At 37.3% G+C, this 144,179-nt stretch overlaps 3 protein-coding genes and 1 long non-coding RNA gene across 6 annotated transcripts; 2 read left to right on the plus strand and 2 right to left on the minus strand.

The window, feature by feature from the left end:
- Positions 1-5,168: 5,168 nt before the first annotated feature.
- Positions 5,169-90,966, minus strand: nlk2 (nemo-like kinase, type 2). The gene is made up of 11 exons (XM_051861373.1): positions 88,981-90,966; positions 56,773-56,902; positions 56,510-56,565; positions 37,153-37,259; positions 36,570-36,655; positions 32,637-32,846; positions 29,092-29,193; positions 12,717-12,803; positions 10,963-11,161; positions 9,778-9,871; positions 5,169-8,085 (listed from the first exon to the last, which is right to left on the minus strand). Exons 1-11 carry the CDS (start codon positions 89,454-89,456, stop codon positions 8,031-8,033), a joined length of 1,602 nt encoding a protein of 533 aa, XP_051717333.1. The 5' UTR covers positions 89,457-90,966; the 3' UTR covers positions 5,169-8,030.
- Positions 57,367-61,175, plus strand: LOC127495014 (uncharacterized). The gene is made up of 2 exons (XR_007925038.1): positions 57,367-59,147; positions 60,621-61,175. It is a non-coding gene; the product is annotated as an uncharacterized LOC127495014 (long non-coding RNA).
- Positions 90,967-106,109: 15,143 nt separating the features above from the next.
- On the minus strand, positions 106,110-117,425 carry nufip2 (nuclear FMR1 interacting protein 2). Of its 3 annotated transcripts, none has more exons than XM_051862090.1 (4): positions 116,965-117,425; positions 111,836-113,503; positions 109,837-109,869; positions 106,110-109,687 (listed from the first exon to the last, which is right to left on the minus strand). In XM_051862090.1, the coding sequence occupies exons 1-4, from the start codon at positions 117,107-117,109 to the stop codon at positions 109,653-109,655; spliced, it is 1,881 nt and encodes a 626-aa protein (XP_051718050.1). In that variant the 5' UTR covers positions 117,110-117,425; the 3' UTR covers positions 106,110-109,652. The 3 variants fall into 3 exon arrangements, with proteins under 3 accessions (XP_051718050.1, XP_051718049.1, XP_051718051.1); XM_051862089.1 differs by having other exon boundaries at positions 106,110-109,652; positions 116,965-117,422; XM_051862091.1 differs by lacking the exon at positions 116,965-117,425 and adding an exon at positions 114,916-116,694 and having other exon boundaries at positions 106,110-109,652.
- Positions 117,426-127,294: 9,869 nt separating this feature from the next.
- On the plus strand, positions 127,295-132,373 carry LOC127496287 (class A basic helix-loop-helix protein 9). Its single transcript, XM_051864112.1, has one exon. The coding sequence runs from the start codon at positions 131,172-131,174 to the stop codon at positions 131,973-131,975; it is 804 nt and encodes a 267-aa protein (XP_051720072.1). The 5' UTR covers positions 127,295-131,171; the 3' UTR covers positions 131,976-132,373.
- The last annotated feature ends 11,806 nt before the right edge of the window (positions 132,374-144,179 follow it).

A 144,179-nucleotide genomic window follows, 5' to 3' on the forward strand; every position in this document is an offset into this window, starting at 1 on the left:
CTCATTTTATTTTTGTAATTAAAAAAACATTTTTCTTTCTTGTAAGTTTAATGTAGTTATTACTGAGACTTTTTGACAAACCTTATAGTGTATTTGAACTTTGAATGAAATGAAAGGTGCTGAGAACCTGTTGTTCTGTTGTCTGCACATCGAGTCACTACAGCGTCCAGATGGCGGCCCACAATCCCCTCATTTCACCTGGAGATGCCAGTGAAAGCGCTTATTGTTTAAGAAGGAAAAGCCCCAGCAGCATCAAAGTCATTCTTGTGTGTGTATTCCCCATGCATCAGCGATAACATTTTGTGAGCTTTCAAGATATTAAACCAAAAAGTCAACCACATACATCTCATAATAAGACATTATAGTCTATATTCATGACCTTATAACAAAAGACAGACTGTTTTTGTTGTGCTGCGTGGGCTGATAGGTGATAAAATGTTGTTTTGTAGATAAAATATCCAACAAACTTTCAAAAAATGTAATAAACAACAACTGATTAATAGTAGTCATTGTTTATGAATGCACACATCTTTACACTGTGCAACTTTATCTTCTCATATCAGAGCTGTTATTTTTGGCTCGTGGAAGTCAATACACCACTAAAACATTTAATCTTCACTGAGCTGACCTACTTCTATCACAAGCTCCTTGTTAAAGGAATCGGACATTATTGGCATTAACTGATGTGCCCATGACACTCATGTTTCATGATTTCTCTGATTTCTCTTGCATGTTTAAGCAGTGTAGGTTAAAAATAAGATGCATAAATCATAGCTGTGAATGAAAGATCATTTCATACAAACAAAGTTACACTTGAAAGAGGTGTAAACCCCATTAATGAGCTGAACTTTCTGGAACGTTCCCCCTCTGTTGGCAGGATTTGCCATATTTCCTAATCTGTTTGAACTTTTCCATTGGTCACATTTAGACGTCTTGATTAGATCTCAGTGATCATGTTTATTTGCAGCAATGAGGAACACTTTCTCGTATTAACACCTCACCGAAACCTGGCTATATTACAAGAATGTTTTATGAACTTTACAAACATTCATAGTTGCTTTTGTTTTGTTTGTGTGAATGTAATAAAGTACTTCCTACAATTCAGTGCATTTTTATTTTCTCTTCACTGTACATGTTAAAGAAATCATATTGGCTATAGTTTTCTTTATTACAATTCTTTCTTTATTACAATTAAGTGAACATAAGTTTGAGTTTTAAATATTTCCACTTTGGTTTGAGCACATGGGGAATTTTTAAAGAAGTATTTCAAGTGTTTTCTTTTAATCTAATCAAACAAAACATGTTTTAAACAATGTTTTAATTTTATGTTTTTTTGACCCCCCAGTTTACTGGATAAGGATCTCACAAACACTCACAATTTATACCTCATTTATACCTCATAACATATTTTTAAAGCTTGGCATGACAAGAAAAATGTATATTCGTAAAATTGCAAAAGGTTTTATTATTTACATGACTCACACATGAGTCATTTTTTTTTTTCCTTTTTTTTGAAAAAGGGAACCCTGGTTCTTCAAAGAAAAAGAAAAAAATAAAGTTGTTGAAGGGTTGAATTAAAATAAGAAATATCTTGATTTGTATCTGTTTATTCCTTGCTTAGTCTTATTTTTTTTTTTAAATAAATAAATAAATAAATAAAGTGAAAGTGATGTGTAGCCAAGTATGGTTGGAATATGTTCTCTGGTTTTACTGGTACTCATTTTTGTACAGCAGATTTTCCCCCGTGCGCTCAATTTCATGGTTCATGGTTCATCCAAGTGCGTAATGACATCATCCTTTAGGAAGTGACATCATTTTGGTGTGAAAGCAGCACAAACATAAGTGTTAGTTTGTTTGTTTTACTCTAAAACACTCCATTCTGTTTATCAACATTTCAAAATATGGTTAATATCAAAATTAACCCTCATCTAACACCCAGTTTTTTTTTCCCCATCCTGTTGGGAAATCCTCTGTTAATTGCCATTGTGTATATGAGCATATAATCATAGTTTATAAAAGTTAGTAAACAATAAAGTGCCTGAGTTTGACCCTAGCACCTTTCTGAAGAGAAAACCCTAATATAAGCAAATTCATTTTTTAAAGGGATAGGAATCCAAAAATGAAAATTATCCCATGATTTACTCACAGTGAGACAATTGGAGATATATTTAAAAATATCCTTAGTCCTCCAAGGTTTATAATGGTTGTGAATGCTTCATGTTTTGAAGCCAAAAATATTGCATCCATCCATATAAAAGTAATCCATACGACTCCAGGGGGTTAATAAAGGCATTATAACCATTATAAACCTTGGAGGACTAAGGATATTTTTAAATATATCTCCGATTGTGTTCATCTGAAAGAAGATAATCATATACACCTAGGATGGCTTGAGTGTGAGTAAATCATGGGGTAATTTTCATTTTTGGGTGAACTGTCCCTTTAACAACGACAGAGACACAAACTAAACACCTTTCCAAATACTGGCTGTGCCCGAAATCACATACTCTCTTGAGTGGGTACTTATTTTGAATGTGTGTAGTATGAATGTAATCTGGACATACTACATTCGCCATGTTGTCCTTATCACAGTTACGTCAGAGATTGTTTAGAGGTGAGATGAGAGGGTCTGTATCTCTTACCATAGAGGGTGTGCACGTGACGTCACCGTCGACTGTTATGACTGCGGTTACGCCCACTGAGTGGCAAAAGACTGAGTGGCAGCATTGGTTTTCAGCGTGAATGCCGCGAAAAACACACAAAACACATCCAAAACGGGAAAGAGCTTTGCGACTGACTGTACAAATAGCTTTGACACAAAATATATTTTTACAGACTGCTGAAAGCTACAGAAAAAAGAAGTAAATAGGTCGCTGCAATTCACAGAAACAGCTGGACTCCAGGCAAAGAAGTTATCATTTTGGGGTAAAATCATACCCTATATATTGTATTGTTGTGTTGACAACTCATCAATTAAATATTTACCATCTTATATTCTGCATAATTGGGTGTTTTTAAATAAACACCGACAAAAACTATACAAGTTTTAGGACTGAATGATTATATATATATATATATATATATATATAAAACATTGCTATAAGTGATCACTCCGATTTAGACCTACCTATGTTGTAGTTATATAAGTGTTCACAGGCTGATTTTCTTTATGTATTTCTCCGGCGTCGAAATCAGGCACATAAAAATGTCAGGAAACACGATTCCTGGCTGCATGTCAATATCCATGGATTAGGTTTCTTTGACATGTTATAAGGAACACTTTCGAGCCCAACCTTCAGTGTAATCGTTTGTTTTACTCGTGTTTTCGCAGTTTCCCCTATTAAATCCAGTCATACAGCAGGTTATTTTGCCACTCAGTCCAGTAGAGGGAGCGCGTTCCGGCGGGAAAGTGAGGTCTATGCATACCCTCTATTGGAGAAAGCGTAACGGCTAACTTAATCACGTGTGGCACCTCTCAGCCTATCGTGTAACGGCAGTGACGTTAGTGCCCGCCATTCAAAGCTCTTTCCCTTTAGCATTAGCCGTTATGCTTTTTTTTTGGTTAAAGGTCGCAGCTTGCCTTCCAGTGGCTTTGGTTACGTCCAAGCGGCAACCTCACCCAGTTTCTCGTGAAGCCAATACGGAAGTGACTTAAACTGCAATTCATCGACTGGCCACTAGGGACAGGCTCCAAAAGAGAGCAGAATCTAATTGAGTCCCATGTTAAAACGGCCAAATTTACAGCAGAAATAAAACATGTTTACAGCTTTGTACAAATTGTGGTTTTGGTCTATACTGCTAATTTTGCCCTTCATGACAACTCTGAGGGGGGTGAATTTTGTTTATAACTCATCCGTTTAAATTATATTAAGCCTTAAAGTTCTGCATAATTAAGGGCGTGGTCACTTGAGTGACAGGTAGATTGCCGCTGCTGTCTGTGAGCCGTCACTTTACTTCAGCTAATTCCAGCCGCTGAATTTGGCATCTCAGCCGTATTTGTGCTTTTTTATGGCTTGCTGCGTTAATGGTCGAGACTCGAGAGAGATGTGTGTCTGTGTAGATGTACACGCATGCGGAAGATAAATAGAACACATGTCGTTGGATCGTCTTGGCATTGGCTAAAAGTTTTGTTTGTGAGATTTACTACAATGACAAAGGCGGGAGGGTATAAAACTCCGACAGCACTGCTTGGATATTATAACTAAACCTGCTGCATTTTGAAAAATTATACTTTGGACGCGGGCTCATTTGTTTGTGAGATATATACGATCATATACAGTTTTACAGCATAAACGCTACATCATTTCTTGAAGAACAGATGATGGAGAGCAGATCATTCAGAAGAAATGTGATGCAATCAATGGATTATATATCAATATTTCATGGATTTAACGCTTTTGTGGACAAAAAGTAGGCCTACTTTTTTTTGTTTTGCAATGGACACTCATGGACATTTTACCCAATTAAGTGCCACGGATTGGATTCATCTCGCGATCGCTATTTCATTATAAAGGTATGTAGTTTGGGGTTATAAAACGGGTATATAAAGTCCCGATTTCGCGTGTTGTAATTTGCACACCCGACTCAAATTAATTACTGGTGTTGGAGCATATCTTAAAGACACCGATTGACAATGCACCTTTAGAACTTTCTAATAAACTTGTTATCTTTATTATCTAAGATAGATAGATAGCTCCTTCTGCTAACATGATCACGGCGTGGTTCCTTGGTTCCAACCACGTCCCGACTCTTCGCCCATTTTCAGTTATCCGGGAGTGACGCGCGGTGACGCGCAGCTAAGATGGCGGCGGCCTCATTTTCGCTTCAAAAATGCTCTTCAGAAATCTACGGGTGACGTCACGGACACTACGTCCATATCTATCTATGGTTACGTCTCTTCTCTGCCATTCACAAATCTTCTCCCGTGGCCTCATGGGATAGTAAAGTGTCCATCGTATGTACACTTGAGAATCTCGCTGGAAGAAGTAGGTCATCCAGATACTCTTTTATGAATACTGTGAATTGCTTTTGTCACATACTGTTTTTGGCCTGTATGCGATTTCAGATGCAGCCACTGGCATTTGAAGTTAGCAATTTGGTGCTCAATTTAACTTGGTCATTTTTTTTGTTCGTGATTGGTAAGTAAAATAAGGACAGAAACAGCTGGCTTTTTTTTAAATGTCAACATTTAATGAGCTTCACCACTGTACTTCAAATCTACACTCTGAAAAGAGACCGGTGATTTTTCAAAACACAGAACACATCCACAGAGTCATTCCGGTCCCTCAGAATCACCTCCTCCGCTTTCAGGGCATCGAATGCAAATTTTATATTATAGTCATATATGTCGTAAAATGTATTCAAATACCATTAACTCTGAGTATAAACTTCAAACTTCCTTATAAAACTTGCAGTGCTGTACCTTCCCCATTTGGCCCGATCGAGCTTGTGTGTTTAGGCTCTGTTTGAATCCGCACGTTATCTCAGGTACGCCTGCTTCTTGTACGTTCTAACATTGCCACATATTTTGTACGTTTATCTCATCTGACGTCTCTCGGTGAAGGATGTCATGTTAATTATCGTAGGTTGTCTCGCAGGACAAGTATGCTGTGTGATCTAACAGTCAGAGAACACTGGGGTGAGAACATGGTACTTTGTACAAGGATATGATGATGGGAACCACCTCCAACCAATCTCAAATTTAATGACTTTGATTTCTTTATACAGGGTTTGATAGGAATATAAAAGTCGGAAGGGACATTCAAGTTTTAAATCTCCACATAAAAATAAAAGCGTGGAGGTAAACAACCAAGTCATTGAGCTCGAGAGGTAGAGACCAACAATGTGAATCCATTATATACATATACACAAACAGTTCAGTGTTTCTTTAAAGGAAATTAATAATAATAATAATAATAATATTAATAATAATAATTAAAAAAGGGCTCTACTTCAATACTCATATCCACAGCTCTGCAGCACACAAGACACAATTAACATAATTGGTTATGTGTTTTTTGTTTGTTTTTGTACTTATACTGTTTTGGATTATTTCTTTGTCTACACTTTCTAGTGCAGGGGAAAATAAAAAGAAGAAAAGAGAGAGAGAGAGAGAGAAAAAAAATATGTACAATTATATGCAAGTCTCAAAAATAAAATCAAATTTCACAGCCCTAAAAAATGTGCAGGCTAATTCAACTTCTATACAGCAGTATTACATTTTTTTTGGCGTTTTTTTTTTTTTTTTTTTTATCGTCGTTTTTTTTGTTGTAGATTTTGCGTTTCTATTTAAATCTACCTGCTACTCACTTATTTACATACCATACTCAGTGGATCATGGGAAAGCATGCCATAGCACATTGAGGAAGAAATAAAAATAATTATCTAAAAATATATTAAATATTTTCCATTTGTTTTCTTTTAGTCTGAGAGAGTGCAGAAAGCATTATGGGAAATTTAAGCATGGTACAGTGAGTGAAAACTACTTCCAGTTGCTTTCTAGACCCACAACATATGCCATTCCCAGGCACCCTTTTCAGATCCACAAGTCCTTCAACACAGAAAAAAGGCTTTTGAAGGGGGGGTCAAAGAAGACGACACCGAGCTGACGTACACAGGATCACTAGCGTGATGCCACAGTCGGGTATAAACATGCACGGGTCCATACATGCACTCACAATGGTGTTCGTCACTTGTCTTCAGGGACAAGGTTTGGTAATATACCATTGCAGTTATGGAATGGTTTGGTTGACCAACAGCTCAACCTATTATTTATCTAATTTCTTTGCTTTTTTTTTTGTTTTTAGGCTTTTAATTTGGTTTGCATGCTATTCTAGATACTCCATCAGGGATAGCATTGAAGGTCACCTCCCTATATTATGTCGCTACATGCTAGTTGGGTTTTCAGTCTCGGTAGGAGACGAGCACCTGCAAGATTTCAGGACACGCACATAAAGTCTCCTTTGCTTCAAATAAACCCTTTAGATACGAGCGTTTCGTTTCGAGCCAATCTCGCATGCTTTGGATCCTCAACCGCTGTGCCATTCAGTCACCCACCCACCAGAAGTACTAAATACTGACACAACACATCCACATTGAGGAGTACTAAGAGAAGCCTATGAATCAGTATCTCTGCCGAGTGCTGCGCTACAGAATACTGATTTATTTCTTATTATTTATGAGACGGAAAGTGAGATACGAACAAAGATAGATCTATAGAGAAAGGAAGAGCGCAGATGACAGCAAAAACGGAAGAAAGTCATAAAAATCACACCGCCGTTGAAGGAAATAAACGCAATGAGCAGCTCACTCTAGCCGAACGAGTGGTCACAGTTCTAACGAGGGCCGTCGCTAAAATTGACAAGGCCCGGGACAAATTTATATGGGTTGGCCTAATGTAAAGGCTACTACAGAGGACCTTTGAGGGCTGAGACAGCAGTTTTCCACCCTAGACGATGGCCCTGGTTCTTAGTAAGGTGCTAGCGTGAGCAAAAAAAAAAAAATCTGATTTGGAGAAACTTGCCTTCTTTCCATACTACATGAAGCACTGCACTTCCTGTTTCCATGAATAAATAAAGCATGATTACTCGCACACATAGTCGTGAAGAGTTTTCCTTCAGGGATACTGCGCAGATTCTGCTGCCCTGCTGTTCAAAATACATTCAAGTCCACAGGGGTCGACTTCATCTGCCGAAAGTACATGTTCATGAGCGCGAACCTTCAGTATACTACTACAGAGCAGTGGGTATGTATGAACGGACCCCCCGTGACCACGCCCACCCTTCCCGTGTCCCGCTTCAACTCATCAGCAGTGGTTGCTTCTATAAAACTCCCATTTAGTAAGTATTACAGTACACACACACACACACATCAGCGACATGGCTAGTCCTAGACTCCAGTGAAATGCTACGCAGGTTTGGGGAAGCCTGGGGGTCAGTAGTCCGTGGGGGGCGAGGGGTGGACGCGGGACGGGCCGCGGGAGGGACGTCCTCCGCCACCGTTATCAACGCCATCTTCTCCGCCATCCTCAGCTACTCCCAAACTAGAGGAGATGGAGGCATCTCAGAGGGCTGAGCTACTGTCGAGCTGTGGACAGAAAGAGAGAAAGAGAGAGAAAGGGGATTGTTATGTCTTGCTTTAAGGATGAGGGGATGTCTCCATCTAGTGTTGAGACACTGGGAAATGAGCTGCAAGATAAGCACTAGATTTGTCAGGACACCAAAATATGCAGGAGTTTTTACTAATAATAGTTAGAAAAGACATTAAACACTTTTTGCCTAAATATAAAATAATGCAGCCCAAAGCAAAAGCATGGCTCTAAAAAATTACATTCACGCTTACTGGCTTTGATAAATCTGTTAACCCTGAGGTCAGGAACAGACATGAAGGTGAATCTCATAAAATTTAAGTAGAAAATATGTTTATTATAAAAATAATATCTTGCATAAAGTAAATTAAGCTTATTTTCAGGTCCTTTTTTTTTTTTTTTTTTTTGCACTGATATATTATTTTCATAAAAATGGATCGCATTTTCAAAAATACTGAACACAGCCACAGTTATCAGCAGCTCTTGTCATGTGACAAATCTCATTCTCACTTCTGAAATGTAAAATAATGTTAATTATATGAATAAATAAAAAATATAAACTATTTAAATACAAATTAAATAATTATATATAATTTAAATAATAATGTACACTACCGGTCAAAAGTTTGGAAACGTTACTATTTTTAATGTTTTTGAATTAAGTCTCTTATGCTCATTAAGGCTGCATTTATTTCATAATAAATACAGAAAAAACAATAATATTGTGAAATATTATTACAATATAAAAATTATGGTTTTCTATTTTAATATACTTTAAAATATAATTTATTTCTGTGATGCAAAGCTGAATTTACTCCAGTCTTCAGTGTCACATGATCCTTCAGAAATCATTCTAATATGATGATTTATTATCAATGTTGGAAACAGTTGTGCTGCTTAATATTATTTTATAACCTGTGATACTTTTTCAGGATTCTTTGATGAATAAAAAGTTAAAAAATATCAGCATTTATTTAAAATAGAAATCTTTTGTAACAATATACACTACCGTTCAAAAGTTTGGGGTCAGTCGTTTTTTTTCTTTTTTTTTCTTGAAAGAAATTAATACTTTTATTCAGTACGGATGTGTTCAATTGATAAAAAGTGATAGTAAAGATTTATATTGTTAGAAAAGATTTATATTTTGAATAAATGCTGTTCTTTTTAATGCTGTTATTTTTAAATGCTGTTCAATGAATCCTGAAAAAAGTATCACAGGTTCCCAAAAAAATATTAAGCAGCACAACTGTTTCCAACATTGATAATAACTGAGTATCAAATCATCATATTACAATGATTTCTGAAGGATCACGTGACACTGAAGACTGGAGTAATGATGCTGAAAATTCAGCTTTGATCACAGAAATAAATTATATTAAAGCATATTAAAATAGAAAAAGAGACTATTCAAAAACATTAAAAATAGTAATGTTTCCAAACTTTTGACTGGTAGTGTATATATATATATATATATATATATATTATATATATATATATATATATATATATATACACACACACACACACACACACACAGAACTTTTTAAAGGATTTTTGTGATGAAAAAAATGTCACAGCAAAAAAATGTATGGACCTAAACACAGGCCTCATTTTCTTAATGCGATTTTTTGAAATGTGACCTGGAGATTTGATCATGAGTTTCACCCATGAAATCAAAAGTGTGGACTCACCTGATAAAGCTTTTGAAGGCAGCTGATTGGGGGTTGATACAGAGCGGTACCCGATTCCCCTTCTGCTGCTCCAGGATGAACTGATGAATGATCTCTATGTGGGGGAAAAGAGTTTCAGTTATTACAAACTGTTATAAATAAAATAGTTTACAGTTATAAATAACAACAGATTAAACATTTCATGCAATCGTGGTTAAAAGAATAATTCACAAAAACTGTAAAGATTTCTCCTGTGCTCATGTTGAAGGAAATATGGTTTTGGAATAACATGAGGGTGAGTAAATGAAGAGAGAATGTACATTTTCAGGTTAATCTCATTAAGTATACAGCAAGCCTGTTTAATCTATTAGACATAGTTCACACAAAAATGACAATTTTGCCATCATTTCTTGTAACAAAAAAGGTGGAGCGATGTGATTGGCTTAGATGACACACTCCGTCCAGACTAGAACTCATTTTTTAAATTATGAATGAAGCAATGAATGAACTGAAGATCTATTCTAGCAGTAACCTTGCAGGTCAAAGAGTTGATTCTGAAGGAATATTCTGTAATATCTTCTAAAACTCTGTACTCTTTAATTTAGAAGACGAGCTGTTAAACTTAAAACTAGCTCAGGCAACGTGGAAACTCCTCATGTGTCGATCCAAAAGGGGTTCCCCTCGCATTCCAAACACGGCTGCCTACCCTAAGGCGCTTTAAGTCTCTAGGCGGTCGGCTCCATCCGCACCGATTAATCCTCCAGTGGAAACACGTTGCACACAGGATGGAGGAAGAGGAGGGAGGGTGAAGGGCAGAGTTATTTTGAGCCGACAGCACAGTAAGCCTGCTTTTAGCGACAGACTCTCACTAATACCCGCTGACAGTGGAAGGCAAGCACAGATCCAGGGGCCCCGAATGAAGGGTGAAAACAAGGGACAAAAACAACAGGAGCAGCAGGGGATCTGGAGCAGGAGACGCCCAGCAAGACTTCTGACTAACACGCAGTGGCATGATGGGCACATGCTCTCAAATAGGTTCAATTCAATTAAGACCTTTAGCTCTTATACACGTCGTTTACAAACCAAAAGTCGGATCAGGACAAAAGGTTAAATTAATAGAGCAACAATGTTTGGCTCGTGTGTTGTACAGTGTGCACCGCGTGGACCGAATGAATCATCATCAGCAGGTGAGAGTGCCGCACTAACCTTTGACCTGCCGAACTGAAGTCAGGTTCTTTTCAAAGCCGTCGTCAAACTTGGGGTTGGTGACAGGCTCAAAGTCACTGGTGTAGACGCGGCCAGAGGATGTGGTGTAGCAGCATTTGCACATGCAGGTGTGGTACCGCAGACGCCCCTCGTCCAGATACGGGTGCGCCAGGGCGTCCTTCGCAGAGATCCGCTTCGACTGAATTATTAATAAAATAAAAGTTTTATTTATTTACACACACACGTATATATTATACAGTGCTCAGCGTAAATGAGTACACCCCACAACAAAAACTACTACATCTAGTACTTTGTATGGCCTCCATGATTTTTAATGACAGCACCAAGTCTTCTAGGCATGGAATGAACAAGTTGGCGACATTTTGCAACATCTATCTTTTTCCATTCTTCAAGAATGAGCTCTTTTAGAGGCTGGATGCTGGATGGAGAGTGATGCTCGACTCGTCTCTTCAGAATTCCCCATCGGTGTTCGATTGGGTTCAGATCAGGAGCCACTGAATCACTTTCACCCTGTTCTTCTTCAGAAATGTGTTTAGGATCATTGTCATGTTGGAAAAGTGCATGACGACCAAGGGCACGGAGTGATGCTAGCATCTTCTCTTTCAGTACAGAGCAGTACATCTGTGAATTCATGATGCCATCAATGAAACACAGCTTCCGACACCAGCAGCACTCATGCAGCCCCACATGAGGACACTGACACCACCATGTGTCACTGTAGGCACCATGCATTTTTCTTTGCGACGCCATACAGTTTTGCAGCCATCAGTTCCAAAAACATTTATCTTGGTCTCATCACTCCAGAGTATAGAGTCCCAGTAGTCTTCATCTTTGTCAGCATGGGCCCTGGCAAACTCTAGGTGGGCTTTTTTGTGTCTGGGCTTTAGGAGAGGTTTCTTTCGTGGACGGCACCCATGCATGCCGTTCCTCTGCAGTGTACACCGTATTGTGTCACGGGAAATAGTCACCCCAGTTTGGCTTTCTACTTCTTTTTAGATAACTGCAGTGAACTTGCATGCCGATTTTCTTCGACCCTTCTCATCAGAAGACGCTCCTGTCGAGGTGTTAACTTCCGTGGACGACCTGGACGTCTCTGTGAGATGGTTGCAGCTCCATCTTTTTTAAATTTTTGTACCACTTTTGCTAAAGTATTCTGACTGATAAGTAAAGCTTTGCTGATCTTCTTGTAGCCTTCACCTTTCTGGTGTAAAGAAATGATTTTCTTTCTCAGGTCTTGTGACATTTCTCTTCCATGTGGTGCCATTGCTGACAGCGTGAAATGGGAAGGGGTTTTAACACCCTTTTACAGTCAGCTGTCTGCTGGACACCTGTGTAATGAAGAATTAGACTCACCTGTGCTTGAATTCTTGTTAAATTAGACATTTGTAGTCTAAAATTTAGCTTCGCTCCAGAGACTTTCAGTGGAGTGTACTCATTTTTGCATCACCCTAATTTGAGTAAAACTGAACATTTTGTTCTCTAAGTTATATTATTAACCTTACTTTCATGTTATAAGTTAAACAGATGTTATATAAAACTTACTCTTGTCAACATTTTGGAAATTGTATTTGTGTTCATTGAGATATTGTTTACTTTTCAAAGGGGGTGTACTCATTTACGCTGAGCACTGTATCTATATAAATGTTTCTTATTTTGTCTGTTTGATAAATTTTAGTATGTACTTTAGTTTGTAATGTTCCAGTTTATGAGAACAGAGTATCAAGAACACTTACTGGGTCAAAGACCAACATCCTGCAGAGAAGGTGAACGGCCTCATGGGTTGCTTGACTGGACAGAGTGTACAGGACAGGAAGTGAAGGCTGTAGAAACAGGAAATTATATGGTCAGTTGACCTTATACATACTCAGATATAGGCAGAAACAAACTACTGCAGTATGTAATCAATGATTCAACATTTGGAGGGACCAAAGCAAAATGTTGAAAAAAAAAAGGAAAGAAAAAACATGAAAATGCATGAACGTGGTCAAACAAATGTGAAAATGTTGTGTAAAGTGTGAGAATGAACATGATTCAGAAACAAGCTCTTAACATTAACATCTTGTTCTGAGAAGCACTCAAAACACACAAACAGCTTCCTCTAAGCATGTCAATCCCTGTCATGTGAGCCTCAGCTGCACGTAACAGTCTCAAGCATTCAAAACATTCCTCCCAGCAGCACATGATCCTTGCGCCAATAGCCGCATACTTATCTGAGGATGTGGGACAGCAGAGACAATGAGCTGGGATATTTTTAACCGCGTCTAATTATCTCCTCCGCCCACCTTCCCCCCATCCCAAGCCCCCCAGCCGACTCGCCAAAGAGTTGATTGAAAAAGCCCACCGGTAATTGCTTGTTTTCCCTGGTTAGGTTCTTTGAGCCGAGAACAGATGTGAACTATGGCTGGTGATTCACCCTTTAAAAAGGGATGACGTATTGTCAGGGCTGACTGTATAGCTGATGGAGGTGAAGGTGTTAGACGAGAGATGGAGGAAGTGGATGGGAAAGGAATGAATGCTTTCAGCCACAACTAGAGCCAAGCGGAAACGAGGCGTGCTATTACTTTAAGTGATCAGACCTTCATTGAAGGAAGAATCTGAGTCATATATAGGGACCAGAATACCATGAAGACTTGAAGGTGGGCAACATCTCAGATCATCCCAACAACTGCCGCCCAAAACACGCTGAAGTGATATACTGTGTTCATGTCATTGATACTGAAAAAATATACCAAAAAAATAATAAAATACTACTGACAAAACTAATTGTTTCCATCCCTAACTACATATTGTCACACGAATACTCAGTCAGTAACTGATTTAAAAGTTTCACAGTTAATTTGTATAATACCGTTCAAAAGTTTGTGATCAAAAGTTGTCTTTTACGCTCAACAGACTGCATTTCTTTGACAAAAAAAAAAATACAATAAAAACAGTAACATTGTGAAATTTACTTGTGTCCTCCTCGTGTATATGCAAGGGCTAAAATAAAGCAATATCATTTGAATTAATATCGATACTGGAGTAAAAAAAATCTATTTTAAAATCGTAAACAAACAGTCAATTTTTTTGTCCCAGCCCTATTACATAATTGCTATCTGGACATCTAATACTGATTTAATAACATTACAGACTGATCTGAATGCAGCTTTGGTGTGTAAGACAGCAGGCTAACCGGGTAACTGTATTTTATGCGAACGATATAAATCATAATGTGATTTTGTAGAAATTGTAATCAGATGCTAAAAAAAAGAGTACTCATTAAAATGTCTTTACATAAAGGACACGATCATGGAACAATGCACAGTACAAGCGCAGCGTTGAGCTTCTTGAGTCTGTTCAGTAAGGAGTGTTTTGATTGGTGGATTAAAAGATTGGTGGCTAAACAGAACATCCTCCAAAAAAAGATATTTATAAATCTTAACCTGCCAGGAAGGTCTCAAAAATACTGCACACAAATTCAAAGCAGTCCACGCACCTGTAGGGCTGGGCGATATGGCAAAAAAATAAAATCTCGAGTTTTTCAGAATGATTGACCAATTCATGATTTCGATTTCAATTTGTTTTTTTTTACTGTTTAACTAGTCAACTTAAAAACTTAACTACAATATGATTTAAGTAACATTCTCTTTATTAACAATCTGGTTAAAAATAGTTCCATTCCAAGTGCAGCACACATGAAGTGTAAATGTAAAACAATTTGTTAAATATCTTTGCAGAAAATATGAAGGCTGAAATATGAAGGCAAATGTTATCTTAAACACATCCTATATACTCAGAAATAAGAAAATGCTAAATATTTCTTAGCCAAAAAGTAATAGCAATAAATAACACCAGTAATAGGCTGTTATTAACAGCAAATGCTTTGTGAAAACAGAAAACAACAGCAGCTTTCAGCCTGTCACCATCATCAAACATGAAATATCAAACAGGTTTACAGGTTTATTTGTCCAATTGTTTTTATGTTTGGCGGACATGTTTAGGTGTTGCACTCGTGTCTCGTGTCTGCCTGCGTCTCATTTCTATAACACATTTCTGAATGAACAGCCGCTTAAGAATAGTGATGTTCTACGTTCATAGAGCGTCACATGAGAGCGGTTAATCAGGCGCGCCGGCGCCATCATGAGGTCGAAGATCATTTTCTTCTCCTAATACGGTTTTCATTGCTGTATTGTCAACATGTCTAATTGTAACGCTTGCCTACATTTTTATTCAAAATCGCAATTTCTCGATTTAAAAAAACATTAAATTCGAATTAATCGGAAAAATCGGAAAAATCGCCGAGCCCTACGCACCTGTGACGATTTGCAAATGCAGATTAAACAATCCATAAATACATGTAACATCATTCATAAATGTGATGGAAATTAATTTAAAAACTTGATATATACATATTTGTATAAACATTTTAAATTTATTTAGGTAAGATGCATTTATGTGAGCATTTAGGGAAATATTTATTCTTATACTTGTGTATTTATGAATTGTGTTTTGAATTTACGAATCGGATTTTGCAAATGTGAACTGTGCTGTGCATTTATGAATTTTGTTTTGTAAATGTATTATTTTTGAGGCTGATCTGGCTCCATATTTAATGCTGTGTTGGCAAAGCTGAATTTTCAGCATCATTACTTCAGTCTTTAGTGTCACATGATCCTTCAGAAATCATTGTAATATGCTGATTTTGCTCAAGAAACATCATTATCAATGTTGTGCTGCTAAATATTTCAAAATGTAATATTCAAAAAAAGAAAAAAAAAGAAAAAATCGTACTGACCCCAAACTTCAGAACAGTAGTGTTTTATTCACTCAAAATAACTCGAGTAATTTATTTGGGTACAGATTTGATTCACTAAAAAGAAATGTCTTATAAGAGCCATTCATTTGGGAATGCTGTATGTTTTTGATACACTAAAAGAAGCTGCTCCCTATTTGTGTCGGAGCATGTGTGCCAACCGCTAGGCTCCTCTGACAAATCTCAAAGATTATCAAATGATGGGCGTTTGAACCCAGTGGGTCAGGTTCTGTGTGGGCCGAGCCGAAACTATGCCTGCGCGATTATGAGTCAAGAAGCATGCAGGGTGTAGTGATGTACCAACGTGGTGAGGCTGCGTGAGCGTATGTGAATAAGGAACCATAGTGGGCAGGTTTTTGGCGAGTAGTTGGCAGTAGCGCACTGTGTGTGAGCTCTTTATCTGATGGTATGATCGTGCCCTCTGGGGTGGTGTGATCGTGTGCTGGAGAATTAGGCAGTATTAGTTAAGGATTACAGTGGAATGTGGAATCAGACAGTTAAGGGAGGGAAAGGGCCTCTCCCTGTCCCATGATTCAAAGCTCAATTAGATAAACGATGAGTCAGGAGGGTTGACACATGACATCATCAGCCCAGGCTTTCAGTCATCCCAAGCATGCAGGCAGCTCCTGTTCTGCCCTCACATTTCTGACAGCAGGAGCAATGGACTGAGCAAATTTGCAACTTTAAATCCTTGACAAGCTTGTGGAGTCACTTTTAGACCTTACACAAAGAACTTGACTGAACTTAAGCCAGTATCAGAGACGACATGTGAGTTTTACTTGTGTGGTGTTTTAGTGTCCGTACCAGGTGCGACCCAACAAGTTTCAGGTCGTCTGTTCACACCGAAAGCGGAAACGGTGCATGATGAAACATAATTAGAGCCAATCAATACATTTTGTTTAATATACAGTTAAAGTAAAGGATTCAGGAACAATGAGATTTTACTGTGGAGGGGTTAATCGGCGCTACATCAGAGAGACCAAGGAAAAGTCCTGTCACTTGTCTCAGTTGGTGTTTAGAGCAAGAGGATTTAATCAAAAAGGTTTACATGGAAGAGGTTTTATCACTCATTACCATAATGTAAGAGACTAGTGGTCAACAAATATAGGTTTTTCCAATGGCTGGTACTGTTATGATATCTGAAGAGCAAGGTGACCAATGTTTGACATAATACAAATATATACTCCTTAATAATGTGCTGATCCCCCTTTTGCTGCCAAAACAGCCCTGACCCGAGGGACTAGAGGGATGGACTCCTCTAGACCCCTGAAGGTGTGCTGTGGTATCTGCACCAAGATGTTAGCAGCAGATCCTTTAAGTCCTGTAAGTTGCGAGGTGGAGCCTCCATGGATCGGACTTGTTTGTTCGGCACATCCCACAGATGCTCGATTGGATTGAGATCTGGGGAATTTGGAGGCCAAATCAACACCTCAAACTCGTTGTTGTGCTCCTCAAACCATTCCTGAACCATTTCTGCTTTGTGGCAGGAGCATTATCATGCTGAAAGAGGCCACGGCCACCAGGGAATACCGTTTCCATGAATGCTTAGGTAGGTGGTACGTGTCAAAGTAACATCCACATGGATGGCAGGACCCAAGGTTTCCCAGCAGAACATTGCCCAAAGCATCACACTGCCTCCACCGGCTCGCCTTCTTCCCATAGTGCATCCTGGTGTCATGTGTTCCCCAGGTAAGAGACGCACACGCACCCGGCCATCCACGTGATGTGAAAGAAAACATGATTCATCAGACCAGGCCACCTTCTTCCATTGCTCTGTGGTCCAGTTCTGATGCTCACGTGTCCACTGTTGGCTCTTTCGGCGGTGGACAGGGGTCAGCATGGTCACCCTGACTGGTCTGTGTCTGTGCAGCTCCATACGCAACAAACTGATGCACTGTGTATTCTGACACCTTTCTATCAGAACCAGCATTAACTTCTGGAGCAATCTGAGCTACAGTAGCTCGTCTGTTGGATCGGACCACACGGGCCAGCCTTCAGTGAGCCTCGGCCGTCCATGACCCTGTCGCCGGTTCACCACTGTTCCTTCCTTGGAGCACTTTTGATAGATACTGACCACTGCAGACCGGGAACACCCCACAAGAGCTGCAGTTTTGGAGATGCTCTGACCTAGTCGTCTAGCCATCACAATTTGGTCCTCGTCAAACTCGCTCAAATCCTTACGCTTGTCCATTTTTCCTGCTTCTAACTTTGAGGACAAAATGTTCACTTGCTGCCTAATATATCCACCCGCTAACAGGTGCTGTGATGAAGAGATGATCAGTGTTATTCTCTTCACCTGTCACTGCTCATAATGTTATGCCTGATCTGTGTACATAATAAATTGTATTATGTATAAATTGTAATGACAACAAATGAAACATACACAAAGCTGCTCTAATGAAATGAACCCTGATATTACACAATATTTACTGAACCTTTGGAAAATGTTTATTAAATGAAAAACTTGTTTTACAGAATATTTAATAAAAATTCACAAAAAAGTATAAATAATGTTATTTATTAATGAAATAATGAAAATGTAGTTTATTAAACAAAACACTGAAATTTAAAACAAACTGAAATTTGAAATTATTTCTTTATTAAAAGAAAATACTAGTTACAATACATATTTACAATATTTTAAAATGGAAAAAAGAACTTCACATTACCGTTCAAAAGATAGGGGTCAGTAAGATTTTTAAAGTCTCTTATGCTCACCGAAGCATTTAGTTGTCAAAAATTTTGTGAAATATTATTATCATTTAAAATAACTGTTTTAATGTATTTTAAAATGTAATTTATTCCTGTGATGCAAAGCTGAGTTTTCTGCATCATTACTATCATCAATGTAAAAGGCTTTTGTGCTGCTTAATATTTTTGTGAAAATCATGTTACTTTTTTCAAGATTATTTGATGAATAGAAAGAATTTTTTAAATATGAAAAATGTTGTAACATTATAAATGTCTTTACTGTCACTTTTTATCAATTTAAGGCAATCTTGCTGAATAAAAGTTGTACATTCCTTGCAAAACAGCTTAGTTTATCCTCTTCCTGGCTGGTGACAAGCCCAGGCCGAAGCTATGGGTGGAAGGAGGAGGAGGTGCGTGTCATGAGAAGGTTGAGAAACGAGCTCCAGCTTCCTGTGAAGCAGTGCCCACGTGACGTCCGACCGACCCTCTGGCCCAGCAAAACCCCCAGCAACACTCAGCAACAGGTGCAGGCCACAGCGTTCCCCAACCGGCTCTGCGTTCCTCCATAATCTCCCCCCGCTCGTTGCGGCTGTGTGGTCCGGGCCATCTCTCCCCAGTATCACAAACAAGCCATTGATCATCCTGGCAGCAAAACAACACAAAGCCCTTCAGGCCCACAAGCGCAGAGAGAGCAGACCCTGCCGCACCTGGGAGAGGGCCAAGCGAGGACAGACAGGTGGATAGGACTTGTCTGTTTGTTTATTTTTGCATTTAACATGCTAAAAAAAGCAGGGCATGCTTCCTAAGGGCACGAGAGGAGGAGGGGGAGCTGATATAGAAGCAGGCCATTAAACGAGCGAACGCTGACAGAGACAACAGTGATTCCAGAGAACGCTGAGCAGTGGAGCAGTTAACAGACTGCCTTCTGTATACTTCCACAGGCAGAATCTGAGCAGGGTGTGTGTGTGTGTAATAGATATTGGGTCTCATTCACTAATGCCAAGCGCACACCACAAGACTGAAGCTTGTCACCCTGAACACATTTAATACTCAGTTTCTTACTTTTGCCATGTCTTTGTTGTGCACTTTAATCACAGACATCAAATGCAACATAATTCTCCTCCCCAGAATCACTCTCACACAAAGTTACATAAACACATGAAACCGCAAGAGGAGATTTTATTCCTGATAATGTCAACAAACAACATGGTGGTTTGATTTGCATGCAACTTTAACCACATGTATGCAAAATGTGTTAAGGTTCTGTACATATTTGTAATATATTGGGGCTGTCATAATTAACAAGTTAATTTAGCTTTCAATTTATTTCAATTTAAAGTGTTATATATTTAATGAAATTAACACAGAATGTGTTTTTCCGTCATCCTTTGGCTAGCGTTGCATTATATGATCACGCTCTTATTCATGCAAATGCTTTTAAACCATTTAAGAGTGAGACGACACAAAAGAGAAGTCATTTCTGTACTGGTGCGCTGTCTGTGACACACACACACGACTCATGCGCACAGAAAGCCGCTTCAGTACTGAGATGAGTTCTCTTTCATGCTTGAACAGACAAAAACACACAAAATTATGCCAAAATGCTACTTGAAAGCACAGTTTTAAATGAGTTAAATAAAGTCTTAAATGAACGTAATGAGTTGTGAGAAAATGAGATGCATGTCAGATCCACATCACGTGCAGCAGGTCTTAAAGTGACAGCAGCCTAATAAACCTGCTGCTGTATATCATTAAAGGGTTAGTTCACCTAAAAATGAAAATAATGTCATTAATTACTCGCCCTCATGTCGTTCCACACCCGTAAGACCTTCGTTCATCTTCAGAACACAAATTAAGATATTTCTGATGAAATCCGATGGCTCAGTGAGGCCTGCATAGCCAGCAATGACATTTCCTCTCTCAAGATCCATTAATGTACTAAAAACATATTTAAATCAGTTCATGTGAGTACAGTGGTTCAATATTAATATTATAAAGCCACGAGAATACTTTTTGAGTGCCAAAAAACCAAAATAACGACTTTTCAACAATACAGTGATGGGTGATTTCAAAACACTGCTTCGGAGCTTTACGAATCGAATCAGTGACTCACTATATTGTTGAAAAGTTGTTATTTAGTTTTTTTCGGCGCACAAAAAAATATTCTCATCACTTTATAATATTAAGGTAGAACTACTGTACTCACATGAACTGATTTAAATATGTTTTTAGTACATTAATGGATCTTGAGAGAGGAAATGTCATTGCTGGCTATGGAGGCCTCACTGAGCCATCGGATTTCATCAAAAATATCTTAATTTGTGTTCTGAAGATGAATGAAGGTCTTACGGGTGTGGAACGACATGAGGGAGAGTAATTAATGACATTATTTTCATTTTTGGGTGAACTAACCCTTTAATGTTAATGAAAGAACAAAAGAAAAAGAGAAAATCACTCACTGTTCTTGACTGAATAACTTCTGTAACTTTAATAAAATCAATTTGTATTTTATTTATATTTTATGCAGTGAAGACTGTGAAGTGTTTGATAACTTTTCTGTATATTTCCTACCTGTTAGACCTACCTGAAAATCTTAAAGCACTTTTTTACAATGTTACATGGGTCAAAAACAATGAAACAATGTGCATTTTGGCATCAGGGTATGTAAAAATCTGAACCGGCCAATAGAAGAAATCTGATATATTAAAGGGCACAGGTAAATGTGACATTTATTATAATGGGTATATGTGAAGATTGTTTTAAGCTAACTTAAATTAATTTTTTTAATATATTTTTAAAATGTAATTAATGTTAAAATCGATAGCTTTCAATTATACTGTAATGTTAAATGGCTATAATTAATGGCTAAAATTGAGAAAAAAATAAATTTCATAGAGACATCTGTAGCAGCGAGACTTTCATTCATAAAAAGATGCCATTATGCAAATATTAAAAATATACTATCTTTATGTTGTTTCTACAGTAATTTGAAGAGTAAATGTGAAATTACTACAATAAGGTTCATTTGTTATTGTTTAATCGACTGACAACACTTATATGTATACCATACAATTTTGTGTGAGAAACTATTCTGTGCACATAAGTGAAAACACTTGTATTAAATGTTAGTGAATGAAACATAAAAAACAGGAAAAAAAACAGGAAGCAAAAAAAAAAAAAAAAAGAGGAGAGAGGGGTAAAAAATGCAGAGAAGTGGCGTTTTTTAAAGCAGAGTGGCGCTCTGAGATAGAATAACATTCATGCAGGGCAGGGGTGTAACTCCTCCACCTCTTAAAACACACACTCAGGCTGTGTGAAAGCATATTTGTTTCCGGTTTCAGTTTGAATGGTAGCACTTAGCGCTGGTTTGCGATGGGGAATGGAGACACCGTTGAACACTGCATCTCTCAGATGCACTCAGATGCCCAAACTAATCTGGCTAAGTGTTAGAGCCGATATGGTGAGGATGAAGATCGCTAAAGCCCCTGAAGGATCTCATTTCAAAACAGCCCAAATCAGATCTTCTCTATTTATAGCTCAGGAACGGGACAAGTGTCTGAGGCCTCCCACATTGACGAGAACATCAAGATGAACACATTAATGACTGGTCTTTTAAAATGTAAATTGGGAGCTGTGAAAGTGTCACCACGTTGTCAAAACAATGTCTGTATCTTCAGCAAGAGAGCTGAGCTTCAGATGCTTCGACAGAAGAGGAACATTACAGCCGAAGCGACTCTCTAATGAGGTTGAGGCCATGCCATGGTTTTCCTTCCAGTTATTAGTGCAACATTAAATTAACAATATTATTATGTAATATACGGCTGAGTGCCGTAGGTAATCACAGCCATGCTGATATAGAGCCATATTGCACGGCTACGAGTGTGATATTGCATTTATACCACAGTTCGACGGCACGGGTGTGTAAATAAACAAGAAACAACAACAGACTGTCTTTAAAAACCCTCTTTTGTGAGGAACTACTTCCTTCCGCCACGGATTCAAATCTCAAGTTGACAGTTTAACAGTTGAACACAAGCCTTCGTTACTAATTCTAAAAATCTATTAGCTCTGGAACAATAATAGACTAATAAGACCAAAGACTGCCCGTTTGATATACACAAAATAAATTATACCTCATGTTTAAACACTATCTACATAAGAGCCAGCGGCAAATTCCTGAAGGACTGTCCGAGATCAAGCTGTTCTCTGCGGGTACATGAGCTCTGAACGCTCGCTGACGGCCTGGAGCTCACATCTACGAAAATGTCTTTCGAAACAAATTTTCAAATAGGCACTATGTGTATATATATATATACAGGTGCATCTCAATAAATTAGAATGTCGTGGAAAAGTTAATTTATTTCAGTAATTCAACTCAAATTGTGGAACTCGTGTATTAAATAAATTCAATGCACACAGACTGAAGTACTTTAAGTCTTTGGTTCTTTTAATTGTGATGATTTTGGCTCACATTTAACAAAAACCCACCAATTCACGATCTCAATAAATTAGAATACTTCATAAGATCAATAAAAAAAGGATATTTTAAACAGAAATGTCAGGCTTCTGAAAAGTATGTTCATTTCTATGCACTCAATACTTAGTTGGGTCTCCTTTTGCATGAATTACTGCATCAATGCGGCGTGGCATGGAGGCGATCAGCCTGTGGCACTGCTCAGGTGTAATGAAGCCCAGGTTGCTTTGATAGCGGCCTTCAGCTCATCTGCATTGTTGGGTCTGGTGTCTCTCATCTTCCTCTTGACTATAGATTCTCTATGGGGTTCAGGTCTGGTGAGTTTGCTGGCCAGTCAAGCACAGTAACACCATGGTCATTGAACTAGCTTTTGGTACCTTTGGCAGTGTGGACAGGTGCCAAATCCTGCTGGAAAATGAAATCTGCATCTCCATAAAGCTTGTCAGCAGAAGGAAGCATGAAGTGCTCTAAAATGTCCTGGTAGATGGCTGCGTTGACTGTGGACTTCAGAAAACACAGTGGACCAACACCAGCAGATGACATGGCAGCCCAAATCATCACTGACTGTGGAAACTTCACACTGGACTTCAAGCAACATGGTTTCTGTGCCTCTCCACTCTTCCTCCAGACTCTGGGACCTTGATTTCCAAATGAAATGCAGAATTTACTTTCATCTGAAAAGAGGACTTTGGACCACTGAGCAACAGTCCAGTTCTTCTTCTCCTTAGCCCAGGTAAGACGCTTCTGACGTAGTCTTTGGTTCAGAAGTGGCTTGTTGTGACAGTTGTAGCTCATTTCCTGAAGACGTCTGTGTGTGGTGGCTCTTGATGCACTGACTCCAGCTTCAGTCCACTCCTTTTGAAGCTCTCCTAACTGACAATCTTCTCAAGCCTGCGGTCATTCCTTTCACTTATACACCTTTTCCTACCACACTTTTTCCTTCCGGTCATCTTTCCATGAATATAGTTTGGCACAGCACTCTGTGAACAGCCAGCTCTTTCAACAGTGACCCTCTGTGGCTTACCCTCATTGTAGAGGGTCTTGATGATCATCTTCTGGACAACTTCCCCATGACTGCTGTTGGGATTACTGACCTAAACCCAGTATTTATACCCTGAGAACGGTCATTTAATAGAACTTGAAATTAAATATTCTAATAATTTGAGATACTGATTTTTGATTTTGATGAGCAGCAAGCTGTAATCATCAACATGAAAACAAAAAAGTCTGGAAATATTTTACTTTATGTCTAATAAATCTAGAATATATTTAAGTTTTACTTGTTGAATTAAATTACAGAAAAAAAAGAAAAAAACTTTTTCATGATATTCTAATCGGGGCATTATTATTATTTTTTTTTGTTGTGTACTTTTCATCCCAGTTGTATTTATTTGTTGCACAGGAAACAGCCAATGATTCATCAGTTGAATAGCATGAATTTGCTAAAACCTCTGTGCCTGCCTCAATAACCGAACACCGGTTATTACATAGTGCTGTCGCAAGAAGAGGGGAAAATAAAGCGTTCGCCATCTGTTAGCAGGTGCCATGGAGTTCAGTTCGGGGCAGACATCAGGCTACACAGCCCCTGGTGAGGTGGGAGGGGCATGCAAGACCCCCTAAAGCCATTAAACAACACCCCCTCTGCTCATTCTCCCTGCTTTTTTAAAAGCCATTACTGTAAGCCCACCCAGCACTGGGGTCATCACTTTCTGACCTGAGTGTGTGTGCGTGTCCTGTGAGAGAAAGCATGTAGGCGGAAATCTGATCTGATCATGTTGCCTCTCTGCTAAGGCGGAAAAATCAGCATGGATCCGAGCATACATCTGTTTCCAAGAGCTCCCTGCCGGCTTTTGCATACACAGCACACAGGTGGTGACTTACAACTGCAAAGCAGAGGAAAGTTTTAATGGGCAGAGGTGGCACTTGCATAATCAAGTGCAAGTATCAATTTTTTTCCAAGATGTTTCTTTTACCCAGTTTTGCAGTCCGAACTGACAACATGTTTCTATTGTGTTGTCTTCGCTCGAATGCACACAAAACAAACTTACAGCACGACCTCTGCAGTTTGATTCACAACACAAGCAAATGACTCTTGAGCATGAATCAGTCAAAAAGATTCACAAGTCATCAGTTTGAATCAGTCACATTTAAATCTGTCACAGCATTTACCGAATTAACATTTGACACACTTACTGACAGGATGTTTATGACAAAATAGTTTAGGATAGACATTCACAAAAGGGTTTTCATGTTAAAAAAACAAAAAAAAACAATGTTATACAGTATGGGCTATTTATATATTATGGAGGAGGAGAAAGAAGGAAGAGGAAGAAAGAAGGAGGAGGAAGAAGAAGAAGAAGGAAAAAGAAGAAGATGAAGAAGTATTATTGTTGCCAAGGAGGAACAAATGACATTAAAGAAATCGGTAACACTTTACAATAAGATTCATCAGTTAACATTAGTTAACTACATTAGTTAACATGAACTAATAATAGTTAAGAAGCCTAGTAAGGACACAAACACACTAGAATCCAAAATGGCAATTTTTTTCAACAGGGCTGATACACAACAACCTCTAACATGGTTTCCTCTCTGTCTTTTAATGGCAGCTAAGGTACACTCTCTATATTCTCCCACTCCAGCGGAGGCTAAAAGCTTCCTCTCTTTCTAGTGATGGTAAGAGCCTTGCAAAATTAATAGAAGTAATGAGGTCCCCTGCGGAGGCAGCCAAGTTGATCTTAAGAGTCAGACCTCTTTTTAGATCCCTCAAGTCCTGCTTTCTCTAGGACACATCTCGACTCTTTCTTCCTCCACCTATCCACTCAGCCAAATCCTGAGCGACTGTCTCTATCTTGAGAACGGGCATTAAATCATACCGCATCTCCCAACACTGATGTTGAGAACTGCCTCTTGAAATCCCTCTGCCAGACTCTCTGGAGACCCGCTCCTCTCGCTGCCATCTTTTTCACTCAAAAGCCTTCTTGATAAGCTATTCACCTTCACAAAAGTGGAGTGTGGAGGTCTGGTGTGCCATGTTCACCAGTCATTAAGACTCCAGCACTGACTCTGATTGTAAAGCCACCTCGCTCATCTAAACGCACTTCACTGCCTTGACTTCTCTAACCTTCACACATTAAATGGTGACTAAAAGCACAGTTATCTATATATGAGAGAGAGAGAGAGAGAGAGAGAGAGAGAGAGAGAGGGGTACTGAGTGAATGCATCCACATTATAGCACTATTAATATGTGTATATATAAATATATATGAGTTTATAACTGAACTTTCACCTTTCAGCACTCAACACCTGAATTTTGAGAGAGTTTGGTAATAGAAAATGTATTAAGAGTTTGCAGTTTGAAGTTACATGTTTTTCTATTCAAACATAAAAAGTATGAGTTCATAAACAAATGACTTACAAGCAGTTTCTTTATAATGACTTAGCAAAAATTATTCACACGTCACTGTTTTCAATCAGCCTAAGGGTCCGTTCACACAAAACGCATTTTTCCATTCCAATGCACTACTTTTCCATTGTTTTTCTATGTAAACGTGCATAAAACCGTTGCATTTGCGTCTTTTGCATTATATGGCGTTCTAAAAATGCGGCGCTCAAATTAAAATCAGTTCCAACTTTTAAAAAACGCGTCTCGATGCCTTTGTTTTTTCTCCATTCCACTGCACGCTTCTCGCGATTTTCAAAGCAAAAACACGTTCTGTGTGAACAAATTAGTCGCTGAAACTGTAATAGCAGTTAATATTTGACTCACTTACTGACAAAACGTTTACTTGACATTATTAAAGTTGTTTATGTTCAAATAAAAAAAAGAAAAGAAAATGTAATTAAAAAAAGTATGTTACATAACGGCTGGCGGCTGACCAAGAAGCCTCTTTCTTTCCTTCTTTCTTATAATAATAACATTTATAATAATAATAATAAAAACAGTAGTACAATTAATTGATATAATAGATATTGATATAATATTTTATTATAACAATAACAATAATAATTCTTCTCATTACTATTATTGTTATTATTATCATTATTATTAATGTTATGTGCCAACTACCTAAAAACACAATGTTCTGGAAAACACATGACACTGAAACACATGATCAGACACATGGAGTCGCCACAATACCCCACAGACCCTTCAGAGACCCCTGTTCTTTCAGTCTCCAAAGCCTGTTACATGTAACGGGAAGCTCAGCTGATTAACATGATTAAAACATCCTGCTCTAGGGCCTGTCGACCACACACAGGAGGCAGCGTCGAGTGACAAGGTCAGCCAAATGTCAGTATGAGTGTGTGTGGCTAGCTGGCTTGGATTAAGACTGGTGAATGCTGACCACAGAAACAAGTGCCTCTTCATATATAGAGCTAAATGGTAAAGACTTTCTCTAGTCGAGCAGGTGCATGGCTGTATGTGTGTGTGCAAAGAAGGCGGGCTTCTTGGTGAGCCGCCAGGCATCAGGTCGATGCAAAGCAGGAAGCAGAGGTCCACAGCCCTTGCGCTGCAGTTCCTGTTCTCTGCAGGGTATCGCCTTCTCAGCGTAGCTGTCTAGAGCCACAGAGCCAACACCCAGCGCCAAATCACTCATACACCCTCACAAACACGCACATATTCTTCCTCACACACTGAGAACAGCTTTCTAGAGGCAAAAGGCTTTTAGAGATGGAACTCTTTAAATATATATTAAAGGAATAAAGAAAGAAGATAAAATCTGAAGTGTGTAACTTCTGAGGCACTAGTGAGTTTTTTTAAACAGGTTTCCAGAACACGCCCGCTGTCCATCATTGGTTGGACAAACAGATAGTATTTCTGGGAAATTCTGCCATTAATTACTCACCCTCATGTCGTTCCACACCCGTAAGAAAATATCTTTTGATGAAATCCATGAGCCTTCTGGCCTCCGATACAACACAATTACCACTTTCAAGGCCCAGAAAGGCAGTAAAGACATCGTTAAAATAGTCCACATGACTACAGTGGTTCAACCTTAATGTTATGAAGCAACATTAATGTTTTTTTGCACACAAAAAGTATTCTCATTGCTTCATAGAATAAAGGTTGAACCACTGTAGTCATGTGGACTATTTTAACGATGTCTTTAGTACCTTTCTGGGCCTTGAAAGTGGTAATTGTTTTGCAGTCTATCGGAGGGCAGACAGCTCTCAGATTTCATCTTAATTTGTGTTCTGAAGATGAACGAAGATCTTACGGGTGTGGAACAACATGAGGGTGAGTAATTAATGACAGAATTTTCATTTTTGGAAGAACTAACCCTTTAACTTTAAAAAAGCCACAGACTTGCCAATAATTATGTTATGGCCAGTAAATGGCTGATATTAAAATGATATACTATTTAAAAAATACATTAATTAATTAAACATAAAAAAATCTAAAATCAATTGTTGTAAATGCTACATGTGAATTTAGGAATCATTACATTATAATATATATTCGTTTTGAGGTTTGCTAAAAATTACATTTAACAGTGTTAAATTATTTGTGTTTTTACAGATTAACGGCAAATGTAATATGAATAGTGGAAATGAGCATGCACAATGAAATATCCAATACTGATCAATACTGATAAATAATAAAAATCTAATGTCAGCCGATAACCAATATGGGATTTAGTATTTCTGCTTTAATATTTAGTCCACACGCTAAACTGCTGTGCGCAAATATGTCAATAATAGCTGTCATGGCTCTCTTTCCCTCCCTCCCTCCCTCTCTCTCTCTCATCAGCTGATCAATCAGTCTGTCAGTGGATATGATGCAGGGCAGGAAATGGAGAGGCAGCGGGAGGGAACCGGAGCGAGAGAGGCCCAGAGTGAGTGGAGCGCCGGGAATCCTGCAGCAAAGGCTGATGGGAAATTTCTGCGCTCCGGGGGCAGTGAGAGCGACTCGATTCCATAAACAAGGTTCAGGATCGGTCAATAAGTTCCGTCACTCAGCGGGAACAGAGAGTCACCATGGCAGCGCCACAGGGCCTGTTTATAATCAGGCTTCCTGGGACCAAAAATATTAGTGCGAGGGAGCGTTTGCACAGGATATAATCCACTAACGAGTCATTATCTTTCATGATGCTGCTTCGAACACCATGTGGCTAGTTTTTGGAACATTGTTCGACGTCAGACTCACCTGTTTATGTGGTCCTCTCAGGATGTGAGCTCTGGCCCCCTCACACGCCGTCCTCATGGCCTCCAGAGACGGAGTCCCCAGCAGATCGGTGATCAAATCCAGCTAGTGTATAACAAGAAAAAGAAGAGTTGTATATACAATGAATATAGAACAGCGTCTGTAAAAGCTGCAAACATAATAATACTCTCCTGAGATCCAGGAATTTATGTAGTATTTTTTTTTATTTATTTTAGTTTTAAAATTAATATAAGTGACTGGTTTAAGTACTCATTTATCTATAAATATATGATAATAATTTAAATAAAGAATATATTAACAAAGTACTTACAATTAAATTATAGATAATTACAATTAAATAATAAATATAATAGTAAAATAATAATAAAAATACACTATTGTATAGTTTTAATAAAAATATTAAATGCAGCAATATATTACAATATAATAATATACAAATAAAAAGTATAAAAAAATGAGTGCTGTCAAATCGATTAATTGTGATTAATCGCATCTAACATAAAGGTTTGTTTACATAATATATGTGTGTATATATATTATTATATTTATATATATGTGTGTGTATACATACACACACACAGAGTCATATATATAATATATATAAATGAAATAATAGATATATACACACACATATATTATGTAAACAAACTTTTGTTAGATGCGATTAATCACGATTAATCGATTTGACAGCATTAAAAACAAATACTTGTTACATTTACTCTCTAAAAAACCTTTTTGCAATGTACGTCTTTTGTTCTAAACACCGTAACTATGTTTTATTACGGGTTTCAGAAGAATATAGCATACACATATGCAAATAAATAACCAAAAGTAGAAAGTCCTGATTTAAAACATAAAATAACTGAATATAATAAAGGAAAAGGAAGAGGACAAAGAGAGAAATGAGAGTCTAGATACATGTTCATGATCTGTACATAAACTAACTAGAGCAGAACCATGTTCAAGTAAATCTAATTCTTTACTGGAGAGAATTTAATGAGCCTTAAAGGGGATGTCGATGTGCTGTCGGTGCACATTCAGGGCTGTGGAGATGGCAACACACACACACACACACACACACACACACACACACACACACACACACACACACACACACACACACACAGCCAGAGGAACAGCCAGTCCCAGAGCCTCTGACACACTGCAGGGCCAGTATAATTAGAACTTATAATTTATAATTTTCTGTGTGAAATACATAAAACTAAAACTAAAGTGCATCTACAGTCATACTTCTCAAGACTTTGTTTCATGTTACTCCATCATATATGTCATGTTTATGAGATTTTGAAGAAAATAGTAGTAGAGGCCTCTGTGACATGTGAAAGTTAGAGACATGCTGTCTGAACAAACACACACACACACACACACACTTCAAGGACAGAGGGCTTCTGGGTCGCGGCCACACCGGGGCTTCAGTACAACAGAGCCTTGAGCTGCCTCCGCTCTCTCATTAGCATGGCTGTACAACATTTGCCAAAAAAAAACTGTACGTAAGGTCACACATTTAACATCGGTGTCCAGGATTTTCTGTTTTCACTAATAATGTTATAAAGCTGGGAATCAATAATAGCACTACTAGTGTAACTTCTCTTGTTTTTTTGAATATAAATCCAAAGGCTCCACAATTAATGGCAAGTGAATTGAGAATTAAACATAAATATTTAATACCATAATAACATTTGATCTCTGATAACAAATGACTCTAAATTGTAATGTAGACACACGCATTTTTTGTAAAGCTGCTTTGAAACTATATGTATTGTGAAAAGTGATATACAAATACATATTAATTGAACTGAATTTAATAAATGTATAGGAAAAATCATTCTTACAGGTCATAAAAAATCTATTCTGCATTAAAAATATATATTTTCACTATTGCATATTTGAAACAGTTGCTGTGTTATCAGCATCATATGCAGAACATTTTTAGTGGCTTAATGTGATAAATATTGATAACACTTTATAATAAAGCCCCATTAGTTAATAAAAATAAAACTAAGCTCGTTAAATAATATTAACAGATACAATTTTTCATTTTTATACACTACTGGTCAAAAGTTTGGAAACATTACTATTTTTAATGTTTTTGAAGGAAGTCTCTTATGCTCATTAAGGCTGCATTTATTTCATAATAAATACAGAAAAAACAATAATATTGTGAAATATTATTACAATTTAAAATTATGGTTTTCTATTTTAATATACTTTAAAATATCATTTATTTCTGTGAGAAAAAGCTGAATTTCAAAGCTGAATTTTCAGCATCATTACTCCAGTCTTCAGTGTCACATGATCCTTCAGAAATCATTGTAATATGATGATTTATTATCAATGTTGGAAACAGTTGTGCTGCTTAATATTATTTTATAACCTGTGATACTTTTTCAGGATTCTTTAATGAATAAAAAGTTAAAAAATATCAGCATTTAATTAAAATAGAAATCTTTTGTAACAATATACACTACCGTTCAAAAGTTTGGGGTCACTAATTTTTATTTTTTTATTTTTTTTTAAATAAATTAATACTTTTATTCAGCACGGATGTGTTCAATTGATAAAAAGTGATAGTAAAGATTTATATTGTTAGAAAAGATTTATATTTTGAATAAATGCTGTTCTTTTTAACCTTTTATTCATCAATGAATCCTGAAAAAAGTATCACAGATTCCAAAAAAATATTAAGAAACACAACTGTTTCCAACATTGATAATAACTGAGTATCAAATCATCATATTAGAATGATTTCTGAAGGATCATGTGACACTGAAGACTGGAGTAAATTCAGCTTTGATCACAGAAATAAATTATATTTTAAAATATATTAAAATAGAAAACCATAATTTTAAATTGTAATAATATTTCACAATATTATTGTTTTTTTCTGTATTTATTATGAAATAAATGCAGCCTTAATGAGCATAAGAGATGGTAGTGTAATGTACTGGTAAGTGTTAAAATGAACATGAATTAAGAATAACAAATGCTTTAAAAGTATTTTTCAATGTTAGTTAATGTTGACTGATCTAGTTAACTAATGTTAACAAATGGAACTTTATTATAAAGTGTTACAGAAATATTTCACGTCACCACATCGAAAAAAAAGTCCTATAAAGTACATTCTAAATATTAATTTTTCCATTGAGGTAAAAGCTGTCAGAATGTAGAGAATTTCTTATGCATTTGCTTTGAATCACGTCTGAAAAAAGGGTCAGACTTCCACTCTTGCAATTTATATGTTGCTGTTCCAAGTCAAACTTACTGGAAAACCTGTTGCCAAATGTTTTGTTTTACTCACCACAGTCAATTTTGACAATTTTGGCGAGTGTTAATTCTCCTAAAGCGGCTGAACTCCTCTCTACTTGACACATCTGAGAGACCAAATGATCCTCAATCATACTGCAATGAGAGCAGTTATGAACATGTTCTGCTTGTATAAATCAGATATGTGAAAGGGCCAGCTCCTGCCTACAGATCGTGTGCTGAGCATGAGCGTAGGTGAATACCTGTTGGATGGGACTCTGGGCCTGGAAGAGGATGCGTCGGCCAAGCAGCTCGGCAAAGATGCAGCCCACAGACCAGATGTCGATGGCGTTGGAATAGTGCCTGCTCCCCATCAGGATCTCTGGCGCTCTGTAGTACTGCGTCACCACCTCCTGGGTCATGTGACGCGACTCGTCCAGCTCCTCCACTCTCGCCAGGCCAAAGTCACAAATCTGTACAAATATTACCATTATTTGGTTGACGAGTGGAGTCTGCGTTGTGCGTGTGTTGCTCTTTTTTTAATAAATCAAGCAATAAAAACAGAGTTAGCTGGAGAGGCTCATTCACGTTTTAACCAAGGAGATAAATACTAAAAGCGCTATAAACACAAGACCCAATTTTCTATCATCTTGAGCTGCTTGAGTGCTCCTGGGAAATAAATAAATGAGAAAAATATCTCTGCCTCTCTCAGAAAGAAGGCACAAAAGAGCCTAACATGCATTACTAACAATTTACCCAAGCAGCTCCACCCAGTTCATCCCAGCGGCCTAATTTTATGCGTTCCCATTAGACAAATTCAAATCCTACAAGTAAAGCTAAAACATGCACTTTATTGAAGTTATTTCTTGTTCCATCCACAGTATGAATGACAAGCTGCCAAGGTGTTGCTATGTGGTTGTTAGGTCAAAAAAGCCCATGTTTATGTTTCAGGTCTCCATCCACGTATTTTGAGTGAAATCGCATGAAGAATGCTAGATGGAAATTTCAAAACACATAAATTATGATGGAAACACATTTATCAAATGTGATGTGCACTCAAAAGTTCATTATTATTTAACTATTATTTATATACTATTGTAGCATTTATTAAAACTTTCATTTGACTTTTGGCAAGTTTTAGTCATTTTTATTGGCTTTTTAAATATCTATTTAGTTTAGTTTATTTAATTTAGTTTTAGCTTTATTAATTCTGGTAGTTCGGCTTATATTATTTCAGTTTATTGCCGAGGCAACATTTCTAATTTGCGTTTAAGTTTTACATCCAATATTGATATTTATTTTTTCGGTTTTATTTCAATTAATGAAAATTATTTGAATAGTTTTAGTAAACAGTTACAGCACTGAAAAGTCATGTGACTGAGTAATTTGCTCAGATGACTGGCTACCAGAAGTGACAACTTTAGCCGCTTGAACACGTTGATATTTAAACTTTTTGCATAATTTAATAGATGGAATACAGATAATGATAAGGCCATTACACTTTTTCATCCACAAGGTACATATTGATATTTACAGTTTAGTGTGTTCATTTAGCTGCATATTAAAGAGTCTCATAAAGCACACGCTAATAATAAAAAACATGCTATGGGTGTAGATATGAATTAAATAGCGGTGTTGAACATAAATCAGATTGCCGGACATGACCAAAAGAAAAGGTTTGATACGTCAGAGCTGAATGAGAGAAACATTTTTTAAGGACTAAATGAAGCAGCACATGCTAAACGATTCCCTTTCTGTGGTCCAATAGCATAATCTATTCCCGCTCTCCCCTCAAGCACATTTCTCATGCTGCTGGGTGAAGTCAGCATTCACATACATTGAGAATTTCTCTCTTTCCTTATCTCTCCCTGTTCCTATATCTCCCATATCACCCTTGCTTTCTCTTTTGCAGCTGAGCTCTCGCTATGGGATCCAAAATGAAGATTTATGTCAGGAACTGAGCAGATGAATCAATCCCAAGGGGGCCTTGACCCCCCGGAGCCAGAGACTGTGTGTTAGCGTGTGTACGCTGGCACTGTAGACCTGGCCTGGCCAGATAGATATGAAGCATCCTCGGAAGAAAGGAATTATAAAGACAGAATTCAAGGCCCATAGGCTAGAGTGTATAATGCTAAAATAGCAGAAGAGCACAGAGACAAAAGAGGCCAGTACAATAGAGCTCAAACAGTCAAAATCTCACATTTTTATCCAACAAAAAGTGTATTAAAAGCACAGCTAAATGTGACATTATAATGGTTTTTGTAAAGATTGTTTTAAGTTCACTTAAACTAAAAGTTTTTAAGCCTAATATATTTTTAAAAAATTATGGCTTTCAATCATACTGTTTATGTTGAAAGGCTATAATTTCTCATTTCATCCTCAGAAATTGAGAAAATAATCCTTTTAATAGAGACATTAGTAGCAGGATTGGCAGATACTGGCCTTCATTCGTAGTTTCTTTATGTTGTTTCAAAATTAATTTACAGATTTAGTGTGAAGATATGTATTACAATATAAAAAAATATTATAATTTTATGTGCGATCGTGGTTAATTACAGAAAAATTCATTACTAAACTATTTAAATCATTACTAATTAGACAGCACTAATATAAACAATTATCTTAAAGGGTTAGTTCGCCCAAAAATGAAAATTATCCCATGATTCACTCACCCTCAAGCCATCCTAGGTGTATATGACTATCTTCTTTCAGACGAACATAATTAGAGATATATTTTAATATATCCTGTCTCTTCCAAGCTTTATAATGATAGTGAATGGGGGGGTGATTTTAAAGCCCAAAAAAGTGCATCCATCCATCATAAAAATAATCCATACAGCTCCAAGGGGTTAATAAAGGTCTTCTGAAGCAAGTAATGGTTTTTTGTAAGAAAAATATCCATATTTAAAACTTTATTAACTATAATAACTAGCTTCCGGCAGGCGGCCGCACGCACTGGTTTGGGGCAGAAGAGCGAAATAACGAACACGGAAGTTGTGCGCAAGGATGCATTTCAGCCACTCCAAACCAAACCTCACAAAAAGAAACATTTACAGTAGGTGCAGAAATACATTTTCAAACGGTTTTATTGCTGTGGTGTTTTTTGCAGCATGGGATAGTTCATAGTGCATTGTATTTCAGAAGGTATTATCCTTTGTTTTATACCATAGCTGAAAATGGCCAGTTATGAACTCCACATATCTTGCAGAAGTCATTTTAATACCCTCAGAGACCCTAAAGGGATCTTCCATCTCACTTCCCAATATTCCAGCCCAAATCATCACCCGCCAGCTCCCTGCTGACGTCACAGTCTTGTTGGAACGTGGTGGTGGTCATTCACCAACCATCCAGATATCCATTCATTTAGACCATCCATTGTAGTACGACATTAGTCAGTGAATAAAACTATTTAAACATGAGTCTTCATGTATTTCTGCACCTACTGTAAATGTTTCTCTTTGTGAGGTTTGGTTTGGAGTGGCTGAAATGCATCTTTACACACAACTGCCAGCCTGCATGGAGAGCTTCTCAAGACTCCAGAGACTCCAGAAGCTTCAAATACCTGTTTGCTGCTCAACACTGGCTTTTTTATAGCTGCCCTTTTAATACAATTATTTTTTTTCCTTAATAAGCCTTTATCTGATCGAGTTCTGCTGTTCTCTAAATCACTCACAAATCTTATGATAGTTCAATAGCTGTTTTCATGCCTTTTGCACAACATTGCACCATTTCATGATTTTCATCTTCATAAAGATCTTTCTTTTTCTCCATATTGCATGAGAACTGTGACTTGCTTAATAATGTGGAACAACCTCTAAGTAGGGTTTCCATTTACCTAAGTAGTCCTGGCAAATTATTTTGTCTGAGATTGATACCAGTTATCTAAAAAGACATGGATAAATAAACAAACAAACACTTTCTTAGAAAAACTAAAATCTGAATGTTTGTTCTACTGTAATCTTACTGATATGTCACTTGCATAATAATTTGGAACGCAGTGTATATATCTAGGATGGCTTGAGGGTGAGTAAATCATATGATAATTTTCATTTTTGGGTGAACTATCCCTTTAAGAGTCCAACTTCTTTTCAGGGTCAATGTCAGAAATTAATTCTAACAATCCAAGCTGAACTATCAGAAAAGACTAAACTTAAACAACATTAACACATCAACATTTTGACTAGTATTTCACTAACCTTAAGCACACAATTGCTGTTGACCAGCAGGTTACCGGGTTTAATGTCTCTATGCAAAATGCCAGCTGAGTGTAGATACTTCAGTCCTGTGGACACAACATATACATCAGTTATTAAAGACATTTTGTGGACACAAACTGTATTGATATGAAGCAGACTGTGCTGTTATGTGCAGGTTTCTTGTTTGGTTTGAAATGTAATAGAGTTGACATATAAACAGACTTGTGCCCTATGGTGGCATCTTCACTCTAGAACATAATAGAGCTTTGTGTCACTTCAAAACACTGAAGTTATACATGTTTCATGTGATTTATTAGGTTAACTGGTCCCTTTAAAACATGTCAGTTGTTCTACAGTAAATAAAATATCAAAAAGGTGGTTGGTTCTTTAAACTTGTTCTATCATTTGTATTCTTACACTCTTCCTCTCCATTGTCTCTGGTGAAATATGATAGTAAGGAACATGAAGTACAGAAGCATGTGTGTGTTTCTCTACCCATGAGATCTCGGTGAAGGAAGACTGTGTGTGTCTGACCTCTGAGGGTGAAGTTTGAAAGGGTTTAGTGTGTGTATGTGTATCTCACCTCTGAGGATCTGGTAGAGAAAGACTTTGACGTGGTCAGAGCTCAGGGGCTGTGGAGACACGATGATCTTATGGAGGTCACTCTGCATCAACTCCGTCACCACATAACTGCGGTTATGTCAAGGGAAACAACCATGCCAAAAATAACAGCGGGAAGTTCACACACACAGTACAGCAGCGCTCCGAATGATGGGCAGTATTAGCGCTCATCTAAAAACAGAGCCAATGGATAAGGAGGTCATGGGGAAGTGGAGAGGGTGAACGCGAAGAGGACTAGCATTTGTCTAAAGCGCCACTCCTAAACTGGAGCACGAGAGTATTAGTCGCACATTGCTACTTCCTTTAATCACAGATTTTACAGATGCAAAATATGATGATGAGCCACACATTATACTCCTATGTCATTTTTTTCTTCAGTAGAGCTTAGTAGACTTTAGTTACAGCTTTGTGGAGCAAACAGCAATGCAAAATAGCTGTTTTCAAGAAAGTAACAAGGCACTGTTTTCCGTGTTAAACTTGTTAGTTTAGTTTAACATTACAAAATGCCAGACCCCAGAATGACCTTTTCTGTCTCAAATTGTACTGAGAAGATTGATTCATTTTAGTGAATCTTTTTTTTTTTTTTTGGAGGATTTGTGTCATCAATTAATATTCTCTCCAGAAACCATTAAATAAAACTACATATGTGTCAATATATATGAAAATTACTTTTAATATTTAAACAAAAATTATATACACATATATATATTTAATTTAATGTGCATTTAATGTGAAAAAATTATGGAAGCATGTGAAATTGAGTTATAACGTAATTTACGTCACGCAGTTAGATGATTTTGAAGTCCATGCTGATTATATTGGAGATGACAGAGAGAATTATTCATTCCAGTGTCTGTTTCGCTTTAAAACACGAAGTCTCTGTCATATTGTGTCACTGTATCTGAAGAGCGTGAGCCCTCCTGCATCACTGTTCCTGTCTGAACGGATCTTCAAAACATCCCACCGCTGTACAGCCAGATGATATGACAACTGTGTTTCTTGGCTGGATAAAGCAAACCAGCGTCTCGCTATGAAAGTTTTGAAAAGTAAAGACGATTACGGTGACATACAGAAGCACGCGTGAGTCTGTTATATTGATGCGCAAACAAATCATGTATGAGCGCCTTCTCCCTCTCGACGCACTGATCGCACGTTGTCTTTGTGCACAGACACATTTCAGTACATTCACATTGTTTTCACACACATTCAGGATAATGTTTGGATTTGTCCTGTGTATGCTGCTGTGTACTTTAGTATATATGCAGATCAAGGTGGTTGGTTTAGGTTTTTTTGGCATCTCCATGTGGTCCTGATCCTATCGCAACTTGTCTAAAATGTAAACAAGCTCTTTGCTGTTGCACATGCTGTACACTGTGAATTCTGAAAGGTTTTTTTTTCTGTGATTTTTTTTATGGGTGCTTTGGTGTAGCCTACATAAAAAAGGAAAGACATCTAAATTTGACTTTGAAAAAACCTGAAAATACAGTTTTGTGAAAATCACACTTCAATCTGATGGTTTACTTTGCTGGATATAGGCAATGATGGCAAAATGGATGTGTTAAACAAGATAAACGGTGTATGCTTACTTTCATGATAAGTGTGCAATCAAAAAAAATAATCTATTGACAGCCCTAATACACACACACACACACACACACACATATATATATATATATATATATATATATACAGTCAACCAAAATGTATTCAGACACCTTGAACATTTCATTCATTAATACAGTTTATTCACTATAGTTTAAAAAATATGAAAATATGAGAAGATCTCAGAGTTAAACTGTGTCAGAAAATAATAATCTTAATTATGTCAGAAAACACTTATGCAAAACATGGTCAGGTCAAAGTGTCTGAATAATTTTTGGTTCCAAATTTTTATCAATTTTACTGGTAGTCCACTGTATGAAGAATTTTTGGGCACAGTTTAATTTATTTTGCTATCCTCACTTACATAAATGAACTATAGTGTCCTGAACACACTAGTAAAAATATATCAAAAATATCTGAATAATTTTTGGTTTGACTGTAAATATATATATATATACACATATACCCACACAGATGAATTTTAATTTAATATATAATATTATATAATAGTATGATAATTATATTTTAAGTATTTTAATAATTTTTTAAATAATGTTTTTTTTTTTTTTTTTTTTAAATAATTTTATAATAGTAATAGAAGTGAAAAAAATTCTCCAACATGTTTTAGTTACTTTGAATTTAAAATGAGCAATGCTTTTGGCAATAATATTTAACATAGTATCATTAATTGCTAATGTACACTTGCAAAAAAAAGAAAAAAAAGAAAGCATCATTACATTCTGCTTTGGACGGACAGCAGGTCCTAACACCTGTTCTGCCAAACACATGGCACTCTGGGAGGCTTTGCAGAAACATCAAGGTGTGATGATGTGGCCATTACACAGTGATGAATGAAGGTGTTGAAACATGCACAGAAAGTGTTACAGCAGTCAATGAGAGAGCTGAATCCAAGAGGGAACGTAATCCAATCAACACAACTACTATTACTATAATTCTCTTCATTAATTTGTGACCGTTAGGGCTCAAAGAAATGCGGCATTTCCACGTCTAAGGGCAGAACCACACATTAGGCCTCTATTACAATTCCCAGATATAAAGCACACAAAGATGAGCTGCTCTTTGCCGTATGGTCCAGCTAATAAACACAAACCGGAGAACTGACACATCCAAGTATCTAGGTCTGACCTTTACGTCGAGAGGAATATTATATTGAATTATCTTCACCTGGAGACACACATTATGACTCATTCATGTGTTAAAGAACCAACAAGGAGCAATTATCTGCTTCAGCGCTCCTAGTCTCTCAAAACAAACACAAACTTCAGCAATCAACACATATGAGCGCAGACTCAACACGTCGGCTGTCAGTAAATACGAGCGATGGAGAAAGCGTAGGAGGACTTCCTGGCAAAGACAAACCGCCTGTGATCTTTCTTTTTATAAACACATAAAGATGAGCCGCTCTCTGACACTCGGTCCAGTCGAGCATTCGCACTCGCTGGCAGGGAGTCACACACATGAAGCTACACAAGGTTTCTCAGATGCAGATCTGTGGTTCAAAAAAGCCCATCCAGTCATCTATGCTGTGGCCGAGTCAGCAGAGGCAACCCTCCTGTGTGTGTGTGTGTGTGTGTGTGTGTGTGATAACTACAGCTGAGTATGCAGGACTGCTTGATTGACTGTCTGCTGGGACAAGCTCATCTTCTACCCACCCCTCGGTTTTCCCTTAAGTTTCTCAGCTTCAAGAGTGTCACAAGTATTTTCATGCCATCTTTCACAGTGTCACTGCAAATTGACACGGCTTCTCTTTGCAGCCTTTGGACGCAAATCTCTTCCTCTTTTTTGTGTCTCTTAGGCAGTTTTTTTTTAAATAGCTCTCTCTACATATTTATCCCCCGGTTTCACAGACAAGGCTTAAGCTAGTTCGAGACTAAAATGCATGTTTGAGCTTTTTTAACTGAAAGCAACTTGCTCTGACAGATCTTAAAATATGCCAGTGTTATTGTTTTGTCTCAAGATGCACACCAGTAATGTTTTTTTATTTTATTTTTTTTTTTTATAAAGGTACGTATATAAAGGCTACTTAAATGTCTTTAAATGTCCTAAGTCCTGGCTTAGTCTACTAAGCCCTGTCTGTGAAACCAGGCCTTAGTGTTTTTAAAGTAATAAACTTGCAAGCAAGTCATCATGCAATTATTCCAGATACCAGATAACTAATCAAAGCTAACAATTTAAAGGGTTAGTTCACCCAAAAATTCGATTTCAAAACACTGCTTCATGAAGCTTCGGAGCGTTATGAATCTTTTGCGTCGAATCAGCGGTTCAGAGCACCAAAGTCACGTGATTTCAGCAGTTTGGTGGTTTGACACGCGCTCCGAATCATGATTCGACACAAAAGATTCATAACGCTCCGAAGCTTCATGAAGCAGTGTTTTGAAATCAGCCATCACTATATAAGTCGTTATTTTGTTTTTTTTGCCGCACCAAAAATATTCTCGTGGCTTTATAATATTAATATTGAACCACTGTACTCACATGAACTGATTTAAATATGTTTTTAGTACATTAATGGATCTTGAGAGAGGAAATGTCATTGCTGGCTATGCAGGCCTCACTGAGCCATCGGATTTCATCAAAAATATCTTAATTTGTGTTCTGAAGATGAACGAAGGTCTTACGGGTGTGGAACGACATGAGGGTGAGGAATTAATGACAGAAAATTTAATTTTTGGGTGAACTAACCCTTTAAGAGTTAAAACTAACAAACACTAAACTAAATTTTAAAAAAAAAGGTTAAATGAAAATTAAAAAAAAAAAAAAAAAAACTACACAAACTGCAATAAAGGTGTGGTCACTGCAACTGAAATCTAGTCATTTCAAAAGGAATTCACGCAATCAGGAATTCTGCTTGAGGGCGAAAGATTTCTCCATGCAGATTTCACAACGGGTTCAAGTTGGTCACTCAAATTTGCCATGTTGGCCAACAAAAAGTTGCTTGATTTGAAAGTGACTTGTGCTTCATACATCACTACACTATTAACACTAGACAACTGAACTTCTTTGCTCGTGAAATTTTGCAACGTGATCACCCAGAACACCCTACAATAATACTTAAGCAACCATAGCAAGTCCCTGAAAACCACTCTGAACACAGTCTAGTTATGTCCTTACAAATTATGGACTATTAACAGCCAATTTTCATTTCCTTTCTGAAATGTTCACATCCACCATGAAACAAAAGCTATATTTGTTTCTCAGCTCTTTGTGGGGTAATTAAACATTACAACACTGTAAAAGTGCAACAGAGCTGTTAATGCTACACAAACTGGGTTTCTGGAGAATTTAGTAACTTATTTAGTAACTCACTAAACCCAGTGTAACTTATCAACCACAACATTTACTAGAAGTTCACTCAGCCTCAACCTCTGACGTTCTTTTGTGATGGTTTCACAAATGGTGATTTATTTATTTTTTTTTCTTAAAGAGTATCCTGGCTTTTCAATATTATGAAAATAGTGAATGAGGACTTGAGCTTTTTAAGCTTAAACAAAAAAACTCCATAAAAATATCAAGTGGTTCATACAAAAGCCTAATAGTTTTACGTGAGGAACACACACAAAACTACTGTGCTGGATTCAGGCGACACACTATTTTTGACTGTAACGATAGTCACTGTGTCAGATTATGCAATTTTGACTCATAAATTCTTGTGTCATGGACAAGAAACATGTCAGACTACATGTTGCTTCCCGACCAGCCATCGCTAGCTGTCTTTAACGGCGTGTGTGATGTCATCGAGAAGGCTAGCGACTGACTTCACAAGAGCGTAAACAAACAATGGTTGTAGAAGCCTAAAGGCCTGTTCACACCAAGAATGATAACTATAAAGATAACGATAAAGATATAGTTCTAAAAATCGTTCTAAATATAAAAGAATAGCACTGTCCACACCACAGCTATAATGATATAGAGAAATGATTTCGTTGGGATCACTTTCAGAACATTTTTTTCCAGCTGTTGAATGATAAAACACTGACAGCCAATCAGAATCCATTCAAATTTAAGAGCTCGAGCATTTAGAATTGCAGGCGACAAGCTTTATCGCTGAGGTCCAGAAAAAAGCCACCACTGTTAGACAAGACAAACCCCCAAAATGGATATATGGAAAACAATCGGTTGTTTGTAATCACGTGGTTCTGGTGACGCGCGAAAGCTGTGAAAATTAGAATGGAAGAGATGGAGAAAAGTCCGTACTGTGCTGGTGTAGAAAGGTATAAACAGAAAATCACAACATATTTTGGACGTGAACCTTATGTTATGAAGAGGAGCGACTTTTCTACTGAACTGAAAGACTTGACTGCCATCGAGGAGGAAGATATAGAGAATGTGAAGCTGTGTTCAGATCTAGTCTGGTTTGTTTATATCGCGCTGCCTTTCTGCTAGTGATGTTAAGCGCAGTATTTTGATTTTCTGTCGTGATTGTGAAAAATGTCGCCATTGTAGGTCATTTATGCTGAATCGAGAATTGCAACAGGAGCTCACATCATCGTTCAGGGAAAATCTGGACGGTGTAATACAATCTTCGCCTTTTCTACGTGTAAAAACACACTAAGGGAAGCAGGTTGAGGAGGTGACGGGGAGACGCCGTATATCAAATCTAATAGTGTCACTGCTTGAACCCACTGCCTATCACTCAATAAAATAATCACAAAGCTGAGTGTTTTTGAAAGTGTTGTATTTTGTTTGGTTTAATAATTAACATTTGCGAGTATGACTCTAACTCGGCTTGTGAATGAGTGTAACTTACACACAGCCACTTCAAAACTGTTCATGAGCGTCTATGAGTTTGATTTTGGTTGTCATTTGTTGAAATAAATACAAAAAAAATAAAAAATAAATACAGTGTGTCGGTGTCTGTCATAGACTGTAATAAAGGGTGTCTGTCCGCTGAATGCCCCTCCGATTCTCCTCCGTGGTCATATGGGAAAGTGAATATTTACTAAGAAAACATTAAAACTACAGTTACATTTACACCCTTCCAACAAAGAAATGGATCGACTTCTGTCAGCTTGTTGAACACATTTATTTATTTGGACATTTTCTACCATATGATGTCTGAAGCAGCAGCGCGTGACACTGTTCTCACGGTAATCAACATTGTGAACGGATTTCTACAAAACTGAAGTGAAAACACCAAATGATCGTGCAATGGGATAAAATATCTTCTCTTCCCTGCAAACGATACATTTCAGTATCAGCAGACCCAAAACGTTATAAAAGGCGACAACTTTTAAAGTTAAAAAACGATATAAGTTACGTAAACGATAAAAGCTCATTGTGGTTTCTCGGTTTGATAGATTTGAGCAACCATAAACGACGCAAAACATATGAATTTTGAGTTTGTGATAGCGATTGCTTTATAGAAAAATCACTCCTTGCCCTCCAGCCGCATTTCACGTGCAGCAATGACGTCATGCGCAAACAACCTATACGTAGAATAAATGGTGAGAAGTGTTAACGATTATGCCAGGCTAGCAAACAGTGTAGCATAAAATCACCTCAGGTATCCAGCGCTAGTTTCGACAACATTGTCTGAAGTGAAAAAGACTAGGCGTTGTTTTTATTCCACTATATTGACTTCGTCAGCTAAATTCACTGCTAGATTAGATCGATTACACTAGCTATTCACTCGAAACACAGCACGCTGAGGACATCTGCTGGCTAAAAACAGCAAAAAACATGTTGTACACACTTTGAAACAGCAGCGCGTGAGCTTAGAATAAACAGACCGCTTTCGTTCGTTGGTGTGCGCTCATAAATATAGTTATCGTTCTTGGTGTGAATGGCCCTTAATGCTAATTCCAGTACTGATGTGCCTCCGCTGTCGTTCGCCAGCATTTATCTTTCTTCACTCTGAGGAAACATCATAAAGGCAGGAGTATTGTTGCCGTAGATCAACAAACCTTTCCTCCACTGCATAATTCCACCTAGCAGCACCAATACAATCGTCTCTCTTTTGTTTCACCATGTTTGAAAGCTGTGTACGGAAAATAGCTTCTGAGCTCCTATTGGTCAATGTCACAGATGTGACGAAACCCATCGTGGAGGACCGAAAAAAAAAATGAAACATGCTAGTCTTTCTGTCGTGACATCATGAAGTGTCGTAGACATGCCGTCAGTTGTCATCCGCTATACAAGATGAAACGATCGATTCTCGTGTCCTGACGCCCATTGTCGTTTACAAATCATCACGACACCTGACGTCAAACAGAACATGCCAAAATCGGGCTGATATCGTGTAGTCTGAACCCAGCATAAGTCATGCAGGTTGACATATGAGTAAATGAATGCTGAATTTGGGTGAACAATACCTGTCAAATCACACCCGTGAGACTTTTTAACCAGGCAGGGTGTTCCAAAAGCAGTTCTGTGGAGAGCTCCAGGCAGACCTGCACACGATATTTCGATAATCGCCTGAGAACAGAGGGCTTTTGTCACGTGCCTAATTAGCCTCATGCAAATGACGGCTATGCTTGATTGCTTCACTGAAATGCAAATTACACATCCTCTGAGCTCGGTTCGCCACAGAGCGTTAGCGCTGACGAAAAAAACACACACATGCTGAAGAGCTGAATGGGGACTTCAGGGAGTGAAGTCTGTGGCACTCCGCCGGTTCTCTGTGGCCCGTGACTTTTTCTCTCTCTCTAAATTAGCATTGAACCAGTGACGCCGGCTCACTATGCCAGCTAGCACAGCTTGACTGTGGGTAGAGGTGGAGAGGCACCTGTGGTCTGGAGCTCCCCTCCAGAATGACTAACTGACAGTTGAGAGATGCAGAAGGAAGTGGAGTGATTCTACTAAACGGTTCCCATAGTGACGAGCAGCAGAAAACAAGAATACACCTGCATGTATAGAGTAACATACAGGCACCTTGCCATCTGAAATCAGAATTAATGGATGAAGAAATTTACTTTAATATTCACAATGCTACAGTATGTGCTTTCAGAAATAATCTTTGTAACATACGCATTATTTTACAGAGCACTCGCGCCTAACGCACATGCCTACACTGTAAAAAATTAATGTGATTTTAACTGTAAAATATTGTAAAAACGCTACGGAAAAAAATTCCAGTATATAAGGGAATAAGTTCCCATGTTATATACAGGGAAAAACTGTAAAAGCTCTTACCAGACATTTTATGTAATTTTAACAGTAAAATGCTGTAAATTTTTAGAAGTAAAAAAAGACAAAATCAATGTATAATTTACAGTCAAAAACTGTAAACTGATATTCCCACAATCCCCTGTGTGACACTCCACATTTGAAAGTATTTTGTTTAAATAATCATGTTTCTTAATAGTTTTTGTACATTAGGGTTTAATGTTACATCTTCTGTTGTTTAATGCGTGTTTATTGCATTGTGTAAGTGGTGTGTGTTACCATGATGGTGTTTTGTGTTTGCGTGAATGACTCTGCGCACCTTCTTCGTATCAGTACATACTTCAGCCCGTGGAAAAGCTACTCGTGATGAACTCTGATTCTTCATGTGTCTTTCTCTTTTACCACCTGCATTATTATGGTGGTGTCAGTATATGTTAAAGGTACAAAACAGATTTTAGTAGTAGTGTGCATTGTTCAATTTATTGATTTACATTCAATTTTTCTTCAAGTTTTATAATGTAAAATGTACAGTTTGTTCTGTAAATGTGTTTACAGTTTTTCTGTATTTTTTACAAAATTATTCTGGCAACCACAGCTGCCAAAATTATTTTGTAAAAACTACGGAATTTTTTTTACAGTGTATAAACACGTGATATGCACGCCATCACCGTTTTCACAGACTCGCGTTTTTGTAGTTCACACGGAGATAACAGTGTCATTTTCAAAAACTTTAAATGAACATTTATTTAAAATTAAAGTTCTTATTTGGCTAAATTACATTTCCTTAACAGCCTTTAAACACAGGCTTTACTCCCTTCAAACTTATATTTTGCCACTGTTTCCTTACATCATTGTTGGATATATAATTCTATCATTTCTGTTAGTTAAGCTTGTGAATATTTTTAGTTAAAGCTGTTAAGTTATAAAGCAATATCTCATGTAGGGTTTTCCTTTGTGTTTTATATAATGACCACTAGGAGGTGCTCTAGGCACATGCTTGAAAAACAACCTGCGGCAACAGTGTAAAACACTGCTAACTTGGCGCTTCAAATAACGGTTGTATCAATTCCATCTTACGCCAAGTGACTGTTAAAAAATGTATTTGTCATTGATTCAAAAGATTCGTTCAAAAACACTGATTCATCCAGTAATGAAACAAGTATTTATTAATGAGTCATTGAATTCATTCAAAACCATTTTTGTTTTTTTTAATAACTCACTCAAATTAATTAAACATTTTTCCAGCAATTAGAGTCCAGCAATTATTATCCAGCTAAATATTGCCAGAACCTCTAATAAATTACATGTGTTTTTGTTTAGTAGTATATTCAGAGTTTTATCCAGAATCGTGTAGCTCTGTCGTGGAAACAGACCCTCGACGAGCGGCTGCGTGCACGACGTAAACACGCCCAAACAATCTTCACCAGAAAGAAGAAAGTCATAAACACTGGGTGAGTAAATCATGGGGTAATTTTCATTTGAAAGTGAACTAATCCTTTAATATATATTTTTTAACACATTAAATATGCCAAGGCATTAGATAAAACCATCTGACATCTTAAAGGTACAGTACAGCAAACAGCTAGTTCTGCAGGTCAGTGAACTTTGAAGAAAACAAGATAAAAGTGCACATTACGCCTCTTAAATGAGCAATTTCTAACTATTCAAATGTTACTCTAATTTCACAGTCCACAGAAACAACAATCCTGTCATTATTAATGCTTAAAGACATGGTATATGACTATTCTCTCTCACACACACACACACACACACACACACACAAGCCCACCCACAAACACACACAAATGCAGCTCACACTTATCCTACACACTCATAGCTTTGTGAATTCGTACAAACACACACAAAAAGGGGGGCTTGGCCATGTGTGAGACTGAACACGGCTTTCACAAAGTCCTCTCACATAATAGCAAGGTGTAATCGTTGCCAGATGCAGATGGAAGGAGGCGTATTTCACAGCTTTGCTGGGTGTTAATTGACCTGCTCGGAGACCTGGAGGGGGGGGAATCTGCTAATTCTGCTGCTACAGTCTTTTCGGTAATTAAACCCAGCGCACCTTGCTTCTGTCAGCCCATTGGCCATTGTAGCCTTTTATCTTCCACATCCTGAACTTCCTGCCTCAGCAACAGCCACAGAGAAACAGGACTGGTTCTGCAGGTGAAGTCACATTTTAAAGCTTCTAAAGAGTCATGGCAGAACAGCGTAACAAAACATCGAGGACTATAAACACTTCAAAAGAGAAGGAATACCTGTATAGTAACAAAGCAGACACGTGCAAAGTGCATTTTAAAAAGTGCATCACAAGCAGCCTTGCGAGTTCAGTCACCGGCAATAAAAATAAATCATCGATGTCTTTGTCCTTAAAGCACACATGACTCATTCTGTAATCATGAAAGCAATCTGTATTTTCAGACTTCTCACAGCTTCAGCACACGCGCACAGAAAAAACACCCGCCGCATGATGCCCAGCCAAACACTTTCAGATCATACCACACGAATGCTCACTGACTTATCTTAATCTGATGCAAAATAAAGTCATGAAAGAAATATAAAATACACATAATTAAAAAAAAGCTAATTTTTGGTGAACTTCTGCAATGTTACAACATACCTGTCTTACCTGCACCAAAAATACCAAACTCAGCATCACCTTAACTAACCGCTGTTGTGTAAGTGCAGAAAGCATTGTGACAAACAATTTGAAACAGCCTCGTGCGGCATTGACACTGGTTAAACACTCTTTTAGATGCACCACAGAGAAATCCACATCCTCTTAAACTAGCAACCTCGTGACAACTGTATCAAAGATGAAACAAGAAAATCGCAAATGCATTAAAAACAAGCTTGACTTGAGTTCAACTCGAAGCTTGCTTCTCCTGACATTCTCAGTTTATTCAATAATAGATGCATGATAGGGCAGCGAGTAGCTTGGCAGGTACTGACAGAAGCCTGGCGTAACTGTTCTTGCTATAAATAGCTTGCTAAGACAGCAGCGGGGTCCACTCGCCCTCAGTGTGAAAGAGGTTGTGGTGAACACTGCTTGAAGTCTGGATGTTTTACTGATCATAGCATCAAACTGATCAAACTACCCACTCCACCACAAAAAATTATACATTTTATGTTTAGCAACATATTTTATGTGCAGGAAAAATACATATTTAAATGTTAAGCAATCTTTTAAAAACAACTAATTGAATACAAACTATTTATTAGGTCTTACACACCTATAATATTAATGCAAATGCAAAAAAATAATAAATAAATGCAATGTCATTTTATTCTGAAAGGAAACAATCATTAAATGTACTTTCAGACACATTTTAAAATACCATTTATGCTGCTAAAATTAAAGGGTTAGTTCACCCAAAAATGAAAATTCTGTCATTAATTCCTCACCCTCATGTCGTTCCACACCCGTAAGACCTTCGTTCATCTTCAGAACACAAATTAAGATATTTTTGATGAAATCCGATGGCTCAGTGAGGCCTGCATAGCCAGCAATGACATTTCCTCTCTCAAGATCCATTAATGTACTAAAAACATATTTAAATCAGTTCATGTGAGTACAGTGGTTCAATATTAATATTATAAAGCAACGAGAATATTTTTGGTGTGCCAAAAAAACCCCCAAAATAACGACTTTTCAACAATATCTAGTGATGGCTGATTTCAAAACCGTGATTCATGAAACTTCGAAGCTTTTGTTTCTAATCAGTGGTTCGGAGCGTGTATCAAACTGCTGAAATCACGTGACTTTGGCGCTCTGAACCGCTGATTCGACACAAAAGATTGATAACGCTCCGAAGCTTCATGAAGCAGTGTTTTGAAATCGGCCATTTTGTTTTTTTGGCGCACCAAAAATATTCTCGTGGCTTCATAATATTAATATTGAACCACTGTACTCACATGAACTGATTTAAATATGTTTTTAGTACATTAATGGATCTTGAGAGAGGAAATGTCATTGCTGGCTATGCAGGCCTCACTGAGCCATCGGATTTCATCAAAAATATCTTAATTTGTGTTCTGAAGATGAACGAAGGTCTTACAGGTGTGGAACGACATGAGGGTGAGGAATTAATGACATTATTTTCATTTTTGGGTGAACTAACCCTTTTTAAAAAACACAATTTTTAAGGTGTGGCCAAAAAGAAATGTTGGCAGCAGAGGTCACGTTAGACTTTCGCACTGTCAAAAATTCCGTCATAATCAATTATTACCCGTCATTTTAATTTTTATATTTTAAAGACCCGCTGGAGTGTGTTGGAACGCACAGCATTATTCAATGTGTTGACGTAATTTCAACTGAAACAGGAAGACAGGGCGATGTATCGAACAGCCCCGCCCCTCTTTTAAAATAGCCAATAGCGTTTCGTTTATATCACAGCTCAGCCAGAACCGTTAAACTCAGTAAAACATCTGTTTCCCTTTAATATCTAACCATTTATCCCCCTAATCTCCCCTTTATCACTTTAAAATACAGCAGTCTGTGCAGAATTCAAAGGGGTCCGATACCTTCCGTGGTCTGAGCCGACTGTGGCGGTTCATGTGACACTAACAGAGTTCATTCGCGTCTAAGGAAAGCATATGTTGTCATTTGTCATTGTTTTGGAACACACCAGCTTATTCATAACCTTAATACTAACATATTCATAATAAAAGCTAAAAAACGTACACTTTGATTTCAGGGGGACTTTAATGATAATAAGCTTCTCTTTTCATCCACATTTTCATTTTTATTCACAAGCTTACCGGATAAGCATATAGGCCTAGGCTATGCATTTATTTACATTATGAAAAGAAAGTTGAACAAAAACTGTGCGTCACTTTTCAGTTTTCATCTTGAACAGCTGTCGCGGATCGTGAGTGAACGTGATCATCCCTTCCTCTTTACTACTTCACAGAACGAAATAAACATGAATGAACAATAGAAAATATGTTGAAAGATACAGTAGCTTACTGAAATCTGTATCACGTCTTAATCAGTTCAATCAGTGTTGGAAACAATGTCACGTGACAGAAAAGCCATTCGTTGACCATAAACTTGATAGTTAGCAAGAAAAATAACAAAACAAACCATTTAAAACAAAACGAACTGGATTTGAAACTTAATTATGTAAGTATAAGTATTATAACTATTATTATAAAATGGACTTAAATTGGGTGCTCGCCTGTGTGTAATCAAACACATCGTTTTCATTTAATTCAGTGTAATCTGTCAGAATGACAGACGACCTTCAGATTTTTCTGTCACTGCAAAAAAAATTCTGTCAATGACGGAAAATTTTTGGTTAACGTGACCTCTGTTTGGCAGGGAATTAAAAAAAAAAAAAACTTCTCACAGTTGAATGCTGGTATATTAGGAACGATCACCTGTACTCAGATCATGAAAACACAATAATAGACTCTAAATAGAGATTCTGGAAAAAAAACTACTAAAGACGTTCGTCTGACACATGTACAATTAAAATAAGCACAGATGGAACTCTCTCCAGGACCCTGCTGATTTATCCGTTTAGTTCTCGAGCCGAGCAAAATGCGCATTTGTGTGTGTTAAACCGCGTCCTGCAGGACTGTGCTCCAGAAAAGCAAGCGCAGGCTCCAGTGGAGGAGAGCCAGCACATCCCATCCCTGGGGATTCTGTTATGACACAAGAACATCAGAACACGTGTACCCACACATGTACTGTGGCAAAAAAGCGCCTACTTATACAGCATACTGTATATATATAATGAAATATAGGGAAGTATGCTCTCATATACATAGCTGAAGCACATTTGAGTGTGAAACCCAGTTCTTGTAGCTAAACCAGTGACAGAGCTTTGAAGCCAAGTTTAACTGTAAGAAGTAAACACAAATATGACAAAGACAAAACAAAACGAAAGCACCATAAAACCACATAAGCAAGAGCGGTTCTGTTTCAAAATCTAGTCAGGTGCCTCTATAGCCATTCTGAAGGTCACCAGTTTAGCAACTCTGCACACCACACAAATACAGTTGTATGCGACTCCAAACTGATTTCAATAGAGCACTCACAAATATTGAGTCAAATAGCTTATTTTTGTTTACACTAAGATATTTTTTGAATGTTTTAAGTATTCAATGACATAAGTTTATTTAGAATTGACATTTCTCTCATCTTTTTCACTGAGCATTATGGATTTTCTTCTTCACAAATGATGAATACTGTATATGTGATCCTGGAGCACAAAACCAGTCATAAGTCACATGGGTATATTTGTAGCAGTAGACAACAATACATTGTATGGGTCAAAATTATCAATTTTTCTTTTATGCCAAAAATCATTAAGATATTAAGTGAAGATCATGTTCCATGAAGATATTTTGTAAATTTCCTACCGTAAATATATCAAAAATGTATTTTTGTGAGTGGATATGCATTGCTAAGGACTTCATTTGGACAACTTTAAAGGCGATTTTCTCAATATTTAGATTTTTTTGCACCCTCAGATTCCAGATATTCAAGTAGTTGTATCTCGACCAAATATTGTCCTATCCTAACAAACCATACATCAATGGAAAGATTATTTATTCAGCTTTTAGAGGCTAGAATAGATTGCATGACTTCTAAAATCTGAACAGGTTTTAAAACACAAGGCATCAGAAGAAACTAGGCATCATGGGCTAAACGACTGAGGATCACACACTCCCAGAGATTCAAGTCGTTCTGAACATAACAAATTAAAGCAGAAACATGTGAAAACTGGATCAAAACATCCAACTGGATGGTTTGAACTTGAAGCTAAAAATAATCGGAGTCACTATGCAATTTTCTGTAAAATCTGTCAACTTGGACTATCCAAAATCTGCAGACTGGCTCTGACGTTCGGCAGCTAGCACTGACTTGTCCAGACTGCAGAATTTGTGCAAAATGTTACTTTTAGAAGTAATGCATTACAATATTACGTAAGAAGAATAGGATGCAGGAGAAGAAAGGTGCGTCCCAATCCGCGTACTTATGCACTATTCTATGACGTTTTTAAGTATAAATAGTGCGAGTGTTGTGTTCACACTGAAAACTCCAAAAAGAAAAAGTGCACTTTAAATACCCGGATGATGCACTAAATAACGGAAAAAAGGTGTGGAATGTTGGACACTTCATGCACTCAACTGTCGCGGCTTTAATTACGTAGCGGAGGGGAAGGGGCTGTCAGACTCCGATGTTAAATAACCTTATACAATTCACGCACTACACGGATGAGTACATAGTGCATAAGTGCATAGTGTATAGTGCGTCATTTGGGACGCAACTGAAGTAAACGAGTAAAATGTATGTTCACATTTAGTCTAGAATAACCATCATGTTTCCACACGGCGCACAGTCTGCACTTGCTCGCGATTTCTCTCAACATGGGAGTCCGTCAATAAATGGGAAAACTTGCGTTACTTATTTGAAAAAGTAACTTAGATATTTTGTTGTAATTTTAAAAGTAATGTGTTATTTTACTAGTTACTTAATAAAAAATCAATCTGATTACACGTTACTTGTAATGCGTTACCCCCAACACCGGTTGGCTACGATGCCTTAAAATGCTAAGAAGCACACTAGGCTTCGAAAAAGAACAACAGACAAAAAGTACATTCCTGCAACGACAGGTAATGTTTGTTACACAAACAGTGTCTGATTAACCAAAACGCTTTCACCGCAGGCGTCTGGTAAAATGCAGCGTATATGAAACGGCAGTCGAGCAGTCAGACGAAGAAATAACAGCCATTATGACAAGGAGCATCGAGCACAATTCACACATCAGTCACTCGGAAAGATGCCATTCAGCAAAAGATATAATTAGCCTGGAATACACAGTGGCAGTGCTGTATGAAATAACCTTTCCAAACAGGTCTGCGACGGCCAGCGAGATTTCCAGGCTCTGGAACATTTTTTTTAATTTATTTATTTTTTATTAACATTTTTTGCATGTGTAACCAAGCGGCTTTAAGACACTAAAGAGCCGGCCGCATTGATGTTTTTGTTTCTTAATCCATTCAAATGAGCGCACAAAGGTTCTACTGTGCTGTGTGAAAGCAGAAGGATATGAGTCTTTGTTTAATCCGTGGAGTAAATAAATACGTTAAGCAGAACAAAGATAGTGGCACTGAGGGGGAACATTATCACAGAATATGATTGTTCCTCTGCACCTGTGTGCGTGTGTTTATAAGTATTTACAATCTCTTATTATGCTGCTTCTGTATGAGTCCATAATGGAAAACGTGAACACCAGCCCTCACCACACCGTGAAGGATGACCATAATTTTACAAACTGAAACATTTTCAGAAACACAGCATCTCTTCTCTATTACTTTTAAAGGGGACATATTGCACTTTTTAATATAATTTTATTTCTTGCACAACAGCCAAAATCAAAGAATCACAAGCAAACTTTTTCAGATTTTCTGCACTGATTTTGGGAGTAAAATTTATGGAATTCCACAGAATAGATTGTAAAATTGTAACTTGTAGATCTCGTTTAAGACGGGCATTCAAACTTTGCGTGCGGGCCTGGACATAAGTTTTATTTTCATATTATGTATAAACTATTATAACAATTGTTAATATTTTGAATATTGTCGGCTGCAAAAGCCTCGTAGGCAGCGCACCGACATATAGCGCAGCTGCGCTTCTGGCGTCCCGAGTTCGAGTCTGGACCTTTCCCGATCCCGTCCCCCCTCTCTCTCCAACTTTGCTTCCTGTCAACTTACTGTACTATCATAATGAAGGCAAAAAACGGCAAAAATATTAATTTTTGAATATTAATATCTATAATATATGTTTTATATTTTCAGCAAGTTTAATTTTTTATAATTTTGTATTGTGCTTTTGTATTTTTATTAGTTTTCCATCTAATATTTATACTTAATATTGTATCAGCTTTATTTCAATTAAGTAAAACATTTTTTTTTAGTTATTATAACTATAACAACACTGGGTCTTAAATTTTATGTGACCTTTTTCCACCATTTCCCTGAGCCTTAACATTAAACAACATTTGCATTTCTGTATGTAAATGACCCATTATTATGATTGGCTAACCTCTGCGTACTGGTGTAGTTTACATTTACATTCATTTTGCCAACCTGAGATGTCATATCCATGAATATTACATATACAACCAGTTTTGAAGCTTAGTTTTGGGTAGTTAATGTTATTTTTGCATAACATTAAACTCTTGTATTTAAAAAATGCAAGGAAAATCCTGTTTCCCATGATATGTCCCCCTCAATCCTGGTGCCAAAATGGAGAAATGCAAGCATGCAATATGATTGAATGTGCATTACATCTCAAAGCTTTCTCAAAGCAAAAAAAAATCAGTCATTGTAGAGAGCTTAAAATGTATGTTGCTTGGCATGTTCAGCCATTCTTTAGTGGATTTACTGGCACACAGCATTATTTACTAATATTACATGTCTTTTAGATGATTTCAAACACTGTGAAACGAAGCCAAATCCAGACCACAGCCAGCGGTCACGCTGCATGAGAAACATCTAAAAATACAAAAGCGCAGGATAAATCTCCCGGCAAATTAACACAAAAGCCTTTTTTGTTCCCGATTATGAAGAGCTAAAATTCCTGCTAATTTAAGAGGAAGACTCTCCAGCTCAAATCATAGAAAGCCTCTTGGTATTTGAAAGAAAAAAATACTCTTAGAAAAGTGGCTTACAGAGTGCGTATCGGGTGACCGGGCAAGAGCGGTAAACGGGGGAAGCGTGTAATTCCTTTTATTAAATTATACACCAAATTAAGAAGCTGGGGTTGCCTTTAGCATCCTGCAGACCACATCTAGGAAATATCAGAGTGCAGTCTGAAAAAAAAGCCTTAAAAATAACATGTCAGCCTTTTCTGAAATCCATATGAAACGTCGTCATCCATATTCCATTAGAAGAGAACCATTAGGCAAAGGAAAGAAAAATGAGGAGGAGAAAAAAAAGAGCCTGTTAGACCTGTTTTGCCTATAATGTAAATGGCATACTAATTCTCATAAGTACACTGGATCTCTTGCCATCAAAAACACTCAAGCACAGCGTGAGGCAAGCCATCACCTCTCTAAATATAATGTTCAGCTTGATCCCACTTCAGCAACCACAAAAGGCACAAAAAAAGCATATGCACAATTTAAGACTTTAAAACAAGACCTCAGATGCCCTTTTCACGCCAGAGCTCAGTAATCTACAAGTTACTGTTTCATTCAGCTATTTGCAATTTTTAAATTGTTTTCAAGCTCTCAAGGACTAAAAACCGCAAAAAAAAATCTGTGATTTAAAAAAACCCTGAATCTTTTTTCCCCTCAAATCATGCAGCCCTGCAAAGAAAGCTTCTGAACTATTTGTAGGTCACTAATTAAATATGCAAATTTGTCACATTGACTTTTGAATAGACAATCAGATGATCTTAAGATTCATTCTCAAATCATGCTGGAGAACATGATCTTCAGGTTTTACACAAATCTGTAGATTTCACACCATTGTACTGGTTATTCAAAATAATTATTTATATCATAATCAAATCATAATCACTTCGTTAGACAGCAGCTGGTAGAGTAGCTTTCTGTTTAGGATACATTTCCTCAAAGTAGTCGATGTGTGGAGGCTGTAGAATATCCAGAGCTGACAGCACCTGTGGAGAAACAAAGACAGAGCGCGCCAGAGGTCAGCTTTGACGCCAGAGAACGTGGGCACTGACACCAGCCTTCACATGACATTCGTTTCCCAGGCACCAGCAGCCCAGGGACAGTGAGAGCTAGCCAGGCTCCCGCTAATGGCACCATGGGGACGGCACGTACATAGCGAGAGTTAGGTAACTGATTAAAAAAAAAGAGCTTACATTGTCGTGTTTGAAGAAACAGAGCATCTTCAGTTCGCGGAAAACCCTCTTGCAGGAGACGAGGTTTTGGAAGACATTGGGCATCTTTTTAAGGGCCACGCGTTTGCCGTCTCTGGGGTCCGTCACCGACCTGAGGAGAAAAGCACAGATGAGATCCATTACGCTCACCAAAGCTGCATTCATTTGTTAGAAAATACAGCAAAAACAGTATTGTAAAATATTATTACAAATTAAAAGAATGGTTGAAAAGTCTTCAGTGTCACATGATCCTTCAGAAATCATTCTAATATGATGATTTGCTGCTCAAGAAACATTTATGATTATTATCAGTGTTGAAAATATTGCTTAATATTTTTATGCAAACTGTGATGCATTTTTTCAGGATTCTTTGATGAAAAGAACAGCATTTATTTGAGATATAAAGCTTTTTAAATATTAAAAATGTATTTACTGTCACTTCAATTTAATGCACTGATTTCTGACCCTAAACTTTTGAACAGTAGTGTATATATATATATATATATATATATATAAAGGTTGAACCATCATTCAGAATGTTTAATACAAGAAGTAAAATAAAGCAAAACACTATTTTAAAAATAATACAGTCTTGTTTTCCACACCGATTGATCAAAACTGAACCAGTTTCACCACATAGTAATACAAAGCAATTTATCTACATTTATAAACTTTGTTGGTGACACAAATGAATCATTGAATGGCTTCACTGAAATGGACAGTTTGAACTGATTCATAAAAATGAATTGAATCTATCAACTCTAATGCTAATACTTGCAAGTCATAATACAAGGAGGGACTGCGACTTAACGATAAAATTGAAAGTGCCCTGAAATAATTGATAATCATACTGTTGATTCATTTTATACAGTGTGAATATTTCATATACGTTTCTCCCAGAGCTAATTTGCAACTTCATCATATATTTTGTTGAGTTCTGACACAAAACGAAGAACACAAGAGCAAGCGAGAGACGATTTGTTGATAAAAGGCAAGCGCTGAAGGGCCCTCAGTAATGGCCTTGAACGTTTGCCGGTTTGTGAACATCTTTTGTCGTCACTCTGCTATGAGCAGCTTGATGTGACCTTACTGAGAGATGCCAATTGGTGTAAGTGCCTCTCCTTCTTCCCAGAACAGCAACACATTTTCCACAGCAATGTTAAACACATTACACAATCGTTTCCTCGTCATACAGAGTCATTTCAACTTGCTGCCGTTTGCCAGTTCATTTTTATGTACTGACAATATCAATTCAAGAGGGAAAATGTTTTCATATTATGTTAATGATTCTGAAATTCATCTTGTGTATATTTATGCAAACTATAAAGTGTACAGTAAGTCTCAAACCAATACATAGATGTGTCATAAAATGTATGTATAGTATAGGCTTTTCACAACTCAAAATTCTTAGGGGTGTTATATATATTAATAGCTGTTTTTGTCTTATAATAATTGACTCAAATGTGGTTCATAAACCTCAGAGGTGTAACCACAGCGTGTCCCTGTACGCCTCACCTGAAACAGAATGGAACATTCCAACTGGAAAACAATTCATGCTCACGCAAACATACACACAACAGTTTCATGTAATTATGATAATTACAAGTGTAGTTTTTTCTTTTTTTTAGAGGAACACAAAGATATTTAGATTTTTTTTTTTTTTACGTTTTGTCCATACAGGAAAAATCAAAGTCATTGGCTTTGTGTGTGAAACATTCTTCATAATATCTTCTTTTGTGTTCCGTAAAAAGTTTGGATCACAATGAAGGGAGAGAAAATGATGATCTTTCATTTGTCAGGGGAACTGTCCCTTTAAAGGTTTTACGGTGAAAAACATGCTTGCTTATTAAAGTACTACTAATAAAAGTAGTTCAAAAGCTTGAGGTCGGATGTTTTTAATGATTTGAAAGAAAGCAAGGATGTATTTATTTGATCCAAAACACAGTAAAAATAGTAATACTGTGAAATATAATTATGTTAACTGTTTTCTATTTTAAAGGGGTCATATAATGCCACTTTTACAAGATGTAAAATAAGTCTCTGATGTCCCCAGAGTGTGTATGTAAAGTTTTATCTCAAAATCATTTTTTATAGCATGTTAAATTTGTCACTTTTTAAGGGGAAGCAAAAACACTGCATTTTTGTGTGTGTCCCTTTAAATGCAAATGAGCTGCTGCTCTCAAAAGGGGGCGGAGTTTCAAGAGCTTGTGTTACCACTTAGCAGCTCTGATTAACTTTATCTCACTGAAAATGTCAGTAACTGTTCAGTCTTTTACGTTCAAAACGGAGTCGGACACTGATGGAGAGACTCAAGAAGAAGTGACAACATGCAGAATGAAACAGGACGTTTCTGAACGGTTAGTTGATGAATTTATGGAGCTGATGTGAAGTTAACTGTCTTAAAGTCATTGATTAGCATATTCTGTCATGATAATCTATAAATCGCTCCTGCTGGGAACTGTTTAAGATCCTACAGAGCCAGAGAATATATGCTGCATGGACAGAACAGGTGTAGTTTAGTTTAATTACGGCTATAACTTGTCATGTTGTTATCTTTCTTTTATGACATGCTATTGCATTTGTGTTACATACTGTAATGCAATTACATGGCCTCACCCCCTTTGTTGAGTGTTCTCGGGGGCAGGGTTTATGTAAATTTTAGGGTTAGTGATGTCACCAACCCAGGAAGAAGCTCGTTGTAGTCCCTACCAGCCGTTTGTTGTAGTCCTTAAACAGTGATTTCTTTAAAAGAAAATATCTCCGTTTCCATTGAACTTTGAGTGTTGTAACTTTGCAGATACTGTTTGTGCTCTAACAGCAACATTACACACTAACTAAAGTTAAAAAAGTGAAATCGCAATATCTTTAATATATTTTATAATGTAAATTATTCTAGTGATGACATCAGTGTCACATGATCCTTCAGAAATCATTTGAATATGCTGATTTGGTGCTATCAATGTGTTGTATGATATATATATATATATATAACATATATAAATAAATCACAACATGTTCAAACAATATCACACAATGTGTTTGCTACATTTATCGAAACAATCTATGTGGAAGTAAAACAAAGTGGAACAGATTTATGACAGATATATTAGGGATTAAAATACAAATGAGGTGTTTATTCAGGGTATGAGGAAACATTGATCGGTAAAATGAATGATTAACGGAGAAAAAATTCTCTTGGGTCGGCACAATGACATGCACAAACACTCTCGCACACACACGCGCCTGGTCATGGCATGTGATTCACAAGCTGGATTAGACAACAGCACGAGGGAGAGGGGGAGGAGAGAGAGAGAGAGAGAGAGAGAGAGAGAGAGATGTTTCTTTGATAAAAAGGCAATCGCTACAGCACTGCCATCTCTCCTCAGTATCAAAACAAACACTACAGCAGGAAATGAAGACGAGTTTCTTGTAAAATAGAGCAATAAAGAGAGACAGACTAGTGCAGATATACACAATGAATGAAAATGCGACAGACAATGCACAGGAAGTTATCATGGATAACAAGGATGGAGTTTGTTTGCACATCCTGACCAGCACTGACTCGACCAATAGCGTGGATTTAGGGGCGGGACTATCTGTGTGTCCGACTAATGGGAGGCACATTGGGGAGTGTTTAAAACCTGTTTGAAAACGATCATTTTTGCAGTTCAGTTTGGTGATGCTTGTGGAAACACTTCAGAGTCAATGTTTTGCATATAAAAAAAATATGGTGCTAAAAATAAATATGAATCATATTTCTGATGTAAATTACTGGCCTGACTGGGCTAAAAACCTGACTGTTAGTTCTGTTATCTTTTGTCTCCTTCTAGGCTTAATTTCACAGACGTGCACGAGGGGGAGTCGTCTAATTTAACTCATTAATGCCGTGTCAGCAGCCTTGCCGCAAAATCCTTCCCCGCACTGTCTCCAGGTGCCAAAGAAAACGACAACAACACGAGGCCACGTGAGCCAGACTGACGCCCGGACTCCAGCTCCCCGAACGCTCTTCAGGACTCACACGCAGGACCTACTTCCTGGAGATAACGGAGCAAAACGTCTAAAATAGAAAGATATGCCTCACTCTCGCTCTCTGTCTATCGCTCCATCTCTTTCTCACTCTCTCTCCCCATCCACTTTTAATCATTGGCTATTCAAAGATGAAAAGCCTTTCTGAAAGGGAAAATTTTATCCAAGTACTCCACATATGGCTTTTCTCTCTCCAAGAGTACGAACATGTCCTCAGAAACAAAAATGCCTTGTTTGACGTTCTAAAAAGAAAGATAGAGGTTGATTTAAGGTCAAGCTGACAACAAATGGACAAATCCTTTGGGACTAAAGAGTGGTTAGATCAAACTGGAAGTATAAAATGGTTCTCTCTCACAAAATAGTTCTTGAGTCTTTTTTTTTGCACTTTCAAAGGATTAGTTCACTTTAAAATGAAAATTATCCCATGATTTACTCACCCACAAGCCATCCTAGGTGTATATGACTGTCTTCTTTCTGATGAACACAATCTGAGATATATTAATAAATATCCTGACTCGTCCGCCAGACCTTCCGTATTCAACTCAGGAAGAAAGTGTAATGCCTCTCGCAGTTCAAAACGCTTATGCGATGTCCTACACCTTTTGTATTCAACTTACAAAAAAAGCGGAACTGATGTTGAGTCCGTTACTCTTTTTTTTGTGGCGGTCTGGCAGAAGCCAGATATTTTACTTTATAGCATGTTAAATATGGACATTTTTCTTACACAAACACATCGTTTTTAACCCTCCGTAGCCGTGTGAAGTACGTTCATGATGGATGGATGCACTTTCTTTAGCTTCATACTCGTTGTTTCCCGTTCACTGCCATTGTAAAGCTCGGATGTGTCAGGAGATTTATTAATATAACTCTGATTGTGTTCATCAGAAAGAAGAAAGTCATAGGGTGCAACCATAGGGTGCAACGGGGCTAATGGTGCCTTTGATTTTATTTTCCTCTAAACCACTAGGTAGCACAAAGTTTTCCACTTTCCTAAACATCTTTTCAAGATGAATTATGAATATAAACTTGTCCACTTAACAGAATACAGAAGGTATCTTTCAACACATTCATTGACAAACATAATAACACGCCATCTCATTGTACTGTGTAATTATACAATTATGTTGTTTACACAGAGATAAGAAAGCCTTGCAAAGCTGATCTAGGAAATCTAGAAGAACAGTTGTGGTGCGAAGCCAAACTCAAGGTGAATTCTGCACTTCCTCAAAGCCAGCGAAAAATCCATAAGACAAAAAAAGCAGATCTCATGAATACTACAAGAGCCGAATCCACTTTGCGTAGCCGTAGCCGAGTCTCGCTCCTTGAAGGTTTGTTCTAGTCTCAAAGGCTATTGATTCTGCTTGGCTAACACATGCAGATCCGTATCGCAGACAGATTGCCGTGTTTTGTATCAATATAATACCAGTTAGTGGATACAACAATGTGCTGATGAAAATCTGCCTCAAACCAGGGGAATGGGAGCCACGTAATAAGTGGGTAATTCCTGCCGAAGCATATCTTTGTGATTAAAAGCCTCTCTCGTGGAGTGCTATTCTTTGGGTTGGGCTTTCTGAACTGTGCGAAACCTATAGAGATCACTCTGTAATCTGAGGCCAGCCATTTTACCTCAGGCGTTAATAATTCAACATCGACCATATTCACATTGGTACTGAGGGGACAATGGCATGTTTGAAAAATAATATATTTTTAGAAACCCAACAAGAATGCAGGCCGCTGGCAAGAGGATGTATTTTTCCAAGAGGCTTATTTAACAGACAACAAATACAGACCAATTCAGAGGAGAAAAACTTTGTGTTTGTTTATACTTTCACTAAAGGAACTGCCCTTAAGTGTTTGGTAAATTGCACAGTGCTTTGTAAGGATAAAAGCTCAAACTACGAACAGTCCCAGAAATTGCTCATGAAACAGAACTCTTAAGAAAAATAAAGCTGTACGTTCGGTGCATTCAAGACTTCCTAATAACATGCTTTACAGAAGTCATCTGCTCTAAAGAACTCATTTCAAGGGCATTTCAAGCCACAAATAATGCAGAAAGTTGTTGTTCTGGCTATGGTAGAAATCTACATGAAGTCAGCTGTGGATCCTAAAACATCCCTTAGGATGAAGAAGGGATGATTGTAGTTTCGCTGAATTGGTCATTAATACCAAAATTGTTATGGGTATATCGGTTTTTACCAGCATCTGGCATTTCGGTATCCATACTAACTCACAACCTTGGGAAACAAATCTGTTGACTGTGAAATTAAGGCCAAATAGGTACAAAGTTGCCAAAAACTTTGTACAGTACTACAATGTCCACCAATAAAATCTTTATAAAACATATTTTAAAATAATTAATAGTAAAATAATATATATATATATATATATATATATATATATATATATATATATATATATATATATATATATATATATATATTAAAAGAAAATTTTACAATATTTTTGATCAAATAACTGAAGCACTGGTGAGCATAAGAGACATTTTTTTTTTCAAAAACACTTTTAAAAATCTTACCAACCTCAAAACTCTAAATGGTAAAGTATATTGTCAAAAAAAAAAACCTAACAATATTTCATATTTGTTGAGCACCAAAATGAACACATTACAAAAAGATTTAATGGATCACTGCACAAACTTCACGTTTCGCTGCTTTAACGGCACTGAATTTCAGAAATCCAAATGAAAACCAAATGTTTAAAGGATTAGTTCACTTTCCAATTAAAATTTCATGATAATTTACTCACCCCCATGTCGTCCAAGATGTTTATGTATTTCTTTCTTCAGTCGAAAAGAAATGAAGGTTTTTGATGAAAACATTCCAGGATTTTTCTCCTTATAGTGGACTTCAATGATCTCCAAACGGTTGAAGGTCAAAATTACAGTTTCAGTGCAGCTTCAAAGGGCTTTAAACGATACCAGACGAGGAATAAGGGTCTTATCTAGAGAAACGATTGGTCATTTTCTAAAAAAATATAAATGTATATGCTTTATAAACACAAATGATCGCCTTCCAAGTGGTTCCGCTTTCCGTATTCTTCAAAAAGCTTACGCTGCATGTCCTACGCCTTCCTTATTCATCTTACGAAATGAGTGCGGCGCCAGTTCTGTTTTTTCCGTAAGTTGAATAGGGAATACGTAAGCTTTTTGAAGAATATGAAAGTGCGGTTTTGGCGGAACCACTTGAAGGCGATCATTTGTTTATATAAAGCATATACATTTACAATTTTTTTTTTTTTAGAAAATGACAGATGGTTTCTCTAGATAAGACCCTTATTCCTCGTCTGGTATCGTTTAAAGCCCTTTGAAGCTGCACTGAAACTGTAATTTTGTCCTTCAACCGTTTGGAGACCATTGAAGTCCACTATAAGGAGAATAATCCTGGAATCCTTTCATCAAAAACCTTCATTTCTTTTCGACTGAAGAAAGAAGGACATGGACATCTTAGATGACATGGGGGTGAGTAAATTATCATGAAATTTTAATTTAAAAGTGGACTAATCCTTTAAGATGAGTTCAGTTAAAACAAATGTACATGATCAACAAATGCAAGACAAGATGACAGTGTAGCGCTGGATGGATAGTGACCGTTCAATCTGCTGGTCTAAAGTCCTCTCACACTGATCCTATGCCTTTTGTAAGGCATAAGACTGGACTAGTCATCAACATCGTGGACCATAGGGCCAGGATGTTGAAACCTTAGGTCTAAAAGCAGGCTGGGATAAAATACATGCAGAGACACTTGACAATTAACTACTTACTTAGCTGCATTAATACTTAATTGCTTCTTACATGTCGAGAGATGACAGACGCTGTGCACACACTCAGGAAATCACAGACTGAATACTTCATGGGCAACATTTTGATGAGGAACTAGACATTGTTGATTTATGACATATTGCCTTTTTTGCAGTCACAGAGGAAAAGCGCTAAGAGAATCTGGCTTTTCATTCCGAGCCCTGGGAGGATAGAGCGATTGTAGGGTTTTTGGCAGTGCCACACAGCTCTCCGTCCCCAGCCACTTTGATTTTCCTAATTAATCTACAGAGCCCGGCCTCTTTTCCAGCCCTCTGCACAGATTCTTCCCCCTCAACCTCAAATAACACAGCGTCTGATCCACTGATGTACACTTCCTTTCAGAGGGGTGACGAGAGGAGCGGAGGGCCCAAGCTCAAACCAGCACGTCAGTCAGGGTTTGCGTCAGAGTTGTTACGCACGCTGATTGTTTAACACGCCGGTCCCCTGGAGGTGGGGGGCTGAAGGTTGTGTTTGAATTAGCCTAGCAAGGATTAGCATATGCCTGCATAATGAATCAAAAAGGCAGCGTATCGTGGTGACGTGACGATCTGAAGTCCCCCGCTTGATTCATGTGACACACTTCCACTAGCGCTCAGAACAAGGAGCCACTATGAAACTTCACCTTCCGCACACTGTGAACAAAACAACTTTTGGTTCTACTGGGGAAAAAAGGAGGAAAAACTTTCTTCTAGCTCTAAATGTGAGCAAATAAAGACTTTTGTAAAACTCCCATGGGGAGAATTGCAATCTGATGGGACACAATGTTACAGAGATCAAATTTATATTTCTATATTGAAATAATTACATGTTCATGAACTCCTATTTCCAACTTCAAGACTTTAGAATATGATCTGAATTTGTCCAAAAGTTTGGATACATTTGAATGAATTTAAAATCCTTTTGATCCAAAAGATTATTCATCCATCTATCCATCTATCCATATACATATATACATATATACACATACACACACACACACACACATATATATATATACACATACATTGTGTCTACATACGAATTGCTTCATAAAACTGAAAAATCTAAGTTGGATGAATAGCAGGAGGGGATTAAAAGTCTTTTAACCTTGTAAAATTTCAGACATACATTGAAAAGTTGGAAACTGCACAAGCAATAATTACAAAAAGAATTGAAAAACAGTTTAAAATAGTTTTAGAGGAAGTACAGCATGTCTCTGTCACTTACTACCCAATTACACACAATCTGAATAACCCAAAATCTTTATATAATGCCAGCCTTTCAAATGTCAGTTTGACTCTAAGAGAAACAGAATTGCAGAGGATCTGAATGAGCCGACACACAGATGTGTGATAACCACATCGCACACACATCAGCGCATCTGTCCCACAATCCTCTGCTATTTAAACAGGGGTAGAATGCAGATAGTGGCTTTGACAAATCGTTTGCTGGCTGGCAGTAGATTTAGGTCAATGACCTAGTTATTTGGGAAATTAAAAGTGTTCGAGACATAACGATTTGAGCATGCCCAATAGAACAGAGCGGTGGTTTCATTCGTGCTCACAGACTCACTTTCTCAAATCTAATCTGGTCATAAATCAGATTAAAGAGGTAATTTAGGTGACAGATAAAGAATATTAAAAAGAAGCGAGTGACATCAAAGCAGGAATGAGAAGACGGGATTATTGAAGAGTCACATCGTTTGTTCTCTCTCACAGGCTTCAAATCAAATGCTCTAAAAATAAGCATAAATTATTTGCAGGTAACAGCTTTCCAATATTACTTCCTAATTTGCCTCATTTATGTTTCTTTACAGTAGAGAAAGATGAAATGTTGCAGGCTGGATTCAAGCCTGTGTTTCCTACATGAGCACTACTGCGCAACATGCCTGCAGCATGTTAACTAACCGCTCACTCACAACCCACAACAACAACAACACACAGCCTCATTTTAACCACAAAGCGACAAAATGGCAAGTGGGGTGGAGGAAGGATGTATTCTGATTAATGCTGTCTGTTTTGCGAGGAACTGGTGGTTTGCGATGGCTTTGGTCTAGACAGACATTTTACATTTCAAATATAAGTAATTTAAAGCAGATTTTTTACCCAGAGAGTTTTAGTACTTTAGCCTCACATGTAGCCCATCAACCCCTCTCACTGAGAATGAGATACTGCCAGCCGCCCCGTTACACTTCCACAGCTGTCTGTCCATGAAAAAAGCCTCCTCAGCTGCTAGCAGTCAAACATGGGGTAAGGGTGAGCGGGGCGTATTACTAATGCACCCTTTAAATAAAAAAAAAAAACACTGCGGCATTGACTTTAGAGCAGGTTCTTGTTGGTCAATGGCGCAGTCATTTTCAGTTCCTCAAAATAGCAACACGCCAACAATGCACCTGAACACACCTCGTTTTCAGACCAGCACGCCCATGGGTGAACAGATGGCGCTGGATGTGAAAATGATAAGTGCGTTGGGCTGAAACGTTTAGAACGCTCCTGTGAGTTTTTGTCTAAGCGCTCTGTGAAGAGCGTCAAAGGTTTCTATTTACAACATGTTTTTGCGGCGTTGAGCTTTGTAGCCAATCGCAGACATATCTGTTGAGCGCGTGAACGAAATGGCCAATCAGATGTGTTTAAGTTAGTCAGAGTTTTTGTTCAGCGCTAGTTCTGAATGCTTGTGAATCTTTTCATTATAACCAACACAGTATAAACACAATGTCAATAAGTGTTTCAGTGATTATAATTGGAGTTTTCGCAGGAGCACAGCTTGTGTACTTCACGATGTAAGTGACAGCTTCAGTGATTATAATGGCAGCAATCTTGCTCGATTTCTGTATATTATTATTATTTTTTTTTCATGCAGCTAACTACACATTGCAACGTTTCTGGATTGACAACCATATTTAAATGCGAAATTGAATCCGACTGATAACTATAGCAATGGACAGAACAAAACAATCTGATACTCTATGATTTGATCTGTGTGCATTAAGTCTTAGAGTGTAAATCCAAAAAAATAGACCTTTTTCTATGTAATGTGTTACTTTGTTATTCATTTTATTACTAACCTTTCAAATCAGTCACTTTTTTTACATATAAATTTACAGATTTTTAAATATAAAATAGTTCTAGGCACTTTGTTTTATGATCTGTCCTGAGTTGACAGTGATTATTTTTTATTTCATGAATAAATAGAATAAGTTAATATTACAGACTGTTTCTTCGGATTTATAGTCAGTACAGGGCAGTTCACATGGGTCAGGTACTCTGTACTGTGTGTGTGGATGACCGTGTTCGTTCTGCCACCACCGAGCACCATTTTTGATCCAGGACAAACCCTGTAAATGCAGTCAGTCTTCAGTGAATGTAAGCAGATGGGATAAAAATGGGTGTTAAATGAATGGATCTGTGCATTCAGTGTAAATGCAGCCTAACAGACCCGCCACTATATATTTTGTTGTTATATTAATCAAACAACAATACTGACAGAAAAACCAGACAACCGCTCACCGCTCTACTGTTGTAAGTTTAATAATGAAGTTAGGCCTAAAGGAAAAACAAACAAGAAACAGGTCATTTTAATTATAGACCTGCTTCACAATCAAACTGAGCATCAAATCAGCAAAGCATTATATGAAATAATCATGCAGTGGAGACTACAGCAATTATTTTGGTAGTTTTATTGTACATTTAATTACTTTTGCTGTGTTTTTTGAAAATTTTTCCAGAAAGTTTATATGATAATGTTGTCAGAAAACTTCAAGCACTGTTCACTTGATTCGCATCTTTGTTCTATTGTTTTCTTAGTTTGTAATCTGCAATCAGCTAAATGATACCATTGACTGTCTTTTTTTTGTCTCATTAATTGTTTTTGTTCTCTTCAGAATATGTTTTAAATCAATTGGAAATTGCAAGAAAAAAATGTCTTGAAATTATATAAGGCTTCAACCAAGTTGCCACCTGCTAAATGACTATTTAAGTTAATCAACATATGGTGTTTTCAGGTTTATATTTTTACATAAACATGAGTGCATCCGAGATGGTAATAGTACGAGACTTCAGGAATATAGAAGAGCCCTTTCTGAAAAGATGTTAACAGTGTCATTTTAAAGACTGGCAGACAAAAATAAAAGTTTGCTAATATGCTTCTTAAAACAATTAAGAGTCTTGAAAGAATTATAAAGCATGCTGAAACTTTGAGTTATTGATTTCTTTTGTCTACTGTGACCATGAAAATGTTAACTGACAAAACAACTGACTTGAATATTAATATGTATAAAACACAGTAAGTTTAAATAAATAAATAAAATCTAATTTAATTGCCGATATTAAAATACCAAATAGATATTAAAATAAGAAGGCATCGCAACATTGTAATGCAAAGTTTACAAAAAAAAAAGCATTACATTTAACAGTGTTAAATTATTAATGTCTTTAAAGATTAACTTTAAGTAAGCATGAGATGATGACAAAGGTAATCTAAACGTAAAAATAGTAGGGATGCACCGAAATTTCGGCCACTAAAAATTGCATTTTTGGTTTTTATTTGAAAGAGAAAAATGACCAAAAAAATATGAGACGAAAATATACACCACCCCGCCAAAAAATAAATCTGTAAAATTTGATTCTGCTGCATTGAAACTGAATAAAGAGTAATATATTGATATTTAATATTAATATATTTTCTGTCCAATTTTAGTGTGTTACTTTCAATAAAAGTGTGGTTATTCTTTTTTATTGGCTTGTATTTTTTTAAATTCAATATCAGTAAAATTACTGAATTTCATTAAAAAGTTTAATAATACAATTATACAAAAAAAAGCTAATTTAAAATTATAAATAAATAATTTTTAAAAAGAATTTTTGGTTTCGGTTTTCGGCCAAGTGCATCCAAAATTTTCGGTTTTGGCTGAGAATTTTTATTTGCATCCCTAAAAAATAGGCTAAGCATAAGCTATATGTCCCGTATACTGTAGATCAATATACATTATATCCAATATTGTCCAATACTAATAAATGAACTTTTTTTTATATATATATATATCTATATATTTTAACCCAAATATCAGCCACTAACCGATATGGTACCGATATATCATGCATCCTTGATTGGTTTATCACTAATATTTAATGCTAAAAATGTAAAATCAGCATTATTTAAATTCCCAGTTTTGAACTTTAAACAGGCTGTATGAACAGTAAACGAAAGTATAGCGACAGAACACACGAAACACACCCAGACAGACAAACACACACAGTCACATGACGGTGGCACTGTCAGAATCGATCAGAGGGAGACAGTGGAGGCCCAAGGGGAAGATGGCAGATAATGGATTATAGTGCAACTCTTTTGTGTTCCCTCCGGCTTGACAATGGGAGGGCTCGCTGCCATTCGAAAATTTTGGGGAAGTATTAATTTAAGGGGTCCATTAACAGAAAAGGGAGACATAAAAGTGTTCTAATCTATATTCGGTGTTATTTGTTTTGTTCCTTCCAACCAGAATCAAATATTTTATTTCATCTCTCTTCAAAGCACCCCAGAGGATGAGAAAACAGAGCTCATGTGGAGGGAGGCAGAGTGAGTGAGCATATGCACAGCGGCTCTCTGAGGACGTTAAATACAAAGACTTACATGCGAGGCTCTTTCGCTGCTCCCTGTAGTGTTTACTGCCGTTTTACATAGAACGACTTACCCACCTTTCCTTCATCTCTCAAAGCTCTTAATGCGCAATGGCTGAGCTTATAGCATGTGCTGTACTCTACAACATGACAAACTAGCAAGACATGACTAGGAAATGAAAGTTTCCCATCATGCAATCTTAGTTTGCTTATAAACCTTAGTCAGAATTGAAGCTTTATTTAATTCCATGTGACAAGTACAGCCTGTTTGATATGTTGTACTGTTGCTGTAACATTGAAACAAACAAACAAACAAACAAACAAACATTTAAAAATAGACCTACATCTTTGCACATGTTCACATTTCCAGAAAACTTACAGGAATCTATTTCCGTTCCAAAAGTGTGAGGTTGATTTTTTTGAAGTCTCTTATGCTCAGCAAAGCTGATGACTAACCTAACACAGCAAAACAGTAATATTATGAAATAATATCACAATTTAAAATAACTTTTAATATATTTTAAAATGTAATGCAAACCCGAATTTTCAGCATCATCACTCCAGTCTTCAGTGTCACATGATCCTTCAGAAATCATTCTAATATGATGATTTGATGATTTCTTATTATTATCAATGTTGAAAACAGTTGCTGCTTCATATTTTTGTGGAAACCATAATGATTTTTTTTATAGAAAGTTCAAAAGAGCAGCATTTATTTGATACAGAAATCTTGCATGGTGCACTTAGGGCATGTCTGAATCCTCTTTTGCTAGTTTAACGACATAAAAAATGGTCGGCGTGCCAGCCGCATGGTCCAAAAGGGCTGTAGCTAGTCTCTTAATGAGTCATGGGTGTGTTTTGGGTGTAACGTGCAATAAACCAATCAGAGTTTCATTTCCCATTCCCTCTAAAAGCTAGTTGAGCTCATGCCATGACGGATTTGCTATTTACAAGACTGAACACTTCTCCAGAGAAATCCTTTTATTTTTAATATTTAAAAATGTTTGTGTGCTGCTGTCCCTGTGTGTAACAAGCAGAGTGTATGTGTGTTGTGCACCCGCCTATGGGCGCATATTACTAACACGCTCTTTAAATAACAAAAAAATAAAAATAAATACTGCGCCATTGACTTTAGAGCAGGTTTCAGTTGGTCAATGGCGCAGTCGTTTTCAGTTCCCTCAAAACAGCAACACGCCAACAATGCACCTGAACACACCTTGTTTTCAGACCAGCATGCCCATGGGTGAACAGATGGGCACGAGTGCATTTACTAATTAAACAACGTGAAAATGATAACTGCGTCAGGCTGAAACTAGCAAAAAACACTTGCGTCGCACCTGACGTCACATTGCGCCGGGTGTATGATAGGCCCTTAGTGTCTTTACTGTCTCTTTTGATCAATTCAATGCCTCGTTGCTGAATAAAAGTACTTTAAAAAAAAATCTTACTGACTCCATACTTTTGAACAGTGTATATATTATTTCATTCATCTTGTTTCAATGCAACACAACACACATTTTTTTCAATACAATGAAAATGAGATGGGATAAATGTTCTCAAGGTCGAATGACAAAAAGGCACTATAAAAGTACAACTTTTCTTCTTTTCCTCACTCAGTGCTGTCTTACGGCTTCAGAAGGCTTGAAGTTGTCATTTGGACAGCGTTCATTCCCATTCAATTTCAATGTAAGAAAAAAAACAGTAGCATGAACATTATGTCTAACATCTCCTTTTGTGTCCTACAGAAGAAAGTCTGAAGGGTTTGGAATGATAACAGGGTAAGTATAAGTAACTGACTCATAAATGGTTTGCCATAATAATGGGCTTATTATTCTATTTTTATCATCAGAACTGTTCTCCACCAATCTAGACATTTCCTCCAGTTAGCCGGAAGCGTGAAACCCTCACGAGCCCATTAGTGGAACAAGACAGATTCTGAGTTACAGGCCCCTCTGGCTATACTACATATACATTGAGTGTTCCTGTGTATGTGTGTGTGCAGAAGATCATCCAAAGGGCCACGGTCAAGCTGCAGTAACCGGCGGCTCTGCTGTGATGTGTTCTGTGCTGCGGGACTCACATGCCTACGACGGGAGGGACACCAGCGTGCCAGGCCGAGGGCGAGTCCTGCATGTGCCCCTCCAGCCGCTCACATTCCACACCACCCTGCCCCCAACCACAAACCATCCTCCAACCCCACTCAACCCCTCAGGTAAACCCATTCAAATAGGATCAGAGAGACGAACATATGGTAGCCTAACACAGCAGTAATTTGGAGAGGATTTTCAGGTTGAAAGAAGGTGGTGGGGGAGGCGAAGCACAGACTACATGCTGGAGTATGAGAGGCCTGTTGTGTTCATGTCACTTACAGTGTTATTTCATATACACCTTAAACAGATGCCTTTTATTCATACTGAACTTAAATATAATGAATGTTTTCTTTAGGCTTTGTAAAGAAATAATAATAAAAAAAAAACATATATATACACACATATATACACACACACATAGCCTACGTTTTGGAGTCCCTTTACTACTACTACTATTAATAATAATAATAATAATAATAACAATAATAATAAATTAAATATAAGTAAATATGTAATTACATCAAAATGAACAAAAAATTATTTTATAAAAATTAATTATTTTTATCATCATCATCAACAACAATAAAATAATAATAGTACTACTACTAATAACAATAATAATTATATAATTAAAATAATAAATGCACATTATTATTATTTTATTTAGCAACAACTAAAATAACAACACATTATTATCGTTATACTGTTAGTGTAATATTAATAATAATAATAATAATAATAATAATGTGCTAATATTATTTTAATTATATAATAATTTATTATTATTGTTGTTATTTATCAGCACTAACAGTATAACAATAATAATGTTTTGTTATTTTAGTTGTTACTAAATAAAAATAATAATGTGCTATTTTAATTTAATTATATAATAATTTATTATTATTATTATTATTATTATTATTATAGTTATTATTAATGTATTGTTGATGATAATAATAAATGATTATATAATTAAATTAAAATAATAAAGCACGGTATTATTATTACTGTTTAGCAACAACTAAAATAACAAAACATTATTATTGTTATACTGTTAGTGTTGATAAATAATAACAACAACAATAATAATAAATTATTATATAATTAAATAAAAATAATAAAAGCACATTAGTATTATTATTATTATTATTATTTATCAACATTTATAAATATATAAATTAAAATAATCAAGTTAATTAATTGTAATAATAAACTTATGTCTTTATTTATTATTATTATTATTATTATTAAACAAAATAACTATATTATTATTATAGTAGTCAACATTTGAAGTGGATCAAAACCTTTCATCAAAGTTGTCCTAAAACCTTTTTCTTAGGACTTTGATGAATTTTTTTGATCCATTTTAAATGTTGACTACTGTATGTTATTGTTATTAATAAATAATAATAATAACAATCATAATAATAAAATTAAGTATATAAAATAACAAAAGTTCATTAATAATAATAATAATAATAATAATAACAACATTTTATTTTTTATATTTTATTTATACATATATACATTATATATATATATATATATATATATATATATATATACACACACAATAAATCAGTTATCAAAAATAAGTGACAGGTATGGCGTGCAGCAGAGCAGAAAACACACACCATGCTGTGCCAAATTGTCAATAGAGCTTGGGAGAGAAAAGCGAAAGCGTACAGGGACTAGCCGCAGTCTGCACTGCTGGAACATTTTAGTGCATCATGGGAAAGCAAAGAGACTAAAAGATGAGTTATCATCGGAGGCTGATTGTGGCTTGTTTGGCTGTGAAACTTCATGGTTAATTTCCTCACAAAGGCCCCCAAGCACTCGTTAGACCCAGTGCCAGCACAGACTTGGGCTCTGCTACTAGATCTGTCCACGCTCTGGAGTGGGTGTGTGTTTGCGTGTGTGGCAACTGTGAATGACGAAGAGGGAGAATGTGTTGAACACTGATAACAGTGGCAGTGCTAGCACAGGGTCACGCCCTAAGGTGAAGAGTCCGGACACTTCAGCCCACTCACACTCTTTCATGATCACAACATCGAGGGTCACTCGGTGAGAGAAACCCAGATCCCATTTGTGAACCTCTGCTAACAGGACACAGTACAAGGACAGTCATAAACTGATAAAACAGAATTTAACGGGGTTAGATCAGATGCCAACCTTGAAAACAGAATAAAAATGAGGATTCACAGTAGGATCTGGCTAAAACATGAGCATATTTCTGTTCTTATATCCAAACCATTTAGCTGTGAAGGAAAAGAGGCCCAAAGGAACTATGAATTCTGTCTACACAGAAAACTGGACACTAACTGTTTAGTATTCTAGACAGGTTACACAAAACTCAAACTCATGGATGTGGTTAAGGTTGGGGGGTGTGACCAAAATCTTATATCTAATATCTTTGTACACTACTGTTAAAAAGATATTAAGAAATACTTTTTTTCAGCAAGGACAAGGCATTAAATTGACCAAAAGTTACACTTCAAGGATTAGTTCACTTTCAAATTAAAATTACTCTAAGCTTTACTCACCCATCCTAGGTGTGTATGACTTTCTTCTTTCTGATGAACACAATCTGAGGTATATTATCCTGATGCGTCTGAGCGTTATAATGGCGGTGAGTGTTACCAAACGAGTATGAGCTGAAGAAGTCTATCATAAACATACTCCACACGGCTCCGGGGGGTTAATAAAGTCCTTCTGAAGCGAAGCGATGCGTTTGTGTAAAAAAAAATCCATATTTAACAAGTTATGAAGTAAAATATCTAACTTCTGCCAGACCACCTTCCGTATTCAAAGTACGAAGAAAGTGTAAACTGGCGTCGCGTCACTTAACACTTCTTCCGTAAGTTGAATAGGGAAGGCGTAGGTCATGAAGCTTCGAAGCGTTATGAATCTTTTGTGTCGAATCATGATTCGGATCGCGTGTCAAACCGTCAAACTGCTGAAATCACGTGACTTTGGCGCTCCGAACCGCTGATTCGACACGCTGATTCATAACGCTCCGAAGCTTCATGAAGCAGTGTTTTGAAATCGGTCATCACTATATAAGTCGTTATTTTGTTTTTTTGGCGCACCAAAAATATTCTCGTGGCTTTATAATATTAATATTGAACCACTGTACTCACATGAACTGATTTAAATATGTTTTTAGTACATTAATGGATCTTGAGAGAGGAAATGTCATTGCTGGCTATGCAGGCCTCACTGAGCCATCAGATTTCATCAAAAATATCTTAATTTGTGTTCTGAAGATGAACGAAGGTCTTACAGGTGTGGAACGACATGAGGGTGAGTAATAAATGACATTATTTTCATTTTTGGGTGAACTAACCCTTTAATTCAAAAACATTAAAAAACATTGTACTGTACTGGCCCCTGACTTGAACAGTAGAGTACAGTATATATGAAAATGCTAAATTATATAACTAGGGATGCACCAATATTAAAATTTTCACTTATACGATAAACCAATAATTATTACTTGTTATGGCTGATAACCAATAAAAGGCAGACAGTAAAACTCTAAATAAATTCAAATGAATTGTTTTGAATGCTTAGTGAATTTAGGCATTAAAATGGATATTCACTTTGAGTTTTTTATTATTATTATTAGCGGTTAAATATTAACTCTCATATTATTTAACAACCAAAACACTCTAAATAGTAAAAATAACTAAATCATTTTTAAATAATTCTGATTTAAAAAAGCACCACATACACAAACCTTGGCAACCATAAACAACAGAAACTGTTTATTTGTTTCTCTTATGCATAATTTACTTAAAGCAGTCCTTGCTGCTGACAGCCGCATAAACACTGCGGTATAAGTGGTATAACAGATCTCTACCAGTGTATAACGTCACATACCAGTTCTAGATGAAATCTAAAAATGCAGTAACATGTGGAAGTGAGGTTTTGGTTAATTTAATTTTAGGGGATGAAGAAAAAAAAACAAATCAGTCCAGCTAGCAACAATACTCTCAATCACCCTTTGAAGCCACTTAGGAAGGCCAAAACATGCTCTAGACAAATGGATGCTATTATCCAGGAGCTCTCCTGTTGAGGACGGTTCCAGTAATGGCAGATGCCGTGGCCACTTCCTCCCGCTTTCGCTAAGAACCAATCATGCTCAGTCCAGCTAGAAGCAGCTTGAGAAAAGCCGGAGCTCCTAATCAAACTGTATTCTGGCAGGGCCAAAAACAGGGTGGTGTTTGTTGTGCTCAGGAAATGGCTGAAGAGATAATTACGACAAAAGAGACACTCCCACACATACATTCCCCGACTTCCTACAGTCCCTCATCACTCTCCATCAGCAGTAACACTCCCGGATATTCGTTTTTTCTCCCCCGTAGCATCTCTGCTAGTAGGACTCATCACGAAAAACCGTCGGTGATGCCCTGAGGACAGTCATGCTTGAGCGGCCCACTGCACACAGCGTGGGGGCATCCCTGGCCTCTCGCCACCACACTCAGAAAGAGCGACTGACTCAAGCCTGCGCTTTTGCCTGCGCTCCATGTCATCAGTGCATCTCAGAGTAGCAAGCTAAAGCTAGCTCACAGGTAACTCCTCACCAGGATGACCCTTATGTAAATCATCCACTGCTGCTCTCAAACTCCCTAGCAGGGCTGCATGATATATCGAAATAAAATCAATATCCTGATTTGTGCTTAACGCCGTCACGAAGACTGCGATTTAAATAAATATATGTGCTGCCGGTTTCAGAGTGAAGCGCGGCACCATGTTCAGTGTTATTTTCGTATCATTAGTATCATCTTTCAAATTTAGCTCCGTTTTGTTATCAGTAAAGTGAATATGCCTAAAAAAAGTTTGTGAAATCTCCAACCCGTTTCCATTTAATTGATCTTTTACCGATAAATTGGTGTGCGCAATGATGTCATCCTTAAAAGAACGCACTTTCACGTTAAATTTTGTTGTATCGCTAAAAAATCTGCCTTGAGCCGTTTCCATACATAATTTCACATATATTGCAAATTATATTGTATCTTTCACATTCTAAATATATGAAGAGTTTGGTTCCAAACGCTGTAAATCCATTTTGATTAATTTGAGTAAAAATGTGTTTTCTTTACCAAGATGAAAACCACTATTTTCTGTTTCACATAGCATCTTTTAGTTATAAAAACATTAAAAATTCAAATCTAGATTTTGATTTTCAAAGGTTTATTATAAAAACGGATTATTCTTCCCCCACAATGCAATAAATCCATGACACGTTTTTTTTTTTCAAAACGCAATTAATCCATCGATATAAAAGTTATTTTTCATATTGGAAATACTCAACAAAGTAAGTTGATTCACATATATGACAGCCTCTGAACTTTGTCAATACTAATCTTATATACAGGCATTTGACTAAAAATACATTCAGTCATCGCTCCCAAAATGAGTTCATCGAGTCATCTTGTTAATGTTATAAATTAATTATGTCTCCGTTTGTCATTACAGATTAAAGAGTATCAGGCGCCACCACATTTGTCAAGTACATTGGCATTAAAAACTGGCTTTTAAAAAACGTTCATGATTCAGTTTTGGGGACCGTGACAGAAGTTTGATGCTGTCGTGGGACAAGCAACAGCTTGACCGAGTGCCTCATCTTCTTAATCTCCTCACGTAAATGATTAGATTTCGATGACTTGCGTTTCTTCCTCACCACAGGTTTATCAATGCCGTCAAAATTATTCATTTTTCTGTTTTTGTTGATCTCACAGCACAAAGCAGATAAGGAAAACTAGGATGCCGGGTGTATTCAGAGCGCCGCCGTTACTGTTTACAGTGCGTGGAATGGAGCGCTGTGATTGGTTGAGCGGATATATCGCATTCTGCACTGGCATTTGTCTGGCATTTGTCGCGTTTTGGAATGAAAGGGAGAAAACATGACAGAATAACACGGCGGATATTGAATTTTGCGCAAAATTAATAAATGACTTTTCAATACCGACCAGATACAATACTGATTTTGGCGGAAACTCAATTTTTTTGAAAATGGCGTTTATCGCGTTCTGGAACCAAACTCTTCATTTGTAAAATGTAGAGAGTAATGAGACAATTGAAATTCACCAGTTTACTGATTATTATTTTCACAAATAATATTATTAAATTATGAAATATTAGGAAATATCAGAAGCTCATGGGATTGGACACAGGGCAGCTCATTTATCCTGTATGCAAAATTTTAGGGTCCATTAAAATTTGTTCCGTGACTGACTATATTCTGTGTTTACTGATTATATATTTCATTTTTAGTTTTATTTATTTTAGTACATCAAGTTAAATGAAAAAAAACAAAACATGAACTGTAGTGGTTTTGATTACTTCAGAATGAAACCAGCTGTTTCTTGAAGATTTCACTGTTAGTAATGCATGGTACTGCAAAGAATTCACCATGGTTGGGAAAGAGCTTTCAAAAGGTTTCTGGGATAAAGTTGGTAGAAAGGCACAAGTTAGGCACAAGTCGAAGGCTTTAGCTATCCATCTGAGTTCTGTTCAGAGCATCATTAAGAAGTGTATGGCACCACCAACACATTGCCTAGATCAGACCCTCCCTTCAAACTGGATGACAGAGCCAGGAGGACATTGATCAGGGAAGCTACCAAGAGGCCAAAGGCACCTTTGAAGGACTTTCAAGGCTTTATGGCTGGGACTGGTCAGTCTGTGCATGTGACAACTATCTCACAAGCTTTACACAAAGCTGGCCTGTATGGCAGGGTGGCAAGAAAGAAGCCACACTTGGTCTTGTTTGCGCTATGCAAAAACACACCTGGAAGTCTCTGATGCCATCTGGCAAAAGGTGATACCAAAACTGACCTTTTTGGACTGAAACACAGCACACCACCCGAAACTAACCATACTGTGAAGCATGGTGGTTGGCAGCATTGCGATTGGTCAGGATTGAAGGGAAAACGGATGCTGCCAAGTACATCCAAATTCTTGAGGAAAACCTGCTGCCCACTGCTAGACGGCTGAAGATGGGCAGGTCATTCACCTTCCAACATGACAATGATCCTAATCAAGACACCAAAAGAACAACGCAATGGCTTAAGGATGGGAAGGTGAATGTCCTTGAGTGGTCAAATCAGAGTCCTGACTTAAATCCTATAGAAAATCTGTGGATGGACTTGAAGAGAGCAGTCCATTGCCGCTCACCACGGAGTTTGACTGAACTTGAGCAATTCTGCAAGGAAGAATGAGCAAATACTCTCCAATCTAGGTGTGCAAAGCTAGTACAGACATATACAAAAAGATGAATGGCTGTAATTAAAGCAAAAGGAGAAGTATTAAATCAGGGGACTGATGACTATTCCAACCCTGTTATTCTAGTTTTTCAGGGTTTGTTTTATTCATTTTCAGAACTGTTGCCTTTTTCTTTTCTTTTTTTGTTGCAAGGCAAAATTAGTAAATAAAGCTGGAAAAGGTTTTTTCTGATTTCAGGCTGTATGACAAATAAAGTAACTATTTCAAAGGGATATGATTTTTTTCCATATATATTCCCCCTTTTTTTAATATATTTTCTCTTCTTTCAGTTAATGTTTATTTTCTTTCAAGTAAAGGTAGTGTTTTTTATGGTTTTAGTTTTAATATGTGCAGCAGCTCATGATGCAGTGTTTTTCAGCAGCTCAGTTCATTTATTGTGAATCGAGACACTGAACCGACGTATAAGGAGCTGCACGCGTGTAAATGATTAACACAAATGATTTTCCAGCAGCTCATATTTATTTGCCATCAAACGGCCGAAATAAATGCTAGATGGTTTATCGTTTGAAAATGAAGAAATGAAGATGTAAATTTTACAGTTATATTATAGAATAAAATTATTTTCATTAAATCCTCAACCATCTTTATTCTACAATAATAATATTATTGCAATATATTTCTTATTTTTAAATAATAATTACAATAAAATCATATTATTATTATTATTATTATAAGTCATACTGAATTGGTCAAAAACAGTGAATGTGGCCTATGAAAGATCAAGTGAAAGAGATGAACTGATGAACTAGTTACAAGAACACCAACATTTTTTCCCAAATCGTTCAACCCTAAAAGGATGCTTTTTCAGCTTTTTTTAAAATTATTTTTATTTTCTATGCAGATGCACTCCCTAACAAATGATTAATTCTTTCTCAATATAAGTTTAAGTAATCTGGTAAAAAAAAACAAAAAAAAAAAAACATTTTTTTTTATTATATCGCAAAATGTATTGCAGAAAAACAAGATTGTAATGTTAGTTTTTTCCAATATTGTGCAGCCTTACTGCCTAGTATTTAAACAAATTCCTTTCAAACCAAAAAAAGCACATTCAAGGCGTTCGTCTGATTTTTGACGGGTACATAAACAGGGCTGGTTTTGCTCAGGGTGTGTTTCACAAGTCTGTTTTGAATGGATGGCAAACAAACCAGACAGATGGCCAGAGATATATTCAAATTTTAAAGACATCCTGTCTGTGGATATTGTTTCTATATTCAAATCTCACAGAGGGAGATCCAAACCGCATTTATAAAAACTTGTCCATAGTACACTTCAGGAGAAATCCAGGTAGCTTTTAAGCAGAATTGAGAGCGGGCAGCTAATAGGACAGCTATAAATAAGCACAAGGAGTGTCAGGGGTGTCAGAGCTCTAAATGGAACGGTTCAGTCTGAGCAGAGGGCTTTTTAATTAACAGTCCTGCTCTCTGAGGAAGAGATGGTCTTCACAATATTAAAGCTAAAGCAGTTGGACCTCTGCTCCACACCAGACACAATACACAGCCACATCCTCTCTGAAAGCCTCATGGGTTTCCCCTGTTTTGACTGAGGAACACTAGTGAAACCTTCATCATTACTGAAATACCACAACAAACACTTACACTTTAATAAGCACAGAGAAACAGAGGTGGGAAACGAAAATGAGCCAAAGAGGATGAATAGAGGATGAAACGGAAATGGCTGAATATCACAAAACTGTTAAGAAATGTCATATTCACCCCAAAATCAAAAGAAATGATATATGCATGAAGTAAATGAAGCTTATAGTCTGTTTTGCACTGAATTTGAACTGTAATATTTATTTTATGCCCTGATAATATTTTAGCCATAAATTTACAACAAACCTGAACGAATGTGACATTTTGTAATTTATCTATAAATCACACCCAGATGGGATGTTTAGCTAAATTAAACTTATTTGCATCTTTTGTAGTGTAATTATTTTGGAAAAACAATGAAAAGTATAAAATATTGCAAAACCAATCATGAGAGGACCATTAGACGACAGCCGCAAAAACGTAATTTGTAGCATATGCAACTGAAGTGTTACTACTATATAAATTACATAAAATTTAAGATGAAATGCAAATTATTGAGACTGAATTACTGAATCCATAGACATATTAATCAGTATAACAGAATGAACGAAGAACGAACGAACGATGATTGATTGATTGATCGATCGCTACATGAGTGAAGCCCAGAGTGGGGTGACAGCGGCAGGTGAGTGAGGGGTTAACGTACACACTCCTGCACTCTTTCACCCCCAACACTTCAAAGGTAAGCTGTTTCTCTGCTCGGTCTGTGCATCTGCCAAACCCAGAGCCTCTTAAGAGCTGCTTCTGACTGTTGTGGTTGTAAAAAAAAAAACTTGTCCCGTCTGTGAGCCTTTCAAGTTCAGAGTATAAAAGCACCAGGCCGCCTGCCATTATAATTCGCCTAAAAACACACACACACACACACACACACACACACACACACACACACACACACACACACACACACAAAGCTGCAGCAAATCCATGGGCTGAAAAGAGAAAGTCAAAATCTACTCAACAATCATGTAATGACTCTTTCAATTATGGGGGTCATATTGATAGATGATCACATCTGACTAATTAAGACATTATTAGATTTGAGATAATAGATGACGAGAGGAAAAACAAAGAGTTGAGTTCAGTCGTGCTGTTCATCACACTGGGAAAAAACACACACTGCATGACAAATCATATTTAATATTCTGATGTTGTTTAAGCATGTTTGATCAGCAGCTAAATGACTTTCAGGAAGACAATCGAGGAGGATATGAGGTTCCTCTCCAAAAAAATAAAACACATCAAACTTTTATCATTCGCTTTTCATTTAAATTTTACATTTACACTGGAGAAGGGAATAAATTAGTCATTACATCAATAGCAGCTATGTCTAGCGCTCTTTTCCTGTAGTTCTCCCAAAACTCAACTCCGTATGTGCTTCTGGAAAAGAAAACTCACTGATCTTCAGGGATCATACATCTTTAAAACCCAAGCCTTAATATTATTGCATAATCTTTTACTTATAACCCTTATTCCACGTGCACTACCATTCAGTTAGTTTATTTATTTATTTAAATTAGAACGTTTATTCCACAAGGACGCATTAAATTGAGAGTAAAGACGTGTAATGATACAAAAAATTTCTATTTCAATTTTTTTTTTCTACTCATCAGCTGTTTTCAACATTGATAATAGTAAGAAATGTTTCTTGAGCACTAAAACAGCATATTACAATGATTTCTGAAGGATAAAAATATCAAAGTTAAAAATATAATAAAATATAAAACAGCTATATTAAATTGGGTTTTAAAAGTGTAAAAAAAAAAAAAAAAATGGAGATATAATTAAGTTTTATTAAGTGTTAACAATGAGATTGTGTGGTTTTTATAATCAATTAACACTGCTTTTGTCATTTTTTACAAGATGGACAAAATTTGTCACCAAAAATGTCATTCGGTTTGACCAAAATTTCGGTTTTACCGAATGACGATATTTTCAAACAATGCTAACAGGCTGATATCTAGCTAGCTAGCAAAAGGACAATCAAACATTTTATATTTAGTACAAGTTTTTAAAATATTACAACATTTTCCATGTTTTATAGCGGTTGTACCGAATGACCTGATGTTTCGATGTATGATCAAGTGAAAACATGAATTTTTCAAATAGTTAAGAGAGAGTGAGTTACTTTGCTTCATGACCATGTGGTCCTTTGCAGGTGTCTGAATGATGTCACATCCTGTCACATGATATTGACCGCATGATCCAAAATGGTCCCTTTATATCGGTTACTCCGAATGACATCAATGAAATTCATTTCAAAGAAACAAAGTAACGACGTCTACACATAATTTTAATACCATTTTGCTCTATGTTGATATATGATGTTATAAAATCATGCCAAAATAAAAAATATATACATTTATTACATTTTAAGATATTTTAATCACAAATGAAATGGCTGTATTGGCCTTTGACCTTTTGACACTTTGAAATCTTTAAAATACCTTTATATGTAGCAAAATATAATTAAAACCTTTTAGATTCAATAAAAGAGATCTAGTTGTACTACCTTACATTCTTTGGATGTCATATCTTTGTTTTTTATTATTATTATTAAGGCCTTTGGACAAAAAAAAAGACCTGTCATGTCACTGACCCATATATATATAATATATCCCGTCTCTGCCAGACGGGATCTTATAAACATCAGGCTTAATTCAAGCTGTCTGTGATCATGCTAGCTTTCCCCCACACAGATCAAACCGTGAGTGCAGCAGAGACCGGCTGACGCTTTAATGGACAGTGAAGATACATTCATGTGCAGAGCCATGCCTCTTCCCTGAGAAACAGGGGCCAGTGGGGGCATAGTGGAGAAACACTGTTCAACTCAATGCTCCATTAGCTATAGCTGTATTAAATACTAAAGATTTGAAAGTCAACTAAAGCCAGTGTCAAATAAATAATAGCCTATTTTAGGGGACACATGACATGCGAATGCATGTGTCTGGCATTTCATCTTTATCAGCACTGGCTCTAACAACCCCGCACGTGTAAATACAAGCAAGTCATGAGGGCTATGATTAAGATGGAGACAGAGATATTGTTATCTAGCAGGTCTCTGTTTTTGGATCTGGTTTGAACAGCAGGAGGCCTGTGGGACGCAGGTTGAACAGGCCAAATCTGTTTTTATGATTTGTATTGTTAATATAAATATGAGCAAACTGTTGGCAACAGACTTGCTGTCTGTGTCATTCCGCTCGCCTCCCATGTTCTCCTTGTCGTGAATCAGTATCATTCAGGCACTAGCGAGGGCCTTGGTTCACAAAACATTAAGACATTGATGACACAATACCTGCAACACGACTGCCAGGGCATACATTAAATACAGCTGCTATATCAACTACACTGCTGTATAAATGGCAAAAATGTTGCCCTTCAAAGGTTAATCTATTCAAGTAATAAATAAAAATAATAATAAAAGAAATGGAATAAAAATCGCAGATTATAATTAACAATGAACAATGTAAGTTTTCTCAGTTTAACAAATTAAAAATATATAATGCAATTAAAGGGATAGTTCAACCAAAAATTAAAATTATTCCATAATTTACTCACCCTCAAGCCGCCCTAGGTATATATGACTTCTTTCAGATGAACACAATCAAGTTATACTAAAACATATCTGGGATCTTCCCAGCTTTGTAATGGGATTGAGTGGCGCAACAGTTTCTGAAGTTCCAAAAAGCGCATCCATCCATCATAAGCGTAATCCAATGGGTTAATAAAGGCCTTCTGAAGCAAAGTGATGGTTTTTTGTAAGAAAAATATCCATATTTAAAACTTAAATCACTAAACTATAATAAACTAATCACTAGTTTCCGGCAACGGCTGTACGCGAGTCTAATTCGGGCGGAAGAGTGACCTCTGACCCCACGCATGATGTAGGAAGTATGAGTAGCGTAAATTAATTAATAAATTTGTTTTAATTGACAGCACTAAAATTACCAAAACAAACATTGAACAAATAAAAAATAAAAGAGTGATTCTTTAAATCTAACAACTGTATGATATCTACAAAACAACTAAACTAACTTTAACTTAATAATAAATAATAAAATAAAATAAATTCCCCTTTCATGTACATTACCAAAAATGTTATTTACACTTTACAAACATCCTCTGATAACTTGACATTTTCAGTAAACAAATACACTGAGAAACCCATGATTATCAGCTTTCACAGTGCATTCTGGGAATTTTAAGGGTGCAAAATTAAGATTAAGTCATGAGTATGATTCCCAGGAAAACTAATAAAATGTGTACCTTGAAAGCAATGCAAGTCACTCTGGATAAAATTGTCCGCCAAATTCATGCATCTAAAATGTATGTAAATGTAAAGTGATCAGAGGCAAGAAATGACCACAGCTGCATGTCACATTAATAAGGCACACAAAACATAATACAGGACACGCATGGAATTCCCAGAACCCACAAATGAGACATCACCGTTCCACTGAAGCCTTCTAAAATTACAGCGGTTTAGCATTTAGCGCTCCTGTTTCCCGTAACTTTGTTCACATACACTATGAGTCAATCTCAAACTACAAGCGTAAACAGTACATGCAGGCCAAGGGGTTTCAAAATAAACCTTTTGGCTGAGCATCAAGACAAAGAGAGTTGTGCCATTATGTCCTCCACAAGCAATCCACGCTATTAAAATCATACTAGAGTGACCATTTTGAGGGCAGTATTAATGACATATATGGGTTTTTCCCAGAAAGCATCAGACCCAGCAGTCTGCACTTCATTTCCTGAATATGACTGAGTAAAGTTTAGCACACGCAGGGTCTCTTTAGCATAAACCATCTATTATATTTCATTTCATTTTGCTTTCATTTTCATTCTGAAGACAGGGTGTAATCTAAACCTGTTTGCAAACTCACTGCAAAATATGCTTACTTTAATAAAGTATTATTTCCTGCAATTCAGCAGATGCAAAAAGATATAATATAGATCATGTATAGTTAGAATATCAGAGAATTAAATCCAACTCCATTGGCATCAGAAGCAGTACGTGACACACACACTTTGTGGCAGGGCCAAAACCAATTTATCTAAACTTCTGCAGCTGCACGAATGAAAGGACACTAACTAGAATGTCCAACTCTGTCCAAAACAGCCTTCTATAGATAACACAAGGACCAAGCACAAACTTTTCCTTTTTTTTTTTTTTAACTCTTCCTGTATCCCAGCACAGAATCTGCGTTCCAGCTGAAAGGATCCCTACACAGTGTTTGCTGCTCCCTACTCCCTGACCTGCTGAAGTTCACTTCATTTGACAAAATATGTTCATTCTGAAAACCCTGTAATGTCATCAAACAGAAACAACACTTGAGTTTTGCACATTAGAAGAGTTTATGGTTCAATGACATAACTTCTTTAAATAAATGTATATTAAATGAAAGTATGATAACTTATAAATATTAGATTATTATTAATTTTACTAATATAAATCTTCAGGATATGAAAATAAATATGAAATAAATATGTTGGAAAATGTTGGAGCCTCAAATCATTTTCATCAGTTTGTTTTAGTCAAATATTTTGTAGTACTTGGATGATGCGCAATGACTGGTGGGTAAATTTCCCTTTCCATTTCCTGATGTATCAATGTTATTCCCTATGCTGACCGCTGTGATATTCAAACTGAACGTGTTCGTTTTCTTCGGATTCACTTAAGATGGTGGAATACCCTGTGAAGTCAACTTCGCAGGGCACTTACGGTGGAATGGAACGCATGTTTGGATATACAAATTGGGCAGCATACCACACTAACAATATTTAAAGAAGTAGTTCACCTAAACATGAATATTCAGTCATTATTTACTCAAACTTGAGTTTCGTTGAACACAAAATGAGATATTTTGAAACGGATGTAGTGGTTGCTGTTTTTGTAGGACCTTTCGAGTTTCAAAAAGGGTGCAAAGCACCATAAAGTATCAAAAAATATGAGCATGTGACTTTATTTTAAGCTAAACAATACCTTTGGGTGACAAACAACCTTAAATTCAAGTCCTTATGCACTGAACTTCATGCTTTTGCATCATTTTTGAAGCATGAAAGCTCTAGTATCCATTGACTGTGAATGGATGGAAAAGAGCGACCAGCATTTCTTCAAAATATCTTGTTTTTTTATTACAAAGAAGTAAGAAAGTCATACAGGTTTGGTACAACATGAGGGGTGTTAAATGATTGTCATTTTTGGGTGAACTATCCCTTTAATTACCCGTAGTTCTGCCCACCCCCTTTCAGAGGGTGCAAACTCTAAATGATTTTCCTCTATGTCCGTTCCTCTGGAGGACAGCTATAAATATACCAGCAGGCAACAGTGCAGATTAAAAGCAGACAATGAGCAACAGGAAGCGATTTTCAGGAAAGGTCAGGCTAAGACTGCATGGACAGTCTGTTGGTGAGAGCTCCCCTAGGTCTGCGGCCGTCTACAGGCACCAGTTACAGGTGATTTTTTTGTGGATAAACACACAGAGAGCCTAGAAATGTGCTAGAAATAAGCACTAACAAGTCAAAGAATGAAAATTGCCCAAAATTTTCATTTTGTCTTTTGTGCTTAATACATTGCTCATCCCAATAATTAACTCTGAGATTAACCTCTGAACAGAAGTTGTGGCTGAATCTTCTTCAAGACAGGAGGGTGTGTGCTTAAAAGGATATTGCATTTCCTCGCAGTTACAAACTCATTCTGAGAACCTGCGCCCTCCTTCCTTTAAGCATTACACATATTACTCAACTTATATTCTTTGGTCTGCATTGCCCCGCTTACCAGTTTTGTTGCAGCTGGAAGAAATTCTGATATATTAAAGTTAATCACTGGGCACCTAAAGGGACAGTTCACCCAAAAATAGAAATTCCATCATCATTTGCTCACCCTCAAGTTGTTCTAAACCTGTTCTAAACCTGTAGTTTCTGTTCTGTTGAACACAAAAGAAGATATTTTGAAGAATGTGGGTAACCGAACAGTTGTTGTTCCCCTCTGACTTCCATAGTATGAAAATATAGTTTCAGTTTGGGTATATATAGGTCCAGTGCCTATAGGTTTATACATGGAGCGAAGTAAACACCTGTGCTAGGAACTATTCTCAAGACACTCAAACTGACATGAATTAAATCTTGAGTATTTAAGTCAGCTTATCCCTTAAGCAGAGCGATGTTCCCTTAGTGTACATCTTAAATTCTTTGGCAAAAGCTGCACCTCTTTTCCCTTGGACTGTCACATGAGAATCTAAAAATACAGTACCTCTCCCAATAAGCCTGACAGGTAAAACACTTTAAAGGTGCACAAACACAAACCAACACACTTTCATGGCAATTCATAACTATTTCGCGAACTGCTGGATAGTTCAAACAACCTCATTTTCGTACAATCAGTTAGGGTTTTCTGTACAAATTCATACAAAATTGCGTAAAAAAGTTAAGTTTTCTAATGAGATTAAGTTGACTAAACATGTTAATATTGTCGGTATTAGTGTTAGTGAATTGGTCAATTGCGTGCCACAGCTGGTCATGTGACATCAACATGGCGGCACCAGTGAGGGGGAGACCAGCTCTGTGTGGAATAACATTGTTTTTCGTTTTTTCCTATTACACTGATGTATCTCGAGTCTTCATTTCATGAGAGTGTACATCATTTTAATTATACTTGCCAAAAGTGCATACTTTTTTAATTTGCACAACAATTACTTTTTAAGTGCTCTTCTGAAGTCAAAATCAAAGTCGTCAGCAGCGACACACGCTCATTTACAACTTTCACAAGTTATTTAATCACTTACCAAACCACTCCAAAAGCTCCGTATCCGATCGGTCTGTCGGGCTCTATGTCCAGCTGTTGTTGTAAGTGATGCGAGTGGTGGTGGTGGTGGTGATGCGCCTTAACAGCGGCCGCGGCGGCGGCTTGAACCTGCGCTGGGGCTGCAGCGGCCGCCGGCCCCGGAGCTTGACCAGGAGCGGGCGAGGGGAAGTACGGCTGCTGCTGGCTCGGGTTCAGCATCACCGCCGCCGCGGCAGCAGCAGCAGCGGCTGCGGCCGTGGAAGCGTGCTGCTGTACGGGGTGCACGGCGGCGGCCGAGCCGGGGTGCTGGAGGTGATGCTGGCCCGGGTGGTGATGGTGGTGGAGGTGGGCGGGTGGCGGGAGATGGGGCAGCTGGTGGTGATGGTGCGGGTGATGCGCTGCCACTGCCGCGGTTCCGCCGTTGTACGCAGCCATCATTTTCGCGGCATTGGAAGCCGTCGTTCCGCACAGAGCCATTCACTCACTCAACAGCCCGAAATGAGAGGTGGAAAAACAAAACAAAGAGGCGAACGAGATGGAGAGGGAGGCTGCCAAGATGTCAAACTCTCATTTGGCTGTCATAGAGCCAAACGACTGGTGAAATCAAAGCATAAATGTCCGGCATACATCAAGATGAGTGTGAAAAGGTGTCATACTAACAACTCTCCAGCTTTGATCTGACCTACTTCGGAGGATCTTTTGCGTTATGCGTTCCAGACTAGCAAAATGACAATCGCGGACATCCAAGAAACCTCTCGCGGAGGATAAACAAAAGAAAAGTAAAAAAGGAGAGAGGGTTTAAATCAAAATAATGCGCTCCCCCCATAATAAATCAATTCCGCACGGCCTTAAATCTCCCTCATGTTGGAGGCACGAGGAGCACCTTGCTTTGCTCTAAACTCGGGCTTGTATGGAAAGGAAAATTAGGTGAATAGTACAAGTTAAGTGGGGAATGCAACATTCATCTTTTAGATTTCCTCATATTTGCCATTTTGGGCTCATCCAGCCCTGTTTCCACCGCCAGGGCTGCATGCAGTTTGCAGAAGTTACGTGGATCTCAATCAGGCCACCGTTGCTGACTTGGTACTTGCTCGCCAGCTTACTTGTTTACATTTACATTAAAACGCACAATTCTCCCGCATGAAAAGGCTGCTACACTGTATCGATCCGGAAAGCTTGTTTTGCAGTATGGCGCTCTGTTGCCGCTTTCTGTTGCGCTCGAGCTCTAAGCTGTAGATGGATAGCTCCAGATCCTCTCCAAATGTCAAAATCCCCTCGAAACACCCATCACGCTGATCAACAGAGCAATCCGTTTTCCTGGAACAAGGAAAACATTCTTCCGAAGCTTTCAACTTATTTTCCCCATCGATAACGATGTGCTCGTTCGCCGGCGTGCCGCTTTCTTGCTTTCAGTATCGTGGGCATGTATATCCAGTGAAGAAGAAATCAAAATAAAAACATCCAGTGTTTCTTGCAGTCATATAACAGGCGGCCAGCGTCCTCACCCCCTCGCCGGATGGTGCTGCCAGGACCTGGGAAGGCACACGCGCAACCCTGCCGTCTTGGGTACCCGTCTATTCCTCGTCCGATGACAGGACTCTGAACCAATCGCGTCGCGCTTCTGAAGTAGAACAGCAAATCAGCGGACGAGAGGAAGAGACGGAGCTCCAGCCATAATAAACAGGCCCTTGTTGCATGTGGAAGCTAGCGCCATTACGGCTACACGATACTGTAAAAGACAGTGACAGTCTACGGAGCCCTTGAGCCGAAATGGAGAGCGAGGGGCCCCACTTACCCAGAGCTATTACGCGAGACATGCCATCCAATTAGCACCTGCCATTGAAGTGAGTCCCTTGTCTGAAAGGAGAGCCATGATTCGCTGTCCAATCGTTTTTTCAAATTGAAGAAAAATGCACAGTAACAAGGACGGTCAGAAATTATACAATATATGTTATGCAGTTTACAAAGTTTATACTTTGTTGTTACATCGCATTGAAATAAGTTTTACTTTGAAAGAGAAAGTGTAACGTTTAATTTTGCAGTCTGTCATGGGAATATACAGCAGTTCGTCATAAATAATGTTTATAATGATGCAGTCAGAATGCTTTGCTTTTTTTAAAAAAAATGTTATTATTATTATTTTGTAGGATACCTTATCACAAAATCAATTGCTCACCATTAAGTTCAACACTTAACAATAAATATGTAGGAATGTTTACCCTTACGAAAAAGAAGTTTATTCAAGTGTGCTATTAGTATACTTCTTTTAAACTAAAGATAAGAAAGTATACTTTCAATCTACTTCTCAGAAATATACTTAAAATTGCACTTAAGTATACTTGACTTATACTGACAGAAAAGTCTAAGTATATTTGGCCTATACTTGTACTCAATCTTTTGATCGAGATGTACTTAAAAGTATAATTAAGTATACTTGGCTTGTAGTGTGTTTAATCTTTTAATTGAGTAGCCTATTAAATACTTTTTTCACATAGTTTTATAAACTTACATTGTTTGAAAATATTGATTTATAAAGAAAACAGATATGTTCCTAATTCTGGGTATCTGAATTTTTGTGTAGGCTAGTCCAGGGGTTTTCAAACCTGTCCCGGAGGACCCCCGGCACTGCACATTTTGGATGTCTCCCTCATCTAACACACCTGATTCAACTCATCAGCTCATTAGTAGAGACTGCAAGACCTGAAGTGAGTGTGTCAAATAAGGGAGACATACAAAATGTGCAGGGCTGGGGGTCTGAAAACCCCTGAACTAGTCCACTTGTAGTGTAATTTATCTGCTTAACTCTTTCCTCGCCATTGACTGAATTTTCAGGCTATCGATATTTTCACTGTTATAAGGTAGGGGGCACTATGACACATTTTCTGAAAGAGTACAGAATCTCCAGATCAAAACACAGGAGAAGAAGCTGAAACAATGATAGAATATTGCTTACGCAAATTTAAAATAACGCAATCATCAAACATTAAACAGAATGTAAATCAAAACTGCCTAACATTACTGAATGAAATGGGGAAATTTTTCCTAGTCAACAGATTATTTTGCAGATGTTAAAGGGTTAGTTCACCCAAAAATGTACATTACTGTCATTAATTACTCACCTTCATGTCGTTCTACACCCGTAAGACCTTCGTTCATCTTCAGAACACAAATTAAGATATTTTTGATGAAATCCGAGAGGTATATGACTCATCCATAGACAGCAATATAATCACCACTTTCAAGGTCCAGAAAGGTACTAAAGACATCATTAAAACAGTCATGTGACTGCAGTGGTTCAACCTTAATGTTATGAAGAGACGAGAATACTTTTATGTGCAACTTGAGTTTAGAGGATACAGCTGTACATTCCACACCTTTGACCTCAACTCTTCTGTGTTTGCATAAGGATAAATGCTTCATCTCAGCCCGCTCTCACAGCACTGGCAGTGTACTGAAGCATGCAGGTGATGTGTCTATTTGTGATAAACACATCACCTGCAGACAGGAAGCAGACAGACTGGCTAAACCGACCGTCTGCTAGCGGTCTCACGTCACAGAAGTCAGATAATTTCCAACGCATAGAAACTCTTACACCTAGATATTATCACATAGAGACTGTGTCTGTACCTTGAATTAGTAAATACAAAAAACTTCCAAACCCATTTAAGGGTAAAAATTTAATTGATGTTCAACAAATAAAAAATAGAGATAATACTGATAAACAAATGATAAAGCTTGGGTTGCTGAATATTAGATCCCTTTCTTCAAAAGCACTTATTGTAAATGATATTATCACAGACAATAATCTAGATGTGCTGTGTTTGGCACACACAGAACTTGGCTAAAATCAGACGATTACATTACTTTAAATGAGTCTATCCCTCAAGGTTACGATTATCGACACAATCCTCATCAGAAAGGCAAAGGGGGAGGTGTTGCTGTAATTTATAGTAATATCTTCAGTATTAGTCAAAAGTCTTTCAAATATAATTCCTTCGAAGTGATGGTGCTTTATGTAATGTTATGTAAGTTGACATTTGTGCTGGCTACTGTTTACAGGCCACCAGGACACCATACAGACTTTATCAAAGAATTTGCTGATTTTCTATCGGAGTTAGTACTAGCTGCAGATAAAGTCCTTGTTGTTGGTGACTTTAATATCCATGTAGATAATGATAAAGACGCATTGGGATTGGCATTTACAGACATTCTAAACTCTATTGGAGTTAGACAACATGTGTCAGGACCCACTCATTGTCGTAATCATACTTTAGATCTAATATTGTCACATGGAATCAATATTGATGCTGTTGAAATTTTGCAGCAGAGTGACGACATCTCAGATCATTATCTAGTCTTGTGTATACTTAATTTAGTCAAGGCTGCAAAACCGCCACCCTGCCATAAATATGGTAGAATCATCACTTCTACCACTAAAGATTGGTTTATTAATAATCTTCCTGAACAGTTTCATCGCCTTAGCATACCAGACAGCTTAGAAGACCTCGATGTTGCAACAGAAACTATTGACTATGTCTTTTCCAGCACATTAGACTCAGTTGCTCCTTTGCGCTTAAAGAAGATTAAGGAAATTAGTCCAACGCTGTGGTACAATGAGCTCACTCAGGCCCTTAAGAGAGCAGCCAGAAAAATGGAGCGCAGCTGGAAGAAAACAAAACTAGAAGTTTTTCACATTTCATGGAGAGAGAGAATAATTGAGTACAGAAAGGCTTTAAAAAAATGCTAGATCTACTTATTTTTCAAATTTCTTAGAAGAAAACAAACACAACCCTAGGTATTTATTTGATACAGTGGCTAAATTAACAAGAAATAAAGCTTCAGCTTCTGATGTTTCCAAACAGCACAGTAATGACTTTATGAACTTCTTTACTTGCAAGATTGACAATATTAGAGAGAAAATTATAACCATGCAACCGTCTATTACAGTATCGCATCAGACAGTGCATTGTAGTGTCCCTGAGGAAAAATTAAATTCATTCGTTGCTTTAGGAGAGGAAGAATTGTCTAAACTTGTTAAATCATCAAAATCAACAACATGTATGTTAGACCCTATACCGACTAAGCTATTGAAAGAGATGCTTCCAGAGGTTATAGATCCTCTTCTTAATATCGTTAATTCATCTTTATCACTAGGATACGTACCAAAAACTTTTAAGCTGGCTATTATCAAACCTCTTATTAAAAAACCACAACTTGATCCTAGAGAATTAGTCAATTACAGGCCGATCTCAAATCTCACTTTTCTGTCAAAAATACTAGAAAAGGCAGTTTCATCACAGCTATGTTCCTTCTTGGAAAGAAATGGTATCTGTGAGGATTTCCAGTCAGGATTTAGACCGTACCATAGTACTGAGACTGCTCTCATTAGAGTTACTAATGATTTGCTCTTATCATCAGATTGTGGTTGTATCTCTCTATTAGTGTTACTGGATCTTAGTGCTGCATTTGACACTATCGATCACAACATTCTTTTAAATAGACTTGAAAATTATGTTGGCATTAGTGGAACTGCATTGTCATGGTTTAAATCATACTTATCTGACTGTTATCAGTTTGTAGTAGTAAACGAAGAGATGTCATATCGATCACAAGTTCAATATGGAGTACCGCAAGGCTCAGTACTAGGACCGTTGTTGTTCACTCTGTACATGCTACCCTTGGGAGATATCATTAGGAAGCATGGCGTTAGTTTTCACTGTTACGCTGATGATACTCAGCTCTATATTTCTTCGCGCCCTGACGAAACTTACCAATTCACAAAATTAACGGAATGCATAGCTGATATAAAAAATTGGATGACCAGTAATTTCCTACTACTAAATTCAGAAAAAACAGAGATTCTAATTTTTGGACCAAAACTTCTTCACGTAATAACCTAGAATATTGTCTAACACTTGATGGCTGCTCTGTTAAGTCTTCGTCGTCAGTTAGGAACCTGGGTGTGCTCTTTGATACCAATCTCTCATTTGAAGGCCATGTTACTAGCATCTGTAAAACCGCATTCTTCCATCTTAAAATATATCTAAACTATGACATATGCTCTCAATATCAAATGTGGAACAGTTAGTTCATGCGTTCATGACCTCAAGGCTAGATTACTGTAACGCTCTACTGGGTGGTTGTTCTGCTCGCCTGATAAACAAACTCCAGCTGGTCCAAAATGCAGCAGCTAGAGTTCTTACTAGAACCAGGAAGTATGACCATATTAGCCCGGTTCTGTCAACACTGCATTGGCTTCCTGTTAAACATTGTATAGATTTTAAAATCCTGCTAATTACTTACAAAGCACTAAATGGTTTAGCTCCCCAGTATCTGAGCGAGCTCTTAATGCATTATAGTCCTTCAAGTCTATTGCGATCTCAGAATTCAGGCCAGCTGATAATACCTAGAATATCAAAATCAACTGCAGGCGGTAGATCCTTCTCCTATTTAGCACCTAAACTTTGGAACAATCTTCCTATCACTGTTCGGGAAGCAGACACACTCTGTCAGTTTAAGTCTAGACTAAAAACACACAGTTTAAACTTGCATACACATAAACCATTATCTACTTCTATAATTCAAATCATGTAAATTGTTAGGCTGCATAGATTAGGTCAGCCGGAACCAGGAACACTTCCCATAACACCTGATGTACTCGCTACATCATAAGAAGAATGGCATCTACGCTAATATTAGTCTCTCTGTGTTTATCCCGAGGTTTGCCGCAGCCTGCCAGATCCAGGCCGTATCCAGATGAGATGAAGGACCTGCATCTAGACATGATGATAACGCAGCCCTGACGTTTCAACTAAATTATCCCCTGCGAAGGCCCATTTCCCTTTCCTTTCCCCTATGTATAGATAAAACATTATCAAAATTATTCCAGTTCGCATAGATCCGCGGACACAACTAATTTTTCTGTATTATGCGGACCGGTAAAGTAATTTGGCAAATATCACTTTTTTAAAAAGACCAAGCTTCTGCGCACACACACACTCAAACACACAACCTATAGACTAAACACGTAAACGAATGGCAAGAATGCATTAAAGGTATTTGTTTTTTTTTTTTCAGTAGGAAAGGTGTCATTTAAGCAGCCCCTAAAGTAATAATTAACCATTTTTACAACGGAAGTGATTCAATCAAAAACCAACATTAGCTCGATAATAATTTTCCTATTATCACTGTGAAGCTGCTTTGAAACATTATGTAACAATATGAAAAGCACTATATAAATGAAGATGACTTGACTGGATATATGCTCTGTTTAAGCATTAACTCAGCCGTGGATCCACTGAAACTCACAATCCTTGATTAATTTTCAACAATTATTTGATAACATGGTGGTCGAATGACATTATAGACCTTGATTAATCTGCTTTAATGGCCTTTTAAAATGTTTTGGTAAATCAGTGTTGCACTATCATGCAGCTATATGCAATTGTTGCAATTTCCTGGAATGTAACCACCAGGATATTAAGGTCCGAACTAACCCAAAGTGATCAGCTGTATAATCTTCCAGAAAAAGTGAATGCAGTAGGCGTCTAATTAACCACTGGAAATATTTTAAACAGAATAATTAATCTCCTGCTCAGGTCCAAAATAAACTGGTGTCCTCCTTTAAGTGCAGGCCTAGTTCTCATGGATGAGTGGGACGTGCTCTACATCGAGTCCGCCCGTACGTATTACTAGAGGGAGGACGCTAACATTCCCAAGACTGAATCAGGCCCCATTGATTTGGACATTTTCCTGTCTGAAAATCGAATGTAGCAGCTGCAGTGTCTTAATCAATAATGGCAAGGCATCATCCACTTTGACTTTACATCTTTTCATTTAAAATTACCGTTCTGAAACTGCACTTGCACACACGTGTAATCTACATAAATAAACCAGCCAATTGGTCTGGTTAAAATCCTGAAAATGTAGCTTTTCCAAATAAAGAGAGCTCCATTAAATTTGAACAACTCATGTTGCTGTTTTCATAACGACATGAGTTGTTCAAATTTAATGGAGCTTTGGATATAATTAATGCAAGATTTAAATGATAGTCTATTATGATGATGCCCATATTCTGCATCTCATCTAGTCATCTTTCTCAGCTCTTCATCTTTTCATCAGGCAGCATATGGCACATCAAAACTTCCAGAGATTCGGTTCATTGTCGGCCACAGCGTGCATGAATAAATTGAATCTCTGTGTGTTCAACAATCCATCCATGACCCTGAAAGCTTTCGCAGTACAATATATTTGTGTTCGTTAGTTAATTAACACTGCAAGATAGAAACAAATTCAACTAATTATTTGTATCCTTTTATCCCTTCAAAATCAGACTTTGTCAATGAAAACACATAGAGCTGAACAAAACACACTAAAAATCCAGCATATTTCATAACATTATATGCTCTTAACAAAAGAAACAGTCTGTTCTTAGCTGCCTGAAGGTGGTTATTCATAACCCAGTCTTAACCATTGGATTGTGGTTAATATTTATGGTTGAGAGTGCAGCATCTGAGCACTGATTAACTGAATTAAAGGACATATAGTGGAACCCCACTGTACAGATGAAGATACAGCAGTTTCTTAGGCTGCATGCTGCTACTAACAACAAGTCGACTCAGTTATTGGCTACATTGATGAATGAGACGTGTCCAGCTTCCCCTTATTAAGCTTTCACAGCAAAAAAGCTTTTCCTGATAGATTTCTTTTGTAATAAACTTTGTGACTATAAACTTGGAGATCAAGATGAAAGCATGGATGTTCTTCAGTGAACGCATCTCAGCCTGAAATAACTTTTAGGCTGGCAGGTTATTAATGAAGTAATGAAAGAGGGAGATAAGAAACGTTTTGTCACAGCAGCAGGAGTGATATTACCCCGTATAGGATGCTGTAAGCCTGTAAAATTCAAAAGTAGCTTAAATTTGACTCACTGTTGGGGTCCCAACCAAATATAAATTCTGAATCATTGCAATATGTGTGTTTTTCAGGGAGTGATTTAAAATCTTAAAGTGTAATATTTGCTTTTATTACAAGATATGTGCATTGAGACAATAGCACTTGTTATTCTGACGGATATGTATTTTCATTTAAAAGATGTTTTTCTGCAATATGTCTGTAAAACAGTCTTATTTGTAAGGTGTAAGAACATTCAGCGAATGTCTTTAAGATTTTAATGATGCACTAACAGACATCTTGTATGTGTGCTTGGTTTTATGCTTTTAATTTGGTATTTATTGTGGTTTAAGTATGTACACACCATGTTTAAATGCATTAAACTGCCTTTAAGCGGTGTGCAGAATGCAAGCTTTTGTGTCCTGGGTTTTGATAAGAGGTTCACAACCCATTTTGGACGTTCTGTATGCATAAGATATCTGTTTGATGTTTGCACATGCCAAGAAAATGTCTTCCTCAAGCACACTTGAGCGCATGTTTGCAAGTACAATCCAACAAACAGCTTCACTCATAAAGATACAGCTTTTTTTATTGTATTCTGACTAAATTATCCATTCTGTCCATTTTTAAGGTGCATACATTTTGTAAATATATACTATTAATACAAAGAATTACAGGAGCATGCTTATCTCAGCATATGTTTTGCTGGCCAGTCCGTCTGAGGTCAATATACAATATACTGACACCTACTGGCATGGATGCAGAGTTTTCCGATGCCATTGTAGAAATGCTCTGTTGATAGGCATATTTTGGTGTGCTTGGTGGCACAATACATTATTTTTTAACAAGGTTTCACATTTCTTTTTTTTAGGGCTAAAACTTTTTGTTACTGAGTGCAAGGATATTGACTGAGATATACCACAAGAGTGCAAAACAGTGGCTGAGGATGTCATCAATATTGCCTATAATTTGCTACACCACGCATGATCAATAATTCAATAACATGCATTTTTCATTGTTCATTCAGTTTGACCAGCTACTCAGACAAAAAGCGAGATTCAAATGACTGATGAAAGAACAAAGGATACAAAGGAAAAACATTACGTTATCTAAACTTGTACCCACTTAAGTCTAATGGTGGACACTGATTTTGCATTATTCTCCTGCTACAAGGCTTTACTGAATGGTTGAGGATAACCCAGACGTGTGGATCTGCACAGAGAATCGGTGTCCTAATTAGGCCCTGGCACTGACAGTGAGCACTGCTTGGGGCACTGCAGAGGGGAAGCTGCAGGAATGTAGTGCTGAATAACTCCAGGCAGACCGTAGTATGTAAGTGGAGCAGAAAACAGATGGTCCTGAACATGCAAAAGAAAACACATCAAAACACAGAGAAGCCCAGTAGATATAATCATCCTAAGAGATGGTGCATCATGATTAGGGATGGAAATCACGAAGAATATAATGGTTTTGGTTCCGTAACAGTTCTAGTTCATTACTGGCTCCATTGATCATTCTTTTAGTACTTGTAAAGAATAAATGCAAAATGTGTTTACACAGGCTTTTACAGTCTTTATATAGGCAGTGCTCTGAAAAGATGTGCTACCTGCTCAGGATGTGCAGTTCAAACTGAACTATCACATTGTGAAATGTGTTAAAAACGAAGGTAGCACATCTTGTCAGGGTAATAATAACTCATCAGTCTTTATTAAGCCCTTAACCTACCCCAAACTCTAATCCTGAGCTCAAAACCATGTGAATACAGCATTGGAACCACATCCTGTCAGGTAGCATGAATGCAATCCAATAATTGGCACTACTCAACAACACAAACAAAATATGTAGTAAAATATTTCATTCATAATAACGTCAAATCTCATAATGTGCATCTTTAACTACATCTCATTAATAACAGCCAACTACTAATTTAAAGGGGGGGTTGATTATGATTTCCCTTTTTTAACTTTAGTTAGTGTGTAATGTTGCTGTTTGAGCATAAACAACATCTGCAAAGTTACGACGCTCAAAGTTCAATGCAAAGGGAGATATTCTCTGTTTAAGGACTACACCAAACGGCTGGTAGGGACTACAACGAGCTTCTTCCTGGGTTGGTGACATCACTAACCCTAAAATTTACATAAACCCCGCCCCCGAGAACACACAACAAAGGGGGTGAGGCCATGTTGGGCTGCTTTAGAGAAGAGGAAGAGTTGTTGTAGTAGAGTGTTGTTGTCATGCCGTCATTTTACGCCGGACTGCTTCACAAACGAGGGTCAATTCAACGCTGGATTTGCACAAAAGATTAAAGTCGGCATGAAACGGAAGTTGTGATTGTCTTTTCTTCTCTACTGTGACGTCTATCCGAGTGAAACGGCATCTGAATTGACAGGGCGGGACTTGATTTCGTCTTACAGGAATTTATTGGATTGTTGGAAGTTGGGTGTTTCTAACAAAATGGAGGCAGATCTGAATGCCTCTGAATTGAAGTGCAAGGATGAATTATTGATAATAAATACTACAATATTCCATAAAAAAATAAGAATTGTCAATTTTGATTTCATGCCGACTTTAACATGACGGCACATGCTAGTGGATGAGTTGAATCAACTCCACAGCAACTACATAAATTTATCCACTAACCATTCAGAAACGTCTAAAAGTTGTAACTTCTTCCTGAGTCTCTCCATCAGTGTCGACTCCGGTTTGAACAATGTAAGGCTGAACACCGTTACTGACAATCCTCATTTTGGCTGCGTGAGATTCTCCAGCTTTGTTGTTGTTGAGCTGTTAAAGCTCCGCCCTCTTCTGGAAAGGGGGGCTGGAGCAGCAGCTCATTTGCATTTAAAGGGACACACACAAAAACGACATGTTTTTGCTCACACCCAAATAGGGGCAAATTTGACAAGCTATAATAAATGATCTGTGGGGTATTTTGAGCTGAAACTTCACAGACACATTCTGGAGACACCAGAGACTTATATTACATCTTGTAAAAAGGGCATTATAGGTTAGTTGTAAGCTCTGTGTGTACGGGTTTGGCTATACTTGTGAGGGCCAAATGTCCTCACTTATAGGCTATAGTAAAATATTATGACAACTGACTAGTGAGGACATTTCACTGGTCCTCACTAGGTAAAATGGCTTATAAATGTTTTTCATTTAAATCTAGCGCCTGCGTCCTACGTCATGAGCCGGGACGCCACTCTCTCGTGAACGCGCATATGACGGTTAGCGGAAGATAGAGATTACAGGTTATAAAGTTTTAAATATGGATATTTTTCTTACACAAACGCATTGCTTCGCTTCAGAAGGCCGTTATTAACCCCCCTGGAGCCGTGTGGACTTCTTTTATAATGGATGGGTACAATTTTTTGGACTTCAAATTTTGGGGCACCATCCACTCCCATTATAAAGCATGGACATTATTTAATATAACTCCGAATGTATTCGTCTGAAAGAAGATAGTCATATACACCTAGGATGCCTTGAGGGTGAGTAAATCATGGGGTCATTTTCATTTTTGGGTGAACTATCGCTTTAATAAACCACAAGGCTAGTAAATGTGTCTATTATATTGGCTTTAATCTGTCCTGAGCTACACAACATCAACAAAACTAAGAGTACACCCAAACACAATGAGCTTGTTAAATTTAAAAGCCGGTGGTGTTAATAAGAAGTTGGTCATCCATTTGCTGCTGTAACCGCCAACATTCTCCTGGGACAGATTTCCACTAGAAGTTGGAGCGGCAGCTGGGATTTGATCCCATTGAGGTCAGGCACTGACGTCGGGAACCCAGTTTCTTGTTTTATGGATTGTGTGCATGTTCTTTTGACCAACTATTGTACATGTAAGTCATTCAAACCTGACATGTAGTAAAGATTACAGAGCGGAACAAAAGAACATAATTTGTACATGGCTCTAAGAAACGAAGAAAAGACCACATGAGGAATGTCATGGAAGTATGTAATTGATTTTTTAAAATTATGTGCATGTAAATTATTCATGATTGGATTTAATGAATCCAATACTCTAGGTGCAAGTTTTAATTGCAAAATCAGGTTGTATAATGAAAAAATGTCGCCGTTCATGCGGCTACAGTCACAGAAGCCTTCAGGCCTTCTTTCAGAGCGAAACGCTGCGTTCTCGCCACACATCTGCTGGGTAGCTACTGTGTACACAGGCTGTGAGTGTTACACTGGTGAGAGACCGAAGCCTGTGTCAGAGAGAAAGAGAGCAGTATATGAAGCACAGAGAATAGAGCCTACAAAGAAATGCAGTGACACTGACCTCATACTCAGAGAGTCAGCTCTATTTAAAGCACTAGGAATCTTTCTGTCTATTTTTACCCTCCTGTCTTGGGCATATTTCTGCTGGGGGACGGGGGGAGGAGACTGAAATCACTGCCGTTTCTGACAATTCTATCACTTTGGAGAAGGCATGCTTTGCTTTTATTAGACGTGTCAATCACGGTCCAAATATGCAGCGCTGTTTTGATGCAAGTAGCTTTGTGTGATGTTTAATGGTATTATTAGAAACTAAGCAAGACAGAAACGTTATGTTCCACTTTTATCATCTGCAGATCTTCACAGGAGATGCTGGGACACGTCAGAACCCCTGGAGGATTCATACATTCATCATTAATGTATTTCATTGTGGATTTTCCCTATAGGCATTAGAGAATCAAGATCATTCTGGCCTTTTCTCTCCACAGCCATCTTTGTTCTGCATATCTGATGCCTGTGCATACATATACAGTCAAACCAAAAATTATTCAGACACTAGATATTATTTTTGATATATTTTTACTAGTGGGTTCAGGACACTATAGTTCATTTATGTAAGTGAGGATAGCAAAATAATGTGACACATTATACCCAAAAATTCTTCATACAGTGGACTACCAGTAAAACTGATAAAAATTTGGAACCAAAAATCATTGCCATGTTTTCTGACATAATTAAGATTATTATTTCTGACACAGTTTAACTCTGAGATCTTGTCATATTTTCTTACCATTTTTTTTAAACTATAGTGAATAAACTGTATTAATGAATGAAATGTTCAAGGTGTCTGAATACACTTTGTTTGACTGTAGTTGGCAAATTTAATCTAATGTACATTTTAATACTGACAATATAATTTTAATGAATTCTTTTATAAAGTTGTGTTGAATCTACCCCATATTTTTTGGCCTGATTCTCTGTATCAATTTGTCACAATACAAAAACTGATTTAAAGCAACAGTATTCACTTCATTTAATCCTGTCAGTTTTACTCTGATGCTCTTATAAACTTTTCATTTCAAGAATATTTCTGAGAATGACAGTGGTAATACTATAAAAATATTAATTAATTTAATATAGAGTTATCATATTATATAACTATTGAGATTATGTTTATTATATTACTTTCTGGTTACCAAAGTTAATCCATATTTTCAATAGTATGATTGAAAAAGAATTATTTCTATTTGAATATATGGCTGAATGTTTTGCATATGCTTAGAGGGATTTCCGTATGTAAGCCTATTTGTCTTGTAATAATCATCTTTTAGTACACTTCTCACTCTTGATGGTGGCTTATGTGCTTATCTTGCACTTTTCGATGGGCAACAGCGACATCTAGTGGTGTGCTTCTAAATTCCTGCTGAGGTGGAGCTCAATCCTCATAAACTGCACACCGATAAAACTCAACTCGAGGCAGAAGCTAAAATTATATGCTTTCTAAATTTAGTGTGCATCACACAATGTGTAGACAGATAAGAAATAGCTGACTCAAATAACCACAAATGTTTTGGTTAGTTCTCTTCCCGATGTCCTTATAAACAGCATTCTCTTCCCTTGACTCACCTTTACACCGCTGCCATTCACAGACGCCAGAGGGCCGCGGGGACTTTCCTGGGAAAGCACAGGTTCCGTCTGTCCTGTTTATAATGCTATAATAACAGAAGTCAGGGTTATAAAGATGAAGACGGAAGTAGAAAGTGGGGTGTGCTGCTGTAAATCCAAGGAGCAGGTATGCTTATGGTTTGAGTATTAAAGGAATATTCCGAGTTTAGTAGAAGATCAAACATCAGCATAATGATGAGGCCTACCACAAAAATAATTTCGTCCCTTTTTCAAGGTTACGGTGAGACATTTACAATGGAAGTAAATGGAGCCAGAGATATATACAAACCCGATTCCAAAAAAGTTGGGACACTGTACAAATTGTGAATAAAAAAGGAATGCAATAATTTACAAATCTCATAAACTTATATTTTATTCACAATAGAATATAGATAACATATCAAATGTTGAAAGTGAGACATTTTGAAATGTCATGCCAAATATTGGCTCAATTTGGATTTCATGAGAGCTACACATTCCAAAAAAGTTGGGACAGGTAGCAATAAGAGGCCGGAAAAGTTAAATGTACATATAAGGAACAGCTGGAGGACCAATTTGCAACTTATTAGGTCAATTGGCAACATGATTGGGTATAAAAAGAGCCTCTCAGAGTGGCAGTGTCTCTCAGAAGTCAAGATGGGCAGAGGATCACCAATTCCCCCAATGCTGCGGCGAAAAATAGTGGAGCAATATCAGAAAGGAGTTTCTCAGAGAAAAATTGCAAAGAGTTTGAAGTTATCATCATCTACAGTGCGTAATATCATCCAAAGATTCAGAGAATCTGGAACAATCTCTGTGCGTAAGGGTCAAGGCCGGAAAACCATACTGGATGCCCGTGATCTTCGGGCCCTTAGACGGCACTGCATCACATACAGGAATGCTACTGTAATGGAAATCACAACATGGACTCAGGAATACTTCCAGAAAACATTGTCGGTGAACACAATCCACCGTGCCATTCGCCGTTGCCGGCTAAAACTCTATAGGTCAAAAAAGAAGCCATATCTAAACATGATCCAGAAGCGTAGGCGTTTTCTCTGGGCCAAGGCTCATTTAAAATGGACTGTGGCAAAGTGGAAAACTGTTCTGTGGTCAGACGAATCAAAATTTGAAGTTCTTTTTGGAAAACTGGGATGCCATGTCATCCGGACTAAAGAGGACAAGGACAACCCAAGTTGTTATCAGCGCTCAGTTCAGAAGCCTACATCTCTGATGGTATGGGGTTGCATGAGCGCGTGTGGCATGGGCAGCTTACACATCTGGAAAGGCACCATCAATGCTGAAAGGTATATCCAAGTTCTAGAACAACATATGCTCCCATCCAGACGTGGTCTCTTTCAGGGAAGACCTTGCATTTTCCAACATGACAATGCCAGACCACATACTGCATCAATTACAACATCATGGCTGCGTAGAAGAAGGATCCGGGTACTGAAATGGCCAGCCTGCAGTCCAGATCTTTCACCCATAGAAAACATTTGGCGCATCATAAAGAGGAAGATGCGACAAAGAAGACCTAAGACAGTTGAGCAACTAGAAGCCTGTATTAGACAAGAATGGGACAACATTCCTATTCCTAAACTTGAGCAACTTGTCTCCTCAGTCCCCAGACGTTTGCAGACTGTTATAAAAAGAAGAGGGGATGCCACACAGTGGTAAACATGGCCTTGTCCCAACTTTTTTGAGATGTGTTGATGCCATGAAATTTAAAATCAACTTATTTTTCCCTTAAAATGATACATTTTCTCAGTTTAAACATTTGATATGTCATCTATGTTGTATTCTGAATAAAATATTGAAATTTGAAACTTCCACATCATTGCATTCCTTTTTTATTCACAATTTGTACAGTGTCCCAACTTTTTTGGAATTGGGTTTGTATATATATAAAAATATAAACGTAGAAATTGTTAGTAAGCGATTTTATTACATTTAAACTATTTTTTTTAACATAGGTTTACATATATTAAAGGGTTAGTTCACCCAAAAATGAAAATAATTGCTGGATATGCAGGCCTCACTGAGCCATCAGATTTCATCAAAAATATCTTAATTTGTGTTCTGAAGATGAACGAAGGTCTTACAGGTGTGGAACGACATGAGGGTGAGTAATTAATGACATTTTCATTTTTGGGTGAACTAACCCTTTAACATTTACCAACTGGCCCATTCACTTCCACTGTAATCTGTACTTGTTTTTTCTTAAAGGAGAACAAAACTAAATGATTTTTTTGGCAGCAGATCCTGATGATTAAGCTTAACTAGAACCGGAATATTCCTTTTAGAAGGAAAAACATTGAAGTCAAATTACACAATAGACTAATTCAAAGGAAGGCTAAGAGAACAAGATCTTTCTCAACAAGTTTATTAGCAGTGACAAAGATTCTTGAGACATAATGTAACCCTCTCTTCATGACCACGAGGAAATTCAGAGAGGGCAACATAAAAATGACATATTAATTCAAACTTTTAACAGTCAAAACATGGCACAACTGAAGATTGTTGGGGGTAATGGGGGTGTGGGGACGGGGGCAAAAGAAAAGCAAGAGTTTTTCATGTTCTGATGTGATTCCGTTTATATATCGCTTAACACAGGCACCCTGAACTTGAAAAGTTCGCAATATTAACTTTGCATATAATTGAGCGCATGAATGTAGACAATTACACATGCTTGCACACGAACACACATATGCATCCACACGCATGAGTTGAGTTGTCAGGACAAGACAAGAATCATTCATACATCAAGAAAACACATGAAATTTGAATATGCCAACAAAGATGCGTTTTCTCGGTACAGATTTTGCAATCAAACGCACCATTTAAGGATCACTGTACCTCTTTCCCATCCATACGTGCTCTCATTGCTTAAAACACTAAGGGGAGCTATTTAAGATTTATGTAAATAATTTATATTGCAATTATATCATTTGTGGGGTAGTAAGTGCTTATTTAAATTGAGGAAATTAAGCTAATGTGCAACCCCCTAAAATATAAACTTCGTTCTGTTTGCATTCTGTGCATAGAACCTCTATATGTGCATTTGACCCCTGGAGTTGAGATTTTAAAGCAAAGACCAGGTTCAGTTCATTCTGCTGACAGCGTTTACAAAGATGTAACTGAGTTAAGGGAACGGTTTGACCAAAAATGAGAATCTTGCCATCATTTACTCACCCTCAGGGTGTTTCAAACACATTTAAACTGTTTTTGTCTGTATAATGAAAGTCACTGGGGTCCAAAACAGCACATAGCCCCATGACTTTCACTCTTTCACTCTTGCAGGTTTGGAACAACACAAGGTTGAGTGAATGATGACAGAATCTGAACAATCCCTTTAATGGGAAAACAGGGATACCGGGACAATACATGTTCACAGAGGTATTTCATAATTAACTTAATGTAATAACAGATGGTTATAAATTATGCTTACATCAGTATCTCCTTAAGCAAATCCCTTTGATATATATATATATAAAAAAAAAGGAAGAAAAAGAAAAATGCTCTATGTGAGCCGTTTAAAGAAAATTTAGATAACTACAATAAAACTCAAGTGAAGCAATGAAGAGATGTGCATCTAAAAAGCCCAAAAACAAGCTAATTATCAATCGCAGGATTTCTCTACATTGCACAAAGCTTTTAAGTGGAATCCAAACGGAATTAGAGAAGATGAAGCAGAATTTAACAACCTTACATCTGTTTCGAGTTTTTCCCCCCAGTATCTTTTGAACTAAGACACCGAACAGGCTTCAGATACCTCAAGAACAGAAACGGATTAAGAACTATTGCAAAACATCCCACGTTTTGTGAAGAAGACTGACCACTTTGGAAACCCTTACATGCTGCATTTAAAACCTGAAAACTCTTGCAAAGGAAAGACATACAGATACGTAGTGTGGTTAACTTCTTCCATGTGTACTTGAATCTTTTCACCTGGCAGTGTTTAATGGTCATGTACAGAAAACATGGATGCCAAATGATACCTGTAAAGACGTAAGCATTGGCTTTCAGTCAAATTAAACTCCTCAAAAAGTTACAATTAAAAAAAACAAAACAACAACAACAAAAAAAAAAAAACCAGCTGGTACAAACATGGGACGTTCTTTTCATTTTTGGCAATAACACTGTTGGTGCATTTTTTTTTTTGTTTTGTTTTGTTAGATAGAAGAACACTGCCCTAATTCTACCTGAGTGTCTTTTTATTTTCTTTCCTTTTTTTACTTTTTTTTTTTTATTTTTTTTTATTTTTGTTTCGTATACATTTCTTTTGAGATTGTGGACCGACAGTCCTTAGGTAGAGGTTAAAGTTAGTAGCCTATGATTAATTACTAGAATTTCAAATATGTACTGATATGTCAATGTTTAAGGAAATACAATTCAAGAACATAATACATAAAGTGCTACTGATTCTTATGTATAAATCAATTAATCTGTGAAATGATAAAGCAGAGGATAGACTTTAAGTTTAGAATGCATTTTCTGACATTAGAAAGAGAAACATTTACACAACGGCAGAATTCCTGTCAACAGCGGTTCTATTGATGAGGCTCATATGTGCATTAGCAAACTTAACCGATAAGCATGGAAAATCAGGAACAAATTAAAACAACAAATAAAAAGCATAAAAGTGTGATTGTGGTGCTCGATAAAAAAAGCTAGGGCTTTGCTTCTAGTCTCTCAAGCAAAAATAAAAAGTCCATATCGTTTGCCAGCGATTGCTCTAAAGAACTAAACCAAAACTAAAAAATATCCGTAATGTACCTTATTAGCATTAAAGCTAAAGTAACTGTGGTGTGTGGCACATCTTATCCATTAGTTGTGGGTTCTAACTGCTACTTAAAAAATTAAAAACATAAAACACTCAAGAGAAAAGAGTATAGCATGATCTCTGCCCTCTGTTTACACACTCTCACACAATGAGCAAGAGACTCGAACGGCTGTCAGGAGACAGAAGCGTGAAGAGACGACAATAAGACTATTAAACGATAGCACTTTGAACTCTTTCAAAAGAGGACGCACAGAGCAGCATACTGCACATGCACACTACAGGGCGTACGGTTTCCCAAACTGAGTGTACCTCATAACCTGCCCTTGGAGTTTTTAAGTATTTCAAAGAAAAGTAAAAGAAGGAAGAAAAAAAACAACAACAAACAAACAAAAGAAATGGAGACGCGTCACTAACAGGACTGACCCAATCATGTCCAGAAATTAAATTAAGACAATTATTTAATCCCAAAGGCTTGAACTAACTGCCCCCCACACAAATATGAAGCTCGATTCCCCTGAATCTCAAAAAGAAAAAAGAAAAAAAAAAAGCCATGTAGTTCCTCTGGCCACAGTATGTTAATTCACTGGAGAGCGACACTCTTCGGTTTTGTGCCCAAATGAATTCAATGTGACCACTTTAAGTCTACATGATTATTTGAATTCAAGAGGGGACACGTGGTGACATGCTTTTCTCCAGGATGCTCTCTTTAGGTCCACGAGTACTTAAATGAGAAGCTTCCGCCCAACCAAATGTCATGACAGGGTTATCATGAGTGCGAGTTGTATGTCCCCAAAGTCATTTCAATTGTCTTCAGCAACATATCCGCTAGACCGCATTAGAGTCGAGTTCCACAGCTCCAGTTCTTCCATTCTAATATTCTAAAACCAGCTAACCCGTTTTCTCAAGCGCACTCTGTTCCTCTGTGCTCAGACTTGACTGTTAACGGGTAACAAGGTCCTTTCTAAACCATCTTGAGATTGGATTAGTTCAGGATGTTCAGAGGCAGCAGCCATGTTCCTCAAGCACATCTTTTTGCAGCAGTGTTCATCTGAGATATAGCGTCCAGACACAGCCTCACTGAGCAGGTCCGTCCCATGACTCACTGTAGAGGACTACACGATTTGGATCTACGGGAAAGCGAGAAAGGTGAGAGTTTGGAACTCTAAAAACCACAAGCAAAATGATATGGGAAGGTCGTGAGCAGATCGGGCATTGGGTTGCAATATCTAAATGCTGAATCATTTAAGGGTTTAATCACATGCTGAGTTGTCTATAAACGTGTCAACAAACCAAAGGTAAATGAAGGCTTACCTTGTTTTTGCAAATTCAAAATATATTCCATTTCTGCAAAGAGAAAGATGAAAGTTAAGTGTAAAAATAGATCCATCATTTTTATTTGACTTGAAAGAACTCAAGGGCTGTTTCAACTTACACTAACAGGAAAGCTTCAAAATACTGCTATTTTGTTGCTTTATATAACCACACAGAAATACTATTTATATATATATATATTTTTTCAGTCCCATGGTATAATTTTGTGTGCAAGAGTAACAAGTAACATTCTAATTTGAGAAGGTTAAGTAACATACTCTTAAGACCTAGTCTAAACCAATTTATCTGCAGCAAACTAACTTGACACGAAGCCCACTTTAAATGTTTAATCAGTTTTTTTTAGGTTTGGTTAACCATAATGCTACCAATCAGAGGGTTTCTAAAGGCATGTACCTCAAAATAAACTTGAATGTATTGCTGGATAATTACACCACTTTTTTTCCAATTTAAAGGGTTAGTTCACCCAAAAATGAAAATAATGTCATTAATTACTCACCCTCATGCCGTTCCACACCCGTAAGATCTTCGTTCATCTTCAGAACACAAATTAAGATATTTTTGATGAAATCTGAAGGCCTGCATAGCCAGCAATGTCACCGAACCTCTCAAGATCCATAAAGGTACTAAAAACAGATTTGTTCATGTGACTACAGTGGTTCTACCTTAGTATTATAAAGCGACGAGAATACTTTTTGTGCGCCAAAAAAAACAAAACCACTGATTCGAAACAAAAGATTCATAAAGCAGTGTTTTGAAATCGCCCATCACTATACTGTTGATAAAAGTTTTTTTTTTTTGGCACACAAAAAGTATTCTTGTTACTTTATAATATTAAGGTTGAACCACTGTACTCACATGAACTGTTTTGAATATGTCTTTAGTTCCTTTATGGATCTTGAAAGGTTCAGGCCTCACTGAGCCATCAGATTTCATCAAAAACATCTTAATTTGTGTTCTGAAGATGAACGAAGGTTTTACGGGTGTGGAACGACATGAGGGTGAGTAATTAATGACTGAATTTTCATTTTTGGGTGAACTAACCCTTTAAAGTTGCAATGTAACATCCAAGTCAAACAAACAAACAAACAAACAAACAAAAAAGTAGGACAGGATCCATCGATCTGTTGTTGGTTGAATTTTGAGAGGTGGATCTGAACGCAAGCTTGCAGTCGATCGTAAGAAAGGTTTAAGCAGACCAAATGATCGGAGAAGCCCGACAAACGACACCAGAGAGAAGTTTGTTTTAAAAATCATGGGATCAAATTTAAAAAAATATAATCAATAAGATCTATGACATGCATTTACAAAATAGATAGGATGAATTTTCATTTCATGTTGACTTTACCAATCAGACAACCAAAAACAAAAATCTGTTCTACATATTGGTTATCAGACATTTAATAAAACATTATATTGTTCAATCTCTAGTGTATATTCATAATCAGTGTTGGGCAAGTTACTCTAAAAAAGTAATTACTTGCTACTAATTACATATTCAACAGTGTAATTAGATTACTGTACTAATTGCTAATGCATTATACCTTTCTAAATCCTATATCATCTTCGACCAGTTGAACAATACAAGGATAGACAAGAAACTGCTCTTCTAATTCTTTCAAATAAATAATATAAAATTGCATAAATTATTCTTGAACTGACCTAAGCATTTAAAGGGAGAAGGTTACATTAAAAACATTTTATCATTAGACGATACATTTTAATGTAAAATCCACTATTGTTTTATATAGAATTGTTCTATATAATAATTGTCTATACAGTATTCAATGCAATTATATCAGAAAAAAACTAATTAAATTACAGAAAATTATTCTCACATTGCTTTATCAAGAGAAAAGGTAATTAAATTACAGCAATTAGTAATGCATTATACCCAACACTGTAATATCATAATAAAGAATATACTTGTTATTCATAATAAAGGGAAAGTACTTAGCAAGAAGATAAAATAGTGATTTACCTTTAGTGTGATAAATTACAGCAGCTTTTAGATCAAATGATCCCCAACTAGACCTCCTGTCAAAGCCCTTAGTATGGCCCTGATCCTTGGCCAAAGCCACCTTGGGTGCAGCTGGGGAGGTGGGAGGCAGCTCAGCACAAATGTCCTTAGAGGAAGAACAAAACACTATTGCACCATGAACCCCAGTCTCATCTCTCTGGGCATCCAAGCTAAAGACAGGGGTCTCGAGTACAACCCCACTTGCTGCCGTGGCACCGCCGCTCACACCTCGACTCAGATTCTGAGCGTTAGTCCGTTTATCTGCCTCGTGAGCCTTGGGAAAGGGTGGTTGATCCGGTCTCTGAGAGGTACTGGAGGTCTGAGTGGCCACTGTAGCAGGACAGCCTCCCTGAAAGCTCACCTCTACTGGCAAGTCCTTTCCGTTCGAGCAGCACGCCACGCCCTCTGGTCCGGCGCTAGGCTCGTTGATAAAGGACAAGCCCCACTGATTCTGAAAAATGTCCCCCAGAGACTTCTGATTTGTCGCAGCAGCAGGGGGGTCGGCTTGGCGGCCGCTAGGGAGTGAGAGTTGCATATTGGAGGGGGTGACGGGGTAAACGAACAGGCTGGGCTTCCTAGGCTCAGCCACAGAGGTGGTGGAACTTCCGATGGCCGTACTGCCGCTACCAGGGGGAGATGCTACATTCTCAGCGGCAACAGCTGGGGTCGCCAGCAGAGGACCGGAGCTGAAATGGGGGCCGGGCAGGGGACAGCCATTCCCTTCCCCCAGCAGAGGACCGTTGGTAAAGCTAGCCGAGGTGATGGTTTTCACCGCAGACATAGGGACCTGTGGTGGTCTCCCAGGCACCTGGGGAGCAGGAGTGAGAGCCTCTCCGCCAGCTTGGGCAGTCTTATTGAGGTTCTCCTTCACTTTGCTTGCATAACTGATCTTAGGCACAATCTTAGCGCTACTATTGTCCACAGGAAAGACAGGCGGAGGCTTGAACAAGGTCCATGAGTCCTCTTTGGTGGAGGTAGCCACCTTAACCTTGCTGGAGCGATCCTCAAACCGTTTGCCAGCTGCTTTGCCGTCCAAGTTCTTGCGCTGAAGGTCAGCCACCGGCAGAGGAGGTGGGGTGGCGGAGGCAGGTGGATCCTTGGCTTTTGAACCGGCTCTGCCACTCTCTACCTGAGAGCCAGAGGCCGACTCCGGTGCCACAGGTCCGTGGTCTTGTTTGCCGCCCTGCTGCATGGCTTTTCCCTGGGCAGAAGCAGTCACATTGTCCCCAGCTTTGCCATTCCTCTGGGCCCGGCGCTTCTTGGGAGTAGTGTATCCACTCTCGGAGCCACTGCCGTCATTGTCAGCTCCGGGTTTGCTAGGGTAACCGTTTGTAAGTGGTACAGACACCACACCGTTCAGAGAAGCCAAAGCCTCTTTTTTGCCCTCAAGTGTGTTCAACTCTGAGGACTTGTCATTTTTGAAGTCCATTCTGTTTCTGCTAGTGTTTCTACTTTTTCTGTCCCCAGTTGAGTCAGCGGTGAAGGCCCGTCGAGTGGGCTTCTGTTTCAGGTTGATGTCTAGCAGGTGTCTGTCGCCATTGCCGTTTGCAGGGTGAAGGGAGCTGTCTGGGTTAAAGGAAGTGGGAGTCACCTCTCCCTCCTTCAGAGTTCCATTTATTTTGCCATTTTCTGCACAGAGAAGAAACAAAAAGCATTAAATAAGTGGAATGGAAACCGCAAATCTGCATCAACTGATCTGCAGAACAAACAATTTTTGGCAAATATCCATATCAGATCTCAAGTTCCAGTAAGTGAACAGGCCAAGTCTAATCAATGTTTGCACAAGATCAAGGAATATTTAGACTACGAAGGTTCAGTGGAACCAAGCCAGGGTCAGGCAGATGACGAGCTCCATGCAGGTTATTCGGTGTACTTCCAATTAAAGCCAGTTTAAAATGACTCAGGTGCTGGAATATCTGTGATTTGATAGCCATACATTCCACATCTGAACAGAGCTAGTTTATAAAATTAAACTGTTGCCAATAAAATGAATACAGAGATCAGTGGTTTTCAAACTGGGTTTGCAGAAAATTAACATTTTTTAAAACACACACTTGAATATGTGGTTTACAGGGACTCTCCATAGGCATAATGGTTTTTATACTGTACAAACTGTATATTCTATCCCCTACCCATCACAGAAAACTTTTCTATTGTTTTTTTATTAAAAAAAAAATGGCAAAACAGTTTAAGTCGTTTGGTTTACGATAGGGTGACCATATATGCCATTTTCCCAGGATGCGTTCTGTCCAGGATTTCTAAATTGCCTAAAATGGCTTGAGCCCTTGCCTCTTTAATCGTGAAAGTGGTCATATCGATGCGCGATTTCTACACGGAGGTCTGTGCCAGCCACTGTTCTTATTGACAGTCTTTATGCAATGCATTAAAATGTTGTCGTATTTGCAATGCTTTGACCGTTCTCTGTAGATCCAGCCTTCTCGCAAGCCACGATTGCTCGATTATGTATAATGCACGCTATTGGTCAAATTATTTTTCAGTCATTACCTTCCGCAAATATGAAAACAAAACCAAAACTGGGACATTTTATGCGACTTAGAAATCCTGGAAAGGATGCGTCCTGGGAAAATAGCACATATGGTCACCCTAGTTTACGAGTGTCCTCATAAACCATGTTTACGTTATAATAACCATGTCATACACATTTGTGTCCTGATAAACCATTTATACAACACACACACAATTATTTGGGGTTGATAACAGGCTATTTGAATGTTTTTGAGTCTCTTTCACCAAGGTTGCATTCCTTTGATCAAAAATACAGCAAAGTATTTGTGAAACATTACTATAAATTTAAAATAACTGTTTTATAAGATGTCATTTATTCCTGTGATGGCAAAGCTGAATTTTCAGCATCATCACTCCAGTCTTCAGTGTCACATGATCCTTCAGAAATCATTCTAATATGATGATTTGCTGCTCAAGAAACATTTCTTAATTGAAATAGAATCTTTTGAATTTCTAAGCGCTATATAAATACATTTTAATTAATTGAAATGTACAGTACAAGTTATTTCACTGACCCGCTTACTATTTTCAAACAGGATAAATAGGTCTGTATACAAGGGGTCCTTTGCAACAGGATCATCATTTATGGAGGTCCTTGGAATAAATAAAAAAATAGATAGTCACCTGATAAATCAGGCCAGTGTATGACAAGGTCTGCTTGAGTTCATGATTTTTATGGAAACTATTCATGGCAGCTCAAGGAATGCCCTCACGGGAACTGAAGACTGGCATCAGTAACAATAGCATTCTGGCAAACTGGTACACAGATTAAACTAATTCACACAGGAGAAAATCTGTCTTTGTACAGTATATCTAAACATTTGAACCAACACCCAAATCACCAGTTTGAGCTTTAAAACGGGTCTGCACGACCTCTGTCCTTTGCGACTGAAGAGAGTAGCCCATGCTAGCGTGCTTTCATCGGCCAGCTCAAGTCTGACATCGCCCTATTTTTAACCGGAGGTATGACGTGTCAAAATGGAGTACTCAGTCATATTTGGGTAGTTCCCCAGCATTAGTGGACATGTGTAAAAGTGCCGAAATTAATCAAAAACACTGAGCTGAATACATCTGAAATTCCTTTAACACATTTCACGCCTGACGTGAGCTCTCATTTATGTGGTAAAGTCACATTAGTTGAGGTGGGATACCGTATATTTAATCAGCAGCGATTAATTTCCATGATAATAATTTACAAAATTGTTTAGTTATGTTTGTTTCAGAGACAAATTATACTCTGTTTATGTTTAAGTCTTGACTATCTGTGCGTATTCGGTCAACAAACCGGCCAAGTCATCAGCTAGCTTAGCATGCTAAGTGGGCAGCATGGATGATTAGCGGTGATTGTTTATACATTACAACGATTTTGTGAAGTGACAACTGCAACGATATGTTTCGAGAGGTGCTACAAAACATACTAAGCGTTTTTATGCATCAAATATAAACCGTTTTGGAGAAGTGCAGCGGTGTACTCCTGAGACCTTTTACATGGCACAACAGCCAGCAGAACCGGACCGAATGGCTTGTTATCAAAAGTTGACCCAGCTACGCCTGCGGTGCGTTTGAACAGTTACAGGTCAAAATGTACACACGTTAAAGTGTACAATTTGAGAAAAGGAAATCCAAGTCTTTGGATTGAAATCTAAGTTCTTTAAGAGTTGGCAGCCTCCGTCGCGAGGCGCCATGAGCTTCTTCAGACGTTGCATACACGGCTATACAGCGTCAGAAAATGCATTTTAATATAAAAATAACATACGTTTAATTATTTTATCAATAGATACTGTAAATATACAAGCCAGCGCGTGGATTTTATTAAAGTTTCTGTATAGGGTTTGCCGGCCGCCTCTGTTTACGCTTTAAGAACGCTTGTGTTCGTACAGTTATAGAATGTTCCGAGGCGTTCTATTCAGGCCACTCGGTGTCGAGTTCGAATCGGCGGAGAGCGCGAGCCCAGTCACTGCCAGGCCCGCTCACATGACTGTCAAAGAGCAATAGGCCGCGTTTCGAGCGAAGCTGGCCAGACATACACCCCTCAGACACCATTAATACTGACTCTGACTACAAAAGCTAACGGAGCTAACGGACTAGTATCACCAAAATATTCCGTTTTGTACGAGAGATGGGCAGCGGTGAAGTTTGTGAGATTTGTCCGTCCATCATGGCGGACAGGAAATAACAGAACAAGCTTAAGCTAAGAGCAGGAACATTCCACAGGAGCCGGTTCATGTTGCTGTGGCAGCAGCGGGTCAGAGCTAACATGCTATTCTGGGTCTCTGATGGACGCATTCCCCTTAAAACGGCCCAAACTGAGAGGTATGTTTGCTAATGAATTATAAGTCAGGGAAATGTGTAATGCGTGCTGAAAGACCGGTGCACAAGGTCAATGTCCCTTCACGCTAGCTAGCTTTGCGGCTAACCATGGGTATAACTATTTAAAACAGTACCGTCAGCAAAACATGCTCCGCGTTTGACTTTCCTCAAGCTGAATTACTGTAAACAAACATACCACGACGTGTATTTGAAGCTTTTCGGAGGAAAAACAATGAGCTTTGCTGGTGACCAACCTGTTTTCTTCGTCTGCGTTTTCTCGTTCTGGAACTGACTGTGGTTCTGATCATTGTTTACCGATATGTTCGATCGATCAGGCTCGTTCTCTGCTCCATGACTGATATATACTCCGGTTGCCCCTTCGCAGGGACGTTCCTCCATTTAACGCTAGCGCAAGTGACAGAATGTGCTCAACCGGTGCTCGGTGGACGAGGGGAGTTGAGACATTTGCACTGCCCAATCACAGCCTGCGTTTGGGGGTGCCAGTGAGAGGCGGGCGGTGTTTCGTGCGTCGCGATGCAAGGCGTGGATGCTTCCCAGTCAAGGCCACAGGAAGCTGTCACGCAAACTCATGCGATCACCCTAGTGCTGTGTCAGTCCTGTCTGCTGTATACTGTAGGGGAGTTTGATACTCTAATGCAGGGATGGGCAACGTCAGTCCTGGAGTCTTGCAGCTCCAACCCTGATTTAGAAGAAATCAACACACCTGCATGTAGCCTTAGTAGTCCTGAAGACATTGATTGGCTTGTTCTGGTGTTTTTGATTAGGGTTTCTGCTAAACTCTGCAGCGGGACTCCAGGATCGACGTTGCCCATCCCTGCTTTAATGTCTGCAAACTCCTTGTTCACTGATTTGTTTGTAGTGCCCCTTTCTGCCAGTGGGTGGCGACAAATTATTGACATTGAATTGTTCATTGAATTTTCACAATCAATTCAAATTTAATCCAGTGTTAAAGGGTTGGTTCACCCAAAAATGAAAATAATGTAATTAATTACTCACCCTCATGTCGTTCCACACCCGTAAGACCTTCGTTCATCTTCAGAACACAAATTAAGATATTTTTAATGAAATCCGATGGCTCAGTGAGGCCTGCATAGCCAGCAATGACATTTCCTCTCTCAAGATCCATTAATGTACCAAAAACACATTTAAATCAGTTCATGTGAGTACAGTGGTTCAATATTAATATTATAAAGCCACGAGAATATTTTTGGTGCGCCAAAAAAACAAAATAGCGACTTATATAGTGATGACTGATTTCAAAACACTGCTTCATGAAGCTTCGGAGCGTTATGAATCTTTTGAGTCGAATCATGATTCGGAGCGCCAAAGTCACGTGATTTCAGCAGTTTGACACACGATCCGAATCATGATTCAACACAAAAGATTCATAACATCCGAAGATGAACGAAGGTCTTACGGGTGTGGAACGACATGAGGGTGAGTAATAAATGACATTATTTTCATTTTTGGGTGAACTAACCCTTTAAATTTGACAGCAAATTTTGATTTAGTTTTATTCATAGTCTTTTGACTAAAATGCCATTTAGTTTTAATTATATTTTAGTCATCGGAAATTGTTTTTTTTTAGTTTTAGTCGACTAAATCTACAGTAGACTTCTACAGTCGACTAAAATCTAATTTAATTAAACTGTAATGCATTAAGTAATCATTTCTCTAACAATACACAGATCCAATACACTGATACACATCTGATATTCTCCAAACTGTTTATGTTCACTTAAGACAACAAACTGTACTTTACTCGCCAAAACTGACGTTTTTTGACCGTTTAAGTGCAAAAAGACACGAAAGAGAGCTCAATTCAGTACTTTTCAGGGATTGACACACTTATCATTGAGGTACTATTATAGTTTTTGTTAAAAAAAAATTGAAAATATGCATTCTTACAACCGTCTAAAACATACTACCATATAAACATCGTGTAATAAACATTGCCATAATTCATCAACATTATCTTGTAAGCAATCTCTTGGCATAAATGTGCGCTGTTCATTAATTGTGAAGCAGTCTGAAGCGCTGCTGGACGAGCCTGTAGAGCGCAACAGCGCCGCGTTTCCCACGGTTAGATCAGCACGTTACACTTCAAATGTGCGCATCTTCCACAAATTACTCGTCAACGAAATTAACTGATATATATATATATTTTTTTTTTTTTTACATTTTTTATTTACTTATATAAATATTGAATATAATTTAAATATTTTAGACTACTTTCACTTTCGGCTGATCCCGTCAGGGGTGGTAATATAGTTTTTAACATTCGTAATTCTTCCACCATCTTTCTCTCTTAGTTATGAACTAGACCCACTCGCAAGATGAATTGAAACGTTTGTGTGAGATGTGTTCGTTTAGTTTGTGTCTCATTTTATTTGTTTACTTTTCATTCACTTTTTCTCTGACAAACTGCAAACGGAAGTCGTTTATGAACAGAGAGTAGTACGGGAGCTGCGTGGCGTATGCTGAATATTCTGAACCAATTTAAGCTTTGAGTACGTTGAAAACTTTTGTGGTTAAACTGAATACAACAGTCCAACCAAATGTGATTTATTTTAATCTAAGGTATGAGCAAAATGTGACAATTACAATTATGGAGTGTAATGGCTGCTTCATGACCAATTTGAAAGTTCCAAGCGACTGCCACTAGAGGGCGAAATGCTTTAGCTGTATGGCATGCGGGAATAATAGAAATAGTGGAAAGGCGGCTTAAAGGGTTAGTTCACCCAAAAATGAAAATAATGTAATTAATTACTCACCCTCATGTCGTTCCACACCCGTAAGACCTTCGTTCATCTTCAGAACACAAATTAAGATATTTTTTATGAAATCCGATGGCTCAGTGAGGCCTGCATAGCCAGCAATGACATTTCCTCTCTCAAGATCCATTAATGTACTAAAAACATATTTCATGTGAGTACAGTGGTTCAATATTAATATTATAAAGCAACGAGAATATTTTTGGTGCGCCAAAAAAACAAAATAGCGACTTTATTCAACAATATCTAGTGATGGGCGATTTCAAAACACTGCTTTGAAGCTTTACGAATCATTTGTTTCGAATCAGTGGTTTGGATCGCGTATGCCAAAGTCACGTGAACTATTGAAGTTTCAAAACACTTATGATGTAACGAAGACTCGTTTACTGAAATCATGTGAATTTGGCGCACTGAACCACTGATTCGAAACAAATGATTCGTAAAGCTTCAAAGCTTCATTTTGAAATCACCCATCACTAGATATTATTGAATAAAGTCGATATTTTGTTATTTTTGGCACACAAAAAGTATTCTCATTGCTTTATAATATTAAGGTTGAACCACTGTACTCACATGAACTGATTTAAAGATGTTTTTAGTAGCTTTAAAATCCTTTAAAAAAAACCTAAAATAAAGTGTTACCAAATATTAATTTAAAATATAAATTTGTTCATAAATGAAAAACCACCACTGTTGTTGTGCAGTTTTGGTACAGTTGGCTGGAGGTAGACACTCGATGTGTACAGTAGTTTGGTTGACACTTGCACATATCTTGTACTGAACCGCCAACTTCTGACCTCAGAATGCTTATAAAAAGCAATTGCATGTCTATTTAAACTTGAAGAGGTCAAGGTGTTAGAACAAACCACAGATAGCCATGGTATCCTTCTAGAATGTTGCACTTTGGACCAGCTCTCGTTTAACTAGCGGAGTGGGGGTAGATTGTAAATCTGGAGCAGGTTCTGTTCGTTCTCTGAGGAATTGTTGACAGTTAATTGGAAAGAGGACGTGATCACCTTTGAGATTTAATCATTTATTTTCTCCTGAGTCCTTCGCGCATAGATGTGAAAATTGTGTTGAGTGGAACTGTTTTTATTTATTTCTGTCTATTTAACAAAGTGTAAACCAAATGTTACACTACCTGTTTGGGGTCAGATTTCTTAATGAAAGAAATCAGTACTTTTATTTAGTGAGGAATGAGGATGCATTAAATTCATCAAAAGTAACAGTAAATCCCTTTACATTTTTAAAAAAATTAAAATAACTGAAGTTCTATTGAACTTTCTATTCAAAGAATCCTAAAGTATCAGTTTCCACAGCACAACTGTGATAATAATAAGAATTATTAAATGTTTAAATAAATTGTAATAATATTTTACAATATTACTGTTTTACTGTATTTTTGAACAAATAAATGCAGCCTTGGTGAGAATGAGAGACCTCTTTCAAAAACATTCAAAGTTTTTTGACCCCAAACTTTTGAACGATAGTGCACCATCAGATAGTCTTACAATATACTTTATAATAAATTGTGTATATGTTTTTCCATCATAGTGTGCTACAAGAAGCCTATTTGCTCATTTAGATGGTTTAAATTCCATGCATTCTCTTAAATTAACCAGAGGGGGGCAGACAAACCCTGTTATGACAATCAGTATGTTTAGTGTAGTCACACACACACACACACACATCTCTATATAAGTTATATTATTAAGTTTTAAGAACATAGGTTTATAAAATCTTTTTACAGAATGAGTCTGGCATCCCATTCATTATAATAAACCAGGGGAAATTCCTCAACTATGTTTAGAATGTCCGAATCCTTTGAAGGTGGTCAGATTTATCAGGATAGAGTGACATGGACAACAACCTCTGTGAACTCCTCTGGGGACTTTTGAACATCCAGTCCTGTGTGTTAGTACTTTTTGAAAGCACTAAAAAAGGTCATAGGTGGAACTAAAACGGCCTTTTCAAAATCTCTTTAGACTGTATTTTCACTTTTACATGTTTGTAGGTTAAGAATTGTCTCCCGCTTGCGTAATCAGCATTGGTGGACCTTTGAGCAAAACAACTCCAATCATCGCACATACAGTTGTTTGTCAGACACCGATGTGACTTTAAAAGCAGTTTTAATAGTCTATTCAGAAAGCTGTTTTATGGCTGAGCATGTCAGAATGTGTTTTTCTATGAATCTCTTGGACTATCTCAGCTGAAAATAACAGGCTATGAGTTTATAAGTTTCAAAGAAAATGCACAGCTTTTCATATAGATGTGCAGTAAATCATTCTCAGTATAAAATGATACTTGAATGGGAAAGATGAAAAAATTTTGAATAGTGTTTTAGGTAGGTAAAATTGTTTTAGAGGTAACTATAATGCATATATCTTCAGGGCAGTCTGAACTATGAGAGAAAGGTTACAGCTTACATTCCTAGACCATAACAGGCATTACCTACAGGCCATGTCATCGCATTTAAGTTGTGTCAAACACAGACTCCAGCCAGAGCATAAATCACATAACTCGGCTCTATTAATCTAGCAATCTAGCAAACCTTGAGTGAAAGGCTGGCTCTTTTAATTGCAGAGAGCTGGCTCAAATAATGCTAGTCCTCTGACTCTGTAATGCTGCTATACAGGTATCGGGGCGACGGGCCTTGAGCCCTTGAAAGACCAGCATGATTTCATATCCCTTGCGTCTTGTCAACACGCTTTCATCTGAACTCCAGTTAGTATCATTAACAGCTCATATTTCACTCTTCTGGAATGTTCTGGTACCTTCTCAAAAACAAATGTGAATATTAAGAATTTGCTACGTACGAATCAATTCAAACATGATTATATAATTATAATGCCTGTGGCATGTTGTGAAGACTTGTAGTCTGATGTTAAGGTGCGTCGCTTTGTTAAACCTGAAAGGGAAATCATTAGGGTTGTTTACTTGATGTCAAACGTGGAAAAAATGAGGTGCAGGTTGTAAAAAGTCAGTTTGACTCTTGCACCCGCTGACTGTCACCATGGAGACAAGCCCATCACAAATATAGCAGTACTGACTGAGACATCTTTCATCTTGATCCGGGTTGTATTGTCTTCATGCACATTTAATTTGATGAGCAAGATCAGATTTTGTTTTACAGCAGAATGTAAAAAAAAAAAAAAGGCTTGTTAGAAACCGGTACATATAAAACCAATGCACTTACACACACACACACACACACAAACTTTTATTTCTTCTTTGCATTTCTCCTTATCATAGTTGTCTAATAAACCTGGCATTACATACACTACCGGTCAAAAGTTTGGAAACATTACTATTTTTAATGTTTTTGAAGGAAGTCTCTTATGCTCATTAAGGCTGCATTTATTTCATAATAAATACAGAAAAAACAATAATATTGTGAAATATTATTACAATTTAAAATTATGGTTTTATATTTTAATATACTTTAAAATATAATTTATTTCTGTGATCAAAGCTGAATTTACTCCAGTCTTCAGTGTCACATGATCCTTCAGAAATCATTGTAATATGATGATTTGATACTCCGTTATTATCAATGTTGGAAACAGTTGTGCTGCTTAATATTTTTTTGGAATCTGTGATACTTTTTTCAGGATTCATTGAACAGCATTTAAAAAGAACAGCATTTATTCAAAATATAAGTCTTTTCTAACAACATAAATCTTTACTATCACTTTTTATCAATTTAACACATCCGTGCTGAATAAAAGTATTAATTTCTTTCAAAAAAAAAGTATCACAGGTTATGAAATAATATTAAGCAGTACAACTGTTTCCAACATTGATAATAAATCATCATATTACAATGATTTCTGAAGGATCATGTGACACTGAAGACTGGAGTAATGATGCTGAAAAGTCAGCTTTGATCACAGAAATAAATTATATTTTAAAGTATATTAAAATAGAAAACCATAATTTTAAATTGTAATAATATTTCACAATATTATTGTTTTTTCTGTATTTATTATGAAATAAATGCAGCCTTAATGAGCATAAGAGACTTCATTCAAAAACATTAAAAATAGTAATGTTTCCAAACTTTTGACCGGTAGTGTATTACAAATGTTATTGGCTCTTTGACGAAGCATTTTCTAAAAGCATAATTGTAAATGTAATGTATTGTGCTTGTAAGTTACATTGCATAGTGACTTTTTAAAATATCCACACAGATCTGTCTTGGTAGAAGACTGAATGAAAGCTTGTTTATTTAGCTCGGATTGGTTCCTTTGTCTGGGAGTGATTCATTTTTCTGGGCCGCCTCTTAATTTTACAGCTGTAGATGGAGCACAAGCAGCCAGTGCTGTGGATGGTGAGTCAGGGAACGAACAGATCAGCCCATCCTCCCCTGACAAGACACAACACCATCTTTACCATACCCTCATCAAACCTCAGGCAGCCGTGCCAACTTACAAGGGCGAGAGCAGATTAAGAGGCATGTGTCAACAATGTACTGTTGTACTCTTTTACAAGGGCTTGAATGGAGGGCCGAGGAGGTCCTAGACATTTCCATTACACTGTTACATGCGCCTGCAGCGATTGTAGTATATGGTTTGGGAACCCCCTAAATGAACAGCATATCGAATCAAAACAAACTAAGAAAGGTTGGAAGCCTTGAATGATGTTAATTTTGTGTCTTTTAAAGCTTCAGGAATGCACATAAGAGTATAGATGTCAGTTTATTTTATTTTAGGGTTTTTTTTTTTTTTTTTTTTTTTTTACATATTTATGAGTCAAAATCTGCTAAGGGCTAATTAAATGTAACAAATCATGTAAAAATTAAAATTCATTTTTGATAATTGCCTTAATCTTTTAAACAACTGAGAAGATAGTGATCAAACTACATTTTATAAAAATCAATTAAAGGGTTAGTTCACCCAAAAATGAAAATTATGTCATAATTACTCACCCTCATGTCGTTCCACACCCGTAAGACCTTCATTCATCTTCAGAACACAAATTAAGATATTTTTGATGAATCCGATGGCTCAGTGAGGCCTGCATAGCCAGCAATGACATTTCCTCTCTCAAGATCCATTAATGTACTAAAAACATATTTAAATCAGTTCATGTGAGTACAGTGGTTCAATATTAATATTATAAAGCCACGAGAATATTTTTGGTGCGCCAAAAAAACAAAATAAGGACTTATATAGTGATGGCCGATTTCAAAACACTGCTTCATGAAGCTTCGGAGCGTTATGAATCTTTTGAGTCGAATCAGCGGTTCGGAGCGCCAAAGTCACGTGATTTCAGCAGTTTGACACACGCTCCGAACCGCTGATTCAACACAAAAGATTAATAACGCTCCGTGTCATTGCTGGCTATGCAGGCCTCACTGAGCCATCGGATTTCATCAAAAATATCTTAATTTGTGTTCTGAAGATGAACGAAGGTCTTACGGGTGTGGAACGACATGAGGGTGAGTAATTAATGACATTATTTTCATTTTTGGGTGAACTAACCCTTTAAGTTTATAATGCATATTACATCAGCATGCAGATTGGACGACTACAGGGACTTATCTCAAGATCACCTGTTTATCAGTTCATCTATTGCCAAAATTATGAAAAAAAAAAAAAAAAAAGACAGTCAATAATAGTTTGTGCAAAAACAATGTCTGTCAAAACCAACACATGTTGAACAATGTTCACTAACCTGGCAAAGCTTTTCAATTGACTTGGCGTTTATTCTCTTTAGCATGCAGTGTGAAATATTTCACTCATTTCTCGGATCATTCCAATTCAATTGCAGCGAGTGAAGAACAAATTTATACTCATGTGCGTTATGTATTATGCACGTTATCATACCATTTTCTCCCTCTTCTTGGAAAGCGATGACACATTCAAAACATCCGGTACTGTGGGTTTCCCAGCAACTGCATGAACTCATGGCCCTTTGCTTCACGTAAATATTAACGTGTATTGTGCACGTTATTTTTTTTTTTTTTTTTGACAGACATCGATGTTGTGATATTCAAATGATGTGGATTTGATGGATCGTAAGATAATAATTATTTATGTCCCAGCCAGCAAGTATTCAGTGAAGTGACTGATGCCCATGAGTGTGTCATGTCGATGTTTTTAGTTCTAATATTTCAACCGACAGTCAGTTGGTTACACCTTTGCAACTATGTCAACTTTCTCTCATTAGAGTATTAGTAGAATGTGAGGTTAGGGTTAGAATAAGTTGACATGTTCTTGCAAAGTTACTTATAGTCAGTAGAATGTCTGTTGGAGGACCATCAAAATAAAATGTTAGCAAATATTAAAGGGATAGTTCACCCAAAATCATCATTTACTCTCCCTCAAGTTGTTCCAAACCTGTATGAATTTCTTTCTTCTGCTGAACACAAAAGAATTACTATTTGGTACTTTTGGAGTCATGAAATGTGTTTTAGCTTCATTTCATTTTTTCCCAGTTATAAGAGACGTGAACAAATTTAAAGATAGTAAATCACAAATGCTAGCACTTTCATTAAAGCATTAGTGGCCGGTATCCTACAGTGACATAGAGCTCAAAAATGTTCCAAAGAATGTCATAACGAATTCATGTTTTCCACGTGGACCTCTAATTTCCCTGCATACTTCTCAAGCCTCACCACCCCTTTAAAAACATGTATCTAAATAATTGTGTCACTGTCTTCTAATAACTGCCAGAAAGCAGCTTCTCATTATCTAACCTCAGACTTAAGATTTACAAATCTGTAGACAATTCACAGTTATGGCCGAGCTACCTCTAGTTCTCTCAGTGAGTGTACGGCTATCTAAAAAGACCTTGATTTATACATGGCGACTTATAATTACTAGTGTCTTCCCATTCGTCAAAAAAAGACTAGGCTGGGATGGGTTTTAAGAGCATGCTTGAAGTTCTCAGTACAAGACAATTAATCTGCCAACCATTCTTGTAAATCATCAATGTTTATGTGTTGGACTACATCAGTTAGTCTGGGGCAGTAAGGTGATTCAAGTGTGCAAATGTTTCCATTACAGATTAATCACACACTGCTGGTTGTGGAGTGCAGAGAATCAGAGTCACAGAGTGGAACAACTGACTTAATAGAAATTCAAGGTGGTTGAGAAAATGAAACGCACATTTATTTTGTGAACTGGTGCGAATATTGCATCACTACAGGGTTGTGAAAAATTCAGAACTGAAAAATGGTCTCCCTTTCAATTTATTGAGTGTTAGTGTGTCAGGTTAAAGGATATCCTGTAAACCTAATGGATGATGCTGGCTAAAAACGATCTATCTGCCTATCCATTCATCTGTTCAACCTTTAAAAACACTTTTTACTGTCACTGTCAAACAAGGCTGGTCATGCCAGCATTCAGACTTTGCTTTTTATAGTTATTACAGTTATACAGTTAATATATTTTACTTCCTTGTGTTTAAATTCAATTCTGCATCCTGTTTGCTACCTCATTTCAAAATCAATTTAAATTGCAATTTAAAAGGCATTCTCAATTCAGTTCTGAATATTGCCCAACCTGCTTTGCTAATAATGGAGTTGATGTGCTGGGAATCCAGTCTTACTGTTGTGAGGGGCAGTACAGGTTAAGTGTCCAGCTCAAGGGTGCTCTTTAACCTTTGACATGACCATCAACAGTTCAAAGCAGTTACCATTATAAAGCACTTTTTGGCTGACAGTTTAGATATTGGGAGAAAAATTGGACATTGATGAAATGAAGCTTGTTTCTGGAACTGAATAAAAAAAAAAAAAAGGTTATTACGACTTTTTATGTCACAATTCTGACTTTTTTTCTCACAATTGAAATTTTACATCTCGCAATTCTGTCCTTTTTTCTGATGTAAAGTCAGAATTGCGTGATATAAAGTTATAAACTCACAATTCAGATTTTTTTTCTCAGAATTGTGTTTATATCTCGCAGTTCTGACTTTATAACACTCAATTGTGAGATAAACTCGCAATTCTGAGAAAAAAGGTAAGTCTTTTTCTTCAGAATTGGACTTTATAACTCGCAAATTGTATCTCACAATTCTGAGAAAAGAAGTCAGGATTGCGAGATATAATCTCACATTTCTGACTTTATAACTCGCAATTCTGACTTTGTATCTCGCAATTGTGAGGAAAAAAAGTCAGAATTGTGAGATAAACAGTCACAATTATCTTTTTTTTTATTATTTCATAGGTAAAAGGTCTGTTAGATGGATTGTTATTTCATGTATTACCTGCAAAAGAAGAAAATCCTGTTATTTTAAGTGTTTTAGTTCCCAAACCTTGCAAACAAACCCCTCAATTACCAAGTACATCGGCCTCTCCTTTCTGTGTTCATGACCCCTAATTTTTTCTCTCATAACCATTGAGAAAAAGCGGCAAAAACAATTACACTGACATTCCCACGCTCTCCTCTGTCTGGCTGCAGTAGTTCTGTTTTTCGAATTTACTTACCTTGGTGTTTTCTACCCAGAAGTGTTATTATGTTTACCAGGTCAACAGAGCTGTCCACCACCCAAAGTCTCATTGATTTTATTCCTGTTCGAGTGTAAAATCCCAAAGCAGCCTATAATTAGCATGCAAAGGTTGTGGCATTTTACAACTAATTTCAAATTATAGAGCAAACACAGTATGATACAATACAGAGCCCTGTGTTTAAACAAACCTGCATTTTGGATTATAATTGCAGAACAAGAAAAGGAAGAGGATGTTGTAATTCCTACTTAAGCAACTATATTTTCCACTAACACAAACCGATTTGCCTTTCACTGCAGATCTGGAAAACACCCCACGCCCATGAGGGACATCAAATCAACACATCTATCAGTCAAAAACATGTTATACAGTAGTTAAATGGCTTGAACCACTCTCAGCAACTAAGGGGTTGTAAATATGTATATAGCCTCAGGTGCAATAAGATTAGACTTGATGAATGTTTGAATAGACTTGCTCCAGGTAATTGTGCTGCTAGTAATATTGTGCTACATTAAAAACTTGGTTGAAAAATGACTTTGTCACTGTAGTTTTGGTCTAATATGAGCTAATCGATTGTATTGTGTGTAAAATGACAGTCGAACCCCTAAATCTAGATGGCTGAAGTCATAACTAGGCAGTAAAAGCTGGACAGGAAGGAAGCAATGTCCGAAATGGCGCCTCATTTCTTGCTTAAAGGTTATTGCACCACCACCCACTGCTGATATGATCTTAGCTGTTAGGTGGCTTTCTTGAGCCACTGGTTTAACTGGAGGCTCGTCACCTGTGAAACAGGCACAGCCCAAGAGAAGATGGGACGCTTTTGCCATTATGACCTGACGGCAGGTCTGTCTAGTGGCTTCCTCAGTTTATTGTGGCTTTTTACTATTCAGTTAATTATCATAGAGTGACTTGTGCAATATTCCAATCCTCACTAAGCGAGGCTGTAAATTGAAATTTCAACGCATCTAAAAAGAAAAAGTAGAACATTTTTTTGGTAGGGCTCAAAAAGTTGGTTTTCTGGAGTTACGATTTTTTGTTTTTGTCTTGCCAACATTTTTACTGGCCCCAACACAAGAAATTTTAGTTTTATTTTAATAATTTTATATGCGTAAGAAAGATATATTTATATTTTTTTTTATTTAATGTTGGCCTTTCTTCAGAAATGTTGGAAAATGCTGGCTTACATTCCATGCAAACATTTCTTAGTTGGATGACTCCAAAGCCAGCAATGTTTTGTTTAGAGTAATTTTTTTATGCAATAACAATATAATCATGGTTTGTCAAATTTTAATGAGGAGGAGAAAATTCTTCCCATATCTTTTATTTTTGTCATAATATTCATGATTTTAATTATGATTTTATCAATATTACTTTTATTAATTTTAATACATTCCAACATTTGTTTGTACAGGCATTTTAGTTTTGAGTGTTGAGTCTGATGTAAAATCTTGGTCTTGAAGCAAAATGTGTTGCGAAACCTATCTAGAGACAAGACCACATTACGACTTGGTGGTTGGAAAAATACTGCCGTTTCTTTTTCACACTAAGAGGTTAAAATTTTACAATATTGCCCACTTTTAGTACAAACAGAACAAACCTGAGAGTTCAAGTAGGGGATACACAAGCTGTTTGTGAGTGAGAATAAAAGGGAACAGCACCGAAGCCCTTAACTTACAGTCATCACAGGTAATAATTGTAAAATATCTGTGTTCCTTTTCCCCAGCTTTGAAGTGAGGTGGCTACTGTCTGTTCTTGCCCCGTAGGAAGCACACATTAGATTTATGACTTTGCAGACAACCAAATTACACTGTCCCTCGCTGCAGCCCAGGAAGGCCAGTAATCGCTTAATACACAACAGCTAATTGTGAGCATACAGAGATACAGAGTTTATGTGACACATGATAAGTGTATTTCCATCCCTCTGGCAGAGAAAAGGTGTAAAGGCAAATTGGTAAAAGAGGCTTATCTGATAAAGCTGTAATTTGTCATGAATGTTCCAATTTTTCTCTCAACACCCAGGACACGGCTTAGACAATCTATCTGGATCAAGGTGGAGGAAAACTAGCAATGAAATTCTTTTGCTCTGTTGTCATTTATGCATTATGAATGACCATGGTTCAGAATTGGGAATTCTACACCGCAGGCTTGTACTTCTCAGCACTTTCATAGTTATGGTCTTCTGTAGAGGTTCTTGTTGTAATCTGTAGTTCTATTTAGAACCGTTTGTGTTGAGGATTAGGGTTCTTTATTCCTGCCCTTTTGATTTTCAAATCTGTGACTGTCAAAAAATTCTTTCAAAGCAGCTTCTGACAGGTTTTCTTGAGCTCAACTTCACAGACTGTCAACATGTTTATAGATTTTACTGGTTACAAACTGAAAACCCATCATCTTGTTCTTCTAGAACCCTTTTTCCTAAAGGTGTAGTTCTCCCAAATAACTATAAAATAAAAATAAAGGTTCCAAAAGGGGGTTTTCAAAGTGATGCCGTAGAAGAACCATGGGTTCTCCAAAGAACCTTTCAGTAAAATGTTTTTTTGAAAAGAACCATATGTTTCTTTGTGTGAAGAACATTTTAATAATCTGAAGAAACTTTATTATTTCCAATATAAAGAACCTTTTGTGCAATGGAAAGCTTAAATGGATGTTAAAGGTTCTTCAGGGAACTATATGCCAATAAAGAACCTTTATTTTTAATAGTGAGAATTGTTTTTGCATTTTACGAACATAAGAATGAACCGTGATTCCATAATATTTATAAGGAAGAAACATATCAATACGCAACTGTCAAAGAGTCAAAACCGAGCACAAAACGCCTAATTTTCACACACGCAGAGTTACGTGCATCTGTCAACTCTGCAATTGCCATTCCTCGTTTTCGGCATGGTACGGTTGAAAAGATCAGATCCTGTGTGTTGAGGAGGTGTGTCAAAGCCTGATGACTGATGTCTACACTTGCCTGGAGGGCACTTGTAAACACAGAATACACCTTTGCTTATAGGCAGCTGGCTCACGTGACACATCTACAGATTGCGTTTAAAAACCCCTCTCTCCCTCTCCGAGACTGACAGATCCGAACTGGTAGGTGAGGAGAAGATCTCAACATGTGGATGTTTTGCAAAGATAACTGTTTGTAGTTCACACAGGACCGTAAGAGTTCTCATCTCTCATACCAAGGCTGAGATTTGCATTTTGAAGTAGACAAAAGTGAACAACGATGAGTTTGGGCAGCACCAGTACAGAATCTGAAGTTTCAGAGGATGAGTTGGAGGATTGTCCTTTAGGTCCGGATGACGACTGTGACAACGAAAGCCCTGGAAAGCTTCGTTCAGAACGCTCAATGTCATCCGGCCCAAGTGACACAGAGGATGTCAAAGCGGTTAAGGGCCGAACTCGGCCTAAACGGTCCAAAGCACGGAGAGTCGCCGCCAACATCCGAGAACGGAAGCGCATTCTGGACTACAACCAGGCCTTCAACGCATTACGCACGGTCCTCAAACACGACCTTAGTGGAAAGCGCCTGTCCAAGATCGCCACGCTCCGCCGCGCCATCCAGCACATTTCAACACTGTCTTTGTATCTGCGAACACATTCGGATACAGAACCGCACCCACCTCCGTGTACTCATACGGAGTGCTATCGGCAGCCGGAAGAGAACAGTTCCCTGCCCAGGAAGACCGGAACTTTCCAGGAACCGATAGATAACTACATTCCCCATCAGCCAGAGCTCACAGTCTCTACAGAGATGTATCAGGACACATCAAACTCGACACCATCTCAACACTACAACCACTGCACCACCACCAGTCAGGAACACGTGAACCGTGGACACTTCGGTCAGCACTGGGAGGATCAGAGCCGTGATTACTACAGTGGAGGACCTGGATATCAACATGGGACGAGGGTCACCTGTCATCAGAACCATATGGACACTTATGCAGACTCTGCGAACCCGTCTTTGGCTTGGCAGCTGGGTTACCTTCAATGTCACGGACACCAGCAGTTCCTGAGTATGCACTAACTTTTCTCAAGCTAGAGTTACTTTTGAAAAGCATTCGAAATTTTTGAATATAATAGTGTGCATTAAGAGTATTTTTGCATACATTTCTCAGGTTAAAAAATATACTGTATATTACAGCAAATGCCTGGTAAAAATCCTCTTCTATAATTGTTAGTTTATTGTAAATTGTAAATAATATTTTTTAAAAAAGAATATGTCAGAAATGTCAGAAATTAGCTTAAAGGTTAGCTTCAATATCTTGTTACCACTTATTTTTTTCCGTATGCTCAGCCCCCAAATAAAGCAGCTTATTATAAAACTGACTTTGGCTCTTTTCAAACCACTGTCCTTAAAAGTATAAATATCTTTTAAATGTAAATTTAATGCAGTCGTATACTACTCTCATACCCAATACCCATAACGTATTAAGTGCAATCCAGTTCATTTTGATGAAACCATTTCATTCACATTATTTCTACAGTGATATCTAACCCTGATCCATGTCAGTATTGAAGTCTGTTTGTGCCTCAGAGTAAAAAATAAAATAAAATTGCAATTTTATGCCACAAGTGATCTTTATTTATCTTTACTGTGATTTTATTTCTTACAATATAACTTTACATATAATGTTACTGTGTATGTTGTAATATGACTGATTTTATATATTGCAATTGCAATTTTTTATCTTTAAATTGTAACTTTATTTCTTGCAGTTGCACCTTTATATTTCACTGTTATGTGATTCTTTCTTAAAGTTATTTTATTACCTTGTTTTATTTAATTTTTTACTTTGAGGTGATAGTGGGTTTCCGTATGTCAAGCATTGCTGCAGTGTGTGAAGAAGTCAGAAGTCGTAGTAATTCAGCGAGTTTGAAATTCTGAAAAACTGAAATTCTTTGCGCACTTGAGGGAAGGAGAGCAAAACTGGTTAATCTGCAAAATTCCTTATGGAGTGAGTTAAAGTGTGTTAAAACATCTGACAGTTTAGCACATGCATAATTGCTGTCAATGTTAATTATAACTTAAAGGTGCAATAGGTGATTCTCTACAGAAACATTTTTGTTATACTGGTTGAAAGTCTCCTCATATCCTGATAGCAATCACTATGTTAAACGGTCTGAATGTGTTTTTATAAATATGTATCGTCTGTGGAAGGTGTAGGACCAAATATTCATCCAATCATTATATTTGGTCCGATTGAAATATGATGTCCGACCTGCCTGTCAATGTATGTTTTTACATACCCTCGCGCACCATTCACGCAGACATCATTCGTCATCAGCACGTTTTAAAGGGTTTAAATGAAAATTCTGTCATTAATTACTCACCCTCATGTCGTTCCAAACCCGTAAGACCTTCGTTCATCTTCAGAACACAAATTAAGGTCTTTTTGATGAAATCTGAGAGATGGATGTCCCTCCATAGACTACCTTTGCAGCTTGATCTTTGACACTTCAAAAAGTTCATAAAGAGATCGGAAAACTAATCCACCAATTAAATCTATTCATCATAAAAAGTGATCGAGTCTCTTTGGAAAATTTTTGGACTAAACTACTCGATTCATATGGATTAGTTTTCCATTTGTTTTCCGGAGATGAATGAAAGGCTTACAGGTTAGGAACGACATGAGGGTGAGTAATTTCATTTTGGGGTGAACTAACCCTTTAATGCAGAGTTTATACAGACAAACCTCACTCATGGAGCGCCGCAAACAAACAGCAGCCAGCTACAGTTCCTACCGAATCAAAACAAATAACTTGTACTGCGTTCACATCATAACTACCGTAATGAAGAGATGGCAACCCGTGACTAACCGCAGTCAGACTCTGAATCATGCATGTCAGCAGTATCAACACTGAAATGAATGTGCAGCAGTCAGGTATAAGCTCTCTAAGGTGGTTTTTACGTTCATTATTATTGTTACATGTGCTTTGAGATATGAGGTAGTTTAACGCTGTCTCTTGTGATGCTTTGCCGAGAGCAGCTGTGTGTGTGTGTGTGTGTGTGTGTGTGCACATTCATGTGTTTTGGAGGAGGCGTGGCTTTGGACGGTGATTTGCAGGGAGGGTCGTATTCTTTCAATGCTAGCAGGCTAACAATAGCATTTCCCACCTACTGCACCTTTAAGTTAAGCAGGATTTTTGCTAGTGTATTAGATGCAATTATTGCAAAACTTTCTGTTGAACAAAGTGCCGTCAATCAATGGTTAGAATATAGAAAATGACAGCGAGTCTTATATTTATTATACAGATACAAAATGATGTAAATGTGCCTAAAATAATTGAGTGCAAAGCTTTACTGATGACTGAGTGATTACTACATGATGTCACAATCAGGTTTCTGTTGTAAAATGTTCTGTAATTATTCTACCAGGATTTGTTGTGCAAAGAATACATATTATAAGCTAATGAAAATTTGACTTTAAAGACAGTTTATGCAGTTCAACACCAAAATTTATCTCCTTATTAAGAGATTAAAAATGTTGGTTTTCAGGCTTTTTTAGAATTGCAAATTAGCAATAGTGTCTTAAAAAGTAATTGATTTAATGGAGAACTTATTCCAGCAGAAAGAGGGAAGTGAGGAGGTTCTCCCCCCTCAGGACTGATGGAGGGAGTTGATTCCAGTAAGATGGGGGAAACAAGGAACAGGAAGGAGCGCAGCGCTCCCTCCAGGCAGACATGACTCAGCTTTTCCTCTTGATCTCGTCCACTCAGGGGAACTTTGTCAGATTCTGTTCCTCTCCGCCCCCTTCACATGGTGTGGTGACATGTCTCTCGTTATTGACAGAACTAGCAGTAAGTATAACTAGTAACAACTGCTGACTTTGTACTGTAATTTCAAAAGCATTGCTATTTGAGTCAGAGAAGCTCAAGCTCAGTCGGATTGAACTAAATAATGGGTTCAAATCGCAGTGAAGGATTGTGGGAAAGTATTTAAACGCAGTCATAACAAACACCCAATTTTTTGACTTGCAGGCTAAAGGTTACTGTTGTTTTTTTATGAAGTCATTGCACAAGTGGGCCACTTGATGGCAGCAAATACATCCAAGGCCAGTCTCAATGTCAATGTTTTTTCTTTCTTTTTTGCAGAATACAAACCCAGTTAACCTGTCGATTTTGGATTAGTCTTGCTGAACTCGCAACATATTGCTGGATCAATAAAAATATGTTAGAATTTACTCATCCTCATGTTATATTTATATGACTTTTTTCTGATCTGTTTTCTTACTTCTGTATATTTAGCTGTCGTTTGCTGTGATTAATCTGAAACCTGATGGCGTGTCTTATTTGAATGTACACAAACAGCAATGTATGAGTTTAAAACAACATGAGGGTGAGTAAATGATCAGAATTTTTGGGTGAATTATTCCTTTGACCCTTATCCTTCCCAAAATCCATTACCATTGCTTCAGTTATGCCACTGGCTTGTGTTAAGCCTTCACACTTGAATCCCATAAAACCATCAGCACAAAGTTCACATTAATTTTTGTCCACATGTCTAAGGCTTATTATCATTCCATTCCAAAATACCAGTGTGGAATATGTTCACGTCTCTGCCATGAATTCTTTTTAGCTCTCAGCACCTTCTTTCAGACATTTTATATGACTAATACAGCATGTCAATGCAAGCATAAACAGTTTAAGGCTAACAAAAGCCAGCTACTGCATAGAAGACAGATGATTCCAGCTCCACATAAACAACCCTGTGAGCAGCAAGCATGTTTTTCAGAGTCCAGCTGACATTGGAGTGCACACAATCCCTGATGGATTGGGCAAAGGCTAACTGCTAGCCAGCTAAATGACAGATTGCACAGTGACAGTGGAGATGATCACTGTCTTGTACAGAGAAGGTTTCATCTAGTCTGGTCTAATGAGCCCAAGACTAAGAAAATGACCCATGTGACGCTGCTAAGAAACTGAGTGGAATTAAGGTTATTGATCAGTGATCTACAGTAACTGTAGAGGGTGTTTATAATGACAGTGATTTAGCTATGTTTATTTTGCAGTTCTATTTGTGACGAGAGTTTATTTCTAAAGACGGCAAAGTAAAAAAACAAAATGTCTTTATGCAAATGAGCAGCAGTTTGATGTGGCACAGTCAGTGGAGCTCATGTGATCCATCTCCTGTGAGATACAAGCTGTAAAACGAGAATATAATTCTCCTCTGCCCACACACACACCGCTCAAAAGTTTGGGGTCGGTAAGATTTTAATACTTGTAATTCTGCAAGAATGTATTAAATTGAATCGATTAAGATTGACAGTGAAAACTTTTATATTGTTACAAAAAAAAAATGTAATTTCAAATAAATGCTGCTGTTCTGAACTTTATATAAGAGTCTTGAAAAAAATGTATCATGGTTTCCACAAAAATAGCACAACCATTTTTAAAGTTTTGAAGAAATGTTTCTTGAGCATCAATTCATCATATTAGAATGATTTCTGAAGGATCATGTGACACTGAAGACTGGAGTAATGATGCTGAAAATTCAGCTTTGATCACAGGAATAAATTACATTTTAAATATATTAAAATAGAAAACAGTTGTTTGGAATTTCAATAATATTTCACAATAATAATGTTTTTACTTTATATTTTGTATCAAATAAATACAGCCTTGGTGAGCATAAAGAGACTTTTAAAAAACCTGAACCCAAATTTTTGAATGGTAGTGTACAGGGATTAAAATTTAATAAAAATTCATAGAAAAATAAATGATTCATTGAAACCTGTGTCAGAAATTGGTGCTTTTCTGAGTGATAATTGTTCATCTTGTTTGTAATATGATGTATTACGCGCTGCTGCAGTTTATGTGCAGATACTTCCTCTGCATAATGTGAACTTTCAGCAGCGAGAAAATTGATTCCCTGTCAAAAAATTTTTTTTTTACTGCCAATGCATCTCATTTATTAAAAACAGATTTTAAAAAGCCATGGCCACCAATAATATTAGGTATCTAGCAGTAGGAACGTTTCCTAATGGAGCAATACAAGTGCTGTCAGTGTGAAAGAGGACACTTTCTGTGAACTGTCAGAGTTTTCTCTTTGTGGAAACTCGAAACTTGTGATGTGTCATCACTCAGCACCGGAATTCACACATGCACTATAATTAATTTAATTTTTTTATTTTTGTCTCTTTTATGAAACAGGTTTGTTAGAAAGTATCAGGAAACCATCAGGAAGAAAGAAGGTGGTATAATTTTATTTTGGTGGTCCACTTTAGACATTCTACTAACTATAAGTGACTTTACGATTATTAGTGGACTGTCTATCACTTTACTTTGATGCTTCCCCAACAGTCATTATACTGACTATAACATGTCAGCTTTGATGTTAACTCAGGCCACATCCACATGAAGCCAGAGCTTTCCCTATCCGTTCTTTTTTTTTTTTCCTCGTCTCAAGAAATATCTGCGGAACCACTGAAACAGACTCAAAACGATGTAGTATACATGCCAGACCAGTATGTGGCGCTGTAATTCTGCCACAGAAATACACTAAAAACAGGAGAATAAGACTTGGAGCATACACGCTCCCTGCGTTCCATTCGGAAGGGCTCATCCCTATGCCCTAATCCCTTAAAAGGGTTTACCTTCCGGAGTGAGAGCTTCAAAGGGATGAAGGGTGTAGGGGTGAAAAAAACTCTTTTTTTGGAACGCACTTCTGCGTCATCTTAACGAGACAATCAAGGAGGAGATTGTGCAAGCTGCACCCTTTGCTTAACGTTAGTTTATTTATTTATTTATTTTTGGTTTATCACCATATTGTATATTGTGTCTATGTATTTTAAACATTTGAATGGACTGATAAAGGGAGCTGTAAAGTATTTTTGTTGAAGTACAATGTCGTTTTGATCATAATAATGTACTAAATCTAACTCGTATAAATATTACAGTAGTATAGAAAAATACTATACATACATTTATAGGTAAAATCGAACTCCGAGCCTCCTGTATCCATTCTGTGACGTCAAACAACTTCCCTGTGCAAAGGATCATGGGGGCCCGAAGTGTCCATCAGTTGTACCCTTCAAAATCCTTCACTCCGAAGGGCCCTTTGAAGTGGCCAGTTTTGAGCACTACGGTTTGGAACGACCCTTCAATATGGCGGCCATGATTGTTTTAACTCCGAAGTGCCCTTCGGAGGGCGATATATCCCATTTGGAACGCACCGGCTGTATACAAACTTGAGTAAAGCTTAGAAATAAAGCTTTACATTAGTAAAGCTAATAGGCTCAGTAGCTTCTGCGGCACGAACACAAGCATGTAGTCCGCTGTTGTTGTTGTTGTTGTTGTTGTTGTTACGTGACGTAGCGGTGTCTGACTAGGGTCGAGACATGGAGTGATGGCATTATCGTTTCACAAAATATACGGATTGGCTGTACAGATGAAAACGCAAGGGTGTCGTTTTCAGATTTATTCACTCTGGGACGCGGTTTCAGCCTCCCAAAACGCCGGATCCATCTGGACAAAGCGGCATTACGATACAAAATTTTTATGTAATAATCTAAGCGCGTCTCCATGTGGATGGGCTCTTATTATACTAACCCTAACCTAACAGTCCTGACTCTCTGTGGTCCTTAAAAATCCCAGGATGTCCTTCGAAAAAGAGTAGGGGTGTAACCCTGGCATCCTGGCCAAATTTAGCGATTGGCCTCTGTCCATCATCATTCCCATATATATAGAGTACCTCAGGGATGAGGGTGAGTAATAAATGACATTATTTTCATTTTTGGGTGAACCAACCCTTTAAACTTGCGTTGTCCACATGAACACATGGTAACTGCTGCACCATAGCTTTAGTATTAATCTCATTTGAAATAACAAACTAATTTAACTATCTTATTCCTACTTGTTGTGTTTTATTATTTGTTTGTTTGTTTGTTTGTTTAAAGCTAATGATAAATTACAAGCATCGAGGAAAATCAATTGGGAGATGAGGTCACCTAAAAATCAAAAGATATTTTCAATGCTGTTGACTGCAGTTCTGGCACAAAGTCACAATTTTCTCCAAAAATAATCCATAAATGAATAGAGAGAGATAACAGAACAAGGCTGTGGCGTGTCCATGGAGAGATATTAGGTATTTTCAGCTTTTTTTTTTTTTTCACAACCGCCCTCCAGCTCCCCTTCTACGCATTTGTGGAGGCCATTCAGGAGATTTGTGTGAGAGGCTGATACAAAATCCCCGACTGTTCTGCTGCAATATTTTGTGTGTGTCCTTCCTTTACCTCCTACAAAGTCACTCTTGTCATTAAGCTCCTGTGACAGATCAGCAGTTATTCCCACACCACACACAGTTATACATGCAGAGTTAATTCTTTGATTTATTGCCTTGAGGTTAAGACACAAAGAAATATGCAGAGAGAACTTTTCAGTGCTAGATGGATGACGGAAGGAGACGGAGGTGACATGCCCATCAACCTGTTCTGCCTACTTGGATCTTACCTTTTGCTGACCACTAACTTTTATCATTTCCAAAAAATAAAAATTCTCACCTTTATGCCATTTCAAAATGGTATGACTTTCTTTCTTCTGTGGAACATAGAGGATATTTTGAGAAATGTGTGTATGTGTGTGGTAAACTACTGTATCCCTTTTATATTATTATTATTGTATATTATTACACTGCATTTATTGTATTAATAAAAAATATTAAATATATTTTACATCATGGCATTCAGTGGTCTGATGTTTCCTAATTTATCGATTGTATTGAAAATAACTTTATTATTAATATTACTGTAATACTACTGTAATTCTATTGCAGTGTTCATCTTGTTACTTGGCTGATTTATTTTCAAGTTGTATTACACTTTTTCCTTCATTAAGATAATAAATTATATATATATATATATATATATATATATATATAATATTTACAGTGCACACCCCTCTGAACAAATACAAAAGATGTATTTTCTTTATGATCTCTAATACAATTCATGGAAAGATGGCAAAACTAAAATGTATTAAACATATACATAATAAAAACTGAGAAATAGATGTCATTAATAGCCATAAAATAAGTAAATTAGCCAATTTTGTTTAAATTAAGGATTGCAGAAATGAGTACACCCTAGATTTAAAGGTGCAATATGTAATATTTTTCCAGTAAAATATCCAAAAACCACTAGGTCAGTGTTATATATTTTGTTCACTTGAGTACTTACAATATCCCAAATGTTTGCAACTATTTGTAAATTGTGAGAAAATTGCAATTTTAACCAAGGCTCCGGGACGTGTGAGGAGTCGCCTGTCAATTGCGTCATACCCGCGTTACCCTCGGTTTCCGGTTTTATTTTGTAGAAACCATGGAAACACCAAAGACGCTTTAATACATTACATGTTTTAATAGACAAGGGAACAACTGTTTTGATATATTTATAGACAGAAAACTAATTATTGTTATATAGCTCAACACGTTTAATCTTAGTGTTTAAATCTAATTTTCTTGATTTTTTGCGAGTACCATGCTTTACCATGCCTCAGAGAAAAACACTATTTTGTCAAGTAGCTAACATAGCATAATCAGATGCAGCTTTATTTTTAGTAACAGTAATACAGAATTGTCTACAATACGTTTTAAAATTAATTGCATGCCATTTATCAACACAAGCCATCCAGCATTTAATATGATATTCTAAAATCGATCTAGTTTACTGCAGTGTGTAACAGTGTCTCACAGCAGCCACCGAGCGAACGCAGAGTAACATTATAACATCATTTTCAACACATTCAAATGTATCTAATATGATAAACAGAGCTGTGTTACCTCATACTCATGACCGGAAAAGTGGAAGCAGCGCCGGCGACTGTGGCATAATAAAAGTCCCGCTGCTCGTGAGGCGTGTGTTGCGCAATCTCTCCAGCGGCCTCGTTCAGCTCCCACAACACTCGGTCCTGCTCTGCTTCATACTACAGTAACGTTAATAATCGCATCCATGAACATGATTTCTTCCTGAGTCCTATCCCGATTCTTTTCCACCAGCTGTGAGATGAAGACCACATGTCCAAAGATACCGCGCTCAAACTTGGCGTCATCAAGCTACGCCTTTGTTTTGAATAGGCCTCTAGCGACCTCTAGCGGACATAAATTTCTACATATTGCACCTTTAATTCAACAAATGTATAATATTCTAGCACTTATTATGTCTTCCATAATTTTGAATATACTGCTCTGACCCCTCTTGGCATGGAGTGTACAAGTTCATGACAAATTGTCACATCTGTCCTGTTTAACTCCTGGATGATGAGCTCCTTAAATGCCCTGATCTTTAATGGGGAGTGTTGCTCAACTCATCTCTACAGAATCCCCCACAGGTGCTCAAGAGTGTTAAGATTGAGTGTAATACATGTCCACAGAAGGTTTTTAACCTTGGGAGAATGCATATCCTCATTGTCATGTTGAAAAAATGCCCAACAATGCAGGGAATGAGGAAAGGGTAACATCTTCTGTTTCAAGTTTGTGTACTAAATTACACAGTGGTGTGTGAATTCATGACAGCATTGATAAAGCACAACTCCTTCACACCTTCAGCACGCATACATCCCTATATAAGAGCTTTACTGCCTCTGAACTTTACTGTGGGAACCAGGCACTTCTCACTGTACTCCTCCTCTAGCAACACCAGAACATTTTGGATGCTGTTAGATCCAAAATGATTGATTTGGTCTCATGAGACCAGAGTATTGATTCCCAGAATCTATATTTCATAAATATGGGCTTTGGAAATGGCTTACTGACTTTATTGTGCTTTGGCTACAGTAGGCAGTTCCAGTGAGAACAACAACCATGCATGTCATTTCTGCAGGCTGCATCTGACTCTGTAAGATAAACTGTCACTCTTTTCATAGCTTTTGCTGGCTCTGAGACATGGGCGTAGAATACCCGGGGGACGGGGGGACGTGTTCCCCACACTTTTAATAAAGTGTAAATTCGTCCCCCGTACTTTTTGCGTGACCTGTCGTTTTATTCTTCAGTAAAATGAGGCGATCTCGTGTAATATATGTTTCATTCATACCAGAAGCCGGAGGGCGCTCTCTCACAGAATGTCCAAAACGGTTTCGTAGAAATAATTCAGCTATTCGCTGTAGCAGCAGCTGAATAAAATGCAGAAATGTGACTGATGAAACGTGAAGACAATAACATACGCGATTGCGACAATATATGAATAATTTGTATTTTTCAAGCCATCTCAAGGTATTTATTGACAATAAAGTATATGAATATTGCAGTGCTAATTGACAACCTTTTTAATGTTTTTGAAAGAAGTTTCTTATGCTTGCCAAGACTGCATTTACTTAATCAAAAAATACAGTAAAAACAGTAATATTGTGAAATATTATTACGAATTAAAATAGCTGTTTTCTGTGTGAATGTACTTTAAAATGTAATTTATTCCTGTGATCAAAGCTGAATTTAGCATGATTTGATGATTTGCTTGTGGAAACCATGATACTTTTATTTTTTCTGGATTCTTTGATGAATAGAAAGTTCAGTGAACAGCATTTATTTGCATTTATTGTCACTGTCACTTTGATAAATTTAATGCATCCTTAATGAATAAAAGTGTTAATATCTCTTTTTTTTTTTATCTTACCACAAATGTTTGAATGGTATCATGGTTTCCACAAAAATATAGAGAACAACTGTTCTCTAAACAGAACAACTGTTTTCAACATTGATAATAATCAGAAATGTTTCTTGAGCATCAAATATTAGAATGATTTCTGAAGGATCATGTGACACTGAAGACTGGAGTAATGATGCTGAAAATTCAGCTTTGATCACAGGAATAAATTACACTTTACTATATATTCACATAGAAAACAATATTTCACAATATTACTGTTTTTACTGCATTTTTTTTTCTTTTTTTTTAATATAAAATCCATAAGGACTTAATGCACAAGTGTTTGTAGTACATAAACTAATCATAAAATATAGGGAACAAATATTAGATATTGGTTATTGTTCAGCAGTGTATTTGATTTCTCATTAAAAGCAAATTGATTTCAAATTAAAAGCATAAAAGAGATAAAAAAAATCTATGAATTAGACAAAGGTCAGATAAAAACTGGTATTACACCCAACATTTCTGTCCCCCTCACTTCTGAAATGATGGCTACGTCCTGCTCTGAGACACTCGTATTTCTCCCGCTCTTTGTCTAGCAAAAAAATCCCTCATCACTAAATGAAAGCTTAAAATGAAGGCCTGATTATTTTCAGGGGCCTTGTCACAAGTCCATTGTTTTTGAATTTCTGTGTTACTTTTGCTATATTTTCACACTTAAAACAATGATTTGGTAATCCTCTTGTAGCACTGTCCTCTTTTGTGCTAAGAAATAAGTCTCCTGACAGTCCAAGTGCTTCATTGTTGTCAGCATTAAGTCTGAGAATGATTCAATGGGCTATATAACACTTTTAATTGTCAAGAAATGACTTCTCTTTAAATATTTTGGTTCAACATAATTACCTGTTGATCAAACATTGCCTTAAACTTACACCAGAAAAATTTTATTTAGTTTTATTTAGTAACTTTTAGGAGGGTGTACTCATTTTTGCTACACAACATTTTATCACCTTGATAAGAAAATCTTATTTTCCTGAATAATTTTGACATGCTTCTTTGGTAATTGATTAAGCAGACTTGCTGGAACATTATATCTCTAAAGAACCCTAACATGTCTTCTAAGTAATTGAGTAATTGCTGACTTTCAGAAGTTTCAGAGGGGGTGTACTCATTTATGCTGTGCACTGTATACATATATATATATAATCTGTAGAAAAATGGAAAAGGTACAGGTAATTTTCTGCCAGGACATTTTTTTTTCCGTTAAGTGTACAGACATTTCTTTTAACCCTGAAACACAACACAATATAATGTGTAATTCAAAATACAGGAAAACACCTGTGGTAAATCAATACAAAAAAATCCTTCCAGTATACATCCACTACAGAGCCCCTGAAGGGACATGATTTTGCATTTCTTGGGGAAACGCAAAACTTTTGCAAAAGAATGCAAAATCATTGAAATTGATTTTTTTTCCATCACCATGTCCCTTTAGGGGCTCCGTAATCCAAACTACAGCCTTATTTTATGGATTTTTTTTGGTTTATTTTCTGAGTAGCTGTGTAAAGGCTTGTTTACACCAAGAATGATAACTATATATTAGCACTATAACTTTAAAATATTAATAATCATTCTAATTCTATTAGAAGTCC

The sequence above is a fragment of the Ctenopharyngodon idella genome, chromosome 15, assembly GCF_019924925.1.
Source record: "Ctenopharyngodon idella isolate HZGC_01 chromosome 15, HZGC01, whole genome shotgun sequence".
Lineage (NCBI taxonomy): Eukaryota > Metazoa > Chordata > Actinopteri > Cypriniformes > Xenocyprididae > Ctenopharyngodon > Ctenopharyngodon idella.

Excerpts from the sequence above, each read along its gene's own strand:
- nlk2 (XM_051861373.1), bottom strand. The coding sequence starts at position 89,456 with ATGGCTCTGTGCGGAACGACGGCTTCCAATGCCGCGAAAATGATGGCT. Across the intron at positions 12,804-29,091 it reads TGAGAGGACCACATAAACAG|CCTTCACTTCCTGTCCTGTA; the intron begins GTGAGTCTGACG and ends CTGTTTCTACAG. Across the intron at positions 9,872-10,962 it reads TTCAGTTCGGCAGGTCAAAG|AGATCATTCATCAGTTCATC; the intron begins GTTAGTGCGGCA and ends TCCCCCACATAG.
- nufip2 (XM_051862089.1), bottom strand. The coding sequence starts at position 117,109 with ATGGAGGAACGTCCCTGCGAAGGGGCAACCGGAGTATATATCAGTCAT. Across the intron at positions 113,504-116,964 it reads AACGCAGACGAAGAAAACAG|AAAATGGCAAAATAAATGGA; the intron begins GTTGGTCACCAG and ends TTCTCTGTGCAG. Across the intron at positions 109,653-109,836 it reads TTTGAATTTGCAAAAACAAG|ATCCAAATCGTGTAGTCCTC; the intron begins GTAAGCCTTCAT and ends GCTTTCCCGTAG.
- LOC127496287 (XM_051864112.1), top strand. The coding sequence starts at position 131,172 with ATGAGTTTGGGCAGCACCAGTACAGAATCTGAAGTTTCAGAGGATGAG.